At 32.0% G+C, this 101525-nt stretch overlaps 5 protein-coding genes across 7 annotated transcripts; all 5 read right to left on the bottom strand.

The window, feature by feature from the left end:
• Positions 1 to 27687: 27687 nt before the first annotated feature.
• Positions 27688 to 31910, bottom strand: LOC134681872 (uncharacterized). The gene is made up of 4 exons (XM_063541516.1): positions 29370 to 31910; positions 28850 to 28988; positions 28091 to 28213; positions 27688 to 27755 (listed from the first exon to the last, which is right to left on the bottom strand). Exons 1-4 carry the CDS (start codon positions 29418 to 29420, stop codon positions 27733 to 27735), a joined length of 336 nt encoding a protein of 111 aa, XP_063397586.1. The 5' UTR covers positions 29421 to 31910; the 3' UTR covers positions 27688 to 27732.
• Positions 31911 to 32081: 171 nt separating this feature from the next.
• Positions 32082 to 33804, bottom strand: LOC134681871 (uncharacterized). Its single transcript, XM_063541515.1, has 3 exons — positions 33739 to 33804; positions 33047 to 33188; positions 32082 to 32449 (listed from the first exon to the last, which is right to left on the bottom strand). The coding sequence occupies exons 1-3, from the start codon at positions 33787 to 33789 to the stop codon at positions 32289 to 32291; spliced, it is 354 nt and encodes a 117-aa protein (XP_063397585.1). The 5' UTR covers positions 33790 to 33804; the 3' UTR covers positions 32082 to 32288.
• Positions 33805 to 35654: 1850 nt separating this feature from the next.
• On the bottom strand, positions 35655 to 53335 carry LOC134727610 (lysosomal proton-coupled steroid conjugate and bile acid symporter SLC46A3-like). Its single transcript, XM_063591991.1, has 7 exons — positions 52204 to 53335; positions 51146 to 51229; positions 48383 to 48539; positions 40813 to 41476; positions 37440 to 37581; positions 35957 to 36079; positions 35655 to 35677 (listed from the first exon to the last, which is right to left on the bottom strand). Exons 1-7 carry the CDS (start codon positions 53333 to 53335, stop codon positions 35655 to 35657), a joined length of 2325 nt encoding a protein of 774 aa, XP_063448061.1.
• A 9206-nt stretch (positions 53336 to 62541) lies between these two features.
• LOC134680900 (uncharacterized) lies at positions 62542 to 69834 on the bottom strand. 3 transcript variants are annotated; one of them, XM_063540190.1, is made up of 2 exons: positions 69655 to 69834; positions 62542 to 64345 (listed from the first exon to the last, which is right to left on the bottom strand). In XM_063540190.1, exon 2 carries the CDS (start codon positions 64194 to 64196, stop codon positions 62562 to 62564), a length of 1635 nt encoding a protein of 544 aa, XP_063396260.1. In that variant the 5' UTR covers positions 64197 to 64345; positions 69655 to 69834; the 3' UTR covers positions 62542 to 62561. The 3 variants fall into 3 exon arrangements, with proteins under 3 accessions (XP_063396260.1, XP_063396259.1, XP_063396261.1); XM_063540189.1 differs by lacking the exon at positions 69655 to 69834 and adding an exon at positions 64762 to 64969; XM_063540191.1 differs by lacking the exon at positions 69655 to 69834 and adding an exon at positions 64649 to 64754.
• Positions 69835 to 77447: 7613 nt separating this feature from the next.
• Positions 77448 to 96323, bottom strand: LOC134680899 (thioredoxin reductase 2, mitochondrial-like). Its single transcript, XM_063540188.1, has 17 exons — positions 96220 to 96323; positions 93998 to 94063; positions 93436 to 93492; positions 91135 to 91279; positions 90408 to 90482; positions 88893 to 88971; positions 87984 to 88046; positions 86473 to 86543; positions 86155 to 86174; positions 85274 to 85365; positions 84338 to 84509; positions 83287 to 83432; positions 82657 to 82752; positions 81637 to 81729; positions 80935 to 81006; positions 80237 to 80331; positions 77448 to 79484 (listed from the first exon to the last, which is right to left on the bottom strand). Exons 1-17 carry the CDS (start codon positions 96302 to 96304, stop codon positions 79361 to 79363), a joined length of 1551 nt encoding a protein of 516 aa, XP_063396258.1. The 5' UTR covers positions 96305 to 96323; the 3' UTR covers positions 77448 to 79360.
• Between the last annotated feature and the right edge of the window lie 5202 nt (positions 96324 to 101525).

The following is a 101525-nucleotide window of genomic DNA, read 5'->3' as shown; positions in this document are numbered from 1 at the left end:
GAGGGACAAAAGATACCAAAGGGGACAGTCAAACTCATAAATCTAAAACAAATTGACAAGGCCATGGCTAAAAATGAAACAGACAAACAGAAAAACAATAGTACACATGACACAACATAGAAAACTAAAGAATAAACAACACAAACCCCACCAAAAACTAGGGGTGATCTCAGGTGCTCGGGAAGGGTCCTGCTCGACATGTGGCACCCGTTGTGCTGCTTATGTGATTACAAATACGGTAAATAGTCTAATTCGGTAGGTCACATTCGTGAAAGGAAAGGGGATTGTAGACGTAAGGAACATATCCGATATCATTTGTGAAACGGTTATTCCATAAGGGTCAACCAGCTCTTGATGGCGTTCGTAAAATTTACGAAGGGATGATTTCAACTTCACTATTTGGAACTCTTGGTTTAATAGCTTCCTTGTGAGCAGCAACCCTCTATCAAGAAAATCATGATAGGAAATGCAAGCACGGGAATATCGTATCAATTGGGAGATATATACCACGTATGCAGGTGCTGCTGGAATGTTGCTACTTAGGAATGGAAAGTTTACAATTGGAAAGCTGAAATCATCTCTTTTGTTGTGAAGTTTTGTTTTCAACCGATCCTCATTGTCAATTTCTAGATGTAAGTCAAGATATGAAGCCGACTTAACTGTATCTGTAGTATCCTTTATCTCTAGTTCACTTTGTGATAAAAGTTTTTGAACTTATATTAACTTTCTTAAACTGTCCTGGATTTCTATTAAACTTTGACAGATGCTTATTTATGATCATAATATAGTTTCCAGAAATAAATGATGTAAAAATAGATTTTCTGTTCTGTATGATACTTAATCATGTACGTAGTTTTCAGTTAAAATAACATACAATCTGCAGTTAAAGTTCGTAACACATTTATTAGCTTCATTAAGTAGACGAAACGCTGGGTTCCGTGGAACCCTTAATTTTTTTTGTAGTACATTCAGCTTCGTAGGTTACTAAGAACTCGTCTTAGTTGGAGAGGATGTTTATTTCGGTATTCAAAAATCCTTAGGGTGGTCCCTAGAATTAATCTACTAAGGGATCAAGAATTTGTCCTAGTTGGAGATGATGGGTTTTTTCTGTATACTTCATCAGAATGAAAAAGGATGTGGAATAGATGGATATTCTTGACGTAACATTCATGACATTCTGCAATTATGGATCGTTGAAATTATACATCAAGTAAATTTGAGAATTGCCATATTAATTCGCTGAAAAATGTAGTAGAAAGGGCTAAATTCTTATGTTGTACTGTTACACCACTGTCTAAGGTTAGGGGAGGGTTTGAATCCTGCCAACATGTTATCCCTGCCACATTCTGTAGGTATGTGCCTGTCCCAAGTTAGGAGCCTGTAATTCAGTGGTTGTCGTTTGTTTATGTGTTACATATTTGTTTTTTCGTTCATTTTTAGCTCACCTGGTCCAAAGGGCCAAGTGAGCTTTTCTCATCACTATACGTCCGGCGTCCGGTGTCCGGCATTGTTTCCGTCGTCGTCTTCCGTCGTCATTAGCTTTTACAAAAATCTTCTCCTCTGAAACTACGGGGCCAAATTGAACCAAACTTGGCCACAAGCACTATTGGGTATCAATTTCAGCCAAACTTAGGCTAAATGAGTTTCAGAGTATCTAGTATAAATTTTATATTTTATTTCCTTCGTGGTCTAGTGGTTAAGACCGATGGCTACATTGCTGAAGGTCCCGAGTTCGATTCTGACTCGGGATGCTAAAAATATCTGTACATCAGAAGGGTGATTTTCACCCTCTCACACACATCTCTGGTACCCAGACCGGAGTTTAAACTAGATGGGTACTTTGGGGGTCACGGTTGGTCAAAGTTGTCCCTGCTTTGACCTGGAGATCAATCAGCTACTGATATCTCTTCGTCTGGATTAACCTTCATCAGAAACACTCAAAGCTGAAAATTTGAAATCCAAGGATGTAATAGAACCAAAAAATACCCTGAAGAGCTTATTGACCAAAAAGGACATTAAAAAAAGCCAAATCCACCGTTTGTCAAATTTGGGGTATTTTTTGGTTCGAATACATCCTAAAGTAGGATTACCAATGAGTAATATGAATTAATTTAGGAAACCTATTTCATGAAGAAGTAAACAGGTTTTAACGTTGGTCTTTGTTTAAACTATGTTTATAAAAAATCATCAAGGGTTCCAGTCTTATAACTAGTTACTCACAAGACTCAGAAAAGATGATCTTATTAAAAAGTGCAAATCCACATCAAATAGTTATAAGTTACAAAGCTTTAATATCGAAAAATTCCGAAAAGTTATGACAAATACGGTTAAGGGCTTATGCAATTTATACCTATAAAAACCTTATTGCTTCGAATGATTCAAAATTAGCATATCAATGCTCATTAATACCAGCATAAAAGTGCTGTCTTCTTGGCTGGTGCTGTCTTCTGGATATAAACTGTTGACACAAAGATATGTCTCCTCATAGGAAAATTCGAAAATTAGACAATTGATGGACAGCAACATTCCAACAATTCAAAGTCGATAGACAATTAGCATTACCGGTCAAACTGATATGAACTGATAGTAATGCAAATTTTAAGGAAAATATCATAAGTAGTTCCTTTCAAATGGACTTAAGCATAAAACTAAACAATTATGGACACTTCCTCCATTGTTGTTTCTGCCTCAAGTAAAAAAGTACATTATCTCGTTTTGATGTTTTATTTGTTATTCTCGTTGTATTTTGTCTGATGCTCGGTCCGTTTCTGTGTGTGTTACATTTCAGTGTTATTTCGTTGTTCTCCTCTCATATTTAATGCGTTTCCCTCGGTTTTAGTTTGTTACCCCTATTTTGTATTTTGTCCATGGAGTTTTGAACAGCGGTATACTACTGTTGCCTTTATTTCCATGACTTTCGTTTCAGTAAAGATAAAAGTCTTCTGCCAGCAGTCACATTTACCCACTGGTTGTAAAACATACTATAGATACCATAGATATCATAGATACCAGGCTTGTTATTTTGCACGCCAGACATGTTTTATCTTCACTATCACCAGCATTCCTATCTGACTAGATCAAATGTTTTTTTTTTTACAATTTTGGATCATGTAAACCGACATAATGCAAGCTAGACCTGACAAATTTCAGGATATAGTAGTTGGCAAAAAGGCATCTGAAAAGAGCCCATCAATACATATTCAAAGTTCTTATATATGTTGAGAAATTGTGGTAAAATTGTTGGGTATAGACATGTACCATCAGTTTAATTTTGAATCGAATATAAACTTTTTTTGCCAGATAAGATACACTCACTATATGTAATATTTGTTATTATGAGTTGTTTTAATTTTTTACCTTTGTCTTGGCATTATTGCACTAAAAATTCAAACAAAATAAGACAAAGTAAGAAACAGTGCAAGAAAGGGCACTCTTATTGTGCATGATGACTACACATATTTACAACTTGTGGATATGACTTAGGTGTCAACTCTTCTTGTGTGCAGAATTAGGACTATAGCTTTAGAAACTTTTAAGATTTCGTCTTTGAACAGTCTTTTAAATTTTAAATCTACAAAACTGTCTTTTAAATACAGTAAAATATTATATGTTCCACTGGTAAAAACAAGTCTACCTATGATAAAAACAATCGTTTTAATATGCTTCAACTACACTGGGGAACAGTCTTCCAGACCATTTCAGTACGAAAAACCGCGATTTTTCAGAATTTAAGAACATTATTCAGTCTAGGGAGTGGTTCGAGATGTTTTGCATGCATTTTATGTCTACTGTGGATTCACTTATTTTCGCGGGTACCAATTTTGTGGTTTTGCCGAAGTTTTTATACAAACCTGTAAGAAATTTGTCATTTGTCGAACATTTAATTTCAAAGTTTACCTAAACCCTCGAAATCCACGAAAATTAGTTTCCAACGAATAAAAATGAATCCACAGTAAGTAAGTCTTCTCATTTATACTCTTAGCTCTTCAACTCATTTTATTTAGTAAGTTTATTTTTATACTGCTTTCTATATTTATTCGTTAACTAAAATGTTTACTCTTAATGATCTATATAGCACATATTTCAAAGCAGTAGGTTCGGTAAGAACCCTTTTTGGCTCCAAAATATAGCAGTTTTACAAAATTATTAAAATGTAAACTTGTAGTTATTAATAGGAAATTACAATGCTTCTGCTACATTAATATGGGCCGTTTTTGACAATACAATGCACATATATCGGGTACTAGATTCAGTCATGCTAAATTACTGAAATCTTCACAATTTTGGCATTTTAGTTAAACAGTTTCCGTCTTAAATGAAAGTGGCCGCATTTGTGTTCATTCTTAATATTAAAATGTAAGTTGTATTTGGTGATAATACATAACATATATAAAGGTTGGGGATGAACACTTTCATTTTTGACAAAAACCATCCGAGAAGTTACATTTTTTGGGCATATTTGATAGATTTACCATACTAGTATCTAAGCTACAATCGGGGTGTTTTAATACTCTTCAACTTCGTACTTGTTTGGCTTTATAAAATTTTGATATGGGCGTCACTGATGAGTCTTATGTAGACGAAACGCGCGTCTGGCGTACTTAATTACAATCCTGGTACCTTTTATAACTATTAAATGAGTTAATCAGTTAATATTTTTCAAATAAACTAATTGAATTAACTGAAATAGACACTTTAGTGTTTAAAACGTGTCTAAAATCTTTCGATGGTAGAACTTAAGATTTGAGGCCAATATCGGCCCTTACCGGACCTACTCCTTTCAAATTACTTTTACTGGTGCTAAAGTCGATTTCAGGTGACCAGACTGAGACGCTTGCCACATGAGCTGCTGGTGGTTTTTTGTTTTGTTTTTTAAATTGTACTTTTTCAATTTAAAAGATTTAAATAAATCAAAACATTCTATATGAAACTGCTAGATATCTGAAAATTTGATTGTTGTTCGGCTTTATTTTAATTATGTGTTGTATGTGCATGATGCTTTATTTTGTATATGTTTCTTTATTCGGTCGAAGAGCTTATGTTTATATGATTTATGAATGCAGAATCTTAATGAAGTTATCCATTCTATTCTATTATACCTCTACCCAATATGGAATAAAGAATCACACATGAATCTGAATAGAAAACTCAGTTTAAAAGAAGTAAAAGTCCGACATTAGATTAGGTTACAGAATAAATATTGACAATAATAAACATGAATTAACCAAGAATAACCAATAGTTACTAATATGCCAGCTTCAGACCTCAACGAACGATTGAAACATTATATCTTCATCGTATGAATATTAAGCACAATCTCTCCTGTAAGGGGTTTAGTATCAAACCATCGTAACTATACAAAAAAAGAATAAAACCCGTATCATGACAATAACTGGTTTTAGAATAAATGTATTGTAACTATATCCCTTCTGAATAAGTCTGTCTAAAGGTTTGGTTACCTTTTGCTGTGATTGACGACAAGTTTATATCTTTGTGCTTTGTAAAGAATATTACCATAAAAGATGGGATTTGAAATACCTGAATGCATAAGATTTCTGTCTGCACTTTGATTTATATCTACGAATGGCGTCCTTAACCGGTGATAAAATTCAGTGACTGTTTTTTAACAGTCTTTGATCTCGAAAATCATATAAACCATACATATCATCCAAATCGGATTGGTTTTTTTAAACTGAAGAGAGCTTTCATCTAATCTTAAAAACTAAAAAGTATCCTACAGAGTTTAAGATTTTGCACCTTTGCGTATCAACTATATAATTTCGATATGTACTTCTTTCCGTGGGGTTATTTTTTTGCTAGGCCCGATTAGGTGGTGTAACATCTTACAGTCTATCCAAATTAATTATTCAGAGAATTCTGCTCAAGTCGGTACTACAAGGCGCCTTAAAGTAGCAGTGAGGTAAGAGTTGTTTGCTCCGTGATGAAGGCTCTATCGTGACTTTGAGATGAACAGCAGCAATAAAACGCTTTTTTGCTTGTTTTTTTTTTTGCTGTGCATGTATTATTTTAGGTCATAGTTTAATCCCCCCATATACTTCTTTTTCTCTTAACTATAAAATAATAATTATCGATCCATATGATAGTTACATGGATGGTGCCACATATGAAGCAAAAAGGTGTTGATCAATCGTTAGTTTTATATGTAGCGAATTGGGGATTCGTTCGTCTTCTCGTCGTTATTCATTTATTATCATGGCGATGTCAGTTTATATTCGACTTTGGTTTCGTTTAGTTTCTGCATAAGAACATGCATTAACCAAATCAGGAGTTGTTATCCATTCATTTAATGTGTTTGAGCTTTTGATTTTGCCAATTATTAAGGGAATTTTCGTTTTGAATATTCCTAATGCGGGGTTCACACATTGCCGATTAATGCTCCCGTTTGAGATCAGACAGTGATACGACAAAAAAAATTGAAAAAGTCGGATTACTATCTTCAAATATCTGGAATGTCCAATCATTGTCTGAACGCAGTCGTTTAAGTTCGTAACAAATTCCTACGGGTCGGGAGGGTTCATAATAGTTCGGCGAAGCACCCCGACAGTTAGGTGCGTCCCGTAATATTCAGGGAATCCCGATTTGTCTAGTCGGATTAAAATCATGCGTATGTCGTGACAGATTCTGCTATATCGGATCAAAATCCTAACAATGTTTTGTGTATTTTTGACGGTGTCCTGTGGAACGGGAATGATCTGGAGGAATTTTTCATTGTTGTTTTTCTGCCGATTGAGGCCAGTTTGCATCCAGATATTGTCGATTGCGAACCTTTTTTGCCGAAACCGTTCCGGAACAGTCTCGTTATTAATATCACGGATACCCACGTCAGAGTCCCGACAATTAGTACAGAATACAATACGACTGAGACCAGACTAAGCCGTAAATGCAATTATGCGACAGAGCGGATCGTGATGGGATTAAGTTCCGACAATACCTGATCATCCCGAGTATGCTGAGTGTTTTCGAACGGATAACTTCCGTCAGCATCGATTGACTGTCTGGTCACTGTCTAATGTCTGTCTTGTGTAATCGAGACGCAGTCGTGACAGACTCGGTCAAATTTTATCAGGCGAAAGATACAAATCGGATTAAAGCGGACGTATAACGGGATTATCGGGATAACTTCGCTTGGAAACGGTTGAGTATCGACGATTCCTGAACAATATTTTATTTTGTTGTCGTGATGAAATTATTTTTTTTTACAAATTTATTAAAGTTTGAATTTCTTTCCACGATTCACAGGATCTTGATCAAACTTTTGACAAATTTTAATTGGGAATGGTCCTGTCAGGGACGGCAGTAGAAATTGTGAATGGTGACTTCAGCTTTAGAGTTCGTTTTTTTTTGTGCTTTTACATTTTAGTTTCTTCTATCTTGTTTTTTTTACTTATAATTCATGTAAGCTAAATATCTAGGCAAGAACCTTTTATTTCAATGAAATAGTTATATACCTATGTGGTAAGACTATACCTCTTGTGCATTGTTTATTTGAACCAATTGCTCCACGCAGAGCAATTTTCGGTTCAGCACTCAAAAATTAGGTATAGCAATTAAAAACTATCTTGAAGCTTTCGTAAAATGTCTCTCTCAATTGTGTACCCATAAAAAGGTAGGTAAAGAAATTACAAAAGAATCCAATGGTGATACTCAACTGTTGATATGGATAAAGCAAGTCGAAGAAGCCTCCTATAAACTTATCTATTTCTTCATCTGTCGCAAAATGAAAAGTTAAAGTCATCATTGATATAACTTCAGATACAGTACAGATAACAGAGATAACAACAACAATAACAGCTGATCTTCGATTTCTTTTCTGCACTTCTTGGCTGTCAACCCACTTCAAATTTTCCCTTAATAGCGTAAGTTTGCACGCAATGTAGAAAGAACATACAACCATTAAGATACAAGAAAAGATATAAGATATGTTCATCACAAGGTATATGTAACTTTCTATTTCTAAAACATATAAACGTTCATAGTCTAGGCAAAGCATACCATCTACATTCACAGATAAATCTAAATGACATATGATCAATGCTGTATTTAAAATAAATGAAAATCCAAACATGACTATTGAGGTATACACACACACCTTATTGGTCACGTGTATTTTACTCCATATTGGAAACAGCATTGAAACTGCTCTCTGGACACATAAGGCTGTTGTGATAAAAATTGATGCCATGTGAAATATATTACTTATTTCAAAGCTTTCTGTCCACAAAATAAACGTTAGATAGTCATAACTTATCCAAATCCATGAATTATCATATGAAGAAAACGTTATGTGGCGATCATACAACAAAAATGGTATTGTCATAGGCATGCATACAAAAACTGCAGTAAGCATGTCGTTTAAAGCAATTGCGGATAACATTATTACTATCGGTGATCGATTTTTTGTCTGTAGAAAGACAAACATAACATATGTATTGACAACTATGATAACAATTGATAGCACAGAACCTGTAATTGCGGCAGGTTTTGGGGGGAGGACAATAGCATCAAACTCGTACTTCTCTTCAAAACACGCAATACGGAAATCTAAACATTTATATATCCGATTATATTCATTAATATTAGATGGACTGACAAGAAAGTCCTCATGTTCTATGTCTATGGGTCCGAACAAAGCAACAAAGTCGACGAAATCGTCTACACATTTATCATTTTTAAAGCTAAACATTACTTTCGGTTCTCCTAGAGACGTACGCGTTATTCCAATTTTTAATAGGCCTTTTTTTCTCATACACGTTAACACGAAATATATGTTCTTTTGCCAATCTTTCATACCGTAAACAATCTGTCCAGTTCTTTAAAAAGAAGTGTATTTCTTCATTGCTTATTTTATCATTTCCTGTGATGGATAAAAACATTTCAAACTCATCAATACACAATTTGTCAACACATGTAATTCCAATGTCTTCAAATAACGGAATAATACCGTCATCTTCCAAAGTTTCGCTATGAGTAACATTAACATCATCGAATAGTTTTGAGATATGAAAATTTCTTTTGCATGTCTTAATCTCTAGCACTTCATAAATATTAGAAAACTCTATGTCCACACCGGAACAATTTCTGTCAATAATTTTTATGATATAGAGATCGTTTGCTTGATGAAGGACAAAAGATAGTCCAGTGTTTCCGAGAGGATGTATGATAACATCATCAGTATAAACTGATACCTCACCAGTATTATTAACGTTGAAGGAAACGTTTTCAGAAGCAGATGATATGTCTAGTGGTTTGATCATAGACATAGCACTCAATATCAAAAAAGATAAGTAAATCATAATGATAGTTCTTTTGGAAATTATTGTCTACAAAATGCGTATACTGTATATATACCTGCATTACAAATATGGTATTGCTCTGTGTAATTGGTATATCATTTCAAAACTATCAAAAATAAGTTACATAACAGAAATGGGAATACTTTAGCTTTGATGTTAATGATCAATTTAGGAGTTTGAAAAACGTATTTCATATCTCATTAACATGATTGTTTTGAGTTCTGTTTTGACATTAAGAATTGCAATTATAAGTAGAAATTCAAGGAAGATGATGGTATTATTCCGTTATTTGAAGACATTGGAATTACATTTGTTGACAAACTGTGTATTAATTTCTCAAAACTATTCGATGATGTTAATGATACTCATAGCGTTACTTTGAAAGATGACGGTATTATTCCGTTATTTGAAGACATTGGAATTACATTTGTTGACAAACTGTGTATTAATGAGTTTAAAATTTTAATTTCTCAAAACTATTCGATGATGTTAATGATACTCATAGCGTTACTTTGAAAGATGACGGTATTATTCCGTTATTTGAAGACATTGGAATTACATTTGTTGACAAATTGTGTATTGATGTATATAATTATTTTATTGAAATAAAGGTTCTTACCTAGATATTTAGGTTAGATGAATTATAAGTAAAAAAAAACAAGATAGAAAAAACTAAAATGTAACAGCACAAAAAAAAACTTACTCTAAAGCTGGGGTCACATATTCACAATTTCCACTGCCGTCCTTGACAGGACCATTTATATCAAAATTTTATAAAGCCAAACAAGTACGAAGTTGAAGAGCATTGAAACACTCCGATTGTAGCTTAGATACTCACACCACATCTTCCTATATCTATATAGTATGGTTAATCTATCAAATATGCCAAAAAATGTAACTTTTCAGATGATTTTTGTCAAAAATGAAAGTGTTCATCCCCAACCTTTATATATGTTATGCATTATCACCAAATACAACTTTACATTTTAATATTAAGAATGAACTAGAAATATGGTCACTTGGTCTTCTCCCGACCAGCAGTAAAACGCTTGCCGAAGTGGGGCGTCCGTTTGGCTTTGCGGGATGTATCAAGTTTGCAGTCACGTCCGGTCAGAAGGGGGACGTTAAATCCGATGCCTCGTGGAAAGAGAGTGCCAAGCTTTTTGCACGTTAAGAACCCTTGCAACAACTCTTTGAGGGGTCCGTAGGTGGCCTGTTGCAAGGCTAAATTTCTGTCCCTATCCAATATACCCTCATTTTCCAGTGGCAGTACAAATTTCCCCGACCATCATCCCAGATGGCCTCTATTGTATCTGCGTACCTATTGTATTTATTGTGAATTTGTTCTCGTCCTGAATATGCATAAAATATTTGCCACTGGACGTTAAGCAACCAACAATCAATCATATTCTAAACTGTGAGAATAATAACTGAGAATGAATATTTTGCATCAATGCAGCCTCGGATGATCCTCTGTTTCAGTTTTGACTTATTTCAATTTGCTTTCTCTTTTAACATTGGTAACATCGCGCAACTTAATTCAGTAAAACTAAAAAGATGCTCGACTATAAACTGACCATATAATACAATTTCACAGCAGAAAAACACTCGTTGAATTAGTTAAGTTATTAGAGGATCATTTAGCTCCCAAACCGCTACAAGTATCAGAACGATACAGATTTGAAAAAAAGTATAAAAAAGTTGCGGAATCGATATGTTGCACAATAACGAAAAGTATCACTGCATTGTGGTTGTAAAATGTAAAAATACAAAAATACTAAACTCTGAGGAAAATTCAAAAAGGAAAGTCCAAAATCAAAAGGCCCAAATCAAAAGTCCAAACACATCAAACGAATGGATAACAACTGTCATATTCCTGACTTGGTACAGGCAATTTCTAATGTAGAAAATGGTGGATTGAACCTGGTTTTATAGCTAGCTATAATGCAGACCTCAAAGAAAAGTTAAAATATAGGCTAGTTGGCAGCCTTAAAGACCCGAACATTCAGAAAAGGTTATATCAATACAATACTTAAGGATGTACAGATATTCGGACTCCTTGGTGGTTTTCACTACGATACCAGGTAATATATTTTGCCTAATAATACCCAATATCTCTTCATATCAGGCCTTGAAGGCATAAAACTTTGATCAGTGCTCGGAGCACAAAAACCATGCTCGAAACATGAAATCCAGCAATTTGATTGGTTGATTTTCGACTCTGAGTACAAAAATCAGGCTCGAAAGTTAATTTTTGGAATTTTGGGTCCTCTATGCTCTTCAACTTTGTATTTATTTGGCTTTTTAACTATTTTGATCTGAGCGTCACTGATGAGTCTTATGTAGACGAAACGCGCGTCTGGCGTATAAAATTATAATCCTGGTACTTTTGATAACTATAATGACCGTGATGCCTGGCTTAGATGTGATATTAACCAACATTAAAGCAGATTCCAAATATTGTTTCTTTTGATTTGAGAGTAAATTGAGACTGAAATAATACAATTAAAATATAGGTAAAAGTCTGAATCAAGCCTCCCCACCACCACCCCTAAATATCTCGAAATTGAGCTCCAAGACATTTCATTATTTTGAGCATATTTTGATCCTCAACTAATGCTCTTCCAGCTTATAGTGTATGGATTAAATTAATGATGTGTCTTATTTCAACTTAGTACATCCTTAACATACGATAAGGCAGTAGATATTGGCGTAACAATGGAGACTGCATAAGAAGATGCTATACTTTTCAAATCTTTGAATTATTTCTAAATATATATATTGCAATTTAAATAGCCTTTAAATAAATTATGTCGATGCGGAAGTCCTGAGCGCTAAGCTGATGATACCCCTATGAATTGATAAACCCTTCTTCAGAAACGCTTATATATGTGTACCTTCACCAGGAACGCTCAATGTCGAAACATTGTAAGTCAAGTATATCAAAGACCGACAGATGGGTTTTTATAAAATAATAAAATAATAAATACTAACATAAATAGTATCATATCTTTGTAGCTTCTACTATAATTGAAATTCTAAATGTCAATACGAAACTCAAAACAATCATTTAAATTATATATGAAATACGTAAGTTAATCATTAACATCAAAGCTAGAGTATTCCCAGTTATGTTATAAAACTTGTTTTTGATAGTTTATAAATGATATTCCAATGACACAGAACAATGATATATTTCTAATGAAGGTATATATATGATATGCGAATTTTGCAGACAATAATTAAAAAAAGAACAATCATCATGATTAACATATCTTTTTTAATATTGAGTGCTCTATCTATGACCAAACCACAGGACATATCTTCTGTTCCTGGAAACGTTTCCTTCAACGATAATAATACTGGTGAGGTCTCATTTTATACTGATGATGTTATCATACATCCTCTCGGAAACACTGGACTATCATTTGTCCTTCATCATAGAAATGACCTCTATATCATAAACATTATTGACAGAAATTGTTCCGGTGTGTACATAGAATTTTTAAATATCTATGAAGTGCTAGAAAATGAGTCATGTAACAGAAATTTTTATATCTCAAGAGTATTCGATGCTGTCAACGACACTCATAGCATTACTTTGGAAGATTCTGGTATTATTCCTTTATTTGAAGACATTGGTATTACATTTATTGACAAACGTTGTATTGATGAGTTTAAAATGTTTTTATCCATCAAAGGAAATGACAAAATAAGCAATGCAGAAATACACTATTTTCTTACTAATTGGACAGATTGTTTACAATGTGTTGCATTGGCAAACGAACATATATTTCGTGTTAACGTGTATGAGGAAAAAGGCCTATCAAAAATTGGCATAACGTATCCGGAATACACAACAGTTTTGTTTAGTTTTGAGGATGATAAGTGTGTAGACAATTTCATCGACTTTGTTGCTTTGTACGGATACATAGACATAGAATATGAAGACTTTCTCGTCAGTCCATCTAACATTAATGAATTTCATCGGAAATATAAATGTTTAGATTTCCGTATTCCGTGTTTTGGAGAGAGATACGAAATTGAATTTATTTACCTTCCACCAAAACCAGCAACATTTGCAGGCTCAGTGCTTTCAATTGTAGTCATAGTGATTAATACGTATGTTTTGTCCGTCTTTCTTCGGAAGAAAAATCGATCACCGATAGTAATAATGTTATCCGCAATTGCTTTGACTGACATGCTTACAGCAGTTTTTGTATGCATCCCTATGACAATACCATATTTGTTGTATGAACGCCAGGTAACGTTTTCTTCAATTTATAAGTCATGGGTATGGTTAAGTTATGACTATTTCACGTTTAGTGTATGGTCATTTCTAAGCTTTGAAATAGGTAATATATTCCACATGGCATCAATTTTCAACACAACAGCCTTATGTGTCCAGAGAGCTGTTTCAATGATATTTCCAATATGGAGTAAAATACACATGACCACTAAGGTATGTGTGTACACCTCAATAGTCATGTTTGGATATTCATTGCTTTTGAGTATAGCATTGTTTATTTGTCATATGAATTTATCTTTGAATGTAGATGGTATACTTTGCCTAGACTATGGACGTTTTAATATTTTAGAAATTGAAAGGTACATCGTCTTTTTGGTTAACATATCTTATATGTGTTCTTGTATCTTAATGATTGTATGTTCTGTTTACATTGCGTGCAAACTTACGATTTTAAGGACAAATCTTCAATGGGTTGACAGCCAAGAAGTGCAGAAAAGAAATCGTAGATCAGCTTCCATTGTCGTTATCATCTCTATCATATCTACTCTATCTGAAGCTATATCAATAATGACTTTAAGTTTTTCTTTTGCGAAGAATGAACAGGTACTGAAATTTTACGACGACTTTTTCTACATGCTATACCCATATCAACCATTGAGTATAACCATTGGATTCTTTTGTAATTTCTTTGCTTACTTATTTATGGGTGCACAATTAAGAGAGACAATTTTCGAAAGCTTTAAGAGAGGAGTTATCAAATGACTAAACGACGAGTGTTGCAATGAGATCAACTTCTACTCTGCATACATCAATTGATTCTATCAAACAATGCACACGTGATATAATCTTACAAAATACGTATAATTCTTTTTTTATTGATTTAAGCCTTCCAATTGATATTTTAGAGTGTGTTTTTCTATGTTGTGATGTTATACTATTGTTTCAGAAAAAGGAGAAGGTTTGGTACAATTTAAACGTTAAATCCCGCTGCAAATGTTTGCACATGTCCTAAGTCAGGAATTTGATGAACAGTAGTTGTACTTTGTTTATATCATTCAGACGTGTTTTTTGTTTCTCGTTTTTATATATAATGAACCGTTAGTTTTCCCGTTTGAATGGTTTTACATTACTAATTTTTGGGGCCCTTTATACCTTCCTGTTCGGTGTGAGTCAAGGTTCTGTGTTGAAGGCCGTCCCTTGACCTATAATGGTTCACTTTTATAAATTGTTATTCGTTTGGAGAGTTGTCGCATAGACACTCATACCACATCTTCCTATATCTATATAATTGTTTATATTGAAATAAAAGTTTCTCACAAAGATAGTTACGTTTAATACAGTAATTAGTGAACATAAAGTAAAATGACAATAGAATAAACCAAACGAACATTTAAAACTAAAAAAATCGAAAATAATCTAACATTTAAAAAAAACAAATAACGACCCAAAGATGAAAAAATTAACAATACACTTATAGAAAAGATTGTTTAACAACTTCGCACGTGGCGCCATTCCTGTAACAATAATATAAATTGATAATTGATATTTTATAATGGAGAAAACAAAGAATATGGGGTATAATATCATGATACAAAGTCAGCAAATGAACAGCGCTTGCATTGCTGTCCTCATCTCAAAGCCACAGTGAAACTTTTATCATTGAACAAAACAGCTCTCACCTCAGCGCTAGTTTAAGAAGACCCCTAGCATCGGCTTCAGCAGAATTATGTGCACAAATGATTTGAATGAACTTAGGAAGATGTAACACCATACATTCTAATGCGACAACGTTTGTAACGTTCATTTTGAATGGATAACGTCACTTTTTTCATGGTATCAATTGACAATTGATGCTATGGGACGTACGCGCAAGCGCAGACGTCATATGACAGATTTTATATATATGTTTTAACGTTTTTTTCTGTCAGTTTCATTAGAATGGAGATAACAATATTGTATTTTAAGCTTCGACGGCATCAATTGGGGATTTGATGGTCGCAAATACCCGTTTACTGTCTCCGCTAACGAGTCGCCAGTAAACTTAATTTGCGACCATCAAATCCCCAATTGATGCCGTCGGAGCTGAAAGTACAATACAGTTATCTCCTAAATAGAACACGGTCAAAAAAGAAAATACTGCAATCAATCTTATGCTGTGTAGCATACATTTTAGGTACTAGTATTAAAGTGAAAGATGAAAACTCTGTATGATTTGTAAACAAATATCCAATTCGGATCTATTCACAATTAAAAGCCATGTAGTAACAACACATTTATTCTTCGACTAGTTATTAGCATGATATGGGTTGTATTCTTCTGGTATGATACTTCAACCCTTACAGGAGGGATTGTGCATATTTTTATACGATGAATATATAAGTCATCAATCAGTTTACATTAGCAGGAAATGTTATAAGTAGTTTGTTGATTCATGTTCATCATTCTTTAAGGCTTTTTTCTGCATGTTCCTTATCCAACGTCGGACTCGGATTTTTTTAAACCCAGTTTTCTGTGAGTATTGATGTGTACCTTTGTTTTATTACGCATTGGCTACAAATAAAATAGAATAAAATAGAAGACTTGACTTGGATTCAACATAGCATAAACATAAGCTCTAGTAAGCTTTTTATCGATTATAAAAACGGATCCAAAAATAATCAAAGCATCAGGCATATATACAACATACAATAAATAAAACAAAAGAACAATCAAATTTTTAGATTTCAGGCAAACTTATATGAAAATGTTTGTTTTCAAAAACAGAAAAAGTAGTGTTTGACAATAAAGACTCCATCAGCTCATATGGCAACGCCTCTATAGTTCATCTACCAGCAAGTCATCAACAGTAAAAGAAATTTGAAATTCAAACTCCGCGCTAGATAGACAATTCATTTAGGAAAAAAATTCAAGTTCATAAATATTTATGGAAAGCGGTATACCAATTGTACTATTTAAACAAAATGAATTGAAGAGCTGAGAGTTTAACAGCAAAGATTTTAATACGTTAAATACATTAAGAACATCGACATCTTGGACAAAATCAAAGACTGATATGTGTTATGACTTGTATTTTGAAATCTTTTCCAAAGTACAGCTGCAGCAATATGTGAAGTTGTAGTCATCACACACATGGGAGTGCCCTTTCTTGCACTTTTTTTTCTAATTTGTTGTATTTTTACAGTTTAAAAATGACAGCTCAAAGGGCATAACTTAGAATAACTCAAAATAAAAGTATGACACATAGTGAATTTATACAATTTCAAAAGTCAAGGTCCGAACAATTGTACAACTAGGATAATCATTTATTGTATCAGCTTTTAAGAGGTCCTTCTTGAGAGTTCTGTTTTTTAATATTCACCGATTCATTTTAAATTGTGTCTTCTATAGTGAACGTTCAAATCAAATGATGTACTGCACATTGATTCTTTTGATGTGTGATATAAATCCAGATGCATATAAATATTCAGCATGGTGGCATTTGTTTTAGTTGATAAAGTTTCATTTTTATCAGTTTTAACGATTTCCCATTGTTTGAATTTACCTTGGAGATACATAGTTGATTTTATCTAACTGAAAGCAGTTATGATATATAACAGATACGGAGAGTTCTAATGAATCAATGATATTCTTTCAAGCACATTTATGATAAACGTTTCCATATTTAAAACAGATAAAAGCCTATGAAAAAAAACATAGAAAAAAGATTTTCGGTGTACATCAGTAACTTTCAATCATAATAACCTTTGTTTACTTAAAAGTGCACCAAGGAATTAAAAATAACATGAAGCATAACTTAGTTTTGGTAAATTTGAAACCAAATTGTTCACATTTCTATTCATATAGCTTTTACTATATCTAAATATATGTACGGTTACAAAATTTACAATTCAAAGGCGCAAACAAACTTTTATCTTAACTTTGAGAACACGACTTAGTCAAGATATTAAAGAATCATGTACCTCCCAAACCGCTACAAGCATCAGAACGATTCAAATTTGACAAAAAGGAAAAAAGAGGGGGGAATCAATACAAAACTATGCTGCACAATTACGAAAATCATGATTGTGATTAAAATGCAGACCTAAAAGAAAAGTTAACGGACAGGCTAGTTTGTGCCTCTAAAACCCGCACATTCAGAAAGGTTTAAATCAGAAAAGACTCAACACACGATAAAGCTGGGGTCACACAATCACGATTTTTACTACCGTTCTTGACAGGACCATTCCCGATTAAAATTTATTAAAAGTCTGATCAAGATCCTGTGAATCGTGGATGGAAATTCAAACTTAAATTAAAATTTGTCAAAAAAAATAATTTGATCACGACAACAATCAGATAGTGTTCAGGAAGCACCGATATTCAACCGTTTCTAAGCGAATAAGTCCCGATAATCCCGTTCTGAATCCGCTTCTAATCCGATTTGTATTTTTCGCCAGGTAAAATTCGACCGAGTCTGTCACGACTGCGTCCCGACTCTACCGAATGTAATCCGACTGTGATCAGACAGTGACCAGACTGTGAACCGACGCTGACGGAAGTTATTTGTTCGAAAACTGTCGGCATATTCGGGATGATCAGGTACTGTCGGAACGTAATCCTATCACGGTCCGCTCTATCGCATTGCAAACGGCTTTGTCTGGTCTCAGTCGTATTGTATTCTGTAGTTGTCGGGACTCTGACGTGGGTATCGTTAACGAATTTCGTATTAATAACGGGACTGTTTTGGAACGGTTTCGGCAAAAAACGGTTCGCAATCGACAAGATCTGGATGCAATCTGGACTCAATCGGCAGAAAAACAGCTATGAAAAATTACTCCGGATCATTCCCGTTTCACAGGACACCGTCCAGAATACACAAGACATTGTTCGGAATTCGATCCGATACAGCAGAATCTGTCACGACATAGCCACGATTGTAATCTGATTAGACAAAATCGGCTGAGTTGCCCCGAATGTTACGGGACGCACCTAACTGTCGGGATGCTTTGCCGAACTATTCGGACCCTTCCCGATCCGTAGGAATCTGTTACGAACTAAAACGAATGCGTTCAGACAATGATAGGACATTCCAGATAATTGAGGATACCAATCCGACTTTTTCACTTTTCATATCGTATTGCTGTCTGATCTCAAACGGGAGCATTAATCGGCAATGTGTGAACCCCGCATTAGATAGTATATATTTGTACAGAATTGTAGGCAAAACATAGAACAGAGGGCTAAAGAAAATGAGTGCAAGAACCCTAAATTTCAACGACAGCAACACGAAGAAAACTTTCGCTGTTACCTTTGTAACAACGCAGGCCACTCGCGATTCGATAGTAAATTCAAGAACACAATTTTGTACGACTGTAAAAAATCAGGCCATGTAAAGACAGCCTATCTGTCAAAATCGAAGAAACCACAACCGAGGAAAGGAGTAGTTTCAGTAAGACCCCTTTTTGGCCTCAAAATATAAAGGTTTTACAAAATTGTGAACAGAATCTTTTAGCTATTTACTGGAAAGTAGAAAGCTTCTGCTACATAAATGTGGGCTGTTTTTGATAATACAATGTACGTATATCGGGTACTAGAATCATTTACTTATGCTAAATTACGGATATCTTCACAATTTTAGTATTTTATTTAAATTTTAAACCGTTTCCGTCTTAAATGAAAGTAGCCGCTTTCGTGTCCATTCATAATATTGAAATGTAAGTTGTATTTGATTATAATACATAACATATACAAAAGTTGAGGATGAACAAGGATGCGGCCCCTTTTATTTTTGACTAAAACCATCTGAAAAGTGACGTTTTTTAGCATACTTGATAGATTTTTCTTATTTAAGCTCAAATCGGAGCGCTTTAATGACTAAATCAGTTTAGATATTTTACAAGAAATAATTGAATCAATTAAAATAGACACTTAAGTGCTTAAAAAGTGTCCAAAATCTTTTGTAAGATACACCTGAAATTTGAGGCCAAAATCGGTCCTTACCGGACATACTCCTTTGATAATTATAAATCAATACATGCTACAGAGGTAGACTCTGATAATGATAATTGTATTGACAATCTTGACAAATATGAAATGAGTAACATGAAATCATCAAGATATGTCATAAAACATACTTTTAAAGGAGTAATGCATAAAATTGTAAATATGACGGAATTTGATGAGACTGACATCACAGTGAGAGGGTTAGCGCTATAAAACCAGGTTTCATCCACCATTTTCTACATTTAAAAATGCCTGTACAAAGTCAGGAATTTGACAGTTCTTGTCCATTCGTTTTTGATGTGTTTTGTTATTTGTTTTTGCCATGTGCCATGATTATGGATTTTCTGAATTGATTTTTCTCTGAGTTCATTATTTTTGTGATTTTACTTTTTATACATTTGAAAAATGTCATGCATCAGAAGCGCTAATCTGAATCAGGAATTCTCAAAGCCGAATGTTTTTTAAGCGAAGTTGAAGAGCTCAATGACGAATAAGGACATGAAAATAATAACCAAATCCAGGCTTACTGTGCATGAGAAAGTTGAAACCTTGGAATTCAGTATTTGTGCTATACGCTTTTAAATTTAGAAAATTTCTAAATATACAAACTGAAAATTTAATAACAGTTTCTAAATAAAGTATGTAGGTGTGGAAGCACTGACTGCAGAGCTGAGGACACCGTCTGGGACCTCTTAAAAACTACTTCTGAAGCGTTAACATAGGTGTACTTCAATCAGGAACGCTCAAAGTTGAATATTGGAAAGTCAAGTATATATAAAGACCAAAAGATGGGTTGATGTAAAATAATTAATACCATATATAATACCATAATTTATCGTCCTATTTGCTACGTATATTTACATCTCTAAATGTTACTATGGCATTTAAACAATTATTTTTAAAAATGAGATATCCTAAGAGAATCATTAACATCAATTATATAGTTTGAAGTATTCCCATTTCTGTTATAAAACTTTTTTGATAGTTATTCCAATGACACGGAACAATGACATATTTCTAATGAAGGTATATATACATCTTATATGCGAATTTGCAGACAATATTTTCATAAAGAACAATCAACATGATGTTCTTGACATTTTTTATATTGAGTGCTATGCCTATAATCAAATCGCAGGACAACTCTTCTGTTCTTGAAAATGTTTCCTTCCACGTTAATAATACTGATAAGATCTCAGTTTATACTGATGATGTAACTATACATCCTCTAGGAAATACTGGACTATCATTTGTCCTTCATCACAGAAATGACCTCTATATCATAAACATTATTGACAGAAACTGTTCAGGTGTGTACATAGAATTTTTTAATATCTATGAAGTGCTTGAAAATGAGTCATGTAACAGAAATTTTCATATCTCAAACGTTTTCGATGCTGTAAACGACACTCATAGCGTTACTTTGGAAGATTCCGGTATTATTCCTTTATTTGAAGACATTGGTATTACATTTGTTGACACACGATGTATCGATGAATTTAAACGGTTTTTATCCATCGAAGGAAATGTCAAAATAAGCAATGCAGAAATAAACTACTTTCTTACTAATTGGACAGATTGTTTACAATGTGTTGCATTGGCAAACGAACATATATTTCGTGTTAACGTGTATGAGGAAAAAGGCTTATCAAAACTTGGCATAAAGTATCCGGAATACACAACAGTTTTGTTTAGTTTTGAGGATGATAAGTGTGTAGACAATTTCATCGACTTTGTTGCTTTGTACGGATACATAGACATATAATACGAAGACTTTCTCGTCAGTCCATCTAACATTAATGAATTTCATCGGAAATATAAATGCTTATATTTCCGTATTCCGTGTTTTGGAGAGCGATACGATATTGAATTTATTTACCTTCCACCAAAACCAGCAACATTTGCAGGCTCAGTGCTTTCAATTGTAATCATAGTGATTAATACATATGTTATGTCCGTCTTTCTACGAAAGAAAAATCGATCACCGATAGTAATAATGTTATCTGCAATTGCTTTGACTGACATGCTTACAGCTGTTTTTGTATGCACCCCTATGACAATACCATATTTGTTGTATGATCGCCAGATGACGTTTTATTCATATGATAAGACATGGGTATGGTTAAGTTATGACTTTTTCACGTTTAGTGTATGGTCTTTTCTAAGCTTTGAAATAGGTAATATATTCCACATGGCATCAATTTTCAACACAACAGCTTTATGTGTACAGAGATGCTGTTTCAATGTTGTTTCCAATATGGAGTAAAATACACATGACCAATAAGGTATGTGTGTACACATCAATAGTCATGTTTGGATATTCATTGCTTCTAAATTGTGCATTGATCATTTGTCATTTGAAATATTCTTTGAATATAGATGGTATACATTGCGTAGACTATGGACGTGTAGATTTTTTAAAAATAGACAGTTACACAATACTTGTGATGAACATATCTTATATTTTTTCTTGTGTCTTAATGGTTATATGCTCAGTCTTCATTGCGTGCAAACTTACGATTTTAAGGAATCACCTTGAATGGGTGGACAGCCAAGAAGTACAGAAAAGAAATCTTAGATCAGCTTTTCTTGTAGTTATTATTTCTATCATATGTACTCTATCTGAAGTCTTATCAATAATGACTTTAACTTTTGCCTTTGCGACGACTGAACAGGTAAACAAATTTTACGAAGACTTCTTCTACATGCTATACCCATATCAACAATTGAGTATCACCATAGGTTTCTTTTGTAATTTCTTTGCTTACTTATTTATGGGTACACAATTGAGAGAGACAATTTTCGAAAGCTTCAAGAGAGTTATGCCTAAACTGTGAGGGCTGAACCGAAAATTGCTCAAAGTGAAGCAATTGATTCTAATTGACAATGAACACGAGGCATCGTCTTGCCGCCTATGTATATTATAGTTTTATTGAAATAAAGATATTTACCTGATATACATTGAACTGATATATATCACTGAACTAGTTTATATTTGTTCAGGGGCCAGCTGAAGGACGCCTCCGGGTGCGGGAATTTCTCGCTACATTGAAGACCTGTTGGTGACCTTCTGCTGTTGTTTTTTTTATTTGGTCGGGTTGTTGTCTCTTTGACACATTCCCCATTTCCATTCTCAATTTTATTAATTAGTTAAAACATTCAAAACTCAAAAGTCGAAGCTAAACTGACAACGCCTTGATGAACAACGAATTAGAACGAAAAGACGAACAATTCCACAATACGCTTCATAGAAAACTAACGATTGATCAACATCTTCTTGCTTCACATATAGCACCATTCATGCTACTAGCCTATAGATCGATAATTTGTATTTCATAGTTAAGAGAAAAAAGGTAATGAGGTTCAAACTGTAACACAAAACATGAAAACGCACAGCCAAAAAAAATAATAAATGAAAGCAAATGAACAGCGTTGTATTGCTATTCATTATTTCACTAGTCACAGTGAACTTTCAACTTGAAGCAACACATTCTCTCCTTACTGATAGTTTAAGACACGATCCTGTGCATCGACTTGAATGGAATTATTCTAAAAAAAATATTTGTATGAACTTTTGTAAGAAGTTATAAACCCTAATTTGACTCGGTCAAAAAAGAACATACTGTAAAGTAATATATATCTAAAACAACATAGTTTCTGCGCACAGTTGTAAATCTTAAAACTATGCAGCATACATTTTATTTATTAAGCATTATATGTAAGCACTTTTCAATTTGTAAACAAAAATCCAATTTGGATATACATGTATTTAAACATGTAGATAGAAAAAAAAATATATGGTTTTCCATCACTCAAATTTGTAAAATATTTACTAATTTATCAGCGGTTTAAGGAAATCATTCGTAAAGGTAAATCAATGAGCAGGCCATCAACAAATACTATCTTTTATGATAATATTCTATACATGGTACAAAAATGTCGTCATTCACATAAAAAAAGATAACCAAACCTTTTATCAGATTTAGTCAGAAGGGAAATAGTATTAGTACATGTCATTTATTCTAAAACCAGTTATTGACATGCTACGGATGTGTTTCTAATATACTTCATGATGTAATTATTCTGATCACTTTACTTACTGGAAGAGATGTGCTTGATTTACATACGATATGTTTATAATATATCATTCTTTTCAATTTTTGAAAAGAGCTGGCATGCCAGTAATTTCTATTAGTCGTTTGTAAATAATTGTTCATCATTGTTTTTTTTTTCTGTAACCTTAATTTATCTTTAACGTCGGACTCGGGCTTCTTTTAAACTGAGTTTTCTGTGTGTCTTTGTGTGTGCTTTTTGTTTTATTCCACATTGGTTAAAGTTATAATAGAATATAATAGAATATAACACTTTTTTGATTTGGCAAAGCATTACACATAGAAACATCAGTTTAGGGAAGCGTTTTACTGAATATAAAGACGTATACAAAACGAAACATCATGTAATATAAAACTAAAATTATTTTTTTAGATGTATTAGTTTGTTTGAAATAGCAATAGTTCAATTTGCAGCCCATGAGACAAGCATATTTATGGGTCACCTAACAGCAATGTTATAATAATATAACAAAGCGCTCAACTATTTTAGGTAAAACATTATTTTATATTTAATTACGGTTTGCTGTGTTCATCAGTAACTTTAAATCATATTTATCTAGGTTTACCAATGTAAATTAAGGAATTTAAAAAAGACACGAAAAGACACAATTTAGTTTCGGCAAACTTTTAAATAAACTTACTGACGATCCTTTATTGAAACCTTGAAATCAATGACTGAGATTCTATATTTTTTTCAAACAGGTCATTTTGTAGCCGTGGATGAGTAACTTTTTTCAGTTTCAACTAACATGTATGTTCATTATCTATATCTATTAACATGGAGAACATCGTGCAACTAAACTCGGTTGAAACTAAAAATAACTTTCATTTGACCATATAAAACAATGTCACATTGGGAATAACACTGTCTTATTCATTATACTTGCCGGTAGATATTCATGAACAATCATCATTTTTTTTCAGCGTAGCAAGTAACAATTGCTCCCGACAGACAAGGCGATTACAATCTTATGACGAAAAGTATGAAACAATTATAATTTCTTCCTACAAATTGATTCATTATTAATTGATCCCGCTAATCAAAAGAAAATAATCTATTGATTGTGTTTCGTAACATTAAAACAATTACTGTAGGGATGGGAACGAGTACTCGAGTCCTCATACGGAAGGTCGTGCACTCGAGTACAATTTTGATACTCGGATACTCGATTGACTCTTATTAATCTTTAGGTATTTGTCTTACATTTACCCTGACTTTTCTTAAAAATATCCTTCGTAATGCTTATAAAAATGATATCTGTTTTCAACGTAAACTCGTTTATCATAAGACTTATATGAGTTATAATTTACTCTCAGGTTTACCTATTATCGCAAAGCGTTTGAGTAATAACAGCATAGCCTGTTCCTTCCGAGAAGATTTTATCATATACTGAACTCTTTCAACAAAATTAAAAAAACTGACTTTCATCTTAAGATGTGGTTTATTTCATATTTTATTTTCGATTTATGAGTTTGGCTGTCCCTTTGGCATCTTTCGTCCCTCTTTCATATTTTTTTTTTTAGTAAAAACAAAATATAAGTTCCCTGCACTAAACCGTACGCAAATAATAAGAGATATTTGCAACGATTAACACTTTTATGAATTAATAACTCAAAAGTCGTAAACTAAGTATTTTTATAATACGACATGTTTTTATTTGTTAATCAAGACTTCTTTGCAATCATGATTGGTATGAGATCTTCATTTAATGTAATAAATGTTTATTTGAACCTTGATTATTGTTTAATTTATAATTAACACATGCTTGAATATCGTTTCGAATAAGTAATTTAAAGCCCAATAGTTTGTTGAAAGTTAAAAAGACAGATTCATTATATGGACAAAACCAACTGCACAGAAAAAGATGATACGGATTGTCTATCAAGTAGACTTTATTTATGTGTTACATATTTTTTTTTCGTTTATTTTTTTTATATGAATAAGGCCGTTAGTTTTCTCTTTTGAATTATTTTACATTTTCTTATCGGGGCCTTTTATAGCTGACTTTGCGGTATGGGCTTTGCTCATTGTTGAAGGCCCTACGGTAACCTATAGTTAATGTCTGTGTCATTTTGGTCTCTTGTGGACTGTTGTCTCATTGACAATCATACCACATTTTTTTTTATATTTATGAACATATTGATGGTTTTATTTGTATACTAGTTTTTCTGTTTTTAAATTGATTTGTGAATGTACATACAACAATTTCTATTATGATAGGTTACATTTTAGAAACGGCGGTCCGTTATTGACACAAAAAAGAAACGCGATACCTATTACCAAGGATCAATTATATATTGTAGTCATACAGTTAGATAACGATCTGCAACAATCGTATGTCTTTCTTTCGGATGTCAAACAATGTCAATATATTATAATTTGGCTTATGAAAGATAATGACAAAAATACTATATCCCAATAATACTTGAAACTTTTCACTAAACATTTAAGAAATATCCGAGTCCTCGGGCACTCGCGATTATCATGACCGAGTACTTGAGTATTTAATTTCTGAACAAGAATGATGGCTGAGATTCTATATTTATTTTAAACTTGTCTTTCTGATATAAGCAACATCATAAATGCAGCCTGAGGTTAACTCCTTGTTTTAGATTTGACTTATGCCAACTCGATATCTCTTTTAATTTCGAAGACAATAATCAACATCATAAATGCAGCCTGAGGTTAACTTCTTGATTTAGATTTGACTTATGCCAACTCGATATCTCTTTTAATTTCGAAGACAATAATCAACATCATAAATGCAGCCTAAACTAACCTCTTGTTTTAAATTTTACTTATGTCAACTCGATATCTCTTTTAATGTCGAGGACATCACGACAATTGTAAATCAGGTAAAATTTAAAAGATGATTGACTTTCACCTTTAAATAGAACAGAATTATTGCTTTGGGATTTACTCGGTCTAATTCGTTATATTTGCCTTAAAAAAATCATGACCGAAAATTGCTGTTTCAAACAAAGCATGTAAAAATTGCTCCCGCTAGACAAATAATTACACGTTTTATGATGATTATTGTCATACAACTGATAATTGTTTTCCTACAAATGAATTCCTTGAATGATGAAATAGAATGATAAAATTTGAATTAAAAAAAAGAAAACGTATGCCGCCTTCAGTTGTAAGAATCACATACAGTGCTTCAATCCAAACCGTAGCTTGAAATCGTGCAAATTATTTTCTAGGCTAATATTCAGACTGAGTTCTTGTCAATGTGAACATTATGATCCTACATTATCACAAACTGGTTTACATGATTAAGGGGTACATCTTTTTTGTTTTAAAAAAAAACCCCGGGGCATGTGCAATACTTTCCATGGCTAATACAGACTACTTTGAACAGCGAGCGAGCTTTCCAATGTTAAAATACAATTAAAACAATTGGCCCTTTCAGAATCTAAAGCACTATGGTTAATTTCATTATTCGTACCGTACCCCAAAAATAACGCAACGACATTGGTTGAATTTCCATTGTTTTAGACGTTTTCAACCAATTACGACGTTTTGGTGTACACTTTTGAAAATATTACCCAGAATGCATTAGATTCTGAAACGGCGAATTATAAGAGGTGATTGGGATATATTTCGAGATAATACTTACTTATTTATAATTACATCTCATTCATACATTCATACACGTAGCAGCCATTTTGAAAGAAGCAAAAAATGAAGGTAGAAAACGATTTATTCCGTTACAACAGATAAAAAGGAAGTAACACGCCACGTTTGGTGGTTGTATGATCAAACAAAATATTTTGCCAACTTTACACTCAACTGAAACCATTCAAAACTTATTCCTAAAATAGCATAAATGTTACCAATTTTCTGCATCAGATGCGCATTTAGACAATCAATGTCTCTTTGGCGATGCTCGAGGCCAACATATTTGAAAATCAAAAGCTTATTTAAAAGATTCGTTATAAGCAAGCAAAAAATACAAAAAGGTATTGCCGACTCTGGGTAAGGAGTTAATATCATTAAAAATAAGAAATAATAATTTTCTGTACAATATTTTGATTTGATGCATTTATTACATGCTTGCGACACATTATACTACTGGGGATCTGTGCAATAACCTAAAAGAAAGAAGAAAAAAAGTTTTAATATCAAAACATGTATTCAATACATAAAAATGACCGGAGTAATTATTTTAAAATGCCCATAATAAAGTAGTAAATGTAAAAAAAAATATGCTTCCGAAAAAAAAAATTCTTGTTTAATCAAGAACATGGCAAACACAGACCGTAGTCCTTTCTTTTTTCTTGACACAATTGCTTCAACTTTTAATACATATTCAACTTCGTATAGACTTTATATGCCTATCGGCAGTCCTTTTGAAATTTAACCCAGAAAATGGCTAACAACGCAAATAAATATGTACATATCATTTTCAGTTTATAAGTATACACACCTAGTTCTCCGAGAGGCACATCATAAACACCCCTTCCTTTACATATTAATGGTGATCTACATGGACATCCAAATACTAGTTGTTCAGGTGGATGTGATGCAGAACCATATCTAACATAACATCCTAAAATCACAGGTTTGTGAATGTAATTGAATAAATTGGACAAATCTGTGTATCTGTATGATCATCAACAAGGGTAAACGAGAAACCTTGCTCTATGCTCTGACTTACATCTTCATAAATTGATTAAATAGAACCTTGATATAAGTTTAGGGCGCTTTCGATAATGTTACGTTAATCTTTGCCAAAAAACTCAAACTTTGACATTTGTAAAAACAGCAATACTTAAATAATTTTGTATTTTTTTAATGTCAGTGCATTGTACCTTGACGCTTCCTTTTTTGTGGTTATAACTGTCTAATTAGATTCTAGTGTATTTAGTACTTAATAAAAAAAATCAAATCATTTTAGAAAATTAATCTATATATAACAAGGTTTTTCATTGTTGCAATGATTTAACAAATTGACTGTAACATATATTATACGAAAGTGTATATTCTTCGATACTGATGTGATTAATTTTTACGTCTTGCTTCCCGTCTAAAGGCAAATAAAATTTGAATTATGCATCCATACTCGGCACAACTCTTTGATAAAAATTTGTTGATTTGATACATATATCGTACGAACAATTACATAAACAAGATAAAATGTGTTGTATCTATACAAAAAAAACCATATTCATTAATATTATATTACCTGATTTTTCAGTTCCAAGTGGTTGGCAGTATCCTTTTGGTTGATCAACATTTCTCTTTCCTATAGGTCTAACTATACTGATACAACATTCATTATTAGAACAGTCTGCTGGCGTATTACAAGATGGTGGATTTGCTAGCTGTTATGACATTGAAATATTAGAAATTTCCCATACAAATAAGATATGAGGTTATACATCAAATCTTTTAAACTAGGTTTGATTTGAATAACAGTCTGTGTTTGTTGTCTCATTATGGAACTCGATTTGATCAAATTCTATCCAATAACTTACTAACTTCACACGTTTTGAACAAAGACGAATACATATTCATTATCAATGAAAAAAATATGTTTACAATAAAACACTAAACAACTTATAATAGTCATAAAATATGTAAAAGAAACTATAAGACCTATTTATGAATGCGACGAATTAATTCTGTTGTATATAACATCTCGATACTTATCATTGCAATTCCATTGCTCTTTTTTTCGGATTTTATTCTAATATTATACTCACAACTGTCATAAAACAAACAGCAAATATGTAAACAAAATGTTTGAGCTCCATAAAAATAAAACGTGACTTCCTTTATAACATTGTACAACAGATAAGAAAGGTCAGTTGACATACATAAATGTTCTTGTCTATGGACATGGCGTTCGAAAATAAGTTCCAACAAATAGATTATAAGAAGTGGAATGATTGCCAATAAAAACTAAAGGGTCGTCGTGTTCAATAATTAGTTATTTTCACACTGCATAGTGCGCTATAAAAGGTCCCGGAATTGCAAATGTGAAACAATTCAAACGAGAAAACCGGCTGATTAAACGAAATCAAATATGGAACTTTTCAACCAACGAGAATATATATTTTCCAAGTTCGAAATGTATCAGCTATTTTCCATCTTGTCACTCGTGTAATGAAAATACAACGGGTCATTCCTAGCCAGATATAGTAGTGATCAGTAGTGTTCACCGAACAATCCAGATAAAGCCAAAGAATCGAATGCGGAACTAATTGTAACAAATTGGTTGACTGATAGGATAAGAATGTGTCTCAACTTACAAAAAAAAGTAAAATCACAAAAATAATGAACGTAGGGGAAAATCAATTCGGAAAGTCCATAATGACATGGCAAAATTAAAATACAAAATGCATCAAAAACGAATGGACAAGAAATGTCATTTTCCTGACTTGGTTAAGGCATTTTCAAATGTAGAAAATGGTGGATTAAACCTGGAAATGATCTTATATCTTTATATACTTAAATAATTGTATTTTCTGTAAACAATTTTTTGGTATGTTACTTTTTTTTATATATCTTAGCCAAAACTTTGACTAAATGTGATGAATTTATGCACCTTGTTTTTTTCAAAATAGTTTTGATTAATATACTTTTATTGCAGTTTCAGTCCTCTTTTCGAAATGTGTACTACTCCCGGTTGAAAATAAACTCATCATGGAGACCATAACTAAATTTTATATATACGACGCACGTTACGTCTACCAAAGACTCATCGGTGATGCTCGAATCCAAAAAAAGTTAAAGCCAAATTAAGTACAAAGTTGAAGAGCATTTAGGACCACAATTCCTATTAAAAAGTTTTGCCAAATACAGTTAAGGTAAACTATATCTGAGGTAAAAAGCCTAAATATTTCAAAAATTCAAAATGTTGAAAACAATTACTTGATAAATATAACCATATCAATGATAATTCATGTCAGCACAAAAAAGTGCTGACTACTGGGTTGCTGTTGAAACATATTTACTAAGTGGATTTACATGTGCAGATGCATGCATATCAGTGCATGCATCTGCACAAGTTTTCCCGTTTGAATGGTTTTACACTAGCAATTTTGCGGCCCTTTGTAGCTTGTTGTTCGGTGTGTTAAAGACCGTACATTGACCTATAATGGTTTACTTTTTAAAATTGTTATTTGGATGGAGAGTTGTCTCATTGGCACTCACGCCACATCTTCTTATATCTATATCAGTAGTATATTTTTCTCGTTGATCTAATTAGTCTCGCTCCTTTTGCAGTACACGCACCTCAACTTGATTTGTATATTCTATGTGGAATTAAAACAATTTAATAAATACTGTTGTCTCGAATTCAGCTTGGGTTTCATATTTAATGTGACTGAGTTTTTTTTAACATATCTTAACATGATAAGCGTCCCTAACAAATATCTAGAAAAAAAGGACATGTTTGTTCAGCAATATTACAGAAAGGAATTTTCACTACATCTTCTTTTCATAACATGTTATATTATCCATCTGCTACAAATGCAAAGACTTGTTTCCTTAATGTTCCCATATAATGACACACACTTAGTAGTTTCAAAACATGACATAATATTTCAATCTAGAAAGCCTTCAAGACACACTTACATTTTTAAACATTAAAAACATTCCAATACCGCCTATTAGTACTTTATAAACACATCTATCGTTAAATAAACCCAACTAACTTTATTACAACGGTAACAAAGGCTACTGTTTGTTAGTTTTACAGTTGTTTAAGATGTCGGAATTGGTGGAAGAAGAACAATAAATGGATTTGTATGCGTCAGAAACAAAATATTTAAAGAGCAGATAGAATTACAAAATTAACTGATAGATCGGTATTACAATTAACTGGAATTTAATGGCTGGTTTGAATGATAAAGTAGAATCTGAATTTTAAACCGTAAATAAAGAAGAAAATATATGCTTCTTTTCATTACAATTATCACATACAGTACTTCAAAATCATCGATAGCTTTAAAAAAAATTGCGACCTAATTTCTTTGTTTTCATTTCTTGTAAATGATGACACTATGATTTGAAGATGTCTTAAGTAAAACCCTCCCACATTATCACAAAATGGTTCACTTAATTTTGGGGTTAAATCGATTTGTTTGTCTATAACACAAGAACAGACATGTGCAATACTTAACATTGCTGGCCAAGACACACTTTTGTTAACAGGGAAAGAGATTTCACAGACTATTGAAGAAAAGCAATTACATAAACAGCTGTGCCAACTATGTGCCATCAAAAGTTTAATTCTCAAAAGTAATATTTAACATATTTGTAAGGCATGTTGTTTTGATGCATTTATTGCATGTTTGCAACACATCGTGCTACTACGGATCTGTACAATAACCTAAAACAGAAAGAAAGTTTGATTATCATGCGTTGTACGTATTTCATAAAACCTCCTTCATGAAATTATGCTAGTTTATGAGGAAAATGCACAAAAATTAAATAGTTCATAGCAAAACTATTTTGTTAATGAAAAACATGGCCTAGTTATATCTAGAACATGACAAGCATTGACCATATGCTTTTATCATTTCCTAGGTCAAAATGCTTCAACATTTGTATACTATATTTGACCATTTGGTATATCGACAGTCCTCTAAATATTATCCAGAAAAATGCTGTCACCGTTATGTGATGTGTACATTATACTCATAAATATACATACCCAATTCACCAAGTGGAACATCATATAACCCCTTTCCTTTACATATTAATGGTGAGCTACATGGACATCCAAATACCAGTTGGTCTGGTGGCTGTGATGCCGAACCATATCTAACGTAACATCCTACAATGACACAAAAAAATCAGTTGAATCTTTATTTCTGCCCGTTAATCAAAAGTTCTGAATTAAAAAATCGCATGATGTTTTCGATGGCTATTATCTTTATCAAATATGTTATTTTATGTATTTGGTCGTGCTAAATTGTCGAAAAGTAAAACAAATTACTAATACTTGGACATTTTGTATTCTTATTACCAGGTGTATCAATATGTATATCATGTTCATAAAATATCTAAAAATATTGACTGTTACAAGGCAATTTTTCATTGCTGTTATATGTCATAATATTCTGCTTATAACCACCCGACGCCTACTAGTATATACCAAACTAAATAAAAAGTTAAGAAAAAGTTTTGTAATATAAATTCCCAGAATCAAAGTGTTTTTGAGAAATTTCTCTTTTATCTAACAGTATAATGACTTGAGTGTGTAGGTAGGTGTTATATCTTTGACTGGTTTACTTGCTAGAACCGTGAAGTAAATATAAGGTTCCTCAATAAAGGAGTTTTGAAAAAGTTTTTTATTTGTTCTTAAATAGCTTATTCAAAATAACATATTTTTGTTTGTATACACAAATTATATACCAACATAGTATGTTACCGGATTTTTCAGTCCCAAGTGGTTGACAGCGTCCATGAATTCTAAGGTCAAGAAACCTCTTTCCTAAAGGTCTTATCAAATTGATACAGCATTCATTGGCAGCACAGTCTGTGGGTGAATTACATGGTGTTGAATCCGCCAGCTGTTATGTCATAAATTAAAAAAAAAAAAAAAAAGGGAGATGAGGTACGATTGTCAATGAGATAATTTTCAACAAAAATTGAAATTTACTTATATGTAACCGTAGATCGGTCACAAGCAATGAGAAACATCATAACCATAGTCTTTAAAAAACAGTTGTTATTATCCTTACTATTTATAGATGTAGATTTACATCGTATATTTTTAATTTGGAATAATATTTGTATGTGGCTCGTGGAAAAATTAATTATAAACTGTGATTGTACAAAATTCAATTTAATAGTTTGTTAGTGTCTCATCTTTTGTATGAAGATAAATAAATTATATATAAAAAAATACAGTAAAGCACTAAGGTTAATCAATACAGAAATATAAGAACCGACTGAAGCTACATAAGATACATTAAAATATATATGCACAGAAATAAAAAGATCAGGTATTTAAACAATTGTGACTGAATTATTTTGTCGAATACAAAATCTTTACATGAATTGGTACTTATTCATGGAATTTTAGTGCTTACTTTATGAAATTTTAATAAATATACTCACTACTGTCAAAACAAATACAGAAAAAATACACTGCAAAATTTTAAGCTCCATAACAATGAAACGTGTTGTTGTCTATAACATAGAAAAACAGATAAGAAAGGTCAGTTGCCACAAATAAATGTTATTGTCTATAGACAGGCGTTCGCAATAACTTTCCAATAAAAAGGTTACACGATGTGGTATATCTATCAATAAAGACCAAAGAACGTCAGTGTAAAGGTGAACCATACTGCCTTCAACAATGAGGAAAACCTATACCACATCGAAAGCATTAAAGGTACAGGTATTATAAATGTGAAACGATTTAAACGTGAAAACCAACTGACTGAATGAAAAAATAATAATTGAAAACAAATATCGGAGACATCATTTGTTTTTCTACGTTTATTCCATGAGTATGTTCTATGCGTTTTAACGGGTTATGTTTTCGTTTTATTTTCCTTGGAGAACTTGAAGCTCTGATCTTTGACATCTTTCGCATACATGATAATGATCTTAAGCTTAGACTACAATTGTTTTACATGTCGTTCTTATTTGTATAAGAAAGACACTTATACATATCGCATATAACATGACGCAATAGCTAAAGCAGCCTATGAAAATAGACAATATGTAAATAAGATACATGTCTTATTTCCACTGTATTAGTTTCTTTGAAGTAGGTAAATTTTATCAAACAAACCTGACATAGGAATAACAAAAAGCCACAATAATATTATAAGTCTAGCCAACAAACCTTATAATTACATGTATCCACAGCCTCCACGCTGTTGCATTCAACCTATCATATGGTTAGAAATGTAAAGGAGATACGATAAACAGATATGTGATTACTCTAAATAACAGCAAAACAACGGTAAATCAGCAAATGTGAAATGTTTTTTTTCATTCGCTGAGACTCGAACCCTTGCTAGTGTGATGTCGAGACGACACCATTTACACTGTGTCCAGCGCTCTAGACCACACGGCTACCTTGACTGAACTAAGATTCAGCTGCATGTGTATCGATGGACTAGTGTTACATGTCCTCGTCAGTAGAATATAGAATTATAGCACTGTATATGATATATTATGCATGAAGATGAAATTGACTAAGTAGACTTATAATATTAATTTGTGTATTTTTTCTCGCCCTTAACGTTCCTCGGATATTTCTCGTTGGACGTAAAACAAACAATCATTCATTCATTCAATGTAAAATTGAAAAATGAGTTTGTATAAAATAGAGTTTGATAAATAATGGCAAATCAGAAGAAATAAGTAGAAACTTAATTGTAAATATCTTTAAAAATGGAAAACAACATGTTTAATAATGTATTGCGTCCAAAGCGATTTTCTGGATTTCCTTCATCCGGAACGATCAAAACCAAACATTTGAAATCCTTAGACAGAAAATCGTTGAAGAGCTTTACGTCACAAATACCTAAAATAAATAGCCAAATTCATTTAAAGCCAACTTTGCCTGAGGGAGTTCAAACCTTAGTTTTATAATAATTTCAAAAATTTACAAACGGACAATTTTGGTGAAGTTTTTAAAATCATGTCAGTACCGAAGAACCGACTACTTAACTGATGATACCCCCGGGGACTGACTGACCAGCAGAGGTATCGACCGAGTGAAATAAAAATGGAAAACAACACGTTTAGTAATTTAAAGATTGATAATAAAAGATCAAAACAAAGACTAGGAAACCCAACTTTACAATCCTAAACCATTAAAAGTCCATCTGTAATAAGACTGATACATAGAATCTAAAAACCCTAAAACGGATCTCAAATATGGAACAAACTATAATATCAACATAATGGTCGCCTATTCAAATACAATTCAAAAAATTATATTTTCAAAATTAAGAAATAATATATGTTCAACATGTTGTTTTGGTAAATTTATTTCATGCGTGCGACACATGATGCTACTGCGGATCTGTACAATAACCTGAAAACAGAAAAAAAATGAAGTTTCAACATCTAAAGCGTGTTTATTCTTTTAAAAAAAAACAAGTTCGAAGGAATAATGGGAGTCATGAGGTAGATAAGATTGATGCACAAAGGTAAAAACATGTTCCTAAAAATAGAAGTTCTAGATTCGTAGGCTTTTTCTTTTTTGCCATGATCACATTTTATTTAATTTGACTTCGTGTAGACCTTGTATGCCTTTGGCAGTGTTCTTGAAATGTTTTCTAAAAATTTCACTTCCATTTGTAAGTATACACACCTAGTTCTCCGAGAGGCATATCATAAATACCTCTGCCTTTACATATTAATGGTGAGCTACATGGACACTCAAATGCCAGTTGGTCAGGTGGATATGATGCTGAACCATATCTAACGGAACATTCTAAAATGACATATTGTAAATCGACACAAAAAATTGTAGTAAAAGTACATTTTATTAATTTGCACCAATTTTTTGAACTATAAAGTAATGAATAAAACCTTGCTTTCATTGTTGGCTTCTTCCTTGTATTTTCCAAAAAGGATAAAAAGGGAAACTAAATTATTTTTTTTAATCTTTCTATACTGTTACTGATACTATTTAACGGGTTTGTAAGAACATGAGCAACACGACGGGTGCCACATATAGAGCAGGACCACCTAAGATCTCCCCCAGTTTTAAGTGGGGTCAGGTTGCTCAGTCTTCAGTTTTCTATGTTGTTTTTTGTGTACTATAATTTGTCTGTTTGTCTTTTTCATTTTTTAGACATGGCGCTGTCAGTTTATTTTCGATTTATAAGTGTGACTCCTCTGGTATCTTTCGTCCCTCTTTTACGCTAATCTTTGTCGAAAAAAAAGGTAAAAATAATTAAATGAATTGAATACATTTATATTGAGAATATTTTAAGGAAATGTTTTTGCAACTGTTTAATGCAACTCCCAGTACAATGCAGATTGAAGACAAATTTTACCACAACAGCAGCACCGTTGCTTTTGATGGCATTAAGAACAAATTGAAATGTATCGATGAATATGCTAAATTCTATGAACAAACCTTTCTGTAAAAAACGTTTTCCGTTATTTCACGTTCAATTGGACCTACATGTCATCTATATCTTCAATAAAGATTGATTGATTGATTGATTGCATAACGTCACTTTCAACACTTTTGACATATTTCGTGGCGGTCAGTTTTAATTGGTTTAGGAAGTCGGAGTCCCCGGAGAGAACAACTGCCCTTCGGTAGGAAAACTGACATTCCTAGTCAATTACAAATAGATTCGAGAGCCCCTATCCAGTGTTGGATTCCAACTCACAACTTTAGTGTTAACTGGTTAGTTATACAGATGTTGCAATACTTAAGACTACTATACAATCGAAGCCCCGCGTCGTTTTAATAAAGGATTGCTAATATATTTATTATTGTACGTAAAACAACATATCTAAAATCAAATGTTTTTGTTTGTATAGGTGTTATACCACTAACTCATAGTACTTCATATCCGGTTGCATACGAAAAAGGGTAGAAAAATATTTTTGTTTTGAATTTGATAGTTGTATAAATTTAATCCTACATTTCGTTGCATTAACAAAGGGGTGAACAGTTTGATTGGTTATCTTCAAATGCTTAAGAAATTATATACAATGGATTTTTTTTAGATTTTGTGAATGTCTGTATTACTGAATAGGACAAAACTTTACTCATACCAAGTACGTCTTTTATTAATCAAATTATATATATATATACAAACATATTATTTTACCTGATGTTTCAGTTCCAAGTTGTTGACAGCGTCCTTGCATCCTAAGGTCAACAAATCTTTTTCCATCAGGCTGTATTATATTGATACAGCATTCATTGGCAGCACAGTCTTTTGGTGAATTACATGGTGTTGGAACTGCCAGCTGTTTTGAAATAATATTAAAAAGATCACAATAGATCAATAAGGCAAGATCTACTCTTTTGTTTTTTTCAAATGTGACCGTTTTTGGTGTTGAATTTAGAATCATCACGTCTATTGATACTCAAAGAATTTCACTACCTTTTTATGAACATTGTAACACAATACTCACAACTGTAAAATAGCACACTGCAAATATGCAAAGAGAAGATTTAAGCTCCATAATAAATATGTCTATTATATAGAACAACAGATAAGAAAGGTTTGTTGACACTCATTACTGTTCTTGTCTATGAACATGGCGTCCACAATTACGTTCCAAATAAAGATTAGAAGATGTTGTATGAAGGTCAATTGTAATGATGTCACTATCAATAAAGATCATAGGTCGTATATGTGATGGTCACAGTACGGTCTTCAACAATGAGAAATGTTCATACCGCATAGTAAGCCATAAAAGGTCCCGATACTACCTATACACTGACTGACCTTAAAAATGCAACGCTTATTTTGTAGATTTTTTTTACCAAATTATGTTTGATTCTCATACAACTACTAATAGGTTTACATACTTCTTTCTCTTTAGAAAAAAATCAACATCTGACTTATCTGTGATTATTGAACATACCGGATTATTGAAGTCGAACGAATTTCTGAAACCAAAATTTGGAACCCATAAAAGATTTTGTCAGTTTGAATTTCTTTGTGAAACAGTTCTTTCAATCATTGACCACACTAAATCAGTTAAAAAATGTTGCATCATTATATTGCCAAGACTGATGAATAAAAACATGAATTGGCCCATAAGAATACTGCAAATATATAAAAAGGTGTACGTGCAGCAACCAAACAATTTGACGTCAGAATCGCGCCTTACTGTCCTTCTGACAACGATATCGGTAGATGAGATTTTTTGAAGACCATCAATGAACAGATCAACATGTAGTGACAAAGCAACAGAATATGATTTCGCAACGTCATTTGCGATACATGTTTACGGCTGCCACGTCATCTACTAATCAAATTGCGAAAACCCATTGCGCACAGATTCATGCCATAACTGTTTCCCATAAACCAAACTGCCAAAGAATCGACAGCAGAAAAACCTTTAAAGTCCTAAAGTTTCAACCGCATAATTGCCAAACCCAATTGTAATGGGTGGAACAACGGCAAAATCAGAAAGTGCAAAACAGAACCCCAAACATGCCAAATAGAGTTGACTGACCTTTCTGACAATGATTTTGGTTTTTATTACATACAGTCGTTGTTTTTGACGGTGACACGTTCATTGGTAAGGGGAAAAGCAGGGTTTCAGTGTAAACCACATGATATGAATATACATGATCTAATTTATCATTCCTAAATTAGTTCTCGTCCTGAACATCTGATATATTTGCCACTGGACGTAAAGCAACCAACATTCAATAACTCCATACAACGTAAAATCAAAATGCGTTTTGATGAGATATGTTAGGATAAATAAAGGCATAAGCTGAAACAAGAAGAAACTTTTTTTATTGAAATATATTTAATATAGAAATTATTAACAAAAAAAAACAAAACAAGAGACTAGGTAACGCAACTTACAATTGCTAATCATAAGCCATTAAAGGCCCATCTGTAATAAGATGGTTAAAAATAATCCAGAAACCCTAAAACGGATCTCTAGACTGGGATAATGTACCCCGATATCAAACCATTTTTGAAACGATTATTCATATCAACAAAATATTTACAACAATAATAATTTGGTTATTCAGCATTAGATTATAACGGCAAACAATCATATGAAAAAATATAAATAAAATCTCGGCACCTCATACGAGGCCTTAAAATTGCATAATAAGAAACTCATGCATAAAAAATTTGGGATTTGGTATTTTAAATGCATGCACCTTTTATTTTAGGAATGGAAAATGTAGTCCTCTGTCGTAATATGAAAGATTTATGATTTTAAAGTCATATGTTATGTGGATGGAGAGTTGTCTCATTGCACTCACACCACATCTTCCTATATCTATATGCACATCAAACGAAAAAATAAATATGCATACGTTTTTTTTATAACTAAATGTATAGTTTTCATTGTAAAACTTATGTACATATACTTTTTTTTCTAGTTTTCCTTATGCAGGTAACCTTAGCGCGACCGTACTCGTAAAAATCCGGTGATCACAATACGCAGGAATCTGTCATTAGAATAACCTATTATCAAAATGTACATATTATACACGAGCGCAATATCCATGCTCCTTTGTTGAATATTTACTATAAGATGACAATCGGTCAACTACGGCTTCAAAAACCATCAATTAATTAGCTGCCATATTCTCACTTCATTACAGTTAGAGAAAAAAAAAAATATACGATTATACGATATGTTCACGTAAAAAATGATAAAATCGTGCACGGAAGACTAAGTTAATGGCACATTCATGCATTGGGTCGAAATTGGATAAACATTATGTTTCGCCAGTCACTCATTTCTTCATATGACTTTAAATGAAAATTATCTGTTTTTTTGCAATCGTATTGGATACCGTTTTTTTGTGGTGTGGTCAAGTTCAACAAATCTGCGAGCTTTAAATCCTCCCCTTACCTGCATAACAGCTGATGTAACGGTACGACATACAAACAAATTATAATATCACTTAGAAAGGGCAAGACACTGTTAGATTAACGCAAAGAACTTTAAATCATCTAACAACAAGAATCTGTCCATAGTACACGCGGATGCCTCACTCGCACTACTATTTTCAATGTTCAGTGAACCATGAAATGAATGTTAAAACTCTACTTTGGAGTTACAATTAGAAAGATCATATCACAAGGAACATGTGTGCTAAGTTCAAAGTTGATTACCTTGATCTAAAACTTTAACATGAAGCGGAACAGACGGACGAACGAACGGACGAACGCACAGACCAGAAATGATAATGTCCCTCTAGATCTACTATCGTAAGTGGGGCATAAAATGAAAAGAAAGTTGCCAATCTAAAACAACTGGCAGTTACTAAAAGATAGACAAGATCCAATAAGAACTCCTAAATAAACAGTGCACGTTTCCCTTACAAATTACCAATGTTTGCATTTCATTTTTTTGCAATGTTTTCCCTTATATTACGACATTCATGGAATGTCTGTTTTTATCCTTATGTGCATAATGGCGGCGTTGCAACAACAGTGATTGCGTCACCAAAATCTATAAATGTTTAACAACACTTGTCGTTTGTACTCCAATATCACAACAATCGTGGTTTCTTGGAAACTCTTTCCAAAAGACCGACGAATCGTCAGACGTGTCAGAGCTCGAAGTTGAAGCAGACTTGTAGCTACGAGTGCTTTCTGTTAAAGAATCATTCACTTTACGTTTTAAAGAAGATCTGTGTATTTCTTTATGGCTTCGCAAGGAATTTACTGCGTATAAAATTCCTGGATTTTTGCTGAATTTTTTGTTCATGTCTACTTTTCTGAACTTTTCTACTTTCCGTCTGCATGCCTTCCCTCTATTTTTTTTGTTATGACTACATTCATCACTGGTGTATTGTTTTGTAACATTCAATATTCTGTTGTCGATCTTTCTTTGAATTCCCTTCTTTACCGGTTCTTTATCCTGTACATGTTCATACTCATTTTCTATAACAAGATAAGTAGTGACGTCATAACTGCATCCACGATCATTGAACTTCTGCCAATGAGTTAAACGCGAGTTGACAAATTTAAGTACACATAAACAAACAACAATAGTAATTGCTATTGTTATTACCAAAATCCATATCCAGTTTGGAATACTTCGATCGATATAGTCATTGTCATGTCGAGGTGTCACAGATGATGTTTCGTCAGTCGAGTTTTGCACTTCATTTAGCTCTTCGATGATGGATACATTCGGTATCATTCTGAAATTAAGTTAAAATGGAACAATTTTAATTTACGATAAACATTGAGCTACAAGTTCAGGAAATATGATAGTAAACATAGTTTTTGTGTATTACATGTTGGTTGTTTTATACTACCGAAGCCGCAAAGCTGAGACACTGATGGAACTTCCGTCAGAGTCATTATTGACACACATGATTTCAACCACCAAATAATTAATTGATATTGATATGGCAAAGCCAATGCTTTGTAGCGTAAACCCCATACTTTATTATGATAGAAAAATAGAATAGAAGGGACAATTCTACTATGTAAATAACAAGCAAGGAAATTTCTGCGAAATAAAGTCCTTTTTAAGGAGGGTTAGTGGATTAATTTATAAAGGTGGACTATCCATTTTGAAGAAGTGGTAAAGTTTATGTTTTGCTTTCGAAAACAAACAAAAAATAAGAGAAGAATATTAGATTCTCTGAAAGTTTCATTGAAAATCAGACACGTCTAAGACGGATAAACAAAAGCAACAAGTAACAAATCCCAACGAAAACAAAAGAGATGTGGAATAAACCATAGGGATAGTAAAGTCTAAAACGAACTGATTATGCCCAGCATAGCAAAAATGAAAAAGGAATAATAGACAAAATGCAATAACCGTATAGAAATATAAAGACTGAGGAAAATGAACCATTCAAATCCATGGTTGATCTCATATGCTTCGGAAGGGGCCGCGGAACCTACAAACCAACTCAACGGTTGGCCACACCGGTTTCAATGTTTCTAAACTTGAATAGTGGGGATGCATTAAATTAGTAATAAAAGAAACTTACATTCGAAGTCATAGAACTGTCTCAAATCCATTTATATGATATGTCAATAAATATCTGTCTGTCCTTGTACTAAGTTATATAAACATGTCTGAAAGAAATAATATAATTATCAGTAATCAATTTAAATTGATTGGTCTAAATTAGGTCAAGTATAAATATACATGAACTACAAATCTAGTTAAAATATTCACAATATAATTACATTAAACCATTGTTCTATCTTTGTATGGTATTTAAATATGGGAATATCATGATCAATTATTCAAAATATTTAGTAGATGCTTCTTCAAGGATAGCGAAACGATTTGTTAGAAATAAAACTATGGCCGCATTTCTTTCTAACCAAAATTTTGTAACATTGTGTCGCGTGTGTTGTTGGTTTCTAAACTCTACTAAAGTAGAAACAAATACATCGTTTAATAAGTCTTACTGACCCTGTTTGAACTTTCAATAATGCATGCAAATGATGTTGGTAAACAGACGTTTTACAAACGTAGAAACAAATACTTCGTGTAATTATGTTGAGGTAAGAAACAAATGTAGCGATTAAAACAAACGACAGACGTCAAACTGCAGACGCATTTTTATCGTTTGCATAGTTTGTCAAAGTTTATGTAAAGAAATAATCAAAACATGTGCGCGCTTAGTCGTTTGCATCGTTTGCGTAAGAAAGAAAAGTACTCAAAATTTCATTGGGGGGGGGGGGGAGGGGGGGGGGGGGGGTTGCGCATATACATAATCTCAAAAGTACTAGCCCAGACTTTTATCATTGCACTGATATGAAGATATGATAACATTCATGGCTAAATTTATATCTTATCTTCAGTTATTCTTTGTTTAATATAAACCATAATTGAGAAAAGAAATGGAGAATGTGTCAAAGAGACAAAAACACGACTAAAAAGCATAAGACAGGCCTAGGCTAACAATGGGTCTTCAACACAGCGGGAAAATCCCATACCTGGAGGCGGGCTTCAGTTAACTCCACAAATGTGTACACGTTCAGTGAAAATGGACAGACGCAAATTACACTGATCTAAAGATTGTCTTCATTATATGAAAATCCAGCACCAGGTTTTTCTGCATATTTATATCAATTTTGAATATATTCCATTGCATATATAATTCGTCTTTGACATTCATGAAATACTTGCTACTGAACATTGTACAAAGTTGTTTAACTGAAAAAATATCAAATAGACTCTGCAAATGTCATTCATTTTTATTTTACCTATTTTCTTTAAGTTGTTTTCTCCGTATTTTATAGGTTTTAACTTCTTTGGCTTTTTTCCTCAAAAATGCATACAAAAATCTTTCAAACATAACGTTATGCAGTGGTTCTCGTTTAGTGCTGTCTATCGTATTTGGTTTTAGTAAATTGTTGTGTACATAAATCATAAATGATTGTCATTTTTTTCATTTGAATTGTTTTTCATTATCCATTTCGGGACCTCTTATATTTGTATATCCGTTTTGAATTTTCCTCGGAGTTCAGTATTTTTGTGATTTTTCTTTTTCGGGTATCATAGGGAATTCTAGCATCTTATTGTAGCACAATTCTCGATTTAAGTGACCCCATGGCGCTGTTGAATAATATAATTATACAATGTTGTTTTAATGCTCTATCCCAAACAGCAATCAGAATTGAACTGTGATATTTGATCATTTCATTTAAATTTCTACCTTAACTAATTAATGAAGTTGAAATCATCCCTTCGTAATGGTTGGTTGGTTGATTGCTATGGAATAACCGTTTCACAAATTGTGTCGGATATGTTCCTTACGTTGTAACTTCAATCCCCTTCCCTTTCATGAATGTGTCCTACCGAATTAGACTATTTACCGCATTTGTTATCAAATATGCAACACGACGGGTGCCACATGTGGAGCAGGATCTGCTTAGCCTTCCGGGGTACCTGAGATCACCCCTAGTTTTTGGTGGGGTTCGTGTTGTTTATTCTTTAGTTTTCTATGTTGTGTCATGTGTACTATTGTTTGTCTGTTTGTCTTTTCATATTTAGCAATGGCTTTGTCAGGTTATTTTCGATATATGAGTTTGACTGTTCCTTTGGTATCTTTCGTCCCTCTTTTTATGTTAACTCTATTATGAAGGCTAGTGAAGATCAACAAATCATAATAAAAAAAACTTTTTATATTAAATCAGAATAAATTCATACTTTAAATTCAAATGAAAATAGTTTTTAGTTAAACAATTTGCGAATGTGATAAACATTTTTTGTTATGATTATTCCATGAAACAATCTAAATTGAAATGTTATATATATATATATATATGATGTATCGTTGAGTTCCTGGGTTCCATTTCAAAATAAAATATTTTTTTAATAGATTGTTAGCATGTGATTCACAAATGAAATTTTGCTGTTAATTTTGATTTTTCTTAAGTTATTTTCATAGATCAATTATTCTTTTTCAGCTATGTTATTATAGATTCATCTTATAATTTTATGCTGAAAGATAACATGTTATAAAAAGACTTTTTTGAGTTGGTATATAGAACACTTACAATCCTCCATGATACACTGGTATTAAAGAGATAATCGTAACTGCAATTACGATTATCCCAATATGGCGACGGCAATTCCGGAGCACCGTTACGATTCAAATATAATGTAATGGTATAGAAAAAAACCTTGCAGCTGAGTAACTATTGACAAAAGACATGCTACGTTTGAGAAAAATGACTAAAGATTTTACCTATATCTGCCGTCGCCATATTGGGATAATCGTAATTGCAGTTACGATTATCTCTTTAATACCAGTGATGATAAATCAATTGTACTCATTAAAAAAGAAAATGTGGTATGATTGTCAATGAGACAACACTGCACAAGAGATCGAATGACACATAAATTAAAACGACTATAGGTCACCTTACGGCATTGAACAATGAGCAAAGCCCAAACCGCATAATCAGCTGTAAAAAGCCTCGAAATGACAAAAGAAAACAATTCAAACGAGAAAACTAACGGCCTAATTTATGTACAAAAAATGAAAGAAAAACAAATCTGTAAACACATCTTCAAACGACAACCATTGAATTACAGGCTTCTGACTTGGCTAACCACAAACATACAGAATGTGACGGGGTTAAACATGTTAGCAGGGCCCTCAAATAAAAACTGCAAAATACGTTTTTAAATGTATTTTTAATGTGAATCTTCAACGGTATTCCGTGCAAACTAAAAGTTTTTTTTATTCTTCCCTATTATAAGATGGGAATTCAATATGCATTCAAAGTTAACATTTTTTCTAATCCAGTGTACAAATACTTTTTATTGCATTAAAACATTTCATGATTAACCTCGTTATGGACTTCGCTATTATAACTCTAATAGTTGCCACTGGTCCTACAACAAAAAACAATAATGTTAAGCGTTTCTGTCAAATTGAATATAAACCGCATCCAATATTTAACAGAAGCTTTAAAATCTGTTTCTTAGTACTGCATTAAAACTTAAATAATCAAAACATTGAAGATCGTAAACTTGAACGAACAAATGAAGGTGACTGTATATATTTTTTTTCATTTCTCCAATTTTGTCATAGAAAAATCCGGAAGATTAATTTCAGAAAATGAGGTTATCATTTATAAATAATGTTATTTATCTGTACATATTAATAAGATAGAGGTAGATATATTGATGATAAAATAGATAAATGTTGACTTGTAGGTTACATTTACGTTGGAATAATAAAGAAAAACAAAGGGCATGCAACTGACCATGACAGTTCATGATGACATTCACACGTATACTTAAGAAATCTTAATATATATAGCATTCAGTTATGAATTTCTATGTCTAGTTATTATAATAATGTTAACATCTTAACGAAGAGTACAAAAATCGTTGCCTGTAATTAATGCTTATGATGTTTTTGCGAAAAGGTTTTTTAAGGATGTACTTAGGTGAGGTTTTGGAATTTGTGTCAAACATTCGGACTCTTTGGTGTTTTTCCATACAATACAATATAAAATATTTTGCCCCATAATACCCATTTTTTTTCATATAAGACTTAATAGCTCATAAAAAGGTCATTTATCAAAATTTTAGAAGATTGTTGATTTTTTTTGTTTTGTTTTGAGACCCAAATAATACCAATGCAAATATAAGGTAAAAGTTCGAGTCAGCCTTTTCCCGCCATTTTTTAAATGTCAAATATCTGGAAAAGGATTCCATGGCCTATCAATATTTTTAGTTTATCTTTATCCTTAATTGATGCTCTACCAACTTATACTATCAGTTTTGATTTATTAATTTATTAATTTTTACCTAACCTCACCTAAGTACATCTTTAAACAGCATACTAGTGGTTTTTATAGATTTTTTAAAAACAAGTTATCAATGTGTTTCATCTCCAACAATTGCCACCTTAGTCTATCCATGCAATACATGAGAAGAATAACATAATTATGACTGAAACGAAGACTGTGTCCACTAATTATGAAACAAAAGGAGTCTAGATATTAAAGTGCAGTTGTTAAAAAAATTGCAACAAAGTGCGCGAATTAAATAAAGGCAAAATATATAAAAATAAAGTGACGCTCTCTACACATTAAGACTCCTTTCAACATCTCTTTAAAAGGTCCGTAATAAATCTGTTGCAAGACAAATTTACCTCCCTACCCAGTATACCATCATTTTCTAGTAACAGTATACATTTTTCGACCTTCATCCCGGACTATCATATTACATATATTAACAGGACCGTTACAGTTACCTATTGTTATTAATGCATTTTGTTTTGCCTTGAACATGCATGAAATATTTGCCACTGGACTTTAAGCAATTAACAATAACTCAATATGTTCACCAGGTCAATAGTTCACTATAAACAAGGTCAATGTTAGAATTGTTTTTTTAACGAATCTAGTGGTATTCCATTACACCACAATGAGACATTTTGTTATTCAACCTTTTTTTTTTTTAAATTTGCATAATACAGTTTGCGGTGCATTACGTTTGCGCGCATTACCATTACATTTTTGCGCAAAAATCATTACGTTTGAACGCAGCTTTTGGTAACAATTGCGCGCATTTTTTGACAAGTAAACTCAGGTAAAATACAGGTGATATTACTTATTTATTTATAATTTGTTCTATTATTTACAAGTAGAAGTACTCATTCCGTAATCAAAAGCAGCGCAAACGTAAAACATTTGAATCCCAAAATGCGCGCAAACGTAGTGCGCCCACAGTTTGAATATCCAGTTTCGATAAACCTGTTAATAGAAATATCAAAGGCTTTGAGTCGTGCTGGTTGTTTCACGACTTTGTTATCCTGTTGGTGTTAATGAGACACTTCTTTCAGAGGCATTTCTTTTGAAGATTTCATTTTTCGTATCAATATTCTGAAAGAGAATATGTTAATTGTGTATCATTTGTTCAATCAGATTTCATCATTAAAAAAGATTAAAAAAGAAAATTGAATCGGAGGCATTTGATATATTTGACCAATGATACATATTTGAATATTTTTAAACAGTTGATTTTCATGTTGATCTTTTTAACTTACATAAGTACCATGTCCTAATAGCCTCAGAGATGACTTTGAATGCGTTAGTTTGACGTAGTTCTTATGAATTTTCCTTTTTAAGCAAGTCAGAATTTTATTTCGGACAACCCGTCAGATGTTCCATTTAAATGGACATTGCGGAATCATCGGTTCTACAATTTTGGTTTCAACTAAGTAGATTGCGTTTTCAAATATTTTGCATTTTTCATCATTTTTGTGACTGATCGTCCATTGCTATCTTCGTATTTCAATAAAAATAAAACTCTCTCAGAACTAGATTTGAAGCAGTGTTTTCAAACAGGCATCTATTTTGCCTGTTTCTCGGTGTTTTTTTTTAATATTGATTATACCTTAGTTTTCCTGTTTGAATGGTTTTACACTAGTTATATTGGTGTCCTAATGGCTTTCTGTTCGATGTGAGCTAAGGCTCTTGTTGAAGGCCGGAATTTGACTTGTAATGCTTTACTTTTACAAATTGTGACTTGGATGGATAGTTGCCTCACAACACATCTAATATCTAGATCAAGGTGATTACATCATAAAAATAAATTTGAAGTTACTTACAAACAAAGAATGATGGCTACTACATTGTACCCGGCGTTCACAAAGAAAATTGTTCCTTTATAAACCTCTACCGTGGCTCTATATATTGCATTAGCAGTGACCGAACCAGTCATATTCACTATGGCTTCAACTGCAGCCATACTTCCAAATAACGAACCTGCAAAATTGCAATACAAACTGTCATATAAAAAAAAGAAGATGTGGTATGATTGCCAATGAGACAACTCTCCACAAAAGACCAAAATGACACAGAACTTAACAGCCATAGGTCTCCGTAGCGACTTCAACAATGAGCAAAGCCAATACCGCATAGTCAGCAATAAAAGGCACCGAAATGACAACATAAAACAATTCAAACGAGAAAAATAACGGCATAATTTATGTAAAAACATCATGTCGTCCAATTTCTCTGGCGTGTGTTAACACAAATATATAATTTAATACACATTTATTCTAAAAACAGTTGTTGGCATGAAACGGGTTATGTTCTTCTCATATATGTTAAAAAATTAAAACAACGACATTTACAATGTTACAATCTCATTTGACATAACACAATATTAATTTTGATTTCCCCGGAATTTAACAATAATAAGCACAGTTTAATTATCTATAGTGTCCACCATTTTCAATACTCACAACTCACGCATGTTTAAATACATGTTTCATTTTTCTATAGCATGCACACTTTTTTCACTTTTATTGACAAGCTTACTGAGATTAGATGAATTAAATTAATTCATTGATATAATTAGACGATTTAATTGATATCTGCTGGTGACAGGTGTCTTTTTTTAACCAAATCGTTTGCATATGGATATTTCCCTTTTAACAAGACTATCAAAAAATATCATCATCCAATAAAATTGATACAGATATTACGAAATGATGTATGATTTCCACTGAGACACATTTCCACTAGAGCTGAAATGACTTAATAGTAAGCAACTATCGTCAACTGTATTGCCTTAAATAATGAGACCCATACATCAAAGCAAACTTTAAAGGGCACAGAAATAACATATGCAATAAAGTAAAAAACATTAAACGAAAAACATCTTTGTTTTATTGCAAAAAGAGATAACATACTCCTGACTTACACTCAAAAAAATATGGCATAGTTGTACATGTTAGCGGGAGCTCAATCTTTTCCAATCATTAACAATGCTTGGTTGTGGGATGTTTCAGCATGCCTTGTTCCACGTTTTGTCAACTTTTGCTTTTCATACACTTCTTTAGAAACGCTAATATTTAATCATCAGATTTATTAAGTTATTTCCTTCAAACACATCTTTAGATGTCAACCCTATATAAACCTGGCACACTTTAAAAAGGATCAGAGTCAAAACAAGTTTTGAAAAAGAGATATTACACGGTGACAGTTCTGTTGCTCAAACTTCATCAATCAAATAGGTTCCGGTACACACAATTATCTTGGTATATGTATTGCTTATTCTAAAAACAGTTGTTGGCATGACACGGGTTATGTTCTTCTCATATATGTTATGATGGTATGATACTAAACCCCTAACGGGAAGGATTGTGCCTTATGTTCATATGATGAAATCATAATCTTTCAGTCAGTTTAATTGAAGTCTGGAGCTGGCATGTCAGTTAACTGCTAGTAGTCTGTTGTTATTTATGTATTATTGTCATTTTGTTTATTTTCTTTGGTTACATCCTCTGACATCAGACTCGGACTTCTCTTGAACTGAATTTTAATGTGCGTATTGTTATGCGTTTACTTTTCTACATCGGTTAGGGGGAGGGTTGAGATAGCACAAACATGTTTAACCCCGCCGCATTTTTTGCGCCTGTCTCAAGTCAGGAGCCTCTGGCCTTTGTTAGTCTTGTATTATTTTTATTTTAGTTTCTTGTGTACAATTTGGAAATTAGTATGGCGTTCATTATCACTGAACTAGTATATATTTGTTTAGGGGCCAGCTGAAGGACGCCTCCGGGTGCGGGAATTTCTCGCTACATTGAAGACCTGTTGGTGACCTTCTGCTGTTTTTTTTTTATTTGGTCGGGTTGTTGTCCCTTTGACACATTCCCCATTTCCATTCTCAATTTTAATATCTCTTCTACAGTATACTATATACTAGTGCAAGAGACAGTAAAAGTTTTTGTAAACAGTCACCGGCTTCTCAATGCTTTTAACAACATTCATTTATAATAAATATGCACATTTCATACTTGAACTATTAAGTACAGCGTGTTTTCATCTTCACGTAAAGGAAAACGGAAAAGTGCCTAAATATAATTTACCGTATAGGTCAGAATATGTAGTAAGTTGAATTTTTAACCGAATTCTTCACCGAATGAATGAATATTTCTTGCAGAAACACACATACTGTTATATTTAAATAACGTTATATATATAAAGTGACAATAATGATAGAAAACAGACAGCTACATAATAAGGTCATAACAACTGTTATATATGCAGTTATAATTCGTTCTCTTAGATTCGATGTCGCATATACGAATAATAGTTTAAATTAGTAAAATAATTAAAAAAAATACCGAACTTCTCTGAAATTTATAAACGGAATGTTCCCAGGCAAATGGCAACATCAAAAGCTCAAACACATCAAATCAAACGAATGAATAACAACTGTCATATTCCTGACATCGTACAGACATTTTCTTATGTAGAAAATGTCGTATTAAACCTTTTTTATTCCTCGATAAATCTCTAATTTGTATGACAGTCGTATAAAATTCCATTATACTGACAACGATGTGTGAGCAGAAAGTTACCTTGCAGATCAGGTGGTGTCAGTTTAGACATTGTACCTCTCATCATCGGCATTGCTAAGGTACTTCCCACACCAATAACAGGTACTGTAATTAAAAATTAAAACCAATACCATTTTGCATTGCGGGGCTACTTCCCACACGAATCACAGTTACTGCAGCTTAAATTTTAAAAAAAACTAACATAATTTAATGTTGCGAATGTACTTCCAACACCAATCACATGTACTGCAATTTAAAGTTAAAAAAATTCCACCCAAACATCATTTAATGTTGCGAAGGTACTTCCAACACCAATCACAGGTACTGCAATTTAAAGTAAGAAAAATCCCACCCAACCACAGGTACTGCAATTTAAAGTAAGAAAAATCCCCCCCCCCCCAACATCATTTAATATTGCGAAGGTACTTCCCAAACGAATCACAGGTACTGCAATTAAAATAAAAACCCATCATTTAACATTGCAAAGGTACTTCACACCAATAACAGCTACTGTAATTTGAAATAAGAAATCATCATAATTTGGCATTGTTATGGTACTACTCACACCACAAACAGGCACTGCAGTTTGAAATAAAAAAATAACACTATCATTCGCATTGCTAAAGAACTTCCCACACAAATATCAAGTACTGTACATGTAATTCAAAATTAAAAATACAACAGCATTGGCGTTGCTAAGGTACTACCTACACCAATAACAGGTACTGTGATTTAAAATTAAAAAAAAACATCATCATAATGAAATCTCATTAAAAAAATAAACAACACAACTTACTGAAATCTTATATAGGCACAAACATCATCACATCGTATGCTTCCAAACGTTATATTTAAACGTTTGGGCTTTAGCATACTAAAGTATAGTTTATTGAAAACGAAAAACATTATACGAATCAAAACGTTTTCCATAATTTAATAAGGAGACAAACATAATTTGGCAAAAAGAAAAAAACAACAAAAGACCGGAAAAAGCAGAATGTTTAGGAATATATAAATATTTTCTCATTCTCATGATATATACAACAAATTAATAATCCTGAAACGTTACTTGTACAAACCTAAATACAGCATTAAGCTATTATTGGTAAACCCTTGCCATATCAGCGACAACGCAGAAGTGACACTACCGACAAGAGCAATAACTTGGTCTGTGGTGCAAAGATGAAATAACTTTATCATTAGTATACATGCAACACATCCAACAAGAGTCTCTATGGTTCCGAAATTTCCTACTTTTACATTACTCCAGCAGAATGGCGAACCTAGCTCGTACAACATGGTCACGTTACCACTTCCAAGTGAGAAATCCGTTAAAATGAAAATACTAATTGCAAGAATGAAAAGCCATTTGTTTGCCATAGAAGATACCTTTGACGTGTAAAAATCGGTCATCTTTTTCATATTATGTATAATTGGAGTGGCGGGTCGTCTTTTAGAAAGCGGAAGCGTTTCCGGTAGAAGTAGTAAAACAACAACAATTCCTAAAATAGTAACGATCTCCGATAATAACACGGGAATAAGAAATCCTTTTGTATATTTTATAAGATAACCAGATAATAATGATGATAATAATGATCCGACTTCAAAACTTGTCTCCATAACCCCAATAGCAAAAGATCTTTGTTTCCCGCCTTTAGTAAGATCAGATATAAAACAAAGAGTCATAGCAAGTGATGCAATCCACAGACCGCCACAACCTTCAACCATGAAAAAAGGAATAAACCAGTTCATAGTTAATTCATAGTATATTCCAATAGAGCATAGTAAGCTTTTAAGCATCGTCCCTAGAAGAGGTGGCAGGAAAAATAATTTTCTTCCGTACACATCACTATACGACACGATATTAATACTGACGAATATGGATGGAATATTTGACGCAAGTGTGCAATATATTGACCATTTTGATTGTAGTTCTTGAACTCTTAGTTGTTGCTTGTAGGCATTTGTACTTGTATTTAACGCACACCCTGTCCCGTTACCGGTATCATCGTCCATTCCATTCGGATATTGTTCTTTCGTTATAGCTAAGTAAGCATATTCGTTTAGCACATACATATTTAGAATATACGAAAACATATGTATCATTAACACGGAACCGACAATTACAAACGACCATCTTCCACTATGTGTTTTCCCTATGTGACTGGTTCTAACAGACGCGTTTGGAATAAGTGGTTCGTCGTCGGCCATAGTCGGGGAGCGATTCATCACTTCAATAAATTTAAAATTTAAAATTTAAATCACATAGTATACGTATGATCATGTATATTTCATACTATGTGTTTGTTATCTTGTTTACGGTAGAAAATATCTAATCATCACCTATTTTGTATCTACAAACTTAAGGTTAAAATATAATTAGGCCATTGACTATCATGTCATAGATTGGGGTTAGGAACATAAATTAGAAATAAAGAAATTACGAAATATATAATTAGAATCCATTTGGGAATAACAAAAACAAGCAGTTTATCACGAAAAACAAGAATATAGCTATGTTATAAAAACAAAATATGTGACCTACTAATGATACTGGGAAGATCCAGAACAACTTTTCAGTTTTATTGGATTAATCAAAGTAAGCAATGACAAACTCAAATCAACATGAATAGTACCATACAAATATTACATGTTTGCAGGTTCTAGAATACCATCTCACATATTAAAATTGAATCATGCATAATTGCACCTTATGTATTCCCCTAGCTTCTAATTTTGATTTTTTGCTGCTATTCAAAGTCTTTTTATTTTTATCAAAGGCGTGAGGCAATCCTTGCAATCGTCTGCTGCTTTACGTAAATCTGTCCAGCGTTGTGTGTTAAAAGTTAATTGAGATATATTTTATTTTTTTACAGGAATGTACATAGTATATACACAAAGCACTTATAGTACATTGGCCAATATGAAGTTTTGATATTAAAAGCAATAATATCTTACTAAATAAAATCCATTAATGGTCGACATTGATTTTAAATTCATGTCCTCCATGACAGTCTTGAACACAAAACTAAATATCTAATAAAAGACAAGTACTGTTCTAAGTATTCGGTACATGTTACTTTGACCAAAGTTCAAGCTTTAACCCTAGGGGATTTTTTTTTGTGTTAGAAAACACTTAAACATAGTTTTTTTTACTATCCACACTGATCCGTGTCCACACTTGTTATGTTATTTTAATGTATTTATATATGTGTTACATTCATTTTCCTGCAATTTATGAAAATGTTTATGTTTGACAATCATTATGTAAAAATCCTAAAAAAATACCTAGTCATTGCGTACAACTCCTTAAATTTTGAAACAGGATTTAACGAATTGCCTTTTCTGTTTCAAATAATATGTAGAAAAAACGATATAATTGAGAAGCGCAATACCAAAAACATAAGATATTGTCAAGAAAATATTTACTGGTTCTAAAAAAATAAGTTAATATTTTTACAGAATTTTTTTAGCGTGACTACGTAAAGTATTTACCAACTTTGTACTTGGTACATTTGTGATTTTCTTGTCATGATTTGTGTATGTTTGCGTTCAGTATCAAATATTTCATTCATATTGAGGACAAGACTAAATTTTTAATAAATCAAATGAGTAAGTTCTGCAATAAATTGACCCGTATGAAAGACTGGAAATCGACTTCCGGCTATAAATGAAGAAACGTTGGATATGGATATAAATGGGGCCTTCTAACAGGTCACCAACTGAAGGGTCAAATATTTCTTAATATTCACACAACCTTGCACTCAAGGCATCAGATAAGACGTCTTTATTGAGAAAATGCTAATTTATATATGCTGATGATAGCTATAGACTTACGGGTCCCCCTGATTTTAACATACAATGTCGTGCTGGGTTATAATACAAACATATGACTATCTTATTCTTGAGAGTTTATACTATTATGATGTTAATGCAGGGGTGGGATCTGGCAATATGATAGGTGGGGTGTTTGGGGGTGGGGGGTTATGACCCTATAATTCTACGTTACACCATATGCCAGCATGTTTCCTGGGATACCACAGCGAAGTTGTGTTTTTTATAAATGGTTTCCTCTGTTTACCAGAGCGGTCAGTTCATTACTGCTACCAGTTTGAATTATTTTACCCTCCGAGTACCGGGGAAAGCGTTATTCAGATATGACCTAGTGTCAGTGTGGGGTGGTGATCCTCGTTCACTCTATTCTCACTAGTGTAACTTTTTTTTTGATATTTCTGTTACCTTAAGAGCACCTACTTGCTAATATTAAAAATGCCTGTGGTGTTTAACGTATTGCTAGACCTCGTTTACTGTTTTTTCCTGCAAAAATATTCCACAAAGTATCTCTTGAATTATTTAAATCTTGCATCAGAATATATATGCGGATTGATTACCTATGAGACAACTCAACTGTTGAAATAGCGTGGGCGTAGACAACCAAAGATGACCGTACAACCCTCAATAATGAGCGAAACCATACCACGTGCGGCCAATTCTATTCAACACTGTATTTCTTGAATTATTTAAATCTTTAATAAACATGATAAATATGAATTAAAGCGTCTACAATTTCCCGAGTATCACTGTTTACGGTAATTCGAAATATATTTCATTTAAGTTCATTTTAATTATTTCAAAACCTTTCAAGTTCAAATGTGAAATCTCAGTAGTTATCATGAACACAACTGCTCCCTTGTTTAATATTATCGATAATTTCAGACATTTTATGATAGCTCATCATTATCGTATGCTCATTCGGCGCTGGTGATTTCATCTTAGGTACTAATATAGCTTAAAAAACTTAAGTTTTCTTATATACGTTTCGTGGACTATAAGTGTGCTCTTTATTTTCGCGACTGTTCTTCCACTTGTAATCTTTGTAAAAGTTTTGTTTCTTTTTAATGAACAGTTTTTTTAAGTATTATTTTTGTATCAATGGCATCTATCCTTAATCCAATGTTGCCAAATCCACAACATGTTGTCTGTTGAAACTAGTTTTTTGTCATAAATCTGATGCTCATGCCGACAAAGTCTCACGCTCCTTGCGAGTTCGGATCCAGGGTTTTGAAAAAGGGAGAAAGAGAAAGGCACGAAAGACAAACCACCGTTACAACAGTTCACATAGCCATAGGAATTTAGCGAACCTACTCGTTTCTTTGATTGTTAGTTTGTGTTTGTTGTAACTCTGTACTCATTTTTTTACAAAGTAAAAACGGTTTTCCAAGCGCAGTAATATTTTCACGTGGATGATGGTATAGCAAAAACATAATTGAATACTAGTACCTTTTTCGAATTTTGGAGTGATTCACAAGTTAATACTAGACATTTTAAGCCCTTATTTTAGCAAAAAAAGAATCATTAAGGTTTCTCAGAAATTTTATGATATGCCTTAATAATGCAAATGTTTATAACAAAAAATAACTCGGATGATTTAAGGATAGTTGACATAATGCTTCGATAAATACAAAATGAGTAAAGTCTCATTTAAATTTAGAAGATAAACACAATGAAACGAATGGAGTTGTTAAAGAAAAGAATGACTGTATTTCATTTTTTAATAGTAAAAGATCTAAACAAATTCCATAGCTTACATATTGAGATAACGATGCAATTTTCCAGTATTTAGACAGTACATAATTATATGCATTCTGCATAATCAGTAATAACCATCACAGATCCACCAGAACAAATCATTGTGAAAAGAAGTGCCAAAAATATTTGAAAACATCAATATACTAAATAGTTAACAGCTATATATATGACCGTCAATATCATAACAGGTCAACCATGCTTATGTCATTATAACTCTAATTTTAATATATTTTCAATGTTTTGCCCTTTTTCTCTTTGTCTATTGGTTTTCATGATTCAACGTTTCCTAACAAGGAGAAGCGCATTGAATATCACCCGCAGAGCAGGTATTTTTAACTCTTCAGGAGCACCTGGGTATCAGGATGGTGTCGCGTAATCTTTACTTTTTAGTATCGTATTGTGTCCGTCTTTCTTACATTTAGGATTTTTTATGAAGCCATGTTTCCCCCCTTCAAAGAACTTTACAACTTATCAATGATGTGGAGTTAACAATTCAAGGTACATTATTGTAAAATAAGGTTTATAGTTTACCAGATTAACCTCCTTCTTGATAACTATTATCAAATCATATGCAACATAATCAGACAAAAGATAAATCAAGGCAGTAATAAATGTCAAATGTACTGTATGCAAATGATAGAGTAACACATGAAGCTTAGTGACGATGGTTCATCACATGTAACGATTGTATCATCATGGCAATTCTCCAATTAGAAGAACATGTGATCTCCTTACAATTAATCTACAATTAAAAGAACGAAGAAAATATAGCTTCCACTTCTGAGCTATCGGTATATGCAGGTATTTTCTTGTATCATACATTCATAAGATAAGAGTTTAGATCTTTTGCAATGACTTTATATTAAAATACCTTTTCGGATATGTATTAAAGTAGTATGTTACAGTAGTTTATCAAGCTGAGATTGGTAGCCAGGATTTTTGTATTTTATAAAATTACTTTTCAATTAATGATACCATGAATACATGAACAAACTATTGAACGATACACCAGACCATACAAAGTACCAACCACTCCTGTTCCCGGTACATTTTGGTTCTGCGAGCAAAATGATATAACAAATTACCTTAATACAATTAAGTTGTAAACAATTGCCACGATTTGCTTCAAAAGTAGTTTGGTTAATTACAAAACAATCTACAACGACAGTACGTGGTTAAGACTTGAGAAATATTAAAGAAAGTAGTATCCGACAAAGTCCAATATTTTCTACAAGTAGACCTAAACATTCTTCTGACTAAAACAATTATGGGATAGGCATAACATAGTGAAGATTACTTAGAAAGACTATTTACATTGGTCTCAGGGACGAAGAGAAGAAGCGAATGCAAATACTTATTGTTGTTTCAAAATAAATCAGGACATTTAATGCAAAAGAAAACCACAAAGAATCATTTGGATGAAAAAATCAATTGTAATGTTGGTGTAAAAATGCATCAGGTCAGTATTTGTTTTCGAAAGTTTCCCAAAATTAAATCACGACGTTCAGGAACAGTTGCGGCTACAACATTGGAACAGACAGACGGACAAACGAACGAAACGACGAACAGAAGAACAGACGGACTCCCCAGAACACTAAAGGCAACAGTAGTATACGGCTATTCGAAACTCATAAATCGATAGAAAAAAACAAACCCGGGTTACAAACTGAGGGAAATGCATTAAATATAAGAGAAGAACAACGACACAACATTAAAATGTAACATACAGAAACAAACGAAGAAAATCCGACGAGAATAACAAATGTAACAATTTATACCTACCACTTTAGGTAGAGGATAATTCGAAGAATGAAGTACAAAGAACGACACAGATCCGTTTGATAATCGAACAAACCCGTTCTTTAACCTACCGATACCATATGTGGTAAAAACAAAACACATGATAAAAAACCTAAACAGTTCATCTACGATTGTTCAAGTGTCAACAGGATGACCACTAAAGGGAAATACAGGTTACATAATTTAAGAAAGGATAGTGAAGTGTGCTTCCTACTACAGGAACCGAAATATACATTAACTACATGTGTTGGTTAAGCATTAATTGAATTTATCGCTTAACAGCAACACATAAACAACATTCTTCACTTAAAGATTTGATAAAGTCAATGTTAAAAGCAAGTAAGTATTTAAAATCTTTAAATCATCAAATCATTGACATAAATAAATAAATTTATATGCATATCACGATTTTAGCACATGCTGTTAATTAATGCAATGATTTTAAATACTAGTATATAATTGTCAATGCTATAAAACTAGGTTTAAGATATCAGTTTCTTTATAAATAATGAAATGCATGAATCGAGTCATAAAGTCGGAAATATGACAGCTGTTTCCATACGTTGGACGTTTTTGAGCTTTTATTCTTATGTTATTTGTCAGATACTACTTTCTTTAATATTTCTCAAGTCTTAACCACGTACTGTCGTTGTAGATTGTTTTGTAATTAACCAAACTACTTTTGAAGCAAATCGTGTTATAAAGGTCTTTCCGTTTAAAATTTTACTTGGAGTTCGGTATATTTGTTATAATAGTTTTCCCAATAGAAGGAAGTATGAACTGAAGGAAAACTTAATTCTCAGACTACTGTCGAATGGAGTTATAGCTTCCGAGTAACAAATGACCAAACTGCAAGAGGAAAACGTTACTATATTACATTGATGGAAAAACGAAGAAAAAAAAGACACTATACCTTACCGATACATAGAAAACGAGTCACACCATCAGTATATATGATGAGTTTATATGCAATTATATACAAAGACATATAATTTAATTTTGGATGTAATGCGACTTCTGATTGGCTGAAATTATTTTGTTATGAACCCATAGAGATAATTTAGTCATGTGACCGTGACGTCATCAACGTATTTCATGGTTTTCTACGGTATAACATGGAATTTAGAATTAAGTTATAAGAAATGACTGTAATATTTTTTCTGTCTATTCGAAATAACACAAAAAATGTGTTGCACACTGTTAAATAACCCGCTACGCGCGTTATTCAGTGTGCACATCATTTTTATGTTATTTCTTCATAGACAGAAAAAATATTACATTCATTCCTTAAATAAACAAATCATCTAGAACATCATCATGTTATTTGAAAATTTCCATGTAATTCATGAACAAGGAACAATTCTACGTTTTCAATATCTTAATGAACAATGTAGCTGCAATGACAAACAAGTGTAAGCATTTGATTTTCATCATTTATCAAATAATCCATATGAAACTTTGAATATTTGTGTAGTCAATAGGCTATTTGCCAATTCCCGTGATTAACCCTGTAATTAAAGATCCCTACTTTGGTTGTCTCCCTTATGACGCACATGATTTTTTATTTACAATGGAGAGCTAGCAGACAGAGCAAATGTACCTGAGCGTAATGTGAGTAATCTATAAGGTTTTTTAATCTTTTGGTTACATTAATTTATTGTTTAGCTAAATACTTTTGACACCAGAAAATATTTTTCATGACAAATTTAATTTAGTTAAACCGCCGATACATCACTTTCAATTCATCATGCTTTACATTGGCAACAGGGCATCTTGTCCGGCATGGAACCAGCCTACGATTGACAAAGGAAAGTAATTTGCTTAAAAAGTGTGTAATAAAATAATCAAATCGGTAGTTGTCAAATGGACTATTGAAATATAATTGGTTGATTTTAATCAAAGTCATTACCCATCACCTTGTTAATGCGATGTACAAACTCGACAACAAAACGTGTATATCATATATCCCCGGTTTTGGTGGGTTTCGAGTTTCTTAGTTTTTAGTTTTTTTATGTTGTGTTTTATTTACTGTTGTTTGTTTGACTTTTTGTAAGCCATTGCGTTGACAGTGTATTTTTTGGATTTTGAATTTGAATGTGCCTTCGGCATCTTTCGCCTGTATTGTAGAAAAGACAAAAAGAATTGAATTACAAAAAAATCACATATTCATTGTCATCTATGACGTCAAATATGATAATATGATGGTGCGGCTAAAACTTTCAATGAGTTCAGTTTAAACTTAATCACTACGAACCCTTGGTTTAGAATGTTTTTTCCGTACAAACAAACATTTGCTAAATTACTCTTGAAAGCAAACAAAGCCCGGGAATATAAATAGATGTATATTCAAAATCAAATTAAGCGCTACTGGTATATTGCTACTTATTGAAAGTTAAATGAAAGGGAATTAAAGTCCTTTCTTTAGTCGTGAAGGATTGTTCAAATCAATACGAGAGGCATGAAAAAGAAATCACAGATATAACAACTTTTATATGCCACCTTAAAAATTGATGAAACAAATGTTTAAAAACGAGGAGAAAGATAACAAAGGGACATAAAAACTCATGTTTGAAAATAAACTGACAACGCCATGTCAAAAAGAAAAAAATATAGAAAAAAAACCTAAAAAACATAATCAACAGTATACAAAACACAACATATAAATCCTATAACTGAGCAAGTTGATCTAAATCAGCTAACTAGGGTAATTTCAGCTGCTCCGGAAGGGTTAGGAGAATCTGGTCTACATGAATCACCTGTCGAGTTGTTCATGTATGTACAATTCCAGTGATAAGTCCAACTCGGTAGGTTATTTTCAGGGAAAACCGTTTTCTTTTTAAAATTGTCTAAACCAAGTCAAGCATATGACAATCTTTGTCCATTCATTCCGTTGGTTGACATATAGTCTTTCATTGATTTTTTTCATGCATTTCGGACTCCCTCTTCTTGAAACTACCTCTGTCCTGAGTATACATAAGATATTTGTCATTGTGGAAATTAGGCAAGCAACTTAAGTATCAATCAGATATGAACGTATGCTTCATAGCAGATCTTAGCTTGTTCTACTCAGATCTACCTAGTTAGTTTGAATTAAATGTTTTTGTCCAGAACGACAAACAATATAAGCAACTAACAAAAAATTATCATAGATACCAGGATTGACATTTTGTATTTGCGACAGACTCGCATTTCATCTACAGAAGACTCATAAGTGACTCTCGAATCAAAAATGTTAAAAATGACAAATAAGGTACGAAGCTGAAGAGAAGTGAGGACCAAAAATTCCAAAACGTTTTGCCAAATACGGATAAGGCAATCTATTCCTGATGTAGAAAATCTTTAGTATTTTAAAAAAATGCAAAGTGTTTTAAACAGTTAATATATACTAATGACCATATCAATGATAATTCATGTCAATACAGCAGTGACGACTATTGGGCTGGTGATACACTCGGGGAAATAATACTCCACAACATTACTAAATTAAGAACTAAATTTTGATCTTGAAGTTTGATCTTGCTTATTATTTTTATTATTCATCACGGTTGGGCGGTCACAAATTTCTTATAAAACTTTAATATCATTAAGTATGTATAGGTCTCTCACGTTTGGATGTAAGAGGTACATTCGATAGGACTTTTGTTGAAATTTTCTTGTGGTATAATACAATAACTTGTTTGTTCTTACATGAGCAAACATGACAGGTGTCACATGTGGAAGACGATCTGCTTTCCCCTTAGGAGCTACGCAGATCAACCCCAACGTTTGGCTGGGTTCTAATTGCTCAATCTTAAGTTTTCTATGTTGTGTTTTGTGTATTTTTGTTTGTCTGTTTGTCTTATCCTTGTTAGCGATATCGTTGGCAGTTTGTTTTCGACCAATGATCGAGTTTGAATGTTCTTCTGTTATATAAGATCAAAATTGTTTTGTAATTTTGAAAAAAAATAATATAGGCCAACATTTCTATAACCTTTGGTAAGATGAACCGAAATGATCAGTTATTTGAAAATTAATTATGCAAATGATAATTTCAGTATCATTAAAATGTTTATTTGCATGAACATGACTTATTTTGGAATGTAGATGAAAGTGTATGATTCGTAATCTTTGAGCATTCATCACAAATATAGTTATTTGTCTGAACCGAAGTTTGTTTATGCATAATAAATTCGTCATTGCGATTACAATCTTCTTTTAATATATTTCCTGATGAAGACTGTTGCTTTTGTAAATCGTCATTGGCATGAAGTTCGGAAGACGTATGTGCACAGTTTTCAGAAATCACACATGAGTGCCTATTGTCGTTCTTTAAACACAATGAACAACGCACATGTTCACGGTCATTGAGTTTTACGACAGAGTTTTGGCATTTGGAAGACAATTCTGTGTTTGAGGTATATATTTGTTCGTTACGGTGGTTATTATTTACTTTAATACTGCAATCATTTGAATTTTCTTCATTTTCTTTGCATGTTTTGCACTTTTGTTCATTTCTAGATGGAATGTTTTCATTGTATTTATCAAGGTCTTTAGAAAGCGTCAAACTTGATATGACATTATCATTTTCTTTTTTCATTCCATGAGATTTTAATGTTTTATGTGATTCTTTCATAGATATGTTGCTATTTTGATTTATTTCTTCTTCGTTAGATACACAATTAGCATGTATCATAGCGGTTGTATATAACTTATTATTATTCATCACGGTTGGGTGGTCACAAATTTCATTTAAATCTTTAATATCATTAAGTATGTATACGTCTCCCACGTTTGGATTTAAAGAAGTACATTCAATAGGACTTTTATTGGAATTTTCGTCTCGTGAAACAGCTGATCCAAATGTCAATTTACTAACACTTTTTTTCACTTGAATTGAAACATTTCGTCTGTTTGTTTTAATAATTCCTGAACCTGCTGAAAACAATCGACTGTCCGACACCGACCGACGAGGTGACCGTTTCGGTAGTCTGTTTTCGTACGACATTGATGCACTGAAATCTGTAATATCCCTCAAATGAAAACTAGGTTGTTTAAGAGAAGGTTTTAACTTTTTTGAGTTCATAGTATTTTTTAAGCGTACATAATTATCAATCACTGGTGCAATATAAAATCGGCCATTCTTTTGAACAGTTTCTTTTATACCCTCCGGTTTTTGTATGTCTGGTGTCGGACTCCTTCTTGCATTCATTGCTGTGTTATATTTCACTAACGACGCATACGAGGTCACCGTATCATACATTTTATTATCGATTCGGTTTTGTAAACCTTTCATCGAAGTTACAGTATCATATACCAGATGCGAGGTCGATAAATTCAATTCGTCAAAATCTTGATCTTCCTGCGTCACAATAACATACGATGTGACGTCATAACTACATCCTCTTTCGTGGAATTTAGAGTCTTCTCTCATCCATTTACAAGCGCGCAGACAAATAATCCACAAGAAAGCAATTATAGCTAGTACTGGTATTATCGTAATACTTTGAAAAGTTTTTCCTTTTGATACTTGGTTAGCAAGCCATCGGTCAAGGTTATAAAACACTGGTTTTGAACTATTTCGTGAATCAATAACACCTGCTTTCGTTGTATTTGCAAGTCTGTTTAATATTACTGAAGGTTTTGTAACATGAATCAAATAAAATATAATCCATATCTGAATGAGGGATAAAACTAATATTTTCATTTGATGTTCAACGAATACACAACGAGTTAACTTCTTCCCTCATCGAACTAACGTGATATTTTGGCGGGCATATAGTAGTTTCATCGGTGCCTGATTGTCGATGTATAATCTTCTCATCAAAATAACTGTAATACCAAGTTATCTTTCAACTGAAAAAAAAAGTATTTAAACATTCAGATCAGTGACAACATTTTCATACAATGAACCACAATCTTGATAAACACTATTGAATACAGTTGATTTTACTTTCAATATACTTTGAATAGAGTGAATTTTGTGAAAAGGAAAAGGATCGCATTCTCACATACTAATTAGGAATACTTTTAATAGATTTTATTCATTCATGAAATATCAAAGGAATAAATTGACGTCTATTCATATGGTTCTTAAATCGAGATTTATTTTGTTCGCATCTATCTATATTTGTATACATATTTATTTTGAGTACATACGGCATTGATATAACAGAAAATAAAAGTGAGACAACTCAAACACTTAAGTCTGACACTTTCAAATCAATGACATTTTTTTTTATCAATACACTTCTTTTAAACTTTTAACTTACCAACTGGGAAAATTAATATTACACAATATCCGGACCGAGAAAAACACGCCATGATTGTCGACAGTGACACATCTGTTTCTCAAGTGATTTACATGTTCTAACACGTGGGTTTAGCACAATAGATTTACTTGTTGTTTGTTTATTATATAGTTAATCAAGGGAAAAGACGATACAAAAATAAACGGAAATACTACTGAGGCTCCTGAACTATACTACTTATCCGTCTTTGTCTCCAATGACGATTGGATAAAAGGGTCAGATTTACTTGTTGTTTGTTTATTATATAGTTAATCAAGGGAAAAGACGATACAAAAATAAACGAAAATACTACTGAGGCTCCTGAACTATACTACTTATCCGTCTTTGTCTCCAATGACGATTGGATAAAAGGGTCAGATATTACTTGTTGTTTTTTTATTATATAGTTAATCAAGGGAAAAGACGATACAAAAATAAACGGAAACTATTGAGGCTCCTGAACTATACTACTTATCCGCGTCTTTGTCTCCAATGACGATTGGATAAAAGGGTCAGATATTAAATCAAGTTCGCATAATCAATACAAACATTACTGTAAGATTTAATTTACTCGAACTGTATTTTAAATGTAGTGAATGTATTAAAGGTTAATAGGTAATCAGATATTAAGGAAGTTATTATTGAAAGCTCATTAAGTAAATATATAAATACGTGACAGTCTTAAAGCTTTTACATTTAAATGATATTAAACAACATATTATTTTACAGTCTAGTCAAATAGCTTCTCTCTTTCTCTTTACTTTAAAATTAACGATCTACTTTTTAAACTCGTGCAAATTAAACATTTCACCTTTCAAAAATGTCTAGATAAAAAAGGTAGTAAAAAGACAATCTATTTTTAAAAGAAGGACGAATGATAACAAATAAACTGACAACGATAAGGCTAAACAAGAAAATAAAAACAGAAAAACAGTAGTACACAAAATAAAACATTGATCATTAAACACAAGGCGCGAGCATCACGAACCCAACCACAAACTAGGTGTGACGTTTTCGATACGGAATCAAAATGGATTGCAATCTGTGAGTGTTCTTATTCTTACATAGATAGAAAAAAACACATGTTAGATGCAACATTGTAAATTTCATGAAAACCAAACTTACATTAGAAAAACACATGCAAAATGAACTTCGGACTGTAGAGTACAATACTAGTATACGTTTGACTATACAGTAAACTTCTATACTTATTCAAAAATTGACACTTGGTCCACAAATGGAGTGATTGTAATAAAAGTAGAACCATTATTCGAATTATGTAAAAACAAGTGCCTACTCTAAACATGTTTGATAGATAAAACATAAAAAAGAAGCCGAAAAAGATCTTTTTAATATTACTTATTTTACACAATTTCCATTTCATACATGGGAAAGCTGAACAAATGTTATTCACTAAGAACTTAAAACTTGAATGAAATATTAAAGACTAATCAAGGACTAGGATTGACATACCCAATGGGTTTAATTCCAGTCAGTTAAAGAAGGCATTGACCTACAATAGAAGGAATAAAGACTGTACGCATTATTTCATTACCTTAAGTAGGGGTTATAACTTTCCCATAATTTATTGCTGACTCAAAGAAAGGAATTATGAAATGAAGGATAAACAAGTACAAATGTAAATACAGAAGTTCAAAGTGCGTGTATAAGTATGACCAGACTAGAAAAAGAAGAGAAATAAGGAAAATATTATATAGTAAAACCAAATGACAAAAAAGTAAATGATAAAGATGTCCACTGGTATGTCCAAACTGTAATTTTTGGTCGTCCATCGGTATATGACGTGATATTTTTTCTTCAACTTGTCATTTATTAATTTCCCCTCTTTATATCTTTTCTTCTGAATTCTGATTTATGACAGATGGGTACACATTTGAATGGTGGTATGTAACTCATTCCTAAGTAAACCTTTAAAACAAATATTTGAATGAGGATATGAAATACTAGTACACATGATTAAATAAAATTGAATGTGCACAAGTACATGAGGACCATTCTTTGAAATTATCAAAGCATTGTCGAAACAGTCCAGTAACTAATGCAACAGAAGGACAAAAAGACTTATGAATTAACCTTTCTGTCATTATAAACCGCCCAATTGAAAAAAAGATATAAATAGAGAACACAGATCTAATCAAAGGTAAAATGAAAAAAAAACAAATAAAAAATGGTGGATTAAACGAACCTAACTGTCGGTCAACATAAGAAGAACACAAGATGATTTATTCCAAAACTTAAAATAAATTATATAAAATTTATCGGTTAGGTAATGTGAATCTGTTGATAGTCTTACTTGTATCTAATTGATCCAAAATAATTTCTAAACAATATAAGTTTGCTAATGTTATGTTCAGGATATAGAATTGTTAGTAAAGTATTGTTTACAGAAGCATGTACCTAATATCTAACTAAACATTTGTATTAGATGAAACAACAATAAGACATCAGTGTACAATCACACTGATTATTTGTCTCGTTAATGTGTATCTTTTTGACTATGTTTACTTTGGAACATGATGTAAATATAACAAGAGACGTTTACCATGATCACGCCAACGCTCTAGTATCTATTTAGAATTTACATGATTTCCTTATTTTATGTTTTTAACTTGATGTGTCTCTTCCAAATCGAATTGAACATCAGTTAAATGAACGTGAATAACAAAAATACCTTACTCCGATGAATATTCAAAGCAGAACGTCTGTTATCATACTTATGACAAAATAAAAAGTTCAAAGACATAAAACGAATGGATTATTACAACTGTCATATTCCTGATTGGTTTTCCTATGTAGAAAATGGTGGATTTAACCTGGTTTTAGAGCTAGATAAACCTCTCACTTGTATGACAGTCGCACACAATTTCATTATATTGACAATGATGTGTGAAAAAAAACAAACAGACATAATAGGTAAAAAGTCAAAAATGGGAATGGCAATCAACATTGTGTTATAATCTTAATCACTACGAAACAAGAACAAATTCAACAAAGAAACATATCAACTACTGGCGCCTTTATTTAAATTGTAGTCAGCATATACAAAACAGGGCTTGCTCTTTTAAAGCTACATAGCCAGATAAAAAAGATTCATGAAAAAACACAAATAACAAAGGAGTATGTTCAGTAAGACCACTTTTTGGCCCCAAAATGTAGCAGTTTTACAAATTTGTGAACAATGTAATCTTTAAGCCATTTATTGGACTGATGAATGCTTCTGCTACATAAGAATGGACTTTTTTTGACAATGCAATGCACATATATCGGGTACTATCATCATGAAGTCATGCTAAATTACTGAAATCTTCACAATTTTTAGCATTTTAGTTAAATTTTAGACGGTTTCCGTCTTAAATGAAAGTGGCCGCATTCGTATTCATTCATTATATTAATGTAAGTTGTATTTGACGATGATACATAATATATATAAAGGTTAAGGATGTACACGGATGCGCCACTTTCATTTTTGACAAAAAAAACCATCTAGAAAGTGAGGTTTTTGGTATATTTGATAGATTTTACATAATTAAGCTTGAATCGGAGCGTTTTAAATGACTAAATCAGTTAAAATCTTTCACATAAACTAATCGAATCAAGTGAAATATACACTTAAGTGTTTAAAAAGTGCATAAAATCTTTCGGTAGATGAACTTGAAATTTGAGACCAAAATCGGCACTTACCCGACGTACTCCTTTGAAATTGCAATCAAGATATCATTCATATTTCTAATTGAGCCCCTAATGAAATATAGTTCCAAGAATTATTAAAAATAGGTAAAAATTGTCTATGTATAGAACATGTACAAACCGGGTACACATGACGATTACAGGTCACAAGATCAATCTTCTATGTTTAAAACTAAAAGTTGTAGATTTCGTCTAGTTGTATATATTGCAGAAATTATAAAAAAAAATGTCCAATTTCAAAATTGTTCTAAAGTTGTAAATTTTAAGATGAACATTCTCGCCTACCTTGGAACTTATATTAATATAATTTTGTAAATTTTATTCTATTGACATAAATGAATTTCAAATTGACGGTGTTCAATTGTACTAAAAACAGCATAGACATAAATTTATCAAAGTAAAATACAATTAAAAAACAAACTTACATTTAATTTATCTCTTTTATTTACTCGTCTACTGTTCATAAAGTTAAAGGGAACCAAGGTTCGAATTACAACAATTAAATGTCTCGTCAGTGTTATGTATATACTAATGCATACACTTATCTAAATATGTATATTATTCGAAAAGAAACGTTGCAGATATTATATAATCGAAAAGGATCAAAGAACTTCCAAATCAGGAATAATAACTATACACGTGTACAAGGTAGAGCAATGAATGAATTTCAAAAGATTTTATGATACAAGTCTAGGTAACAAACAAAATCTAACGAAATCCCGTGAACTCAAAAGGAGTTAAAACCTGTTTAAGAACAGCGTATCAATTGAGACGTGTAAATGCCATACGACTGGATAGAGTGGTTATATTACGGCCGCTAACAATGAGAGTTGGAATCATCTACCGGTAGTGCCGCCCATTTATAATCTTAAGTAGACAGTAAAATACAGACTGTCTGTTGAAATACCTAACCCACAAATATGTTGTCTATCAGAAAGTCTAGCATTTTGATGATAACAAATCTAGTGCATTTGTTGTTTGAATCAGTGTGGTTCTTAACTAAGTTAAATTGTTTGCATACTTTTTGTGACTTTTATTGCAAGTTGTCATACGAATTAAGTTTATCTGCTTTAATCTAATAAGATTCAAGATAAACGTCTTATTCCTTGACTTTTAACATGCAACTGAACATTTGTACACTTCTTTAATTTATATTCCGTACATTACCTTTACTTGAGTACTGAGTACAATATCACCGGAGCCTGTTAGTCCTGTCTCCACACCTACTGGTATCTTCTTTTAGAGTATATATGAATGAATGAATGATCATGAAACAAGGATGTATAATTGAATAAAAACTATCCTCATCAACAGAAAACATAGATAAACCTTTGCTCAACAGGAAGAACACAATATGTATAACAAAATATTTTCATTTCCTTTTATTATCAGCAAATTCAACGAAATCGTGTTTTAACACATAAGTTATATGTTTTCATAAAAAATAAAATGAACATTTATAACCTCTCAAAGTAGCTGAAGCATTTCAGTCATTTAAAAAGACGTCACTAATTCGAAACTGTATTTATATCGCTTTTGATCTTGTCAAAAAATTATGATAAGATCAAGGATTTAAATTAAAAAGTAAATCTGTGATCAGATTAGTAAAATAAAAAAAACCATTACATTTAAACTCAGTGATTATGTTGTAGACCTAATTTAAAGATTTCATGTATGATGAAAATGTAAAAAGTTACAGGTTTGTAGGTCATATATCTCTTTTGCTTATATACTTGAAAAGAATGTATGTTGTACAAGTATCACACAATTCAGTATTTGACCTGATGATTATATTTACTGTTTCAGAAATATGTATCTATGTCTGTCTGGGATTTTCATAAGTTGGTTTTGCGAGAAATCAGATAACTAATGCATTATTTTATATGAATAAACGGAAACATACGATACAATCATGGTTTTCAATCTGTGGAACAAAAAATCAAGACAGAGGACATATTTTTTTAAAAACTTAAATACTGAAAAAAAACAAGATGACAAATCTTTCAACTCTTTGATACTTTGAAAAAAATATATTGACTAGCTTACTTTACCTGCTTCGTGCAAAGCTCTGACTCCTTGTCCGGATTTAAATTTTCCTAAGTTATTTTTAGTTTTTTGAAGCTTCAACATTTGTATAAAATATTTTGGCATCGAACATCACTGAAGAGACATAGATGGTTGAAGTGCGCATCTGGTGCATAATAATTTGTAACGTTTGTGATATAAATATAATTTCATAAGTATTGGACTGATATTTTATAATACTGTTAATAAGGAGATGTGGACGATTGCCAATGAGGCATCTACCATCCAAACAACATAGGACGAGAATGTACGCAACTATAGGGCACTGTACGGCCTTCACCAATGATCAAACCGTATATAGTTCCTAATTTTAAAGTTACTAGCATGGCAAAATGTAAAAACATCTCAAACTAAACATTTTGTTGCCAGGTTTATGTTACAAAAATAAACAAACAACAAAGACAAACAGCAACTAGAGACAACCAGTGAATCACATGCGTTCTGACTTTGGACATGCATGTTAACACCCCCTTGAAACATGGGACGGTGAGTAAAAGAAAATGATATTTTTTGCTGTCTTATGCAGTTTAGCGGCAACGCTTCATTTTATGATGTAGAATGTGTTTTTAAAATCGTATTTGGAAAATTAAATGAATTAAATCGTGTTAAATATGGCATCACTAATTTCAAGATGAAAGCCCGTTGTATAGGATTTTATCTATATTTTCATTCTTTACGGTATTTAATTTAAGGGAACAAAATGTCGTCAATGTGCACTACATATTTTACAAACTGATCAAAATTTTCAAAATGGTTAGAAATAAACTCATCATAGGTACCAGGACAAAATTTTGTATATAGGACAGACGCGCGTTTCGTCTACAAAAGACTCATCAGTGACGCTCGAATCCAAAAAAGTTAAAAAGGCCAAATAAAGTACGAATATGAAGAGCATTGAGGACCAAAATTCCTAAAAGTTTTGCCAAATACAGCTAAAGAAATATATGCCTGAGGTAGAAAAGCCTTAGTATTTCAAAAATTCCAAAATTTGTAAACAGTTAATTTATAAATATAACCATATCAATGATAAATCATGTCAGCACAAAAGTGCTGAATACTGAGCTGGTGATACCCTCGGGGAAAATCTCCACCAGCAGTGGCATCGATCCAGTGGTTGTAAATAAAAAGTAAAATCACAAAAATACTGAACTCAGAGGAAAATCAATTAGGAAAGTCCATAATCACATGGCAAAATCAAATAACAAAACGCATCAAAAACGAATGGACAAGAACTGTCATATTCCTGACTTGGTACACGCATTTTCAGATGTAGAAAATAGTGGATTAAACCTGGTTCTATAGCGCTAACCCTCTCACTTTAATAACAGTCTCATCAAATTCCGTTATATTTACATGATGCGTTAAATAAACAGTCACAATTAATAAAATAGTCAAAATATGGGTACATCAGTCATCATCGTATAACAATTTTAAAAGGGGACAATTTAACCGAACACAAAAACATCTTCTATCTACGAACACATTAATTGATTTGAGTGTCTGGCGTCAGAAAATTTTATACGTCACATAAATTTGTCGTTCAATGTGCATACAAACAGTTTTAAAATTTACATAGGCAATGTAAGCATACAGGGTTAAAAAATCAAAAGCATGTAAGAATAAATTACAGAAATAGACCGATATTAAAACTAGTCCAAACGTTATAGGTAGAATTTATGAGAATCCAAAAATAGTTAATACCACTACGCGATTGAATGATTTTGACGTTTGTGGTTCAACGTATATAGTAATTCATAATATAAATATATCATAATGAAATATAATAGACCAATATAATACTGACGGGATCTTTTAAATTACAGAGTCACGTAGTAAGAAGAAAAGAAGTACAAAAAGTTGCATTTAAGAATTGAATGCTTGTTTTTGTAAATTTATTGGGTGGTAAAAGCGTTGACCGAAGTACATTTTGTATGAAGCGCGGAAGCGCTTCATTCTAAAAATGTACGCACGGTCAACGCTTTTACAACCCTGTAAAGTTACTAAAAGAAGCATTCAATACTAATAATTACATTTTTTAGCTAGGACCATGAAAACACGATTTTTATCCAGTTTTATTTAATTCACCTTTGCACTTTATTGTGGGACCTCGTGGCATCATGCATGATAAATGTTATTTCCTCATGCAATTGTTTACGGAATAACATGTGAAGTGCTGTTAGCCAATCAGAATAACGTATTATAATGAAACATACATCTAATGTAATTATATACAAAACAAACCACAAAAAAAAATGAAAGCCAATACATACACATTGACGAGATGTATAAGTACCGAGCCACGTCAAACTGATATCACATAAAACCATTCAACAGTAAAAGTAATATTGATACTAGAACAAAGACAAATGAAAGAACAATAAAACATGTTGTTAAGATGATAAACAACATCAGTACGCAGAATCTATACATCAAGACCATCGTGTATTATTTGAGAAGTTGATACGGAATATTTATCAACAAGGTCTTGATACCTTCCGATGAACTTTTTTTAGAAAAAGAACGAGACGTTCTTTGACATATCTCTGGTTCATCAACTTTCTACTCAGACACTGATGACGTTTTACAAAGTCTGAGTAGGAGCTGCAAGCTCTTGAATATCGAATAAGTTGGGAAATGTATATCCCATATGCAGGTGAAGTTGGTATACTGCTACTAAGGTGGGGGAAATTTATAATTTCAAAATTAAAATCGTCTCGTTTGTCATAGATTCTGGTACTGAGATGACTGTGTAAGTCAAATTCGAGATATAAGTCTAAAAATAAGGCGGAGAAAGCTGTGTCTGTTGTTTCTTTAATCTCTTGTTCTGGGCCCCGGGGGATATATCAATGGAGCCCAATCAGAAAATCTCGTATTGTTTATGGGTATCACCAGCCCAGTAGTCAGCACTTCGGTGTTGACATGAATATCAATTATATGGTCATTTTTATAAATTTTCTGTTTACAAAACTTTGAATTTTTCGAAAAACTAAGGATTTTCTTACCCCAGGAGTAGATTACCTTAGCCGTATTCGGCACAACTTTTTTGGAATTTTGGGTCCTCAATGCTCTTCAACTTTGTATTTGTTTGGCTTTTTAACTATTTTGATCTGAGCGTCACTGATGAGTCTTATGTAGACGAAACGCGCGTCTGGCGTATAAAATTATAATCCTGGTACTTTTGATAACTATTATGGAAAGAACATCATCAATATATCTGAAAGTGAAATTAAATAATCTGGCTTCTTTGATCCTCTTGTTTTTGACAAAATCATCATAAATACCAGGACTAAATTTCGTATGAACGCCAGACGCGAAATTAAATCATTTACAATATACCAATAACATTCAACATTTGTAATTTGACACTTCTCTCTTTGTCAACATTTTAAAAATTCATATTACATTGTCAGATTAAATGAAATGTTGAAAGCATAATTAATTTCAAACTAAAATTTTAATTAATCCTGACAATATATATTTTAATTATAATTCATGGCGAGAATCTTTTGTAAAATTTGAATTTATAAAAAAAACAATTTTATTTCAGTGTAAAAACAGTTAAATAAAATAACAATATTTTAGATTCAACAATGATGAATTGTCCAGTATAAAAGAGTTATTCAAGTTGAGTATACTCGATTTTTATAATACAAGTTATTCAGATCAGATGTGCATAACATAAAATAATAAATAACCAAAAAAACATAACATATATTAATTGTGTCCAGATGCTGATATTTACCACAGTATATTAATGTGCATTCGGCTATTAACATCAAGTAAGGTATTTATACACTACTGAACTCTCATTAGTGGAAATTCAGTAGATTACATATTGATATTATTATTGGGTGGACATCAATAAGCAGTAATCGTTTATTAATGACAGACAAAATGTGCATACCTTCTTTGTGAGGACTTCATCATCATTCAAACCTCATAGAAGTATAGTAGTATTGCATTTAGTCATACCATTGCACAAGTGTTGTACTGGAGCTTGCAAAACACTGTAATTTAGATGATCATTAAACTCCATTCATCCATTTATCAGTAGATAATATCACTTTATTTTAAATGAAAATACCCATTAAACTTAAAATTGTTAAATAAATCTCAAGGGGTCACCCAACATAGAGAATCAATGAGCTTGATATCTCTGGGGGATAAAATCGCCATAGGTTCCATTTACATTGGCAATCTTTATCATTGTTCATTTCATTCATCTCGTTTTTGTTTTGTTGTGCTAATTTGCTTTGTGTATATGAATTCGTGTTTTTCGTTTCTTTTTTTTTTATATAGATAAGACTGTTGGTTTTCCCGTTTGAATGGTTTTACACTAGTAATTTTGGGGCCCTTTATAGCTTGTTGTTCGTAGTGAGACAAAGCTATGTGTTGAAGACCTTAGTTTAACCTATAATGGTTTACTTTTATGAATTGTTTTTTGGATGGAGAGTTGTCTCATTGGCACTAATACCACATATTCCCATATCTACTTTTTGTTTTTCTTTGTTTACATATTTGTTTGTTTTATGGTGATAATATCATAATACAATGTTGACTACTGTACCCCTTTTTTGACATTTCTACCTATTATGTCTGTTTTGATCACACATTGTTGTCAGGATAATGAAATTTTATGAGACCATCATAAATGTGGGATTTATCTAGATCATTAATAAAGATGTGTACAAAGTCATGAATAATACAGTTGTAATCCATTCATTTGATGTGTATAAAGTTTTGAATTTGCCATTTGATTTGGGGTTTTCCATTTTGAATTAAAAAATATGTTCTCTTACTTTTTTATGCAATTGCGTTTTTGGTTCAATCTTAATATAGATTTTCACCTCTACAAAATTGCCAATCTCTCTTGAAAATATATTTACAAATGAACGACATAATTTGTTGTGTTCATTGGCTTCATTCTTGGAAACAAGGATGTATATTAGATTTATTAGAATTATGTTAGTTATACGTCCTTGTTGTCAATAAAAATAATCATAAATAATTCTCTTGAATTAGTGTCAAACATTCATTTGTACAAGGGTAACAAATATCCAGGGAACATTTCTATTCCCTTTGCTTTAGGGTCATGAGGTAAACAGTGTTATAATTCCCAGAACTCTCTCAAAAAAGTAGAACTTTAAATGACTGTAAAATATATTTTAAATGAGAGTTTAATTACAAATAAATTCTACCATGTACGAAATACTTTGGGAAAAGACTATAATTAAGTTATTTCTTTGACACAGACTGAAAGATTTTTCCAATGAGGCGTAAGTGGAAGTGGTGAATAAAACTTATTTTCAATTATATATACCTGTCAACTGTTGAAAATACCTTTAACAAGATTTTCAAGAAATACCTTGACCTAAAACTTTAACCTATAAATTGCACTTTCATTTTCTAAGTTCAGTGGACCATGAAATGGGGTTTAAAACTAAAATTTGGCATTTAAATTAGAAAAATCATATCATAAGGAAAATGTGTACTAAGTTTCAAGTTGATTGGACTGCAGCTTCATCAAAAACTACCTTGACCAAAAACTTTAACATGAAGCAGGACAAACAAATGAACCCATGGGCGGAATAACAAACGAACGAACGGACGCACATTCCAGAAAACCTAATACCCTCTACTATCGTAGGTGGGGCATAAAAAAAAAGAGCAATTGGTCAGAAACAGAAGCAACTACAAGATAATAAAATGGCACTCAATGTGTGGTCACTAGAAGGCAATAAAGACAAAAACTACCTCTTAATAAAACTAAATAAACAAATAGTCTTTTTAATAGTATATATCATCTCAGGAAAAGATAAGAGGTATAAAAAGATGTTCAACAGATATTGACAATAATAATCAGTCATAAGCAAAAATATTTCATTTGCATTGAAAAACCTTTCATAATTAAGTTTTATTTTCTGAAAAAGAGTATAACTATAAAAATACTTTGCAAACAATATTTTTCAAAAATAGTTGTAACTGAATAAATGTACTTTTAATATTTAAACACAAGAGAGTAAATCCTCAATACTAGCAGCAACATATTATAAACAAAGAGCTGGAATGAGGAATAAAATAAATAGGTTATCATTCCTCAGAATGAACAGATCAATTGAAGCACTTATATACACAAGCAGTATTGTGTTAAGAAAGGACTGGTATATATTGACAAATACATCCAACCAAATTCTAGATGTTAAAGCTTTTTTCTCGTAGCCAGAATCTTTAAATGAGATCCACTAAATGCTAACAACATGAAACAATCTTAATCTAAATATATATATTTAATTCAGTAGTAGACACAGCGCAGTAGATATAAAATTAAAAATTAAAACATATATAAACAAAATGTCATATTTAAATGTAGTGTCTTATCACATTTATGACTGAGTAAAACAAAAGTTCACAACTTTGAATAACAATAACATTCCTGATACCTGAACATGCTAAATAGAATTCAATTTTGTCATGTTTACATAATTATTAAACAATGTTGAAATTTTGATTTATAATCTATATATTTGTTCATGATTAAATAATTACATTAGATGTAAGTTTCATTATAATACGTTATTCTGATTGGCTAACATGTTATTCCGTAAACAATTGCATCAGACAATAACATTTATCATGCATGATGACACGAGGTCCAACAAAAAAGTGCACAGGTGAATTAAATAAAACTGGATATAAATCGTGTTTTCATGATTTTAGCTTAAAAAATGTAATTATAAGTATTGAATACTTCTTTTTGAAACTTTATAGGGTTGTAAAAGCGTTGACTGTGCGTACATTTTTAAAATGAAGCGCTTTCGCGCTTCATACAAAATGTACTTCGGTCAACGCTTTTACCACCCAATAAATTTACAAAAAGAAGCATTCAATTCTTAAATAACAGATAATTCAAAATACATTGTTTCATAATTACTATATACAGTAAAATGACAAAATGACTGGTTTTGAGACAGTAAAATGATAATAATGTGATAAATGGTCATATACCTGGAAAAAATTAGATCACAAAGATCTAAGGGTGGTCTCAACTGAAATATATCAAATAATACTTTTGTATAATCATTTGTTCATTGGATTAAAAAATTGTAAAATTTTGAGGAAATCCAGACTGTGGATTCATCTTTATTCATGGAATACCAATTTTTGGTAGATTCCTTTGGCACAGGTGAACCACTAAAGTCACTACAAAACGAATAAACTATTGTCTGTTGGTTTGCAAGCAGACTTTGAAAATCAAATATCCACAAAAATGCAAGTTATCCATAATTCACAAATGAATGAATCCACATAGAATAAAGGAATGTAGTAATGAATTGAAATATAGATTTTGATTGACTGAATTTGAATTATCCTTTCATCAAACTATACCTGTTGCTATGGTAGCACCTTAAGGTAAAGTTGTCATGCAGGATAAACATATAATAATAAAGATACACTCCTAATACACATCCTCTGATAACAGTAAATCAAATAAGGTATACAAAAATAGTATTTATACAAAATACAAAATGACAACACAAGAATCCTGTTCTAATGAACCATTGAAAGAAAAGTAGTCTTTTAATAGATAAAAAATCAGTTTATATCAACTTTTTAGCATCCACAATGACATGCATCCATATGTTCTAAATTATAAAAGATACAATCACACAAAAACTGGACATTTCCCTCTCACTCAGCATACAAATTGTTTTAACAAATGTTTTTGTACAATGGATATTTTAATGTTTTTTCCCCCAATTATTCAAAAGCCACTACTTCTGGACAGTATATACACTCTGTCAAACTTTGACTATAAATGTATATAACAGTATATAAATGTGACTCAAATTTTCAGTGTTACAACAAAATTTAATAGAAGTAGACACAAATTTTAGCCCCATTTAATTTTTTATTGCATGATTGCTTTTGTTCAAATAAAGGTTGGTTTCAGATCTTATAAAAGCAATAAACAAAGTGAAAGATCTAGTTTTAATCAGATTGCTTTATCTTTTAATGGTTGAAATAAATAAAATACATAAATAAACAGATGGCAGGCAACAGTCCATTGCTCTGTCTGTCCTTAAAACAGGTTTTGAAGCAATGTACACAAGACTGTGTCCTAAGTACACGGATGCCCCACTTGCACTATCATTTTCCATGTTCAATGGACCGTGAAATTGGGTAAAAAATCTAATTTGGCATAAAAATTAGAAAGATCATACCATATGGAACATGTGTACTAAGTTTCAAGTTGTTAGGTCTTCAACTTCATCAAAAACTACCTTGACCAAAAACTTTAACCTGAAACTCCCACTTTCATTTTCTATGTTCAGTGGACCGTGAAATTGGGGTCAAAATTCTAATTTGGCTTTAAAATTAGAAAGATCATATCATAAGCAAGAAGTGTACTAAGTTTCAAATTGATTGGACTTCAGCTTCATCAAAAACTACCTCGACCAAAAACTTTAACCTGGAGCGGGACGAAAGAACGGACGAACAAACGGAGGCACAGACCAGAAAACATAATGCCCCTCTACTATCGTAGGTGGGGCATAATAAAAATAAGGTAATTGCTTTGTCTTATATACAATACACAACATGCATCATCCTATTCATACTTTTAAATTAACTTCATATAAAATATCTCTTTTAAATTCTTGTTCATGCACATATAAAAACCATTTGCATACCTCATACAAAAATACTTAAAAACATTTTCCTAATACACACTTAAGAGATTCGCACATTATCAGAGGATAGTAAATAGTAAAAGGAGTGAACTTTAACCTCAGCAACCAGTGACAGTAGGGTCAAGGCCTGACCTTTTATTAATGGTCATTTTGACCACTTCCTCAGCACTAGTTGGATGAATTGCTACAGTTCTGGACAAGTCATGCCAAGAAATTCCACACCTGAAAACATAAACTGATTTTATAGGTATATGAAAATATAAAAGTTATCTTACAAAGTTACAGCATGACTTTTTAAAAGTTCTAATACTCATCAATTTTACTTCAATTTTTTTCCTCTTTTTGTTGTCCTTATTATTGGAATGTATTGGTATGAAAAGTGGTCAAGTTTAAACATATTTTATTGATCAATTATGGGAGCCAGAAAAACTGTATATGAATGTTTTAATAGGATTTTGGCTGCAAAATACCAGCAAATACCTGGACTGTCACAATTTTGGACCTATAGTTCTGTGGTTCTTTTTATGTCTTTTTGTTACATACAGCATATTATAGTACTTGAAATGAAAGGACTCCTTGTAATTATTAGTTTAAGGTGGTACCTAACACCTGAACTAAAATTAATTTAGCTCGTTTAATTTTCTTAAAATTTTGACAAAAAATTTACTTTGACCCTTTGACAAAAATGTAAAAAAATCAAAATAATTGAACCAACCGTTTTATCAGACAAATTACACTGGTTATATAACAGTTTGACAAACACTTATTTTGATCATTGAGAAGCTTAATATTCCCTTTAGAACACAATGTCATTAAAACGTTCTGGTGATTTTACAGAGTTATCTCCCTATAGTGTTAGGTATCACCTGAAATACATCAAACAGATACTTTTTTTTATATTAACTCATATGTTACTAAGACATTTTTAGATCACAACTTTAAGTATAACAAAACATCTATAATATTTTACTTGCCTTACTGCTGCAGCAAAGCCTTGTATAACCTCTCCAGCATTTGGTCCCAGAAAATGTATACCTAACACTTTTCCTCCATCTCTCATACAAATAACCTAAAATAGTAAAACATAAAAGCAGCTGATAAAACCTTAAAATTGTCAAGTGCTGTTTAAAAACGAAATGATATATAGAGGGAACTTCTTCGTAAAGTAAAAACGTGCCATTAGATTCACATCATTATATATTTACAAGATATATCTTTTGTTCATTTGTATTGCATTTAAGAATTGAATGCTTCTTTTTGTAACTTCATTGGGGTGTAAAATTGTTGACCGAAGTACATTTTGCATAATGCGCAGAAGCACTTCATTCTAAAAATGTGCACACGGTCAGCTCTTTTACAACCCTATGAAGTTACAAAAAGAAGCATTCAATACTTATAATTACATTATTTAGCTATGATCATGAAAACACGAATTTTATAAATGTTTTTTTTTATATTCATCTGTGCACTTTATTGTGGGACCAAGTGTCATCCTGAATGAAAAATTTCATTGAGTGATGCAACTGCTTAAGCAATAACACGTGATGTGCTGTTAGCCAATCTGAATAAAGTATCACATTGAAACATACATCTAATGTAATTGTTACCTTGTACAATGTTGTATAGAAAAAATTTAAAATCTACAGCTAATTCATTAATTTATATAACATACCTTTATATAACACTGTGACACATCTCTCCCAACTGGAGCAAATTCAAGTGGTTTGTAAAATGCATGATAAACCTAGAATCAAAAGAATTGAATGGAAAAATTGATGATCTTTATTTATTTACTGACTATGTAAATATCATATTAGATATCTAATGGGCTGTGTAATAATTGCATCTTACTGATTATAAGATACTTTTAACAAACATATTGTATATTGCTAACATTTTTATATATACCGCTGCAGGTTCAAATTAAAGAATTGGTAGTTGCTTCGTCACTAAACACATAGCATTTAGGAGTAAGATCAAATAAGAGTCTAAAATGTAAAAATAATGTGTCCAGGTACAGTGAAATGTCTTTCTGCAGACTTTTTCTTATGTGTACAAGCATTTTAAAAATCTAGATAAGCATGTCAATCTAGTATCAAACAAGGTTAATATTCATATCTCATTATCATGTGCCCATCCTGAATATATATAATGTATTTAATTGTCACTAGACCTTATACAGCTTATTAAAAGCAATTTTAGAACAATAAGCCATAAATCTATAATACCAAATGACCAATTGAATTCTCTGAACTTTTGTAAGATATATATATTCCTGATTTTGGTTCTTTTCTTTCATAAATCTTCAAGAGTATCTAGGACTAACAAACCATAATTTTCACTTTTGTCAAAAGTATTTTGATTTTAGATTTACCTCAATACTATCTTCATCAAACTTCTGTATAGCCTCATCCTCAGATAAGCCAACAACTCCATATTCTAATGGTGTGAACACAGTGGTAGGTATCTGAAAAAGTAGCTTGGTGTTAACACTTAGTTTGTTTTAAAATAAAAGCATACAATTCTATTTGAATTTAATTTTTACAATTAAAACTAAAATAATAGCTAAAACGAGATATACTGTTATCTACTGTGCACTTATTATCTTAGCTAAAAACATTAAAGTTAATCCTTTCCTCCATTGACATTTGTTTTGTACATACTTAATTTGCATAGGATTTTTTCAATAAAAAAATCATCAGGTTTAAAGTATCAATGCATTGCAAAATAGGATTTAATTTAATCAATGAATTTCCAGTCAGATATTCTCTTGAATATCCTTTTTATAACAAATACAAATTTTATTAGGTCTGATATACAGATTTTTCATAGGTAAGACGTTTCAACTGAGGCACTACACAGGTGTCATTATGGAGTAAAGGGGGTGGCGGCAAAAAGCATCATTATGGAGGAAAGGGTTAAGGAAGGATGTCTCATGGTTTGGCATATTTAATAGAGATAAGTCCTGATGCAATCCATCACCTATCAAAGAATGCAGACCTGACTAAACAAAAAAAATTATACACGTCCTTATTGGGGACTATAATAACTGTTCTTAATTTAGAAATTTTTGCAATTTGTTTTTAATGTGACCAATTATCTTCCATGAAGAAATTTTAAATGTATTGGCCCACAAGATCACTAGTAAATGAAACTGCTAGGATATTTGATATGACAGATGCTTGCTGAATGTTTAAACTTTAAATCATTCTTTCAAAATTTGACTGACATTGGTAAGTCAAATATATTTTCTATTTGAAGTATTAAAATAAAGTTGGCATGTCTAATGAAAGTCATTTTACGATTAAATTTAGTATAATTTGGTCATTTACTTGGTAAATCTGAAACTTATATAAAGCATTATAAAGCAAGGGAGATAAGAATAACTTAATACTTTATCATAATCCATTTTCACTTTTGATCCATTAAACAGTCTCTCAGCCAACAATCGTCCAGCTTTTATGGCCACTGGAGTCAGTTCTGGTCTATCCTGAAAAGGTATTTTCACTTTCAAATATTTCAAACCCAAATATAATGCTATTTTTCTTCATATATACAAATTGTTATTGTTTCTGTAATTTTATATTTGATTATAATTTTGTGGTATTTAGAGAAAACGACGTACGGTGACTTATAGTTGTTAATGATTTTGTCTTTTGTGGATAGTTGTCTCATTGGCAATCATACCACATCTTCTTTTTTATAAACATATACAAACTCGTATCTATTCTTATTGATTACTTTCCATAACCAGGTGTTTTGATTATTTATCTACAAAATTCTGAAACTTAATCAAGTTTCTGTGCTGATAGTAAAAATGAAGCTGTTGTGAACTTGTGAAAAAGGGGCCATACATGTTTCATGAAATCACAAATATAAAGATATTTTTACACATTTTCATTTCAATGCCTCAAGTTTTTAAATTGAGGTTAAATTAAGGAACAACCATTCATCTTTATACAAAAGCATGGTGTAATTTTTCTCTTTGAATAAGTTTTGTTTTCAATAAATCCCTCAAACTTACATGTAAGACATCTCCAATAGCATAAATATTTGACACAGAACTTCTTTCATGGTCATTCTCATAGTTTCCTATTATTTTATTGGTTTCTGGATCTGTTTTAACACCAACTGATTCTAAGTTTATCCCTGATGTTTCTGGTTTCCTGCCTACAATAAAAACAGTATAATGATAGTTTTCTTTGCAAAGTGAAATAACAAACAGATTATGGGTTAAAAATGTTGTACCTATTTTCTCAAAATGAATTGAAGTCCATTCTAGGTGTTTTTCTTTTTATGATGCTAATCCTCAATGTAAACTTTATTTCCTTTTTATCTCTTTCCATTTTGATCAGCTTTATATATCAAGTTGTTTACTAATTAATTAAGGTGGAACCTAACACTACAGGGAGATAACTCTGTAAAATCAGCAGAATGTTTTAATGTGTTGTTAAGGAAATATTGAGCTTCTCAATGATCAAAATAAGTGTTTGTCAAACTGCTATCTAACCAGTGTAATTTTTCTGATTAAACGGGTTGGTTCAAATTTTTTGAAATTTTTGTCAAAGGGTCAAAGTAAATACTTTGTCAAAATTTTAAGAAAATCAAACGAGCCAAATTAGTTTTAGTTGAGGTGTTGGGTACCACCTTAATAAAAGAGAATTCAGATTGGATTTCTTCATTTCACTGTTATTTGGCAACACAATTGTTAAAGTAAAGTCGTTACTGGTCAAAACCTTCCTTTACTGTATCAAAAAGATATACTTCAATGAATGCCATTGGCCTCATTGAACTAAAGCAAACCCTACTTGACCTTAGAATATGTCTACAAATGACTTAAGGATTCCATTGTTGAAGGCCGTACTGTGACCTTTACTTGTTAATGTCTGTGTCATTTTGGTCTTTTGTGGATAGTTGTCTCATTGGCAATCATACCACATCTTCTTTTTTATACATGTGAGAAAAAGAATAGGAAGGATATATAGTTGATCGTTGTTATTGGCATTTGTTTTAAGTATCTCAGTTTTGTCATGTTTTTTTTTATACCAACATTGCCGCAGGAAAGGTAAACCTACCTGCAGCCATTAATACTGTGTCATATATATCAGAACTTGTGTTTCCTTTCTTATCTGTGTAAGATACTTCTAATCTTCCATCACTTAATTTTTCTATTTTTTGTGGACGACACTTTTTCAGAAATTTTGTTCCATGATTTTCCATATAATCTGCTATAAGCCTTGCCATTTGCTACAATAAACATAAAATATTCAGATGCATATTTTCACACATTTCACAATTTTCACAGAAAGCAAAGCTAACAAACAGAAATAGAAAGCTGATTCTCCCTGGATTTTTTTTTATATAGAGTAGATCGTTGGTTTTCCCGTTTGAATGGTAATACACTAGTTATTTTGGGGCCCTTTATAGCTTGCTGGTTGGGTGTGAGCCAATTGTTATTTGGATGGAAAGTTATCTCATTGGCACTCACACCACATCTTCCTATATCTATTAACATAATATTGAACAATAGAATGCCTTGATCTAAATACTTTTCTTTTTGTAAAGCAAAGTCTCCACAGAAACTGTTTTTATCAATTCCTCAAACTGTCATGGCAATTGGGTGTGAAGTTTCATGAGAATATTTCATCACCCATGAGGGGCGGATCCAGCCATTTTAAAAAGGAGGGGTTCCTAACCCAGGACAAAGGGTGGTTCCAACTACTTGTTTCCATTCAAATGCATTGATCGTCCAAAAAAAGGGGGGTTCCAACCCTGAAACTCCCCCTCTGATTCCGCGCCTGCGGCAACCCACCTGGTATACTAGAGGCATTGTAAACATTGACTTCTGCTCCAGCATGATTTTCAAATTTTAAAATATATATAATCAAGGCTGTGTCCATAGTACATAGATGCCCAAATCTCTCTATCATTTTCTATGTTCAGTGGATCGTGAAATTAGGTCAAGACTCCAAAACTAGTTCAATAAACTGATATTAAAAAAATATACATACCTGGTCAAAATGTCGTAGACATATAGATCTGACCATTACAGTTGTATCAAAGCCCATTCCTGTCAGAAATCCCCCACACTCCAAGGCTATATCTGTTTTAAAGTCAAGGTATTTGCAGAAAAGTCAAGACTTACAATTCACCGTTTCAGAATCTAATGCATTCTGGGTAATATTTCCAAAAGTGTACACCAAAATGTTAGGATTGGTTTAAAACTTTCTAAACAATTGAAATTCAGCCAATGAGGTTACATTATCTTTTTTTTGGTGTACGAACAATGAGATTACCCATAGTCCTTTAGATTCTGAAAAGGTGAATTTGAAGAAAAAAGTTATGAAATAGTGCAAAAATGCAATTATATTTCACAAATACTTCAAAAATAATCTATTAAAGATCAGTTTACAAATCATTTTCAGAAATGATACACAAAATCTGAAAAATCTTTTAAGCAGTGAAAAATGTATAAATATTTTTCAATAATATTTGTCCACCAATGAAAATCAACAGCAACCTTTCACCTATTCGCCAGACACTTTTAACAAGACGTAGCTTTGAATTTTTTCATCTGCTGGTCAGTGCTCTGGTCAATGAAAGTCAAAGAGCAATGCTAAAATTAAACAAGAGAGCAAAGTGACAGTTCATCCAATTATAAATATGACGTTTTGTTCATTACAAGAATTAACCAATGTAATGATATCTAACCAGAGTCTATGTTATATGTAGATATAGGAAGATGTGGTGTGAGTGCCAATGAGACAACTTTCCATCCAAATAACAATTTATAAATCAGCATTTGGATTTATAATAAACTGAAAAAATTGTAAATCATATGGTCACTATATCTTCAACATTTTTACAATTTACTATCAAAATAAAAGGATACAACTTCCACCAATTACTAATCTGCAAAATAAAAATACTAGAAATATAATGCTGGATAACTGTTTGAAACAGTTGCAAATTTAACAAAAAAAATCTTTAAAAAAAAAGATACATTGAAAAAGGCTAAATTTGGTCCATATATAATTTCAATTTGGGGGTTTTGTGTTTGAGCAAATTCATAATAAAATGAACTATGAAATGGTATTAAAAAGGAATTTGTAAAAATAAACATGGTGGGTTCATTCTATTTAGGGTAGCACTTTTATAGATACTTGATATGAAATGGTTTTGACAAATTTTATATACATATTGTACCTACGTCTTTCCTGGTGGTTTTGTTAACCAAAATATATCATCACTGGTAATACTGTGTTCTAATGCTCCTGGAATCTACAGAAAAAAATGTATACTATTAATCAATGACTTGTTATGGCAAAAGGATTTATATTAGTAATTCATCTGAACAATATAAAGATGAATGTTTTTGAAAACAAATGTTTAATTTCTAAAGCCTTGATCACACCTTACCGGATAGCACAATAGTTGTCCGTTGGCAAAATTGTTATCCGTTGGGAGTCTGTTGATGTGCTGACAGAATATAATGGATGTGTAACGAATGCATAACTGACACACACAGAATATGCAACCTATGAGAACAAGAAAGGTACTGGACAGAACGAATGTCGAACATAATCCAACGGACGAGTACCCCATAAAAAGAACACCTATCGGAAGCAAACTGGATAAAACGGATGAACAAGATATACAGAAAATTTAAAGGTGACAATAATAATACACGTAAATCGCATAAATATTCAAAAGTTTCTGTGTAACTGGTTTTGGCTTGTTCTTCAAAATGCCACCAAAGAGTAGTGTCTGGCCTGAATAGGAGCTGCTTGATAGTGGAGACATGCACTTACTTTAAGATCAATTATGAAAAATAAGAATTCATGACACTCAAGAAATCTGACATACTAATAATTGTTTTTTCTGACGCGAAATTTTCAGTTGGCATTTATCCGTTTCAGATCCGTTCATCATTCGTTTTATCCATTATTCGTCAGGTAGAAGTATGTTTCACATTTGTTTGACATCTGTTTTATCTGTTAAACGTCTGGTAGACATCAGTTGTTGAATTTGTCTACCAGACCTCCAAGGGATGTTTAAAGGACAAGGAACGAATACGAAATGGAAACGAAATGGACAAGTACTGTACAAAACGGACGCCTAACGGACATTCAAAGTTTTGAACATGCTCAAAATTTTTCAACAAATAGAATGGATGTGGATGGATAAAATGGACGCTAAAGGGACATGAAACCGATATGGACGGACGTCTAACGAACATAAACGGATTGAAAATAAGTTATCCATTATTTGTCTGTTCGAGCTATCTGGTAAGATGTGACCGAGGCTTAACAAATTTCTAACTTCAATGCAACATATTCATGCATGTAATCTCAAAACAATTTCATTCTTTGATGTATGAAATTAAGTGTATTCCTCATAGAAAGAATGTTAATTGAAGTTTTATATAAGCACCTATTGAGGCTATAAATAGAAGTTGAAAGTGAAAGTAAAGGCAAAACCTACAAGAAAAACAATGTCAAAAAATTCAATGCAATTCTTGTAGATTCATTTTGATAATGATAGTGACACAAAATTAAATTGATAAAAATAATGCATTTATTACAAGAATGAAAGATATTCTACATCTGTGAGGCAAATATCCTATTAGTATAAAACTTGCATATTTAGCAAGATTTTTTTTTAAAACTACATGGCATCAATACTTTCATATTAATTTTTTGCTCCTTATTTAGAACTTACCTCCTCTGGAATATGTGGTCTTCCTCCTGAAGCTATCACAATATTCTTGGCTGTCAACAGCCTCTACAATAATAAAAAAACTAGAATATTGATAATAACAAGAAGCTATAGAAATTTGAAATACTTTAAATTCAGAAATTATTGTGTGCGACTATTATTACGACTTGTCATTTTGGACTGAAATGTGATTCTAATTTTTGTGATTTTGAAAAAAAATCATGTTTAATTAATACATAAAATTTCAAAAGGAGAATTTAAATTATTGCGATTATAATCCTGTATTATTTTCGCAATAATAAAAACATCCACATTATAAATGTACATCACAATAATTTCAGAATTTACAGTACTCACCTGGTAAATATGTGTAGTAATAAAATGATAAGACTTTAAAAGTAACAGTGGTAGGCATCTTTCACAGATAAATCTTAAGAGTACTGGTATTTATTTTATGTTTGATTTTTGACCATTTTAGCTATGCTGGTTTTTTTGTGGATATTATTATGCTGATAACTTTTGCAAAAATTAGCTTCTCTAAGACGTCCATTTTTATAATTTTCAAGAAAATTACAAATAAATAAAAACAAAATCACCAGTCATATCATTTGAGGGATATAATTTTCATATAAAGTAATCAATTCACAATTCTATTTATGTTGATCTTTTTTTGTTGATTATTTTAATATGCTGTTTACAGTTTCTATTCAACTTTTGTGGTTTTAAAGAAATATGATACAAACACCAAAAAATTGTCTGTCTTTGAATTGCAATATTTAGTATTTTCCTGTTTCCTTTTGCCATAGTGTTTTCTGTTTTTCAAAGTCTTCAAGATTATAATTGAAACCCCTGCATAGTATCTGTCAGTATCTGACAAACCAGGTACTTTTAAAAAAATAAGTTTATACATACCTCTATTCCTTTATTATCTACATATTTAATGGTATTGGCATCTACTAATGTTCCATAAGCATTGATATATTCTACATTTCTGAAATAAAATTAATTTTGATTAGACTATAAATGTACAATGAGAGAACATTGCATATTAAAGACATCTTTTAGAGCTTCTTTTTGTAATGAGGACATTTTGACCTTTTAAAGAATGAGCCCCTTTTCCCTAGTTTTAGTGTTCATCCTGTGTAGGTTTTTTATTGTGTGTCTTAGTTATCAATAATAGATATATATAGTTATAGATACCATGGTCTAGAAAAGTAACAAGAGGCTGTCACAATGACAGCAAACTGGATTTATTAACATTTATTTGTGTCCTGGCAATATCACAAGAACCATTACTGATGATTGGTGAAAGTGAAAAATCGTCAATATCAAATTTGACCTCTATTTTGTCATCAGTATCAACATAATAAAATTTGAAAAGCTTAGATTGAATGGTTCATGAGTAAATGCAACAACATGAATGGAAACATCATTTTACGATCTTTCAAGAACCATACCTCCTGAACGGTAAAAGTCAAAATTGTCATTATTGTACTTGACCTCTATTTTGTCATCAGTAACAACATATTAGAATTTGAAAAGCTTTGGTTGAATGGTTCATGAGAAAATGCACGGACATGACTGGAAACACCATTTTTGAATCTTTCAAGAACTATAACTCCTGAACAGTAAAAGTCAAAATCGCCATTATTGAACTTGACCTTCATTTAGTTGTCAGTAACAACATATTGAAATTTTAAAAGCTTTGGTTGAACGGTTCATGAGTTAATGCAAGGACAACATTTGATTTCCGACCCACCGGGCGGTCAGTCAGTTCATTGTGTGTAGCAGCTGTTTTCTGCTCTTTGGTTGGGTTGTCTCTTTGTAACATTCCCCATTTCATTTCTCAATTTAATAATAGAAACAAAATATGTTTTGACATTGTATATACATACAAATTACTTTGTTCTGAACAAAAACTACATTATAGTGCAGTTATTAGTTAGCACTTAAAGTCTGTTTCTCTAGAAATCAATAATCCTTCTATCATTTAACTCCAGGGAGAGTGATATAGTAGTTATTCAGAAATTGACTACCTGTTGAAATAAAAAAAATGCTACAACAATCTTAGTAATTCAAAAAATTTCAAGAAAAATCCTAACACATAAACAAATGATTATTGAATTATCCAGATTACTGTGCATTCCTTTTTTTTTTAACCTGGTAAACATTTTGTTGAAAGCGGAAAAATAATATTTTTGTGGATATTTGAATTCATGGATTTGCAAATCTTAAATCTGCATACAAGCCTTAGTATACAATAGAAAAATGTATGCTTCAATGAACATTTAAATTTGTGTTTTAGTCTAAAAAGTCAATCAAAAATTGTCCCCCTTGAATTATAATAATGAATGCACATTTGATCAGATCTATTAGAGTACCAGTAATAGAGAAAATGGCTGTGAAAAGCTGAAATAATATACTTACTTGTCTTTCAATTGTACTCTGTGGCCCCAGTTTAAAGATTTTACATAATTCTGTACTAGCTCAGACATCTTATTCCTGTAGAAAAAGTAAAAATCAAGCAATGTAAAGGACTATTCTCAAGCATTCCCATGGCAACTCAAAATCTGCAATATGGATAGTTTTCTTTTGTTTAAAAACAAATAATGCAACATTTTGTAGGAAATATATCTTATGTTCTGATGTAGTTTTGGTGCCTTGTATCAGTGCAAGGGAGCAACATTAAATATTGGTAATAGCAGAGGTGCGTAGTGAGGTTGTAAAATGCAAGTTGCTTTATATGTACATATCAAGTTATAAGTTGCTGTATATTGTCTAAACTTTGTCATGGTGATTTACATAACTTTAAAATCAAATAGGAAAATTAAAGTCTTGTGTATTAACAGTAGGAACAAAGATGTTATAATTGAATAGGAAGAAAGATCCAATTTTTAGAAGCTTTAAATCTACTACTTTTCTAGATGTAAAGTGATGAGTGATTCTTTTTTTATATACACACAAGCATATATATATTGCATAGAAGACCTTGAATTTTTAATGTTGACCCCTATTTACACCCACCAATCAATCTACACATCTTTTAACACATTCCATCCAAAATTTTGAGCACACAGACATGTTGAATAGACTGCCTGTTAATATTATTCACCATTAGACTCCTCCATTCCAATGGTCCTATGTATAAACTTACCAGTCAAGCTTTACGTCTGTAGAAACATTCCATCCAAACACACTGGCATCCTGGATAGATTCCCCTAACAATGCAGCACGGTGCATCAACTTTTTGGGTATACATCCCACATTTACACAGGTTCCTCCCAGGCCCCATTTTGTACCTAGAAACAGAAGTGAACATAGTGAAATGTCTAATATCTTAAAACATAAAATAAACAAGATTTCAGAAATATCAGTGAAAATTTCACTTAATATTCAGGTATATATAGAATTGGGAAAGGAAACAGGGAATGTGTCAAAGAGACAGCAACCCAACCAAAGAGCAGAAAACATCCCTAGTACCCTTATTGGTATTCAACACAGCAAGATAATATTGGACACAAGGACAGGCTTCAGCTGGCCTCTTAAAAATAAGTTATACACTTATGGTATTATCACTCGACTCACATTAAAAATTCAATTAGAGCTACACATAAAGTGCCTTTTGTATTTTAGCGAACTGTTCCATGAAAAATATCAGACTGTTCATAATATATTTGTAACATTCAGAAACGTGTCCTTCCCCCCAAACATGCCCGATTCCCCCAAACGTGTCCATGTTGACGTCTCTGAACTGCAAAAGATGTCTAGATCAAAACATTGCCAAAGCGTGTGATTTGTATAAACGCCCAAACGTGTCCAATGCCAAAAAACGTGTCCATATCAAGCGTTATTTGGTTAGTGCTATTCCATTAATACTAATTTATACTAATTTTACCATTTAATTAAAATATAGATAAGGTACTTTTTCAAACCGGCCGAAAAACTTGGTAAAGTGGGGGCGTCATTTCGGCTATGTCGTATGTAAATAGGAAGCAAACATATTTAGTTAAACTGTACAGTTAACGGATGAAAGTGTCCCTTTCTCTGCACATTAAAATTTGTTCTCTCTAAATATTGTGAAACACCGGCTACTGGAGGATCAACAGTCTAAAGTAAATTTATACAGTACAAATGTAAAAATAAAAACTTCTAACCTATGTTCTCTCTAAATATGCATGAAATACTTGCAACTGGACAATACGCAATCATCATTTTAAAGTTAACTTAAACAATATAGAACAGTAAAATCATTAAAACATGTATGTTCTCTAAATATGCATGAAATACTTGCAACTGGAAATACGCTATCAACAGTCTAAAGTTAATTTATACAGTACAAATTAAATTTGCAATTTCGGTAACAAAATTTCGGTAATAACCAGCGTTGATCACATACTATTTATATTAATAAAAAGAATCTACAAAACCAATGCATGAAATAATTGGCACTGGACGTTATGTCTCTTGATCGTGTGTCTTTAGTGATACTGGAAACCTAAAATTTATTAAAAAAAAAAACGGATAACCAGTTGATGATAGTTGATGATTTGATGAGGTTTTGAAATACACACACATTCAGATGGAGAACTATTAACAAAAAAAAATAATCAAAAGAATGCTGCTTAACGCCCGCCATGCAATATTCGGATAAATATAAAAAGCATCAACGGAGTTTATAAGTACAAAATAATTTACAAAGTTACCGATTAATTCAACTCTATAATTATTCAGTGTAGGTTCGCTCTAAATGAGTATGAAATACTTGCAACTGAACAATACACAATTTCAGTCAAAAGATAATTAACAATTACAGATCAAATTTGGAATAATGATATTCATTTAAAACCTACATTTAATTAGCTAAAGCTGATAAATAAAAAGTTTGTCACCTGTGTCACCATCATAGAATTGCCGTAAAGTTAACGTTATCAGCGATTCTATTTAGGACTTACATGTAGTAACGCTATAAGACGTGAGACGTTCTAGCGTTAAATATTGGACACATTTTGGCGAATAACATTTATCGGACACGTTTGGGTGTTATGAAATCGGACACGTTTGGGGAATATTGTACATTTTGGACACGTTTAGGGAGAAAAGACACGTTTGTGGGAATCGGACACGTTTTGGGGGAAGGACACGTTTGGGAGTGTTACATATTTACCATTGAACTACCAGCCTCAAAAAAATTGAATTCATGTTCAATGCATAAGGATATTTTATCGTTTAATCTTTATTAAAATATATGCATGCCACTAAATATTGAAATTTTCCTTTAAACTTTTGTAAATTTAAAATATTGATGCATATAACATGTGTAATAATTGCAAACCAAATGAAATATGAAACAATAGAACTGAAAAAAGTTAAATTTTTGACATAGAGATGACTCTGTGGAAAAATTTCATTTGGATTGCAATAATTCAGGAGATAGGCTCCTTGCTATTAATATTACCTTGTGAAGATGGTTTTACAAAATCCAATACAGCAACTTTCTTGTTAAAATGGGCAGCTACAAGATAAATATAAAGGTTACCCCTATAAAGCTTAATTACTAGTAGAGGTTTAAATTTTTCAAATACCAATAAAAAAACTGTTCAAAGTATTTTCTTTAACAACATTGTCATAAGATTTGAAAAATAGAAAAATAGAAGCATAACTGCATGTGTCATTCCTATATTATGCATGTGCTTGCCTTTTTTCAAAATGTTGAGTTTCTTATTCTTTTAAGCATGTTGAGTGTTTAAACATTAAAAAAACTCAAAATGCTTATAACTAGTTTTCACACTAATGCTTCCAGTCATCAAATGATTCTTAGGTGAATAACAGAATGACAGAAATAAATATTTTTTGACATCTTTGATTGATTGATAGTTGGTTGCTTTACGCCGCATTATCACAAAAAGGCTATATCGCCACAGTGTCTTGACATCTTTGGATTCCAATCGTAATACAATTCTAATTCATATTGTTAGGATAATGGTTATAAATTCTCCCTGATATCATTGGGACCATACCTTCTTTAGAGCATGCTAATCCACCAGATCCTCCACCAATAACAACCAAGTCATACACATCTCTACCTATAATGTAATAGCATCTAAATCATAAAGTTAAAGGCTCTACCTACTGAAATAAAAATTAAGTAATCACACATAAAAACAATTGAATGTGTATTATCTGATAGTGTAAATTTAGAAATTATTGCATGCATTTATCTGTATCTGTATCGTTACGTCGAAGGTACCAATACTGGCTTTTAATAATAGCAACTAAAATGAGATTTCAGTTTTTGCAATATTCAGAACAACCCTGTTTGAATCATACATAAAAAATTTCAAAAGCATGTTTGATTATTGCAATCATAATTTACCCTGTCATATTTTTCACAATAATAAAAACACTAATTACCAGTATTGGGATACCCAGTATGGATTTTTCTCATGATTGCCTATTCATTGTTTAACAGTGTGATGCCTGACAGTAAAGGGCATGACTGACCTCCTTGTCCATCTTTTGCAGTGAGGAAAAATACATACATGTTGTTATACATGTTATATATATATGTATTATTGTCATTTCGTTATTTTTTTTGGTTACATCTTCTGACATCAGACTTGGACTTCTCTTGAACTGAATTTTAATGTGCGTACTGTTATGCGTTTACTTTTCTACATTGGCTAGAGGTATATATAGGGAAAGGGTTGAGATCTCACAATTATGTTTAACTCCGCCGCATTTTTGTGCCTGTCCCAAGTCAGGAGCCTCTGGCCTTGGTTAGTCTTGTATTATTTTAATTTTAGTTTCTTGTGTACAATTTGGAAATAAGTATGGGGTTCATTATCACTGAACTAGTATATATTTGTTAAGGGGGCAGCTGAGGGACGCCTCCGGGTGCATGAATTTCTTGCTACATTGAAGACCTGTTGGTGACCTTCTGCTGTTGTTTTTTACTTTGATCGGGTTGTGGTTTCTTTGACACATTCCCCATTTCCATTCTCAATTTTATACATATTATATATTATATCTCTCAAATTAAAATATTTTATTTTTCTTAAGGTTCATCATAACGAACGGTCAAATATGGCTGTATTTACATGTCAAAAATTACTCTGAGTGCAGACTTACCTGTAAAGTTGGAAAAGTTTTAATGCCTAGCATCCACTAGATATAATAAAGTTAAATGCATTTTGTGTTTCAGAAAGATAAAATCTCTTTTGGATTTTGATGGGCATTTTTTTTCCTTTATGCAAAAGGTGTGAAAAATGACTAAGTTGTGGTACAACTATGAGATGCTCCCTCAGGTAAAAAAAGGGTTTGTATTGTTTTCACTGTCCTTAATTGACATGGACACTAGGTATCTTCACAACTACAGGTGAGTTAAAGAGTTTATCTGAGTAAGTGAGTGGACAGTATCAAAGTAATTCAGGTGTTTGTTTATTTTTGCACCCTCTGCAGAAAGGAAAAAAAATGCCCACAAAAAACCAAGAAAGGTTTTATTTTTCTTAAACACAAAATGCATTTAACTTTTATATATCTAGTGGATGCTAGGCATTAAAACTTTCCAAAGAGCACAGGTAAGTCTGTACACAGAGTAGTTTTTGAGGTGAAAATACAGCCATATTTGTCCATTTGTTATGATGAACCTTAACAAAAATCAATTTTGTCAAATTGTATTGATGGACATTAATGGTAAAATCAAATCTTGCTCTTTCAAGAAGTTTTTGGACCGTTTCCAATATAACAATACACCTTTTCACTATTAATTCACCATTCCTGGACATTTATCATCAAAGTTCTGAGGTCATAATAGAAATTATCTGATGCCACAATGGAAAAGTGATTGTTGTATGACATTAAAAGCTCAAGCAGGACAGATTCTTGGGTCAAAGGGACAGATTTTTAAATAAGGATAAGACAACTTAGACGTATGACCATGATAATAATAAATATAATAAACGGGGACCAAAGACGCCCCCCTTTTTTTGCCTCTGACATAAGAAAGACTGGTAGTTGATCTGTTGCACCATGACAGCACAATTAGAAATAACATTTTAATCATTTTCAATACATATTTCTTGTTTTTCAATAATGGGAGATAACCCCCATTTCCAGGAACTAGTTTAATCAATAGGAAAAGGGGGATTGACCTTGACAACATCTGCATTTCATAACGCAGTAATTGTTCACCACAATTTTCTGTACTAGTTTACAGCATATTAAATTATTTGATATATACCAGACACGGTGGATGAATATTGCCGTGATTTGGGTATTACAGCTATTCTTATTATTTTGTAACATCGTCTTATGGGCGCAGACATCTTTCATGGGAGACAACCCAATTCCACAATGTTAAAAGTCCGCGAAATTCAACAAACATCCAAATATCATCGTGCAGCGCATTTGCTCGAGGGGAATGATTTTATCCAAGGACCCCTATACGAGACTGGAATATTTTTTTTTTATTAAATGTCAAGAAATAAGCATTTTTTTTAATATACGGACAGAAATAAATTAATATCTTTTTTTATCATATTGAAATTAAACATTTATCATATTGAAATTAAACATTTGCGAGGAAGGAATGGATTTTGCAAGAATACGACTGAAATGCTGACAATTTACTTTCTACAAAACATAACTTGAAGCTGAATGGGATCAGTCAGCTTGGTAGAGGCTGAGCATAGTAAATGCACACGCTTTATTTGGAAATAAAAGCATAAGATTTTTCTACTTTCCCTTGACGGATTTATCGAAACAAAAACATGAAATATAGAATTCAGATATGAACAACATTAGTTGTGGCTTCACCCAAAGGTAATAACATTACACACAATATGAAACATCAAATGAGATTAACGATCGAGGCGCGTGTCCCTGGTTTTATTGCTACAATAACACCTAATTAACACCCTCAACTTTGTACACGCATCAGACTATATAACGTTACAATTACACTTGCCAGAATATACAATCATTGAAAAAAGTGAAACTCAAAATTGTCATTAACCGGCTTCTTTTAATCTTCAATCAATATGCATAAACATGATTAATATTGTTAAATGAGGCAATACACAAAATGAAATGATGAAAAATATTTATTTCTTTTTTTATTTCAGTTCTTTGTATTTCAACATTTGTGTCTGTATTTTCTGGACAATGATGCATAAATTATATATTTTGCAAGTTTATTATATCAGAGACATATATTGTATTATATGTCTCTGATTATATATTGTACGAAGAGATCCGCGAGTTTAAAAAAAAGATAAATATATTATTGTTTTAAAACACAAGGAAAAGTAACATCATAATACGACAGGTTGACGTAATACTTGCTGTTATACATGATAAATGATAAACATATCATGTAAATAAATGTTTATTTTTTTTCTCTATCAATATCAACTTTCTTGTCACTAAAATTGTTTTCTTTTCCATGTTCTCTTAATATTTATTGGAATAAGTAATTTAAATAATAAAAACAAATGTTTTCTTGTCTCTAAAATAATTCTTCAATTCTTGTCGCTAAAATTCTTCTTGTCGTTAATTAGTGAAACCGGATTAATCTATATCAGCTTGTTTTTACTAGCACATTATTTTTCTTGTACAGCACCGTTGTCTGTTATGATGTTGTTTTTTTTTTTTTTTTATAAATTCCTTCTAAATTAGCGTATGCGCAAACCGTTGTTTGACCAAACGTGGCAGAATAATTAGAAATGATGGCGGCACCCAAACTGCAGAAGCAGAACAGTTTTGTCCCTGACGTAGAATTCCAATATGTTCCAACTTCAGAAGACTACCAGTATAAAACCCTTATTCATCTAAGCAGAAAAATGCCGGTTATTATACCCTTAATTTAAAATGAATTAAACAATATATATTAAAATATTTTTGAAAGTAGAGTAAATAGTTATCTAATAATTTCTTACTTGATGAAAAAATTAAGTTTCTCTTGGATAGGGAATTTTATTTATCATTCAATTAATTGCTTTAAGAAAATACTTCCATAATTTAGAAATAGAAAATGGTAGCTATTATCATGGAAGTAATATTGTATTACTTCCATGCTATTATAAAATCGAGCCTATATTCTCTAAAGATCTCTAAAAAATTTCTGGAGAGTATCCCTCCCCCTCTTTTGAATGCAAAATTAACTAAGGATATAATCTTATTTCGTCAGTCTTGTTTTTTTTGCATCTTAAGCGTTTGATTGTATCTAAAGCATTCGTCTTTATATCTACAGGAATGTTGACTGGGATTTTTATTTTCCCGCCATAAGAGAAATATCTTAGGATATATTTATATATTTCGCTGTCGGATGTTTATACTTCATCTTTACATCTTCACCTAGGCTTAACATGAAATGGAAAATATCTAACAGTGAAATAATTTCCTCCGGAAAGAATCTTATGATCTCATATGTAAAGTGTTTTTTTCCGGCGGATGTTATTTCATTTGGAAAGAATAATGTTTTACATTTACAATGCTAGGCCTTACATTTGCAAAGCTGGAGTTGATATATACAACTCGAGACTTAATGGATACAGATCTTAATTTCATATCCAGCGCTGGACTTAAGTACTACAGCAACGCATTCAAAATCTCTAGCTTTAGACTTTTTATCTCTAACTCTTGACTCTACACTAACAGCGCCGAACTTCACATATCTAGCACTGGATTGTGCATCCCCAGCGCTTGAAATCACATCGTTAATCTAACGCTTCAATTTATATCTACAATACTAGTACTCGACCTGATATGTTTAGAGTCGGTCTTTACATCTCCAGTGCTGAAATTGGCATCTCCAAAACTGAACTGAAAATCTCGAGCTCTTGATATACCATCTACAACGCTCAACTTAATATTTAAAGCGCTTGGATCTCGATATTTAAAGATTATTGTTGATCATCTCAACGAGATTGATTTTCTCGCTTGTACATCGTCAGACTTTTCAACTTCAGCGCTGTAAATTATATTAACAGATATGTACTTTATATCTACAGCGCAGATTGACTATACAAATCAAACGCTTGAATGAAAATACCTTTCATCTCTTTCGAATTCGTTGGCCTTTTCATCTCTAGCGTTGGAATTGGCAACTCAGACACTGATCTTTGTTACTACGAAGCTGGCACTTACATCTCAAGCGCTAGATTTTGTATCACCAGCGTTTGACGTTATCTAAATAGCTTTCAAGACTGTATATATCTATAGCACACCAATTTATACGGTATCTCAAGGTATGTCTACAGCGATATGCTTTACATTTGCAGAGCTGAACCTTATGTACTAGTATACGGCGCCAAACTTGGTATACTAGGATACAACCCAACCGTTGTCAGTTGCTTTCCACAGTTGTACACAATCTCAAGCGCAGTTAACTTTTATCTGCAGATATGTTTACAGCGCTAGATGTTACATTTCCAGTGATGATTTCTTATCTCTTGCGCTGGAATTTGCATCTTACAAATCCTGACTTTGTATCTATGGTGTTGGACATTATCTAAAACACTTGACTATAAATATATCTAAGCTATCAACTTTATATCTTCAAATATGTTGAATTATAGCGCTAGGTGTTACCTTTTCAGCGTTGGACTTTATAAAATACAGCATTGAACTTGATATATATTTTTGTATTAGTATACAGCGCTGGACTCTTCATTTCCAGCACTGAACTAAAATGTTATCTCCAGTGCTAAACTAAAGATATCCAGCACTGCACTTTACATCTCCAGCTCTTGACTGTTCATTTCTAACGCTAAGCTTGGGACATACATCACTCAACTATGTTTCTCCAGCGTTAGATATTTGAAATGTTTACATTGGTAGAGTTTTCATTTGCAGGGCTGAAATTGATATCTACAGCGCTGGAGTTATTATTTTCAGCATCGGACTTTGAGTTCATCACTGGCGCTGTACTTTAGATCTACAACACTGCTTTTATATCTCCAGCTCATGTTTTGTTTTGTGTGCACGAAAAACCAGTTTAACCCTCACTCTAGTTTGTACGATTACCATGCATGCAAGTCAATAAATAAAGGATGGGAGCGGGCAATTTGTTAATGAGACAACAACCCTACCAAAAATCAGAAAAAAATCCCAAGTCTACCAATGAGTATTCAACGTAAAGAGAAAATCCTACACCAGGAGGCCGGCTTCAGCTCGCCCTTAACAATAATGTACTAGTTCAGCGAAATTGACGTCAAACTAAACATCGAAACCTACAAGTGACAATTTGAGAACTTTTATCTGGAAAATTCTTAATTTAAAATATGTACTGTAAGGTTTTAACTACATTTTGTTTCTAAAGAGATTATCGGTAATGTTGTATACCAAATCGGTTGTTCAGTATCAGTTGTTCTGATTAAATACAACTAAAAAAACGTTAAAATGTAGTTTATGAATTAAATAAGATAAGAAAAATATGTAAATGTTTACGAGATTGTGAAATTAAACGTAAATATAGCATAATTGTTACCACTTGATTGAATGATAGATGCAGGCGAGGAAGAAATAAAAAAAATATACCTAGTTATACTTATGTTAGTTTAAATCATTTTAATCAATACACCTATAAAAAGAATTGTATAATATGCTTTTAAATTGTGACTGTTGAAACGTAACGAAAATTTTGTTAAACCTTAACGATTTAAATCAGTCAAACATGCAAATGCATCATTCGTAATTTTAAAGAAGGAAGTTGCTTACATATCTACGCATAAGATGGACATTTGTCAAATCTGCGTTGTAATACTTTGTCTTTCCATTGCAGCATATACATCAGGTATTGTACTCTTGATTTATTCGTCAGACGGCTGATGGGAGGGAATTAGTAATTCACCGAAAATCTATTATAAATTTACAATTAAACTTAAACAAAAAAGTCAATTACTTCATGAAGTTATGAATGTTCATCAGTAAATATTCGTCAGACGACTGATGGTATATGCAATTCAGTAATTCCTCACGACTTTATTTCTGAAACTTCGAACTTGTGTCAAATGCTTTAGCGGGAAATAATAATTGGAACCGATATAAAACAATTTAACATTGTTTTTAAAAAAAAAAAGAGATAATAAATGAAAACCGAATTAATACATCTCCCCATATTTATTATTTGTTAGGAAAACTATCCAGAGTGATCTTACATTCGTCACACATAGAGGGACTAGCAAAAAATATTTATTATTAAAACGGTGTTCTACTAAAAATAAATGGTACCTTATGCAACGCGGTGATATTGTCTGACCGTTACCTGTTTAATTGAAGATTATATTACCAGTGATTTAAAACATCTTTATAGTAAAAATCAATCTATGATTAATATTCAATGTTTTTATTATCTTTGAAAAGTGAAAACATTATTCGCGTAAATTATATACTCATAGTATATGCTGTTAAATACTGATTGATGCAATAAAGGACCACAAGGTTAACTTGTTTGTAAATACAGCAACAACACGAAGATCAGGAAAAGTTATGATAGCGAAATAATGATTTTATTTAAAACATCTCTGTAGAAAATTGCGACAATGT

The sequence above is a fragment of the Mytilus trossulus genome, chromosome 8, assembly GCF_036588685.1.
Source record: "Mytilus trossulus isolate FHL-02 chromosome 8, PNRI_Mtr1.1.1.hap1, whole genome shotgun sequence".
Taxonomy (NCBI): domain Eukaryota; kingdom Metazoa; phylum Mollusca; class Bivalvia; order Mytilida; family Mytilidae; genus Mytilus; species Mytilus trossulus.
The sequence above is the reverse complement of the archived record's forward strand: the minus strand, read 5'-3'. Positions and strand labels throughout refer to the sequence as shown.

What these genes read in the sequence shown, in the direction of transcription:
- LOC134681872 (XM_063541516.1), bottom strand. Translation starts at nt 29,420, where the DNA reads ATGGAGCTCAAACATTTTGTTTACATATTTGCTGTTTGTTTTATGACA. An exon ending in ACTTGGAACTGAAAAATCAG is followed by an intron (nt 28,214 to 28,849) that starts GTAATATAATAT and finishes CTGTGATTTTAG; the next exon opens with GATGTTATGTTAGATATGGT. An exon ending in TGTGCCTCTCGGAGAACTAG is followed by an intron (nt 27,756 to 28,090) that starts GTGTGTATACTT and finishes TCTTTCTTTTAG; the next exon opens with GTTATTGCACAGATCCCCAG.
- LOC134681871 (XM_063541515.1), bottom strand. Translation starts at nt 33,789, where the DNA reads ATGGAGCTTAAAATTTTGCAGTGTATTTTTTCTGTATTTGTTTTGACA. An exon ending in CTGTATTTGTTTTGACAGTA is followed by an intron (nt 33,189 to 33,738) that starts GTGAGTATATTT and finishes ATGACATAACAG; the next exon opens with CTGGCGGATTCAACACCATG. An exon ending in ACTTGGGACTGAAAAATCCG is followed by an intron (nt 32,450 to 33,046) that starts GTAACATACTAT and finishes GTGTCATTGTAG; the next exon opens with GATGTTACGTTAGATATGGT.
- LOC134727610 (XM_063591991.1), bottom strand. Translation starts at nt 53,335, where the DNA reads ATGGCCGACGACGAACCACTTATTCCAAACGCGTCTGTTAGAACCAGT. An exon ending in TAGCTTAATGCTGTATTTAG is followed by an intron (nt 51,230 to 52,203) that starts GTTTGTACAAGT and finishes TTTTAATTACAG; the next exon opens with TACCTGTTATTGGTGTGGGA. An exon ending in GTAGCCATCATTCTTTGTTT is followed by an intron (nt 41,477 to 48,382) that starts GTAAGTAACTTC and finishes ACTTAATTTCAG; the next exon opens with AATGATACCGAATGTATCCA.
- LOC134680900 (XM_063540190.1), bottom strand. Translation starts at nt 64,196, where the DNA reads ATGAAAATATTAGTTTTATCCCTCATTCAGATATGGATTATATTTTAT.
- LOC134680899 (XM_063540188.1), bottom strand. Translation starts at nt 96,304, where the DNA reads ATGTCTGCGCCCATAAGACGATGTTACAAAATAATAAGAATAGCTGTA. An exon ending in GACCACATATTCCAGAGGAG is followed by an intron (nt 86,544 to 87,983) that starts GTAAGTTCTAAA and finishes TTTTTTCTGTAG; the next exon opens with ATTCCAGGAGCATTAGAACA. An exon ending in TGTCACAGTGTTATATAAAG is followed by an intron (nt 80,332 to 80,934) that starts GTATGTTATATA and finishes TTACTATTTTAG; the next exon opens with GTTATTTGTATGAGAGATGG.